Source organism: Pyrus communis, chromosome 7 (genome assembly GCF_041283825.1).
Source record: "Pyrus communis isolate YQ-2024b chromosome 7, ASM4128382v1, whole genome shotgun sequence".
Taxonomy (NCBI): Eukaryota; Viridiplantae; Streptophyta; class Magnoliopsida; order Rosales; family Rosaceae; genus Pyrus; species Pyrus communis.
The window spans coordinates 2,791,930-2,936,108 of NC_142571.1; the positions used below are offsets into that span (position 1 = coordinate 2,791,930).

Genomic DNA, 144,179 nt, shown 5'->3' on the forward strand with positions numbered 1-144,179 from the left:
GAAAAACTACAAGTAATCTTCTAGGTGAAGTGGCTACTGGGTATCAGCAGGGTGAAATGGCTCGGAGGTTGAAGGTGGAGCAAGATCAGGTATTGGTAGCGAGATTTGGAGGCCGGTCATCTGTATGGCTCGTATAAGATCTCTCATCTGTCCGGCATAAGTATGCAGCTGCTCGCCCTGGGCCCTTATCTGCTCCTTCATCTGCTCGCCCTGGGCCCTCATCTGCTCGCCCTGGACCTCAAGCTGACCCTTTAGGGTTATCACTTCCTCCTTCAATGAATCGACCTCTGTGGTGTTTGATCTGGAAGAAGAGGCACCAGTCTCACGAAGTCGTGCTTTCCCCATGCACCGAACAACCTTGCCGTGACGACGACCGAAGTTCTGATCCAGGACATCAGTCAGGATCTGAAAACCTGCATCCTCAGGTACTGTGACGTCCTCAATTGGGGTCTCCGAGGGAAGCTGCGATGTTGCTTCTTGGAGAACAGTAGTCCTATTTTCCACCATAAGAGCTTGTAATAATAAAGAAAAAACATATATATAAATAATATTTGAACGATTCATACATATAAGAATAATAACAATTACATATACTTACATGAAGCTGCCCAGCGGTCTCATCTCCAAGTCGAACGTAAACGTCCTCGAACATGTCGATCTCTGGGAACTTAGAACCCTCCTGAAGAAAGAAAAAAAACATTAAGAAAATTTTATTAATCAATAATAATAAATAAATTGTATAAAATTTCTAAATTAATATACTTTTACCTGACGTCGTGTCTGAAGCCTATATGAAAAAGGGCTTCGAACCGGAATGGTGGAGAAGTGTCTTTGACTCCCGAGCTATCTTGCCAGCAACAGATTTCTTCTGTTAAACACACAATATACATGTTAATGCGACTATTTGAAATAAATTAATAAAAAAAGCTTTAAAAAATAACTAAAACAATAATAAATTATTATTCAAATATTATGTACATACCACAAATTTTGGGTCCGTAAAATGTTTGCAAAGCCATTCCCAATCCTCTGGCCGGTCCTTCAACTCGCTTGGGCAACCATGTAGGCGAGCAATCTTTGGAGTATCCCATAGCTTAAAATGCGTGTGAAGATGGTTCTTCCAATGTTTGTACCGGATTGCTAAGGTCTCATCTAAGTAGGCCTTGACCTCGGGGGATACATCATCAAGATCAAAAATTACCTACGAATATGAAAAACAATAAAATAATAGTAAGAAATATAATAATATTAAGATAATATATTTTGGTTTTTAATATTTGTAAACAAAACTAAAAAAATGATATTGAATCCGAATTTGTTTATTTAGATGAAGAAAAGAATGCAAGAATCGGAAAAATAATTTATGAACCCAATGACATTCATGAACAAGCAACTCAGACATGGCATAAAGTACAAGATTATAATAAACAAGAATCGATAAGATTAGCTTATGAATTTGAAAAAGAAACAGAATAGTTAATTTCAAAAATTGATGAAATAGATCAAAATGAATTAAATAACCAGATAAAAGAGTTGGATGATTTAATTTCATTACTAGATTCGATACATACCTAAGTAATCCAGTGAGTCAAAATGAATATACAAAAAATTATTGTATGTGCTTGTGTATATGTGTGTGGATCAACAATTAGATACACAAAATAAAATCCACACACGTTTTGACAAACGGGGGTGGAAGTTTACAACGTCATCTGACTTCATGTCTACCGCAGACTCTGTTAATGCTTACAAACACAAAAATTCAAAATAAAATCTGATATGAAAAATAGGTAACTTTGTAGCACAACCTATAAGAAAATAGACATGAATTAAGAAATGGATTTGGAAGCTTTACACGATGACCTAATTGAGAACTAAAAAGATATGGACAAAGGAATCATGCATGCTCCAATTTGATATAAAATTCACTGAATCTAACTAACGAATGTTGCCAATGTACCATACTAATTAGTAAGCAAGTCAATAAACTACCATTTGAGAATAAATGATTCAACTTTTGGTATCCAACATTCTGAAAACCTATCAATGGAAGATAAATTTTCTAGTGCTTAAAGTGATTTTTCAAAGTCAAATCCTTCTTCATAAATCTGCAAAGAAACAAAGAGAATGAAAAGAGTGAATCAGCATGTTTCTACAAATTAAAGTCGATTGCAAGATTCATGCAATCAGGAACTGAAATATCCAATAATATAAGAAAATAACAAAAGAGTTGTAACGCAGTAATGGAAGTAATTCAAGAACGCAACATGTGCAGGGGAGAAACCCATACTCCAAAAACATACATAAACCCAATTACATATTGAAAAGAAAGAAGATCACAAAAATTGATTACACATAAAAATAAAATAAAAAACCCAAATTAAATACTGAAAAGAGGGAAAACAAAACTAAAGAGAGGAAAAATCGTAAAAACCAAAGAAAAAGATGGAGAAATAAAACCTTGAGGTCCTGAAAAAAATCATTGTCTTCTTCCTTTGTGCAAGGGGGATCGATAGTGGAGAGGAAGTTCGGGAGAAGAAAGTGAGGAGGAAGTTTACATCTGCCACGAACATAGCGCGCGTTGTATGTACATTCTATATCTGTTTGAATAACAAAAACCCATCGAAAATCAGAAACCCTCACCAATTTGACAAAAACCCAACATGCAATTTGAGCCTAAACCCTAAATAACAAAAACCCATCGAAAATCAGAAACCCTCACCTTGATTTTGGGACTTAATTTGCGTCAGCTTCGAGTTTTGGCGTCGCTGCCTTGCGAACGAGAGGGAGAAAGATGAGTCTTAAAAATCAAATTCGGATTCAATATATGGGAAAGAGGGAAAGAGGGAAAGAGGGAAAGAAAAAGGGAAAAAGGGAAGAAGGAAAAAGGTTTATACGGGAGGGAAAGAGGGAAAGAAAGAGGGAAAAAGGGAAGAGGGAAAGAGGTTTATACGGGAGGGAAAAAGGGAAAGAAAGAGGGAAAGAGGGAAAACCTAGTTACAGGGAAATAGGGAAATTAAGTGGGGTTTTTACGCGAAGGAGGGAAACTGGGAAACTGGGGTTTTTACGGGAAGGAGAGAAATAGGGAAATTAAGTGGTCTATTAATTATATGGGAAAGAGGGAAAGAGGGAAGAGGTACACATTTAGGAAAATTTAAAAAATGCGCCTATTTTTCACTATTGGACCGCCAAAATTATCATAACTTGCGCGACGTAGGTATACAATTTGACGTCGCGCAAAGTGCTTTTGCGCGACGGTTAAGGCGTCGCGCAAGGTAATTTTTTTTTCCAATTATTATAAAAATTACTGAAAATATGACTTTACTCTTTTCAAATTCAAAATTTTTTTACATAAACCCCACAATAATACATTTTTCTAATAAAAACCCACAATAATTTTTTTTACATATATATTTTTCAATTTCGTAAGTGTTATAATTTGAATTAGAATTTAGGGTCAATCAGCATTTTTTTTGGCGCACTATGAGTTATGTGGGATCGTTTAAGTTTGTGCATGTTGTTTAATTAGTTTAATTTGTTTCGAGTTTTGAATTTGCATCGATTTTATCTAGGCATCAGTTGCTTTGATTGAATATTTACTTGAAATGGTTCAAATTGTTTTACCCAGCTTGAATTGTGGATTTGTTGCTTCAAAAGCACTCGATTTGCTTTTCTCTTGGGGGATCCAAGAGAGAAGTTGTGTGATGCAGTGCAAGATCTCAAGCTTAATTCGCTTGTCGTTGGGAGCAGGGGCTTAGGCCCTATCAAAAGGTGATCATTATTCGACTAATATTTCCTCATAAAAACACAAAAGAAACGAGAGAAAATAAGAGTTTTTGTGTTTGATTAAATATTTTTCCTGCAAAATGGTTGATTAATATGTGCGATGAATTTGCAGGGTGTTGCTGGGCAGTGTAAGCATCTATGTGGTGACAAATGCTTCATGTCCGGTTACAGTTGTCAAGGGCTCACACAATCATCCAAACCATAAAAGCTCAAAGAAGCTATCTTTCAAATGATAACTGGTTCGATCGTCAATTTAAAACATTTACACAAGTGGATACCACAAAAGAAAAAGGCAATGCAAGAACCCCAAAAGAAAAGGAAAAGGCCAAAAAAAAAAAAAAAGGGCCTTTGCGCAACGTAGGTACAACTACGTCGCGCAAGCCTGTTTTGCGCGACGCAGTAGTATCTAGGTCGCGCAAAGTCCCTTTTTTTTTTTTTTTTTACTCGTTTTACTTATAAGTACAAAATAAACAAATTAAAATCTACTTAATAAATACATATACCATTGAATTTGATAGGAAATGCATTGTACCAAACTAATTTAAAAAATCCAACCATCAAACTTGTTTGTATATACTTGGAGATCCCATACACCAAAAATCGCAACAAACAAACATGCAGAGATTAAGTAACGGGACAAACCTTTTCGACGGCTATAAACAAAAAATCACGATTTAACGGTTATATTAACTCTGATTTTGATGATTTTTTACAACAACACTCATTGACCCTATATGAATACAACAAACTGATTCGATCGTCAATTTAAAATATTTATACAAGTGGATACTACAAAATATTATGTTATACTTAATGAAAGTATAATAAATTCCAAGTGTTGGTGAATCTAATGTTTTGATGGGATACGCATTGTACAAAACTAGTTTCAACGATCCAACCGTCAAACTTGTTTGTATATGCTTTGAGATCGCATACGCCAAAAATTGTAAAAAAAAAACGTGTAGAGATCAAACAACGGGACAAACCTTTTCGACGGCTATAAACGAAAAATTACGATTTAACGGTTATATTAACTCCGATTTTGATAATTGTTTACAAATACACTCATTGACCCTATATGAATACAACAAACTGATTCGATCTTCAATTTAAAATATTTACAAAAGTGGATACTACAAAATATTATGTTATACTTAATGAAAGTATAAATAAACTCCAAGTGTTAGTGAATCTAATGTTTTCATGAGATACGCATTGTACGAAACTAGTTTCAACGATCCAACCGTCAAACTTGTTTGTATATGCTTTCAGATCCCATACGCCAAAAATTGTAAAAAAACAAACATGTAGAGATCAAACAACGGGACAAACCTTTTCGACGGCTATAAACGAAAAATCAAGATTTAACGGTTATATTAACTTCGATTTTGATGATTTTTTACAGCTACACTCCTTAATCTTATATGAATGCAAGAAACTCATTCGATCGTCGATTTCAAATATTTACACAAGTGGATACCACAAAATCTTATGTTATACTTGATGAAAGTATAAATATACTCCAAGTGTTAGTGAATCTAATGTTTTGATGGGATACGCATTGTACGAAACTAGTTTCAACGATCCAACTGTCAAACTTGTTTGTATATGCTTTGAGATCCCATACACCAAAAATTGTAAAAAAAAAACGTGTAGAGATTAAACAACGGGACAAACATTTTCGACGGCTATAAACGAAAAATTACGATTTAACGGTTATATTAACTCCGATTTTGATGATTTTTTACAGCTACACTGTTTAACCCTATATGAATACAATGAACTGATTCGATCGTCAATTTAAAATATTTACACAAGTGGATAGCACAAAAGAAAAAGGCAATGCAAAAACCCCAAAAGAAAAGGAAAAGGCAAAAAAAAAAAAAAACAGAGGACTTTGCGCGACATAAGTACAATTACGTCGCGCAAGAATGTTTTGCGCAACGCAGTTGTACCTACGTCGCGCAAAGTCCTCTTTTTTTTTTTTTTTTTTTACCCGTTTTGCTTATGAGTACAAAATAAATAAATTAAAATCTACTTAGTAAATACATATACCATTGAATTTGATAGGAAATGCATTGTACCAAACTGATTTCAAAAATCCAACCGTCAAACTTGTTTGTATATACTTGGAGATCCCATACGCCAAAAATCGCAAAAAAAAAAAACATGCAGAGATTAAGTAATAGGACAAACCTTTTCGACGGCTATAAACAAAAAATCACGATTTAACGGTTATATTAACTCTGATTTTGATGATGTTTTACAACAACACTCATTGATCCTATATAAATACAACAAACTGATTCGATCTTCAATTTAACATATTTTCAAAAGTGGATACCACAAAATATTATGTTATACTTAATGAAAGTATAAATAAACTCCAAGTGTTAGTGAATCTAATGTTTTGATGGGATACGCATTGTACAAAACTAGTTTCAACGATCCAACCGTCAAACTTATTTGTATATGCTTTGAGATCACATACGCCAAAAATTGTAAAAAACAAACGTGTAGAGATCAAACAACGGGACAAACCTTTTCGATGACTATAAACGAAAAATTACGATTTAACGGTTATATTAACTCCGATTTTGATGATTTTTTACAACTACACTCATTGACCCTATATGAATACAACAAACTAATTCGATCTTCAATTTAAAATATTTACAAAAGTGGATACTACAAAATATTATGTTATACTTAATGAAAGTATAAATAAACTCCAAGTGTTAGTGAATCTAATGTTTTCATGGGATACGCATTGTACGAAACTAGTTTCAACGATCCAACCGTCAAATTTTTTTGTATATGCTTTGAGATCCCATACGCCAAAAATTGTAAAAAACAAACATGTAGAGATCAAACAACGGGACAAACCTTTTCGACGACTATAAACGAAAAATCATGATTTAACGGTTATATTAACTCCGATTTTGTTGATTTTTTACAGCTACACTCCTTGACCCTATATGAATACAACAAACTGATTCGATCGTCCATTTAAAATATTTACACAAGTGGATACCACAAAATATTATGTTATACTTAATGAAAGTTTAAATAAATTCCAAGTGTTAGTGAATCTAATGTTTTGATGGGATACGCATTGTACAAAACTAGTTTCAACGATCCAACCATCAAACTTGTTTGTATATGCTTTGAGATCGCATACGCCAAAAATTATAAAAAACAAACGTGTAGAGATTAAACAACGGGACAAACCTTTTCGACGGCTATAAACGAAAAATTACGATTTAACGGTTATATTAACTCCGATTTTGAAGATTTTTTACAGCTACACTGTTTAACCCTATATGAATACAATGAACTGATTCGATCATCAATTTAAAACATTTACACAAGTGGATACCACAAAAAAAAAGGCAATGCAAGAACCCCAAAAGAAAAGGAAAAGGCCAAAAAAAAAAAGGGCCTTTGCGCGACATAGGTACAACTACGTCGTGCAAGCCTGTTTTGCGCGACGCAGTAGTATCTAGGTCGCGCAAAGTCCCCCTTTTTTTTTTTTTTTACTCGTTTTGCTTATAAGTACAAAATAAATAAATTAAAATCTACTTAGTAAATACATATACCATTGAATTTGATAGGAAATGCATTGTACCAAACTAATTTAAAAAATCCAACCACCAAACTTGTTTGTATATACTTGGAGATCCCATACACCAAAAATCGCAACAAACAAACATGCAGAGATTAAGTAACGGGACAAACCTTTTCGACGGCTATAAACAAAAAATCACGATTTAACGGTTATGTTAACTCCGATTTTGATGATTTTTTACAACAACACTCATTGACCCTATATGAATACAACAAACTGATTCGATCGTCAATTTAAAATATTTACTCAAGTGGATACTACAAAATATTATGTTATACTTAATGAAAGTATAAATAAATTCCAAGTGTTGGTGAATCTAACCGTCAAACTTGTTTATATATATTTCGCTATCGCATACGCCAAAAATCGCAAAAAACAAACATTTAGAGATCAAGTAACAGGACAAAAAATTTCGTCGGTTATAACGAAGAATCACAATTTAACGGTTATATTAACTCCGTTTTTTGATGTTTTTTTTACAGCTACAGTCCTTAAGCCTACGTCACGCAAAGTTGGCAAAAAAAGGGTTTGGTGTCAAGATCTTGTGCGACGTATAAAACGTCGCGCAAAAGGCATTTGCGCGACGGAATTTTGCGCGACCAAGGATGGCGCTACGCAAAATACCTTTGCGCGACGTAGGAGCTGATGCGTCGTGCAAAGCTGTTTTGCGCGACGCCATCCTTGGTCGCGCAAAATTCCGTCGCGCAAATGCCTTTTGCGCGACGTTTTGTGTTTTTGGTCGCGCAAACATACTTTGCGCGACATGAAGTTTTACAATAACAAATACAAATAAACACACACACACACACACACACACATATATGTACACATGAGTGCTCAAGTGTTAATTTTAAAAATCATCATTCGAACATCATCCTTACAAAAAATTAGATAAACCTAAAAACAATTAGTTATGTAACTATATATATTCAAACAAATGGACGAATACAATATTCCTTATAATTAATAAAAAAATTCATAAGAAAAACCAAATAGTGAAACAATTACCAACTTGACTCATATTTCTTTAAAGACAGGCATATTCTTGGTACCACTTTCTTAACACAGCTTTTGACATAATTTTTGTGGGGTTCACTCGGTAATGTATATTAAGGATCTGAACCGTCTATCTTTTAGAATACCATTCATAGATCATCTTTGCAAAAAATTAGATACATCCAAAACCATTAAGACATGCATTTGTAGTGAAGAAAATGAACTACTACATTCTACAAAGAAACCTTAAAAACTTAATCCATTGGCTTTAATCCAACAATTATATAGTTTCGGATTTGGGTGATTTCTGGTAACAAAATCTTTGAGTAAAGACCTAAAAGATAGACGGTAATTCGGATCGTTGTAATACATTACGAAGTGAGCTCCACAAAAATATGTATCAAAAATTGTGTAAAAAAGATGGTGCCACGGATTCGTCCCTTATATATTCTGGCTTAAGTTTACATTGTAGATCATGGCATGATAGTATTTTTCTTTACATCAACAAATGGTGTTGATGAGATTTGAATTTAAGGTTTTCTATATGTAGTGAAAGATAGGTGCCACCAAATATGCATACCTAAAGATGATCATTTATATACTATAGAACGCAATTTATATGATCAATGACTTTTTTTTCTTTCCAAACGGTAGGATCTACACTACGAGAATAAATAAGATATGAATTCAACACAATAAGTTGAAGATGCAAGAATATACACTAATACAGTCCCCAGTTACGTTAACTTTTTTTCCACATTATTATCATGCCATAATATTTGTTTATATTAACTTAACAGTTAACATTGGCTTAATTATTCACTCGGACTTATTTGTGCAAGACAATGAGCATGTTTGGAATGAAAAAAGTCGTAAGTTGACGCTGCATTGGTGTTCATCCATTGAACTGAGACACAACCCAACTCAACTGTGCCAAATGGGGACTTGCGATTTCAGTCCCACACGGCCATTGCTTGCTTCTATAACAGTGTTCTAAAAATTAGCTCAGACGGTAAAGACCTGCAACGATTTAGGGCAAATTGTTTCAAAAAATTGGTCTGGAGTTAGGTGGCGGGCTAGGTGGCACCTAGGCGGTCCTAGGCGGTTCCTCGACGGATTTGTTTTTTTTATTTATTATTTTTATTAATTATGTATTTTTTAATTTTTAAGTTTCATGATGATATACTCATATATAGAAATGGTGTACCTAATTTCCTTTGAATCTTTCTGTTTTTATCGTCAATCTTTCCAAGGGTCATCATCAATCTTCTCGTGCATGCATATGGGATATAGATTTTTATACCAAATACCAAATATATATGCACGTCTTTCTGTCGTTAGTTTTTTTAGGATACTGGTGTACAACAATATGTATATTACGCACAAGCAATATCTTGTGGTCATCAGATATTCACTCTTGCGTTTCGTTAAATCTCTTGCGCATCGTTAGTGATTTAAGCACGAGAGAATATTTCTCTTTTTATATTACTTCACTAATACTTAAAAAACCAAATAAGAATATCAGTTATCACGTAATTGAAAGAAACTTACATGTCACAAGTGTAAGTTCAGTACCACTCATGCAAGTTATTTTTTTGGAAATATTTTTGCTCACCATTTTAAAGTTATTTATCACCGCTTGATGAGTTCAAGTTTTAAAATTTATATGATAGATAGACATAAATCTCTAAATATAAACTCATTTAATGGTAATAAATACGATGGTGAGCATTACAACCACTTCAAGTATTGAGCAAAAATATACCTTATTTTTAATTACTAAAAAAGATCATCATATATATAGAGATTTGACATGGTTAATATGCCTAAATTAGTTCAGATCGAAGTCATGAACTTTTTTAGTTACGTTTGACACGTATTTAAAGCCCAAAGTTTTGACCGAACCTTTTGGTTGGACAATTGTTCTAAAAGAAAAGATTTTTCACATTTCAGTTCTAGCAACTTGTTATGACTGAACACTTTCGCAGCCATGCACTAAAAGGTACTTGTGTCTTGCACGAATTGTGGTGACTAGAGTCATAGTTTACCATTTCTGGAATAGTCTCATTTATATTATACATCTATAGGGTTTGGTAATTTTATTGAAATTTCAAGCAAAATATATCTAAATATAAAATTTAGAAGTACTCAAAATGCATTTAGATATGTGACCTTTTCTTTTGATGCAAACGATATTGCAGGATGATGGGTTCAAACTTGAGGGTGTAAAGGCGAATAGTCATACCCAACTTAGCTATAAGCGTTTTATTAGCATCCAACTTAATAGAATATAAGGATAGAGCTAACCAAAATATAAATCATGTGATAACGTTTAAGTTTTTGCTTTGTTCGAAGAGGTATAAATTTAGGAGTATCAACTTTCACTCTCATTTTCGTGTAAAATGAAATTAAAAATAAATAAATAAATCAAGAGTAAACGTAATTATGCTAAATAAAAAAAGCTAAAGTAGAATAGTATAATTTTTCTTATAGAACAATATATTTACATTAAGAGTAAATTGTAACAATGGTCATTCAGCTTTAATAAAATTGGAGTAATAATCTTTCAACTTAAAATCCATTATTATTGGTCCCTCAACTCATCAAAATGTGTAGTTATGATCATTTTTGTCAACTTTGTCAAAATGAGTTATATTGGAAGGACCATTGCTATAATTGAATTAAAGTTGAGGGGCCATTAGTCCAATTGGGTTAAAGTTGAGGGACCATTTCTTTAGTTAGATTAAAGTTGAGGGACCATTGCTCCAATTAAATTAAAGTTAAGGGATCATTGCTACAATTTACTCTTACATTCATGAGATTGATGAATAAATTGGTATTAGAACTGTCACTAACAAAATTCAAATCTAAGACTTTTCACTTATAAGCACATCAAAATATTACAAGATTGTAGTACATAGTGACAAGTAAAATAGTGTACTTAAAAAGACAAATAAAACATGAGAATGAACACGTAAGACCTAGCTAACCCAACAATTAAGTATTAAAATTTGCAGTGGAAGTTGATGAACGTATCAGCCGAATATCATGGTATCTGACGCTCTGATTCTCCCCGATTCGGACCATCACCCCAAACAGGATTTTTCTTACAATCAGCCAAACAACAATCCATTCCCTTGTTCCTCACATTATTTTTATAATTCCCCAAATCAACGGCTCTCATTACATCAGCCTCATCACAACTCCTTACAAGCTCATCCACCAGATAGCCACTCCTACACGTATGCCATCCTATATATAGAAGCCGTCACCACTGTCAAAGCCTTCATTCCTTCATTGCCTTTCTCTTGAAGTTGGAGTATTTGCGTTCTCGGTATCCATAAAAATTTCTGGTCTACTTGTCGTTTGCTGGAGGCTGCATTCAGGCATTTTCGTTGGTGAGGTGCGGATTGAGGACAGACATGGTCGTCGGAACGACGTCGTTAATATCATGGTGCAGTGTATGAGCTTGGGGTCCGCTCTGGTGCTGGCGTGCCTGGCGTTGTTCTTGGTGGTTCTTCCGTTGATACTACCGCCGCTGCCTCCTCCTCCATTGATGCTCTTGTTCTTTCCGGTTGGCATAATGGCTGCTCTCGTGTTTCTAGCCTTTTCGCCGGCCGGTCCGGAGGCCGGATACGTCGTCATTTCTAATGCTATGTAAATATTGTTAGCTAATAGATTTAGATTATATCGACTACATCGACTGCTAGCTATGAGATAGCTGTACGCTTCTTGCCTGTTTGGCACAATTATAATTTAGTGATACGTTTTGTTTGGGTGGTGGACTGCTATCCATATATCTTTATATATATATATATATATATAGATATGTTTTACACACACTCTATTTCCGATATTTTCATTGAATAGAGATTTAATGTAGAAATTGATATTATTGATCCGCATAAAAAGGCTATAAAGAATCCTACCTCCCCCTTAGGTTTTCATTTCAAGCAGCTACTCTCTCCACGTCAACTTTATCCGACCCACGTCCTCTCATCCCCTCGTCACCTCTTCTCCTATTGTATATTCAATCTTCACCAGCACCACCTTTTATCACTATCACTTAACCACAATAGACTGGGAAATGCAGTAGTTACTCTGCTATTTGCCGGTTAAACTGCTATTTCAACCCCACTTTCTTTCTTTCTCTCTCACTCAGGACATCAATCATTCTTTGCTACAAACGTTCTTGGTTGGTCCTCCCTCTTAAAGGATGATGCATCAGTAAAAAGTCTTGTGACAGCACCCTCCTTTGCTCCTCATTTCTTCTGTCCCAACCATCATGCTTCTTCAACAATACTTGTAAGTTCCATTTGAATGTTGTAAGAATTTTACAATCCTATCAAATCTATGGCTTTAAAAAGTGTTTTAAAACCCTTTCCGTATCCTTATTTGAATACACACCCTAGAATTCCCAACCCTAGCAACCACCTTATAGCCGACTGATGAAAAGTCGGGATATCTCCAAAGAGTTACTCTACAGTGTACACATAAAACATAAAAACGATTTTCACATGCTCATTTTCTCTTTCCGCACTCATGTTGGTAAACTGGAGAAATTGATGCAGCAACTTGTGACTTTCGGCGACAAGGGAAAACGAAGAAGGACTAGAAAGACATTGGATTTAGTTGTCATATATCTTCTTCAAAGGGTGTCTCCAACCACCCCGTGATCGACCTTATTCTAATCATGCCAATCCAAACCTTCAAATATATTAATGACTTATTTTAAGCTACGGTCAGTGTTACTCTATTTTAATTACAAATTACTCCTTGTAACTCAAAAATCACTACGTTACTCCTTAAAACTCAAAGTTCGGTTCATTTCGCCCTTCGAAACTCAATTTTAATCCCGTTTTATCCCTTGAAACTTGAAAGTCGTTTATATAAAACTCTAAAATTTGCTCCAATTTGCCTTGACCAGTTAATTTTTTATGTGGGTTTGATTTGGATGCGATAGACTAATCAATTTATTTTTATCTCTTTAATTTCTTTTAAACTTAATATTCTCTAATTGTTGGATGTTAACGCATAATGAAGATTTATAATCAAATTCATTGCACACATGACGTACTATTATTTGATTTATAATCAAATTTAGCATAATTATGGAAGCACCAGAAGACTTCGACAAAGAGAAAAGCCTAAAGAATCCAATTTGGATAGCTTCTCTGTGTCCTCAGTGTCTTTCTTCCGCTTTTCCACCTTGTCAAATTTTGAAAGAACTATGTGAACAATCACCAGCATGTCACATTGACTTTTCCATAAACACAGGATAATACAGAGAACCACACCTTTGACATCTCTCCCAACCAAAATATTGCCATGAAACATATTGCTATCAAGGTTATCCAATTTTGTGCTACCACACAGTGACGCATGACATGAGTCACACGACCATTAATTAAGCTCCTCATTTTCAACACAGAGAAAAGCAAAACATCCCATTTCAACTAATTGCAGACACACCCAAAAATCAATCTAGAACGTAGTTAGCACCATATGACCAAAAATCCTGATCAAAATAGAATAATGTATTGAAAATAGTGCCCAAATAGATGGCTAAAAGCTTTCACTTCCCCAGGACCTCTGCTTGAAATGTGGACGCCTAAGCAATGGAACTGTTCGGGCGAAGATTTCTCCAAATAAGGCTCCTCGACTATCAGCACAGCTCCTTAAGGGATTGGCACTTTGGATGTATAGTTGGGCTCTTGCTTGCTGATGTGCTACAAGAAGATGACAGAGTTAGTTATGAAAGGTGCCTTCGTGAGGCCTTAGGTGTAGGCCTTGAGACTCGCAATCAAAACTAATTGAGTGCTAGGCGTGCCATTGCTATCTCAGTATAGCAGATGTAGAACAAGATTGTGTTTAGTTGATTACTTGCACCCCAAGTTACTAGAACTTCTTGTTATCAAAGGATTGTCGTGGATGAGTTAAGTCCACATTAAGTTCTTTTTCTTGCCTTGCGAACATGGACTTTTAGTTCATAGTCTTGTATGTTCAAATGAAGGGAATCCAGATCCCCTTAAGTCATTTACTCGGTTCTTGATTGGTTTTAAATGAAGGCGTTTCCATTAAAGTGACCAGATCTAGGCACAAATGAGACTTTTAAAGTAGGAAAATTGATGGATATGACTTGAATACATGCTAGAGAATACATTAAGCAATAGATCTATTAACTTATAAAACAAACAAAGAGCTTTGAGCAAGATTTCAACTTGTAGGGTAAGGTTGAACTTCTTGCAATCACTTCTCTTTTGAGTTTACAGAGTTTATACGCTAAAAAGGGATGGGTGGTAAACAAGTTTACACAAGAGAATTGATACTATGCCACTAGGTGTGATAGCAGAGCTTCTAAACTAGACAAAAGATGGCTTTTGTAGGGAATGATCCTGAAAAGGACTGAGATTTGGGCTGATTACAACTTTTAGATGCAAATCTGGCTTGAAAGCAGAGTTTGTATGTTTGTTTGTTTGATTGGTTAAGTGTCTTTGTCTCTAGGGCCTCTTCCTCCTTTTATAGGCAGATTAGCCTGACTGCAGTGACTTTGCTCTTGCCCGAAAGTACTTGGAGGGTAGTGAGTCATCAGCTTTTTACTTGTATTGCCACTGAAAAGTGTTTTTTGGCTGATTGTGAGTTAGTCCCCATCACTTGATATTTAAATCATATGCACATGGCCTATGCATTAATGGGAAGACGCCAATTTGTCTCTGGGTTTGATGCTGGGCTTCGGGTAAGTCTTCTTTTAATTGGCATCTTTGGGCTTCCACACACTTGCAGGCCAAGGTTCAAATATTAACCCAAACAGTGCCCCCTTTAATCGTTGTTGATCCTGCAAACCGTGGCACTAATAATGATTGAATAGTCGTCGCACGCTTTTGGTCGGAACTTGCACCATTTAAAGTAGCTGTTAGTTATCTAAAACCCTTGCACTAACCCATGAACTCCACCGTTAATTGACTATTCTCTCATATATTCTTCACTTAATCTCTTCGGCAAATCACCTTAGCAATTTCAAGCCCTCAAATTTTCAGAAATTTCTCCTTGCTATCTCAGTCCCAACTTCTTTTCAAAATTCAATGGCACCAAAAACAATTGCTTGATCCCAAACCTCATGCGAAACTGGTGAAGGCATTTCTACCATGCGCTGCTTGCTCAACGGCATTCATTGCCCTTAGGTAAACTTGCACACCAAACTCTTCTTCGATGAGGGAAGAGTGCACTCCTTGTACCCTGCATGGACTTCTCAGGTCCCAATTGCTATTGAAAACAACATGCCGAAGGAGAAATGGTTCACTCTTATCCTATTTCAGGCTAAGTCATGCATTTCATCCTCCAAATGGTCAAACCATCGTTGTAGCTTCCCCTTGATGAATGATGAAAGATGGACGCAATGGATCAACGAGCTTGAGCCAATCTTTAAGAAAAAATGGATGAATAACGGAATTTATGAGCTAATAATGTTATCCAAATCAATTGTGATTACCAAGCCCGAGTTGCTGACAACTGCACTCATCTTCTGTAACTCGGGCACCAACACTTTCGACTTTAAGATGAGCCCCATGTCCCCGACCATCCTAGATATGGCTTAGGTCTTCGAGTTAAGGCCCTCAGGCAAAATTGTGGACGTTACCCATGACTAGGCTCATTTTTCTTGCCTAACTGCTAAGAGCTCGAGCAGCCCTTCCCCATTTTTTCATTTAGAGTATAACTCTGTAACTTTCAAGAGTTATGGAACTTCATTCACGGGTTTTATCCCGTTTGCCAAGAAGGATTTTGGTCTTTCTTCCTCCAATGCTAACAGAGATCAGGAACACATGTACTTTCTCCTTTATTGGCCAACAAACATGTATTCCCTAATAAATCTAAAGGAGTGAAAGTGGAATGGATTCCTCTAGTAGAGGCTCTTCATAATTTGATGATGTAGTCACAGGCCCCTTTCTCCTTACTCATCTTTATCATCTCTTGTACGAAATTACAAAGGGTGAACCATTCGAAACCAACCTTAATGGTCCAATTTGGATGATCCAGCTTTGGCTTCAATGGTATTTCCCTGAGCTTCGGGCTCCCAACCTAGAATTTCCAGAATGATTGTCCCCTGCCCGAATTTTAGTTGAAGTTTCTCCAATCAATCACTCTACCTTCGCTTGTCTTTATTTATTCAGAGTCTGCAGGACTCGGGAAAATCTGGAATTGGGTGCTTCAGTCTTAAAGAGATACCCTTGGTTTTCTGACCAGACATTCCATGACGCTTTTAGAAAAGATAATAGTCCCCTTTATAGAGATAGATTTATTAGCTGCATCCAGTCGAGGGATCTGGCTTGAGGTGTGAGAAGTGACCGCTACGAATGCAGGTTAAAAGTTTATCATCCAAACTTCTGTAACAGGCAACTAGGTTTTAGGCAAGCTATTCCAGTCCCTTTCTTTGACTTTGTTCAATGTGGCACCTCTTACCGTCTTCGCTCCTCACTTGAAGTCACTTTTCAAGTTGCCCGACGCAATCTTGAGGTTATGAGCAAGGTCACCTGAAAGCCCATGACTCTGAACTTCGAATGCACTTCAAGCTTCTCATCCTGGTGGGAATCAAAATGGACTAAGAAATATAGAGGAAATTTGCACAAAGCTCATGATTGCCTCTTTAAGCAACTATCCATCAAGTCACATCCAAAACCAACTGAGGTTGAAGATTGGAAGAAAATGATTCATCAGAAGAATTAACTCCTTTTGATAGTTATTTCTTAACCCTTTAACTTGAAATTTTCATGAATCTGCCCTCTCTAATCCTTTCCTTGGTTTCTTTGTACTTGCAACCCAAGGCAACCCCGCGTAGGTAGTCGTCGGGCAAGATAAAGATGTTGCAGACGCCTTCATCTTCCAAGAAGTTGTAGCTGAAGCAAAAAGGCAAGGTGCTGGAGAGGGCGGAGATGTCTTCAAGTTAAGGGTTGTGAGGACATGAGAATCGTTGTTGGATACCCAAGGTGTTCCAATTTGTGTAATATCTCTATGGCCTAGCGTATTGGTATATGATCCATTATGTTCCAATTTGTGAGACAGTGAGGCAATTAGTAATACTACAATCATTTAGCGAATTAAAACATTCTTTTAATTCTTTCAATCATCAACGACTATGTGTTTAGTCATCCAAAGGGTATACAGTTCATGAGTGATATCTAGCCATGTTTCATGACTACCCAAGATAATAGATAATAATTTGGAGATGATTCAACAATTGGATCGTTGGAGTTATCGTATTATTAATCTAAGGTTTATCCTTTTAACCGTAACCTTTTCGGGTGCAATTGCAATGCAGTTTGATCTTTCTCTAACTCAATACTCTTAATCACATTATTAGGGTATGGATGGTTTATGTCAAACCTAATGTGATTTCTATTTATGTATATGATTCAACTGAGATGTATAAGAAATGTCTTTCTTAATCACGCTCGACACTTTCGCCAAAGACTTTCGAATCATATCGTAGGAGTATTCTCCTTCTTTTACTGACGGTTAAAGGTTATTTGTTGTACACTTTCAGGGCATTAGATTCTCACTAATGTTTGCGTTACTCAAGACAACATTCTCGCTTCTGCTTCGTCCACCGCCGCTAACGCGGGTGCTTCCCTCTAGGCGAAATGCTCCCCTACCGATGCATTTTTACATCCCACAACTTCGACTGATCGCTTAGCCTCGTTCATCTTCAGCGCAAAAGCGCTTGATCAGTGAGTTATTACGCACTCTTTTATGGGTGGCTACTTCTAGGCAAACCTCCTGGCTATCTCTGCACCATATACTTTATGAACAAGTCAAAGACTCCAACGATACATAAAAACATACCCAAGATAAGGTACAGCCATGTTGCATCAATAAATGATCAATGGCTTGTCCACAAGAAAATCATGGTGACTCATATCAAAGGATTACTTGTATTACTGCAACTTTTAGAGTTACTTGCTTGACATGTATGTAGAACTACATGCAATTACTCTCTTTTTGATCGCCTTCAGTAAACTCATTTGGTATTGAGCACTTATATACACTTGTCGTAATGTCACCACACGGCTAGCTTGAGATTAGTCATCCTCTTAATTGAGCAAACATAGCATGGTAAAGAGTAATGATAGGGAATGAGTAATCACTCTTAAAATTTAATTTTTATTGTTCAAGTTAATAAGCTTACAAAGGATACAAAATAACTTTGCCTTGATAAAGAAGGTTCTTTTGATCAATGGTATAGATATGTGCTGATCCAAATAGTTTCATATAATGAGCATTTATAATGGTGCAGGCAAACAAAATAGGCAAATTTGTACTACAACAGCTGATGTGGCAAGTTGTATACTCAATTGCCACACGAAAAAGTGTGTCACTCCAATAGAATAGACAACTTAAGTAGGCAAATTTTATTTTATTATTTTATTTCATCTTTAATATCTACTTTTATCTTTTATTTGTATCTTTTTCCTCCACAAACACTTTGTTATAAATAGAAACATGGGGCTCGATTTGCTTGTAATGTTGCCTACTTTGCTGGTGCAAACAAAATTTGCCTACCCAATTGACTACACCATTAGAGCATGTTTTTGCCAAGCTCGTCAAAATAGGTTCGATTTTTCATTTGTCTACTTCATTGACGATGCTTAAGCCTATACTAGTCAAAGATCGCCTCACAACCGAAATGTAGGTTCTCTCCCGAAATGCTTAGACTACCAAACCCGAGATCTTGATCTCAATCATTATTGGTTTGCAGCAATAGATACCTTTTTAAGCTTTATAGCATCGCAAACACTAAGAAAGAATCATATAAAGGAAAATTATGCCAATAATACCATATGAGTAATAATTTTGTTGAATTTTTTTGTGGAAAAAAAAAAAGATTTATTGAATCATTTCACCATTTCAATTAAGATGTTATTCTTGTAAGTCACCAACAACAAACACTTAAAAGATCTGCATCCCGCCGGGTGCGAATCACGCACGTCTTGGTTGAAACAAGAAGACAAATTCAGGTTAGGAGTGACTCATTACAACAAAACTACAAAATTTGGTAAACTGAAACGAGGATTATAGTTCAAATGGGAAGATATCCCCTCGGGATCTCTCCCACCAAATCCTTGGGATTCAGAGATCCGGATCCTTGAAATTTGATCAACAGTTACAAACAGGGACCCCTCTAAAATTTATAATAATTGTAGCCGTTGGATCAAATTTCAAGGGTCTAGATCTTCAAATCCCTAGGACCTGGTGGGAGAGATTCGAAGGGGATCTCTTCCCAGTTCAAATACCATTAAATTTAATTTTCCAAACCAAATTAATACCATATGAGAAATACTAAGGAAACTCTCTCAAAATAAGGACTATTTGAAGACTCTCTGTCATCTCATTTTTTTTACACAACATTTATATATTATGATAAAAATTATACCATAAACATAAAGTGATGGAAAGTTCCCATTTAGATAAAATTTCATTCCCACATCACATACCAAAATCCAGAAAGCTGTGAGAAGGACAGGTAGGATGGAAGAATATTAATTAGATTCAAAGATGATTGTGTGCAGCAAAAGGTAGGGTAAGCACGTGGGAAAGGGTTGTTCGGATACATTGTATGATACCAAAAGTAAGTGGGAATTTGTACCAAGTTGAACATATTCTTTCATGCATGCACAACATCCCCATCATAACCAATCGTCTGCTTCTGACGCGCCTGTTTGATTCAAAACGTACATGCTCTCCTAATTTGATAATACCAACTAGAAGATCACGTACACTGCATAGTCTATCCGCATGTATGGGCACTTTTCCTGTGCTTGTTCATGGTATCTATCTATCATACCAACCATATTATTTTAAACGCAACGATAGTCCGTTATTTTGAAAATCAAAATGACTCATAAAGGTATTTTATAGCATCATGTTGATATTTGTTTGATATTTTGTCAATATTTAACTCTTATTCAATTCAGCAATTCAGATTTTAATTCTAATCATTTTAACAAATTCTTAAGAATTTATTTGATATCTTATATAATTCATGAAAGTTTTACAATATTGTAGATCTATTATCCTTGTACGTCTGTAAGTCATGAAGTTTTACAATAACAAATATACGCGCGCACACACACACACGAGTGCTCAAGCGTTAATTTTAAAAATCATCATTCGAAGATCATCCTTAAAAAAAAATTAGACAAACCTAAAAACAATTAGTCATGTAACTGTATATATTCAAACAAATGAACGAATACAGTATTCCCTATAATTAATAAAAAAAATATTCATAAGAACAACCAAACGATGAAACGTTTACTAACTTGACTAATATTTCTTTAGAGATAGGCAGATTCTTGGTACCACTTTTTTTACATAGCTTTTGACATGGTTTTTGTAGGGCTCACTCGGTAATGTATTTTAATGATCCGAACTGTTTATCTTTTAGAATGGCATTCATAGATCACCTTTGCAAAAAATTAGACACATCCAAAACCATTAGAGCAACTCCAGCGTGCTCTTTAGCCCGATGGACTGGCGATTCCAATCACCCAATTGCCCTAGCAATTGGCTCTAGCCCATCCGGGCAATAGGGCTAGGGGGAGGCCTAGTGGACAAGCCAGGAGGGAATCAATGGCCCGAGAGCTTGATGGTTGTGTGATGTCTGGCTGACCTCAGGGTGACCCGGCTCGAATTCGTCCGTTTTCCTTTGTCGGAATCTGGAAGAAGAATGGGATGCATGCAAGGAATTAAGCCATCGAATTAAACCACAAGAATTACAACACAACAGGATTTAAAGCTCAAGAACACAAGATAGTGATAGAAACATCACCTGGGTTCGAGATTGAGAACTCAAACTCTCGGCTTCAATGGTAGGACCTTGCACTATGCATTTATGCTGCATGCAAGGCCATGGTTGGGTTCCTTGAGTTCCAAGGATTCCAAAAATATTATTTTTTAGCTTGATTTGTTGAAGGTTTGAAGAGGAAGGAGGAAGAGAGCTCACGAGAGTGAGCTGGAAAAGAGGGAGAGAAAGAAAGAAAAGGAAAAGAGAGATAGAAAGAAAAGAGAGAGGGAGAGAGAGGAAGAACCGGTCAAATGAGGGGAAAAAGGGAAGGGGTGATGGAGATGTATGGATTGGGTGACGAAAAAATACTAATATTTTATTACCTATTGTCATGGCTATTCAATATAGGGGTGGAGATGCAAAATGCAGTTACTGTTCACTGGGTGGCACTACTACAAAAGGGCCTTATAGTGTCAGTAGGTGGTGTCGGTTTAATATAATATAGCGGCGGACAAGACAGTTGCGACACTAACTAAACATGATGTCGAATTTACTGTCGCTTATAAGCGTCATAAAATATCTACGTCGCTTTTAAACCGACGTAAACATTTAATGTCGCTTATAACCGACATATGTTTTAATAATTTTTAAATATTGGTGTCACTTTAAACAAAACAGTGTCGCTTTTAAGCGACACAAAGTATGGGTGTCGCTTTTAAGCGACATAAAGTATTGTTTTTAAATATTTTAAAGCCTGCGTCGGTTCTGAGCAACATAGTTTTTAGTTTTTTTTAAATATTTTGAAACCTGGTGTCGGTTGTAAGCGACAAATTGATGGTTTTTATGTACTCTCCCCCGTGTTTTCATCTTCATCTTTTGCATTTTTCTTATTCGTTCTTCCAATTTTTCTTTTTAGTTTTTTTTTAAATAACCGTTAAATCGTGATCTCTGAATGTTTGTTTTTTGCAATTTTTGGCGTATGCGATCTCGAAGTATATACAAACATATTTGACGGTTCGATTGTTGAAACTACTTTAGTAGAATGCGTTTCCCATCAAAACAATAGATTAACTAACACTTAAGTGTTTATTCGTACTTTCATTAAGTATAACATAAGATTTTGTGGTATCCACTAATGTAAATATTTTAAATTGAAGATCGAGTTCATTCATTGTATTCATATAGGGTCAAGGAGTGCAGCTATAAAAAATCACTGTTAAATTGTGGTTTTTCGTTGATAACTATCGAAAAGTTTTGTCCTGTTACTTGATCTCTGAATGTTTTTTTTTTTTGCGATTTTTGGCGTATGCGATCTCGAAACATATATAAACAAGTTTGACGGTTGGATCATTGAAATTAGTTTTGTAGAATGTGTATCCCATCAAAACGATAGATTCACTAACACTTAGAATTTATTTATACTTTCATTAAGTATAACATAAGATTTTGTACTAGTGTAAATATTTTAAATTGAAGATCGAATTCATTCATTGTGTTCATATAAGGTCAAGGAGTGTAGTTGTAAAAAATCATTTAAATCGGAGTTAAAATAACCGTTAAATAGTGATTTTTCGTTTATAACCGTCGAAAAGTTTTGTCCCGTTACTTGATCTTTGAATGTTTGTTTTTTGCCATTTTTGGTGTATGTGATCTGGAAGGATATATAAACAAGTTTGATGGTTTGATCGTTGAAATTAGTTTCATAGAATGCGTATCCCATCAAAACGATAGATTAACTAACACTTATAATTTATTTATACTTTCATTAAATATAACATAAGATTTTGTGGTATCCACTAGTGTAAATATTTTAAATTGAAAATCGAATTCATTCATTGTATTCATATAGGGTTAAGGAGTGTAGCTGTAAAAAATCATCAAAATTGGAGTTAAAATAACCGTTAAATCGTGATTTTTCGTTTATAACCGTCGAAAAGTTTTGTCCCCTTACTTGATATCTGAATGTTTATTTTTTGCCATTTTTGGCGTATGCGATCGTGAAGCATATACAAACAAGTTTGTCGGTTGGATCGTTGAAATTAGTTTCATAATATGCGTATCCCATCAAAACGATAGATTCACTAACACTTAAAGTTTATTTATACTTTTGTTAAGTATAACATAAGATTTTGCGGTATCTACTAGTGTAAATATTTTAAATTGAAGATCGAATTTATCCGTTGTATTCATATAGGATCAAGGAGTGTAGCTATAAAAAATAATCAAAATCGGAGTTAAAATAACCGTTAAATCGTGAATTTTTCTTTATAGCCATCGAAAAGTTTTGTCCCGTTATTTGATCTCTGAATGTTTGTTTTTTACGATTTTTGGAGTATACGATCTCGAAGCATATATAAACAATTTTGACGGTTGGATCGTAGAAATTAGTTTCGAATGATGCGTATCCCATCAAAATGATAGATTCACTAACACTTGGAGTTTATTTATACTTTCATTAAGTATAACATAAGATTTTGTGGTATCCACTTCTGTAAATATTTTAAACTGAGGATCAAATTAGTTCATTGTATTCATATAGGATGAAGGAGTGTAGCTGTAAAAAATCATCAAAATCGAAGTTAAAATAACCGTTAAATCGTGATTTTTCGTTTATAACTGTCGAAAAGTTTTGTACCGTTACTTGATCTCTGAATGTTTGTTTTTTGCGATTTTTGGTGTATGCGATCTCGAAGCATATACAAACAAGTTTGACAGTTGGATCGTTGAAATTAGTTTCGTAATATGCGTATCCCATCAAAACGATAGATTCACTAACACTTAGAGTTTATTTATACTTTCATTGAGTATAACATAAGATTTTGTGGTATCCACTAGTGTAAATATTTTAAAATGAAGATTGAATTCATTTATTATATTCATATAGGATCAATAAGTGTAGCTATAAAAAATAATCAAAATCAGAGTTAAAATATATTAATTAATTTTATGTATTTTAAGTATTAATTAGACTATGTTTCAATTAGAATGTGATGATATTTTATAATAAAATTATATTTCTGTTTTTTTATTAAGTATTTTATTTATTAAAATATTAAAATGTTGGTGTCGGTTTTAAGCGACGCTATCATCTTTTAATTCGACGCGAGTTTCATTAAACCGACGCTACGTGAATTTTAAAAAGTGTGTCAGAAGTTAGTGTCGGTTTAGACCGACACCATCATTAATTTAAACCGACGCTGTGATTTCCAATAAAGAATGTTAGACTTCACGTGACTCTCTTTCTCTTACACACACATCAGTGTCACATCATTTTTTATTTTCTTTCTCTTTGGTCAGTTCCTCACATGGGTTCTTTATCTCTCTCTGACACACATGCCTCATTTCTCTCACATTATTATTTTTTTAATTGGTTCTTCTTCACCCCCTCTTTTCCGTCTCCATCATGTTTCTCTTTGTACCCACACTCAAGCTTCTTTCATCCTTCTCTCTCTCATTCCTATTCTCTCTCTTTTTCCTCGACTTCTCCATTTCCCATCCCTCCATCTTCTTCTCTTTTGGGCGGGATATTTCCCCTCCATTTTTTAAACGAAAAAGAGGATATTAGTCTCCCTATTTCAAGAGGCTCACCTCCCTCATTTATCTTTCCCTTCTTCCAAGCACACCCTAAAACTATAGCTCCTCTCTCCACATTTTCTCAAACCCTAACCTCATTTTCTGCAAACCAAACCTTAATCTTCCATCATCAACCCATAAGACCTTGCAACCATGGATTTATTGCATCACCAGAAGGGTAGGAACACCGATCTTGGTGCCGACACACTCAGGTAAACTTCTCACCCTCCTTTGCCGATTCATGCACTCAAGTTCACGGATTGAAATATACCATACAAGAAAAAAATCTTCAACTCCTCATGCTTGTGTTGTTTCTTTTGTAGGGACCCGAGATCTGTACAAAAAAAAAAAAGACAATGCAACCACTGGTATAGCCCCAAATCGCATCTCAAGGAAAAACCACCAGAGAATTATCTCCGTTCTAGATCCGTCATTTAAAGGTATAACAACAAAATCTATTCTAATTGGATGATTTCGTGGTGAAAAGGTAGGAAGAATAAGTGGAACTCTTGATGTATATATAACCTTCCATGTAGCTATTAATATGTGAATGCTAAGCAGTCTAATGCATGACTCACTAAAGCTATAATCTCCACTGAGCTCCTCTTTTATGTTCTTGTTCAGTAAGATCAACAGTTCGAAAATCCATATAAAAATTCATGCATGTTCATTTTGGATCTGAAGAGCAATGACACTGGAAATTTCAGATCCATAATTTTTGAAAGGTATAAAACCTGAATTTAATCTATAGAGATTAGAGCCCTAATGTTGAAGTAGTAAAGTATTGGAGCACTGATCTGATGGCAAGCATGGTTGCATGGAGCTACTAGTATTATATATGGCAGCATGGAGCTACAGAATATGTGGTCTTCGACAAAGGCAAGCACAGGAACGCATCATGGCAGCTGCTAGTATTATACGCAAGCATGGAGCTCTGATTAGTATTATATGTAATTGTTAGTTTTTTTATCTTCATCTTGTAACCGGTTCTCTAATAGCTTTGTACTTACTTGTTTATATGAAATAGAATGCATTTAACAAGAAATTCTACACCCAAAGACCTCAGTTGAATTCTTGAATAAATTAATTGAAATTTATTATTTTGGTTATATAATTTTTTTTAGGTACAATTAATTGAAAACGAATGCAGAGACAGATTTCCAAATATTTTTATTACTATTAACAAAGGTGGTGTCGGTTAAAACCGTTACTAGTTTGCATATTTTATTTATTTAATTGTTATCTGACGTCGGTTAAGGGATATTTTATTTGTTTAATTTTATCACGATGTTGGTTAAAACCGACAGTAGGTTGAATATTTTATAGTTGAATTACTAGTACACGTCGCTTTAAACCGACGTAATGTTGAAGTATGCGTCGCTTTAAACTGACGCAATGTTGAAGTATACGTCGCTTTAAACCGACGTCAACATTAGTGTCGCTTTTAACCGACGTTGTGTAGTGGCGGATTAAGCGAACAAACCGACATTGAAGCCCTTTCGTGACGGTAGCATTAGCGTCGCTATTATAATCCGACATTACATTGTTTTATGTCGGATTTTTGCCATAGTTCCGACAAAAATTGAATTTCTTGTCGCTTTTTGCTTTGCCGGTGATAGCCTATATTGTAGTAGTGTGGCTTCAATAGTGAGTTGCTCTAGGGGGCCTTTGCAACGCTGGAGTTGCTTATAAGACATGCATTTGTAGTTAAGAAAATGGATGAATACAATTCTACAAAGAAACCTTAAAAACTTAATCCAATGGCTTAATCCAACAATTATATAGTTTCAGATTTAGGTGATTTCTGATAACAAAATCTTTGAGTAAAGACCTAAAAGATAGACGATAATTCGGATCGTTGTAATACATTACGAAGTGAGCTCCACAAAAATTGTGTAAAAAAAGGTAGTACCATGAATCTGTCTTTTATATATATTGGTTTTAGTTTACATTGTAGATCATGGCATGATCGTATTTTTCGTTACATCAACAAATGGTGTTGATGAGATTTGAATTCAAGGCTTTCAATGTAGTGAAATATAGGTGCCGCCAAATATGCATACCTATAGATGATCATTTATATACTATATAGAACGCAATTTATATGATCAGTAACTTTTCTTTTTCTTTACAAACGGTAGGATCTACGTTAATTTTATCTACATTACGAAAATAAAGAAGATGAATTCGAGTTACAATAAGTTGAAGATGCAAGAATATACACTACTACCGTCCACCAGTTACATTAACTTTTTTTTCACACTATTATCATGCCATAATATTTGTTTATATTAACTTAACAGTCAACATTGGCTTAATTATTCGATTGGACTTATTTGTGCAAGACAATGATCATGTTTGGAATGAAAAAAGTCGTACGTTGAGGCTGCATTGGTGTTCATCCATTGAACTGAGACGCAACCCAACTCAACTGTGCCAAAATGGGAACTTGCGATTTCAGTCCCACACGGCCATTGCTGGGACAAGTAATGACCGTGTGGAGGCAAGCATTCTTGGACTCCGGGAAAACGTCAATCTTTCCAGGGTCATCATCAATCTTCTCGTGCATGCATATGGGATATAGATTTTAATTTATACCAAATACCAAATATATATATATGCATGTCTTTCTGTCGTTATTTTTTTTAGACGCACGAGCTATAACTTGTGGTCATCAGACATTCACTCTTGCGTTTTGTTAAATCTCTTCTGCATTGTTAGTGATTTAAGCACGAGAGAATATGCATTAAGTGTGAAGCATTAGATAAAAGTTTTCTCTTCCTATATTACTTCAGCAATACTTAAAAAACCAAATAAGAATATATGTTATCACCATTTGATGAGTTTGAGTTTCGAGGTTTGTTTGATAGATAGACACAAATCTCTAAACATAAACTCATTTAATGATAATAAATATGTTAGTAAGTACTACTATCACTTCAGATATTGAACAAAACTTTACCCTATTTTTAATTACTAAAAAAGATCATCATATATATAAATATTCGACATAAGATGCCCAAAGTTCAGATCGAAGTCGTGAACATTTTTAGTCGTATTCAAAGTCCAACATTTTGACCAACTATTGTGTAGTCGAACTTTTTTGGGTCGGACAATTGTTCTAAAAGAAAAGATTTTTCACATTTCAGTTGTAGCAATTTGTTATGAGTGAACACTTTCGCAGCCATACACTAAAATGTACTTGCGTCTTACATTTGTGGTGACTAGAGAATCGTAGTTTACCATTTCTGGAATAGTCTCATTCATAGGGTTTGGTAATTTTATTGAAATTTCAAGCAAAATATATCTAAATATAAAATTTAGAAGTTCTCAAAATGCATTTTGATATGTAACCTTTTCTTTTGATGCAAGCGATATTGCAAGATGATGAATTCAAACTTGAGACCTCAAGTGTAAAGGAGAATAGTCTTAACCAACTTAGCTATAAGCGTTTATTAGCATCCAACTTAATACAATATAAGGATAGAGCTAACCAAAATATAAATCATGTGTTAACATTTAAGTTTTTGCTTTGTTCGGAGAGGTATAAATTTAAGAGTATCAACTTTCACTCTCATTTTCGTGTAAAATGAAATTAAAAAAAAAAATCGAGAGTAAACGTAATTACCCTAAATTAAAAAAAAAAAATTGAAGTAGAATAGTATATTTTTTTTTATACAATATATTTACATTAATGAGATTGATAAATAAATTAGTATCGGAACAGTTACTAATAATATTCAAATCGAAAACTTTTCACTTAAAAGCGTACCAAAATATTACAAGATCGTAGTTTTTAATGACAAATAAAATAGTGTATTTAAAAAGACAAATAAAACATGAGAATGAACACCTATGATCTAACCCAACAATTAAAGTATTAAAATTTGCAATAGAAGTGCTGAACGTATCAGCCGAATATCTTGGTATCTGACGCTCTGATTCTCCCCGATTCGGACCATCACCCCAAACAGGATTTTTCTTACAATCAACCAAACAACAATCCACTCCCTGGTTCCTCACATTACTTTTATAGTTCCCCAAATCAACGGCTCTCATTACATCAGCCTCATCACAACTCCTTACAAGCTCATCCACCAGATAGCCACTCCTACACGTATACCATCCTATATATAAAGGATTTGGATTCTCTTCTGAGCCCAAGAAAATGATCCTCCAGATCAAGACACGTGGATCATTGAATTTTCATTCAACAATTTTAATTATTATAACTCTAAAGAGACATTCTGTTTGTAACCGTTAAATAAAAATCTGACAATCCACGTGTCTTGGTCTAGAAAATACTCTCCTTGAGTTCAGGAGAGGATCCAAATCCCTATATAGAAGCCGTCACCGCTGTCAAGGCCTTCATTCCTTCATTGCCTTTCTCTTGAAGTTGGAGTATTTGTGTTCTCGGTATTCATAAAAATTTCTGGTCTACTTGTCGTTTGCTGGAGGCTGCATTCAGGCATTTTCGTTGGTGAGGTGTGGATTGAGGACAGATATGATCTTCGGAAGTCTGACGACGTCGTTGATATCATGGTGCAGTGTATGAGCTTGGGGTCCGCTCTGGTGCTGGCGTGCCTGGCGTTGTTCTTGGGGGTTCTTCCGTTGATACTACCGCCGCTGCCTCCTCCTCCATTGATGCTCTTGTTATTTCCGGTTGGCATAATGGCTGCTCTCTTGTTTCTCGCCTTCTCGCCGGCCGGTCCGGAGGCCGGACACGTCGTCATTTCTAATTCTATGTAAATATTGTTAGCTAATAGATTTAGATTATATCGACTGCATCGACTGCTAGCTATGAGATAGCACAATTATAATTTAGTGATACATTTTGTTTGGGTGGTGCACTGCTATCCATATAACGGTTTTTTTTTTTTTTTAATCTTCTACACATACTCTTTTCAATTTCTGACATTTTCACTAAACAAAGATTTTATGTAGAATTTGATACGCATAAAAAGGCTATAAAGAATCCTACCTTCACCATTAGGTTTTCATTTCAAGCAGCTACTCTCTCTCACATCAACTGTATCCGACCCACCTCCTCTCATCCCCTCGTCCCTCTTCTCCTATTGTATATTCAATCTTCGCCAGCAGCACCTTTTTATTTTAATCTTATTTTCTATTTAAAAAATAATTTTTAAATGACAATAAAGTCTCAAACTCCATTCAAATCGCTAATAAAAATCTATAATAATCCTTGAAAAATCCTTTCGAATGTTGTAAGAATTCTACCATCCTATCAAATCTATCACTTTAAAAAAAAAGTATTTTAAAATCCTTTCAAATCCTTATTATTTGACTACACCCTCTTGGAATTCCCAGCCCTAACAACCGCCTTATAGCCGACTGATGAAAAGTCGGGATATCTATTCATCGGTTGGGATATATATTTCCAAAGAGACATCATACAGTCTACACATTAAACATAACAATGATTTTCACATGTCATTTTCTCTTTCTGCGTTAGTTAACTGGAGAAATTGAGTGCAGCAGCCTGTGACTTTTGGCGACAAGGGAAAAGGAAGACGGACTAGAAAGACATAGGATTTAGCTGTCATATATATCTTCTTTAAAGGGTGTCTCCAACCACCCCGTGATCGACCTTATTTCTAATCATGCCAATCCAAACCTTCAAATATATTAATGACTTATTTTTAGCTATTACTTCATTTTAACTTTATTTTGCTCTCTATAACTCAAAAGTCATCATTTTACTTCTTGAAACTTAAAGTTCGCTTTACTTTGCCTCCCTGAAAATTCAAGTTTGATCTCATTTTGCCCACTCAAAATTTACTACACATCGCTTGATCTATTAATTTCTTATGTGAATTTGATTTGGATGCATTAGACTAATCAATTTCTTTTTTTATTTTTTTTAATCTCTTTAATTTCTTTTAAATTTAATATCCTTTGATTGTTTTAATATTAACTCATAAACATATTCGACCCTTAAGTTTTAGGGATAAGTGAGAGTCCACAAGTCAAAGTCAAACGAATTTTGAGTTTTCAGAGAGCAAAGTGATAACTTTTGAGTTACAATTGGCAAAATGAAATTAAAATGGAGTTTCAAAAAGCACAGCTAAAAAATTAAGCTTATATCAATTTCAAGATTCTTGTGAAATCTAATAATTTAATTTCAATTAATCCTTCATCTTGTGCAATTGGAGAAATTTTTCAATATGCTGAGAATACGGTATACATCGTGTCAAAATATAAGTGGTTGAAATTTTTTTTTTCTTCAAGTATCTAACCACTTGTATTATGACACTTGATATACAAAAATATGCTTTCGACACAGTGAAAAGAATCTCTTTTACAATTAGGGCCATCTCCCACTTTCTTCCTTGACCCCCATGATATTTGGGCTTTTTATCCAATATGGTCCCTTATATTTGAAATCAGTAAAGGCGGTCTCTGAGTTTATCCACTATCAATCATTTTGATCCTTCCTTGAAAAATCTCTATTAAATAAGAATAAAATAACAAAAATACCCTCAATTTTTGTCTAATCATTTTGGCCCGTTGTTTATTAAATTGAAAGTATTTTTGTCATTTGATCCTTATTTAACATAATTTTTCAAAAAATGATCAAAATGATTGATGATGGACAAACTCAATGATCACTTTTATTGATTTTAAATCTCAGGGACCAAAGTGACGAGTTTTGCAAATCTCAGAAACTATTTTGACTAAAAAGCCTAACCTTTGCCTTTTGCCTCCACAAAATAGATTTTAACAAATTTGCGATATCCAGCAAGGCACTAATTAATCAAACCAAACCCATTTAACTTTAATAACACTTGCAATCTGCAGGTTTGATGACTACCACGAACTTGCAGCTTAATAAAAAGAGGTAAAATCTTATTATCTTATAGGTTTAGGGTTTAGGTACGATCACTAAACAATAGTAAGAACGGTAATTCTCGTACCATCACAAAACACCTGCACCTCTAACTGTGCGAGGATGTGTGACGGACACGCATCCTTACATTTAAACATGCCTACAACGACCACATCTACTCGCTATCTTATGGCTACAAAACTGTTCACTCCAAGGCGATACATCAGTCAGTAAATTAATTAGGACATAACAAAACTCAAACAGTGATGGTAATGCTTGTACCATAACAAAACGAGAGCATGCCCCCCACATTTATGTAGCAATAAATCACGTACTCCTTCACATTTCGTTATCAATGATATCCCGCATCATCTGCAACGGGATGAGCCCTTCAGTCCGGATGGCATCTTTACTCGAATCTGGACTGATAAATAACAATGTCGGCAATCCTCGTACCTGATTCAAAATGAAGCATTCTTTTTTCAGTTATTTGCCACTAAATTAATTCGTTGCTTTCAAACATAGATCTCATTCAAGCATAGATAATAAGAAAATTCCACCCAGTTTATCCACAATACTTATCACTGAGACTAACACAAAATCTCGTACGATGTAGAGCTATCTTTCTACGAGCAAATCTAGCTACAGATGCATACATTTGTAAGGCTCATAAAGATTATTAGATGCCAAAAATTACATAAAGAAATTTCAGGGCAACAAGGATGGCTTCAAAGCACGGAAGAAAAACAATTACCTGCATGTCGCGTGCGAATTCGTGCTCATCATCCGTATCAACCTTTATAATTCGTACATTGCTCTCATACTCTACAGCGAGCTGTTATGGAAATTAAAGGTTTTCAACGTTACTTCTATGATTGCAAATCTCGGAAATCATCACTTGTCAGGTGCTTATATTATATAGACTTGCTGTATGAAACTTTTACAACCCTCTATAAAACTGCAACTTAAGTGAATATAACAAATTCAAGAAAATTAACAAATTTAGATCCAAGGTGGAGTACTCTACATCAACCAAAAATATTTAAACCGCAAATCAAACTATCAACAAAATAGAAGAGTAACTTCAGTTGTGAAAGCGTTTCGGTTTCCAGTGGTACGTTAATCAAAACAATAGACAGCAATTAGGTCCAAGATAGTCAAATGGCACTGAAACTTTACCATGTTTGTATCCCAAAAGAAACTAAATGTGAGAATCATAGAAAACGGCGAATAACCAATCCCTATAACCATACTGAATAATCATAGAAAACGGTGAATAATCCTGTTCATTTCATGAGGAGAATCCTAGTCTACGAAAAGTAAAAAAAGGTTGCTAAACATCTCTTTCTACAATCAAAACTATAAAACATACGAAGGAGTGATTTAATGCTGGATCTAATTGTTCAGTACTTCCTCCTCATCTTACCAAATTTTGTGCGTGTTTGATAAAGATACATACACGTTGCACAGTATGCAATCATATTCCGCGTAAAATGTTCTCAATCACCACAACAGACACAAAAGATTAGGAAGGAAATGCTCGAAAGCTTCATATTTCAGTTTAGCATAATAGAAATCCTCCAACAAACAGTATGATATCGATATCAAAGTACAAATTTTTGGAATTTAAGCTTGTCAACCATTAAATCTAAAAAAAATAATATCTGAAATTTGAATACAAAGCACCACAGCATACCATTTCAAGTTCTTGAGCCATCAGTATACAGGGTCCACACCATGTTGCAAAGAAATCAACAATAATGGGTACATTTCTGTCTCCTTTTACCAGTTCCTGGACCTCCTGGGCCGACACCTTCTTCTGCCCTCCCATACAAGAATTAAATAAGCTCAAATTTATAATTCCGGACGTATGAAGGAAGGAAATTAAATAAAACTCCAAACCCCAAGTTGGTTTTCAAAGAAAGCCAAATGAAAAAAAAATTTCCATACTTTCCCATTTCCCAAACAGAAGTAAAGCCCTGAATCTAAATTCAAACGTCCTAATTCTTCATTTTACTTCATTTTTCTCACCAAAAAGATAAATAATTTGGAAATACAAACCAACCCATCAAACCATTACCACTTTTAAGTAGGAAAAACTCATGAATTGAAGAAAAAAATAACCGACTTGTAATGGGTAATTAAAATGCTAAAGTAAACAAGCATTTGCAGGAATAACTTACCACAAGATAATCTTCTCTGACATGTTTACCATGAGGGGGGCTGCAAAGCAACTTTCTTTTCACTGTTGAGGGAGAAAAGAGTGAGCTTTGGTGGTGGGTTTTCATGGAGGAGACAGAAAGAGGGAGGGAAGGCGGTGGGAGATGATATGGTAAGGCCACGGGAGAGTAGCTGTGGGTTTTGAAGCTAAAGCCATGGCTGTAGATAGGAGGAGGTGTTTGCGTTCGGAAGAGAGCCATTTTTTTCTAGAGAGCTCAAAGAGTAATCCGTTCTACACTATATGACTCGACTGTAATCCAAAATCCGAAACGAAATCAATAAATCCCAGCAGACAAACACGTTTAGATGTGGTTACTGGGCCCATTTGGGTTGGAGTGGTGTGAAGTCTATTTCGTTAACGGAGCCCATACAAAAGCCCATTTGTACAGTCCATAAGACGACTTGTAAATTCGACTCCTATGTGATGTTTACTTGAAATTGGAAAAGTTATGTGGTTTAAGTTTGGAGTGGAGGGTAAAAATCCAACTATTAGGTTTAGTTCAACTCTCCTTCTCCAAGGGATAGTTTAGGATTGCTGTGTTTTTTTAATAAATTGTTTCTGCTGTACTTTAAGAATACTAAACTAGGCCTAAGACTCCTTGATCCAGTAAATTGATGGTCATCTATTATTTGATTTAATTTTTCGGTAGATAAAATAGTACAGACAAAAACTAAATGATCACTAACTGTTGGAGCTACCACTATTTACTTGGACCATGGGATCCAGGAGAATAAGACTGTAATTACTTACATAAAATGTTTACTTTCCATTAATTTGAATCCTGATTTTTCAAGCTGAATTACCGATTTAATATTTTTTGTCAATCATAAAAAGTTTCATTAATATAAAATGCTAATAGAAAGAAGAATAAGTCCAGAGAGAAAAACAGTCCACAAGAATCAATAAAAGTGCATCCAAAACATAAAAGCAAATGCAAAGAACACATGACACTACTGTCATAACATTTGGGGAGGAAAGAGGCATAAAACCTAGACCCGAGACAAGCTCAAAGGGTGGACGAGAGGTTGCCACCGACTCCAATCATAGACCGAGGATGATGACTAAACCTTGTAATTTTGTTTGCTATGGGTCACAACTGTTTTAATTCCATGTGTGATAACAAACGATTAAAAAGTCACGAATCAAAATAATATATAGGGATTTGGAATCACTCTAGTTTTCATTCCAAATTAGTTAGGAAGTGATTTTCACAAATCATTTTTAGTTTCTCACATATTCCTCTTTATTTAAAGCCATCAGATTGAACAAATAACGCGAAATCAATAGTTAAGATTAAACAAAAATGCGTTAGAAGCTAAAAATAATGTGTGAAAATCACTTCCCATAAATAAATTCATATTATTTTATGTCTATTAATCAACCAAAAAAGAGGAATTCAATTGAAAACTCTTTTAACTTCGAGAAGAGACTATCACTATATTAGGAACTAATTAGTTCCTATAGCTAGGTTGTTATACCAACTTTCCATTTTTTTTTGCCTTTGTTTAGTTAGTGTTCTTGGGTTGACAATTAATTATATCAGAATAACATTACCAACTTTCATATTTATAATCCCAGCCTACATCACTTCAAAAACAATGACATATCACTGATTCATTTCGTTGATGAATCATGAGAAAGATCTTTCTTGTTACGTTTTACTATCTTTTGATGTTTATATCACATTTAGCATACTATCTATCTACTTATGAAGTTGATCGTGGTCAGTGAACTTGTTCGGTGGATTTTCCATTTCCCAATCTATTGAAGGCATTAAATAATTCACTCAACTTATCAAATATGTCCCACAATCGTAAAAAATAGATCACAACATTCCGAACCCCTTAGCTTGTTAGCTTCTCCTCAAACCTGTGAGATCCCCCATCTTGAACACTTACGCTAGAGATCGCAATGACTTATGGAAACAACAATACTTAGGAGAGAGGAGAGTTTCGAATCTTGGACGCATGGTTGGAAACTCAACAACTTATTCACTAAGATACTAGACTACATGCAACGGAAACAACAATGTTAGATAACGAGAATGTGTTTGGCAAACAGCAAATGTGTTTGGCAAACAGCAAGCAACCGATGCACCGTAACCTTCTAGGTCTAAGCACTGATATTACTGGCTGAAAGAGAGAACGTGTAGATTACAATTGAGGTAAGATATGTTATTGTACGACAATAACTACTTCATTCGGATTATATTACATGTTAATCAGTCGACTCTCCCTCACTTTTGCTTCCAAAAGCTCTCCTTTCTCAATATCCAATGCTACATAAATTCTGTACATACATACATATATATATATATATATTTATATCATACTCTCAAAGTTTAAACACTTTTCCTCAGTTAACTTCTTCCAATTCTCAATGAAGAATCAACCCCTTTGCCAACACCTGCTGCTGCAAACAGCCTTGCAATCTCTAACTGCGTGTTCGCAATAATTTCGGTGCGCTTGAGATCCATTTCTCCTCGCTTCGCCTCTGCCTCGGCTCTCATCCTCTCTATCTCCCTCATTGTATCCATTCTTGCTTGCTCTGATCTTACCACTACTTCTGCTAACCATCTTATGCTCTCTGCTACCTCTACTTCCTCCCGCCTCCGCCGCTTCTTTTTCTCGATTTTTCTCTTCATTCTCTTGGACCTTAGTTTTTCCTTGTCACTATAGAGAGCTGGTGTGCTACTGTCTACCTCCAAAGGGTTCTTGTCTGATGCATGATCTGATAATTTCATCCCCCCTCCATCTTCCTGCAGGTTAAATTAATTCAGCGAGACTTACATTTTACACTCTATTTTTTACATAATTTGAATGCAAATATTGGTTACATCAGTTGGTCAGAACAGTGTGCTGAGAGTTCAATTTCCACAACCCCTTTAGAAAATATGCAATTATATGATTCCTATGGGCCAGTGGCATTATTGTGGGATATATTTGGTTCTAATATCTTAATATACGAGTACTAAAAAATTGAAAACACAATCGTCTTCAACAAAATTTGAATGCTAAAAAACAATAACCTCAAGAAATAAGGCCTGTTTATTTATCTAATCTGAGAAATAAGTGAAAAATCAAATTATCAAAATATAATTAAAGGGAAATGGCTAAAAACAAGAACAAAATTTTAAAAAATAAAAACATAAAAAATATAAAAACAGGGGAGGGGGTGCCATGTAGACTGACCTTGGCCACCCTATGATCAACACCATTGGATCCAAAGGAATTCTGGGCAGTCCCCATGAGTGGAGGAGGAGCAGGAAGTGGTGGTGGCGGCGGTAGTGGCGCTGGAGCCGATGGCTCCAATAGCATCAGAGGATGATTGTTCTGAGGGAGTGGGGGATGCAGTGGTAGTGGTGGCTGCAGCGAGGGAGGAACAGTTGCAGCAGCAGCGGCAGCAGCTGCCGCTGCTGCTGTTGGGGATGGTCCACTGCCACGTAACAAAAGATCAAGCCTAGGATACAGAGGCCAGGATGACCCATCAGCAGTGGCGGATTCAGAACGGTACCGTTTCTTCATGGACTCAATCTTGTTCTTGCACTGAGTCTGGGTCTTGGGAGACTTGGTACAGTTGGCGCGTGATGACACGTGTGTCGCCACATCTTCCCAGTCATGGCCTTTGAGTTTGGCTCTGTTTCTGAGAGCCCATTTGGTCTCATAGGCTTCAAGGAGGGTAGAAACTGCCCCTTCACTCCACTCATCTCTTTTCAGCCTGTCACTGCCGCTGCCGCCGAGAGGAGGCTGTTGAGCAGGTTTTGATCTCGGAGGAGACTCTAATTCCTTGGTGGTTGTGGTGGTGTAATTGTTTGGGAGTAGAGATGTGCTTTCTTGGTTTGTTTCGTTGTCCATCTCTCTCTCTCTCCCCCTCTCTCTTTCTTTCTCTCTCTCTCTCTCCCCAAATGCTTGTACAAATTTTACCCTTTTGTGTAAGCTGCTAACATCTTCCTCCCATCAAACAAGTTTCAGCTCAAGGAATGGTAAAAGGAAAGGAGAACCACTAGCATGTTAGAGAGAAAAAGAAATAGCCAATAAAAAGTAAGAGAGAGAAAGGGGTGAGAACATATAGCACAAGTAGACAAGAGCGTTTATTCATGCACGTAAAATTTTCGATCATAGATGGCTTCTTATAAAGAGTCATTTCTCTTTAACTGTTAATCACCGTCTGACACATACACAAAAATAACTTTATGTAGTTAAAATCGGTAATTGTATCTAAGATCTTGCGTTCGAATCTTACATATATAAAGAGAGAAAAAAGCCAGTGCTGACTAACATTAGAGGGAGATGAGTAGAAAGGGAAGGGAAAGAAGGGGAAAGGCTGAATGTAAGTGGGCAACCAAGTAAAACGGATCACTTTAGTCAAATTAGTTAATGATGGAACCTGTAAACTTTTCCTTTTCACTTTTGGGGGTGGAGTTATGTGATTGTGGGCATGTTTGTTTTATTGTTGTGGTTGGATTGTTTTGGCTGTTAGCGTTGATGTGAAGCCAACCAAGACATCCACTTGGCCTTCAGTAATCCTGAGAGAGTGAGAGAGTGAGAGACAGAGAGACAGAGAGAGGGAGGGAGGGAGGGAGGGAGTGCAGTGGTGGTGATAGTGGTGGTGGTGGGTCAATCACGTGGGTCTGTCACCCACTCCTCCATCGCAATCACCAATTCACCACCCAATATTATCAACCATCGATCTCCTTCTGCTCCTCCCCACCACCATCCAATATGCTACCGCCATTCAAACATAGCTTCCCCTTTTGTGCCCTCCTAATTTTGGCCTTTGCTTTATTTATGCCCTTTTTTTCTCTATAAACTTTTGGTGGATTCATCACCACTTGAGTAACTAGTTGTGTTGTGATACCTTTTGGAGCAACGGCTTCGTTCTGCATCTATTTCTATTTGGCACCTCATACTAAATCTGCCCGACCATTGTTGGTGGACTGGTCACTGGTGTGCCACTACCACACCAAGCCATGAAATTAAATTTGTTTGATTTGTTTAATTGTAGAATCGTTCCTTTGAGGGCATGTTTACTTTTACAAAAATAATAGAACGAATGAATCGGAAAAATAATAAAACGAATAAATCTGAACCATCAGTTATACCAAACAGAACCGAAATAAGTAGGTAACTGAAAGTCGGTAAATAAGTCGGCCGGTTCGGTTGGTTTTCGGTTCAAGAAAATTCCACCCCTGCTAACATCTTCCTGAAAACTTTAAACAATTTTATTGTTAACAAATTATTTTGGTTCAATCCTTTTTACCTATATGATCAATTTCTCTTTTGCATATGCATACACACATGCAAAAGAGATTCTTCTCTTATCACTTGTAAGGCACTAATGTCTAACCTCGTTATATCGACACTAGTTGTATATCTCTCTCGTCCGGTGATTGAAAAAGCAAATTTTTCGTTCTCGATTGAGTCTAGTTTGGTCTTTCATCTAGCCAATGTGGCTAACGATATTTCTACTATTCTGTTCTCTCTTACAATTCAAGTTACAGCCAATCTACGTTTACAACCTCCAACTTGAATAAGGATTCTCAAGGCACATTGGGTAGCAACCTAAATACTGACAAGGTTATACTCGCTTAACTTTTGAATGGTTCTTGGCCAGCAAGCTATTGATGCTCCCTTAACCCTGGAGGCTGGAACACGATTCATACAAAAATATTCTTCTACCATTATGATCATTTAAAAGATATTATTGTGATGAAACAAAATCAAACAATTTAATCATTAATCGCCACATCAAATTATTAAATATGGTTTTAAAAAATGATTTCTCTAGCATTTTCTAGTACTAGCCATCATGCCACAATTCAATTACCAATCAAATTCAGTAATTGGCAAAGGTCAATGCCTGTATTCAAATTGTGCAATGCTTGAGAAAACTATTGGTACGTAATAGAATGCTAATTTTGGTATGTAACAAACTATTATGACAAACCACTAGTACACTATACAATTTTAGGGTACGTTATAGAATACTAATTTGGTACATTACATAATTCCATGGTACGCTACAAAATACTAATTTTAATACATAACAAACTATTGGTACATTATATACTTTCAATTTGGGTATGCTACATAACGTTAATTTTGGTACATTACAAACTACTGGTATGGTATATATTTTCAACATGAGTACAATATAAATAAATAAATAATTTAAAAATTAAAAATAAAAATAAAAATAAAAAAAGAACTTTAGTACGATATAAAATGGTTATTTTGAGGCGTTCCAATATGTTGGAAAGATGAAACGATTATTTTGATACATTTTGAATCCCTGAAAGTGATTGGTTTTATTTTTTTTATTTTTTTAGAAAAGAAATGATAGTAAAATTTCATTACTTGATTACAATTTGAAAGAGTCTACAACAATTACAAGAGTTGTCACATGGGTATAATCTCCAATGATCAAATAAATTGATCTGGAGGTAACTCACAAGTAGAGTTAATAATAACCTCCTAATTGACAACCACAACCACACACGCACCAGTACAAGCATTTACGGTACAAATCTGCCACAAAGACAGCAAACGAAACAACCTTAGCATTTACGGTACAAATCTACCACAAAGACAACAAACGAAACAGATCTATACCGCAATCCATGTAATGTCACTGCCAGAACAAGCAAGTCCACATCAAAACCACCACTTGGCAAAGCGAGACCAGAATGAAAAACCAAGTCAAACAATTGGGGTCACATCATACCACCACTCACAAATTGGCCACATCACTTGCAAGCGAGACATTACCCGTTAGAAGCGGTACAAACAAACCTACACTGAAACTACACGAATTCGAGAAAACGAAATCCTCCAGTAGGCTTGATTTCATCGATTGACCCATCACCACCTGCAACTAGTGCGGTCCGCTGCAACCCACACGCCAAGACCGCCAGAGGAAGGCGTAGCCGCCATTAAACAGTCGAGAAGAGCCACAAAACACGAAAAAGCAAGCAATAGGGGGAGGATCTGAATAACAAACAACCAAAAACACTAACCCAAACCCGCAAATCTAGCTCCAAAACAGGGGAGAAGCCCTGTACGGGAATGAATCTTGAGAAATGAGTCTGAGACCTGCATCATAGCTAGAAAAGTTGGGCGCCGACAAAATAGTGGGGGAGAAAAAGTGTTGGGCAGCACTAAGGACCAGCAAGAAAGTAAGCGTGGTCGTGGAGAGAAAGGGGAGAACGTGAGGGTCTCCACGGTTGCGGAGGAGTGGACGCCGGGGGGAGGGGGCTCGGGGAGGAAGCGAACGATCTTGTACGAGCGTTTGTAAAAGGGGTGTGATATCATACATCCATTTTACTTCTTACACATCCTTCTAATTTTCGTCCGTTAGATCGGATAAATTAAATAAGATCAACGGACAAAAATTAACGAGAAATGTGTGAGAAGTAATTTGAGATGTGTGAATAGCACACCCCTTGTACAAATGAAATTCGGTGAAAGCAAATGTACCTCTGCAATGGCACGTACCAATAGTTGTGATACAATATCATACTTTTATGAAATCAAATTTAATTCTGGGAGTGTTTATATTCATTTTAAAACATAGCAACTATGTACGGATAAATTTAACTTTGCAATAGTACGTATCAATTAGTTGTAATACCATAATTTTAAGTGTGTTTAGTTTCATATTAAGCGTATATATACCAACAAACATACCCAAATAGTAAAAATAAAACTGAACAAATCAACTATAATATCTACGTAATTAAATGTACCAATTACTATTTTGTTCACAAATCAAATGTACCAAACATTAGCAACAAATCCACCGTGCGATAAACTTTCGGCTCCCCGAACAAACAATATCCATGAACGAATCCACACACTACACAAAAACCTCACAATAAAAAACTATGAAGTGTAAACATAGAGATTTGGATTCTAATATGTTTAGAAAATGAGTTGGCATGGAAGTTAAAAACATAAATTAAAAAGTGAAAAACATATTTCGCTAGAAGGAGGGCTCGAACCTCCGACCTTGTGGTTAACAGCCACACGCTCTAACCAACTGAGCTATTCCAGCTTTTTGGTGACATGTTCCAGATTTTATTTTCATATAATGTTATATGTTAATTTTTTGGATCCAGAGAGGATTTGGGTTCAATATATGAGACGTCGAAATTTTGACATTCTTGATCTAATTGTTTAAACACCGATATATCTCATACATCAAAGTGGATCGCTAAAAATCACCAAGGTAAGCAGACCTTGCATTGTGTTTGGTATATGGGTTAGTCTTGTCTCAATCATGAATTAAAATTGCAGAGGAGCTACATTAAAATTAAGAAACTTTAACGAAAAGCTTTCGGTACTGTTCACTTTAACTAAAAACTACATTTTTACACTAAAAAATCAATCATGGTACTATTCACTTTACCCTTTATTTTGTCATTTTCGTTAAAACTCAAAATTTTTAAGACATTTTCATTAGTTTTCCTTTAAAATTATGTTTTTTCTTTCCCAAACATTAAAATTAGGGTAAATTGGAGTAATGATCTCTTAACTAAAAATCAATTATCATTGGTCTCTCAACTCATCAAAACGTGTAGCTATGGTCATTTTTGTCAACTTCGTCAGAATTTTGTCAAACTGAGTTATGTTGAAAATACCATTGTGACAATTAGGTTAAAGTTGAGGAACAATTTCTCTAATTGGATTAGAGTTGAGGAACCATTGGTAATGAGTTTTTAGTTGAGGGACCATAACTGCACGTTTTGATGAGTTGAGGGACCAATAGTAATAGATTTTTAGTTAAGGGACTATTCCTCAAATTGAGTTAAAGTTGAGAAATCGTTGCTACAATGTACTCTTAAAATTATGTTGATGTACAGGTTAATTGTCATTAATTTATGCACGGCAAAGATAAGCATAATGTTGGGTGTTCGCTAAAGACGATTAGAGCCAAGAATTCGACAATAATTATGTACACACCATTGCTTTAAAGCAATCCTATATTCACACATGATCTTAAAAGAAAAAAAACTCTCTCATACAAACTTAAAACAACTTGTATAGTCACCATAAGAGGTAAGATAATACCCCTATGTACAATTAGTGTCGAAGTTAAAATTTTAGCTTAGAAGAGGCTTAAAAGTCTCAATTTGAAACACTTTCTTAATCTTATAAAAATTACTCTCTCGTGTGATGACTAACCGATCACTGTCGTTTGGGTCTGGTGTGATATTATCTTCATCATCCTCTTCCTTAAACTGAAATCCCAAGCCTCTTTGAGTTCCATCCTCTCTCCCTCCTCCTCATAGCTCACAAGAAACGAATTGCATGAACTCCATAGAAGCCACCAACCTCAAATCAAATCCAATAAAAAAAAATTAAAGTAAAAATGTCGGATTGGGGCTCTGAGTCTTCGGAAAAACCTTAAAATAATCATAAACATTGCACTAAACTTTTCTATGTAAAAAAAAAAAAGTCATGATGGGCCTTGGACAATCCTTGTCTCTTTATGGCTCTACCTCTGTATTGAATTAATGTGGTATTAGTTCTAACTACTTAGTACTAAGGTCTAGTAATATTTATCTTCACTTGTAAATAAAAGATCTTATGTCCAAATTTTGTAAATAACAAGTTAGTAATCAATTTCTTCCTCCCTCCCTCCACTCTTTAGCGTAAACATATTGTCGTATAGAAAATTATTAATTGTGTACAAGGGTTTCTTTGGTGTGAGCACACAAATTTAATGTCTAATGAAATAAGTACCCGTGTACTAAGAGAGAGCATAAGACGAATTTGCTCTTAAATCGTATATTGTCAAAAGTAGCACTACGCATCAGTGGGAATTTTTCCAACACTTTCTAGCCTTTTTTATTTTAATTTTTTTTGTTTGGGAGAAAAGTCAAAGAAATAAAATAAGATAACCGAAAGTGCAAAGCCTATATCATCCTGAAGAATTAAAAAAAATGTGCATAATACAACAAGAGAAATTGGTGAGCTTTCAGGACATTGAGTGAGTGACGTATAGTCTAATTGAATTCGAGTAGACTTAAGAAAGAAACTGATCAACTTAATTATACTTAAGACAATGCTGAGGGCAAAGATTAGACTGGCTAATGACAATTATGGGATAAAGTTGGTTCTTATAAAAAAAACTTCACAAATTAAGTACCCGTTAATTTCATGTTCCAATAGATTATTTATTGAAAGGGGTGTGCTATCCACACACCCCTTATTAATTTCTGTTCGTTGATCTTCTTCAATTCATTTGATCTGACGGCCGAAAATTAGAAGAGTGTGTGACAAGTAAAAATGGGTGTATGGATATCACAGCCCTTATTGAAATTAGATATATAGTTCATGTATTCTGACCCACATATGCTTCAACGGTTCAAAAATTGTCCGAAATTATTGATTGCATCATGCCTCATTTTTACAAGGAGTATGATCATCTCCCCTCTTTTTTTCCTCTTCTTCTCTAACCTCTTATTTAAACGGTTACGATGAAGTCACGTTAACACTCTTCTGTTGACCCTTTTATAGAGAGAAAACGATAGTGTGAAAATTGTGAGAGAAAAAAGATGGAAGATGATGAGAATTTAAAGAGAAAATTGGAGGAGAGAGAATCAAACTTTTTAAAAAATAAAAAATAAAAATTGAAGTTTTTGAAAGGTTTCGGAATTCTAGTTATTTTTTTAAAGAAGCAAAATCTTTACAGCTAATGTCCATAAGCTAATTTTGGGCATCAAACTTAATTCTTAATGTGTCTGGTTACATGTGGTGCCGACTTTTGCAAGGTAGACGATTCTGTTTGACTCTTACGTATTAGTTGCCCTCAAGGTTTTGTTTTTTTTGTTTTTTTTTTTCCCCTCAAAAAAGATCCTGAAAAGGTAAACTAACATTTACTTTTTTCGACAAAAATAAATAAAAATAAAAATCAATCTACCATTCTCTTTTACCGATTAAGTTGCAACTTCCGGCATTGCAATTTTAGTTATATCTTTTACCATCCAGACATTGCTACCAGACACTTCAGACCCAATTTGTAGATAAAATTAAAAAATAATAATACAAATTTGATTTGTTTTCTTATGATTAAGAATACGTTTAATTTGCGAAAAACAAATAACGATAGAATGTTGCAGACTTTCGGAAGCAGCACCTACACATACATTCAAACCAGCACCATTTCTCCATGGTAAATGCTCAAGCAGGCAGCTTCTCTATATAAGCTTGCAGTCTAGCACGCATAAATCTCTTTAGAGTCAGAAGAAGAAGATTGAAAACATGATTCATTGTTTGCATCAACTTATAAACAAGTTGAAGATGTTTATTTTTGTTTGTTTCAGTTAAATTTTAGTTATGTTGTCATAATTCCGTTTTTATTTGTTGTTATATAGTAGGGCATTTTGTTGTTTATTTATCTTATAATTAATTAATAAGCAACAAAAGTGCTACTTTGGTTCGTCAACTATTTGAAAGTTTCTATGTTTGATGCAGCCCACCATTCTGGCAACCTAACATTCATTTTTTGTCGATGATGAGTTTGCATTATTGGAGTTTGGTTTAAATTTGAGCCTAACCTAATGAAATGGACTTATGTAAACATGTGTCGTCTTTGTTAGGAGATTTAAGATGCATATATGATCTTTAACTCATGCATATTGTATGTAACGTGGTTTTGTTTCGTAACTCACATGCATATTTTATGTAACATGGTTTTGTTTCCTATATATGGTCCCATATCATTTGGAGTATGTGGGTTCAATTCATAAGAATTGTATTTGTAAGTTGTCCAAAGAGGTGCACAATCGTAGTTAGAACTCTTATATGTTTTACCAACTCCGTAGTGAAAGACAAATTAAAAGCCTCACTCTGTTTTTGGATTTTCTTTTTCACCTTGTCTTTATTGCATGTTTGTAAATAGACACGGCATTTTATAAGATGTTGGAGTAAACTAAATAATTGGAGAGGTGAATAAGTTAGGATTTCACATATCCAATATAATATTTTTACCACATAAAGCTTTTGGACTTTATATTACTTATAAGCCATAAGTGATAATAGAACGGAAGTAAAAAATTGAAATGTGATAGGAGCATATTTATGCGACTTTGTTAGCTTGTTTCTTTGCATTTAGTAAGTTAGTTTCTATTTATTAGAGTGTTTTAAGCCGCTTTCGTGTGTTTGTAGGTCCAAAAGGTAAAGTTGGCAAGAAAGGGCATTTTGGAGCGTTCTAGAGCAGTTTTGGACTTGGAATGGAAAGCACATGCATGGAGCGAGGTGGATGGACGTTTTTGAAGTTCAAATGAGGCTAGGAATGTGCTAAAGAGATGGAGAAACTTATTCAAGACACAGAAGATAAGGAATCAAATAAAAGGAAGGAACATTATCCAAACTAACTTTATCTTATCTTACCTCATCCTAATCCTATTCTACCTAAATTCCAGTTGCAAGGGGAAATTATTTTCAAATTAGGGCACCTAAAAACTTGGTTCTAGAAGCCACACTCTTTTCCTTTCTGCTAGGAACCTGCCGAATATTCTAGTCCTTATCCTCCCTGGTTTCTGCCTTACAATTAACCTTTTCCTTGTGGGATTGGAGTGCCAAATCCTTCTCCAAAACAACTTTTGTGTTGTGCCCTCATCCTATAAATACAATCAAAGGTGCCGCATAATAAAAAATAAAGTAGAAACACACCACACACAAGAGTTGGATTTTCAGAGAATAAACACATAGTGCTGCAGCTTGCAAGGAATAAGAGCTTAGAGCCATGTCTGGCATCCAAGGCCTTTGGATTGTTGCAGCGTTTCTAGGTGTATTATGTCTTTAGTTTTTAGTTCAATGTTTGTTTTCATTTGGTTTTCAGTTATGATAGACATGTGGAACTAATTTCGCTTTAGTTAGAGGTGAATTCAAAGCCATGAACATATGTGTGATATGAATTGATTATATCCAGTTATTGTTTCATAAATCGTGAATGCAATTTACTTATTTGTTTGATTGATAACTTATTCTTGTATGTTGATTAAGGAGGCCTACTTAGTTTGCATGCATGAATTTGATGCTAAAATATAAGAGAATTTCACCTAATAGTTATGAACTTATATTTATAAATAGTGGAAATCACTAGTCATGATTGTGTTAAGTAAATTTCTGGCAGGAGTATCATGCTTTTCATAGTTACGAATGTCATGTCAATGCTTATGATTTTCATAGAACTTAATGATCTTTGATATGTATCTCCATCATGCAGTTCATATAGGGAACTTGATAAGAATAATTTGATTGCGTCGCTGAGTCCAATTCAATGAAGTTAGGAAAATCTGATGGTTAATTTGTGCAGTTCACGATTAACTTGGGGCATTGTCATTCATGGTTTATAGGAATAGTAATTGGAGATCGATTTGTGTTGCATATGTGTCATGTGTGGAGAAGGACCCTCTAGCTAGCCTTTCACCCCCTTCATTCACCCTAATTTAGTATCAATTAGTTTGTTTTCTGCAAGTTACTTAGTTTTAGTTTTAAATTTTGTTCAAACCTGTCCCCCATTAGTGTTTTGAGTCAAGTTAAGTCTAGAATTCATCCAAATCACCCTTTAGTTCCTGTTTTGAGTCAATTTGTTTGTTTTGCGCTGTTTTGAGTCAATCTAGTCAGTTTTGAGTTATTAGAGTCTAATTTGTGTTGATTAGCATCCTTTCTAATTCCCGGCTTAGAACGATCCTTACTTATGTATACTATAATTGTCTAAAAAGGGTTTAATTTGTGTGTTAGTTTTTACCACATCAAAATGGAAGTAAAAAACCGCTAGAAGGAGGGCTTAAACCTCTGATGTTATGGTTAAGGGCCACACACTGTAGCTAACTGAGCTATTCCAGCTTGTTAATGATGTATTCCATATTTTTATTTATATTATTATATTGCAATAAGAATAAGAAATTTACCACAATACTCATTTACTTTTTAATTGATAATGTAAGTGAAAATTCTTCAATGTACTAACGTATGATATGCACTAATATATCAGATGATTAAATTTTGACATTCTCAATTTATTCATTTAAATACCGGTACATCTCATACACTAGTGTATCGTTAAAAATCTTCAAGGCAAGCATAGCTAGAGACGATTAAAGCCAAAAATTCGACAATTCTCAATTTTGACATTTTCAATTTATGTGTTTGCCAAATGACGATTAAAGCCAAAAAGTCAACAATACTTATGCACACCTATTGCTATAAAACAAAAGAAAACTAATAAAAAGGATTTCAAATCTTTGCAATTTAATAAAAAAAAATCATCTACTAATTTTATTTAATGATAAAGATAAAAGAACTATTAAAAAATAAACAACAACAACAACAACATCAAAAAACCCAACTTGCACTAGGCGCATCCCCCTTTTCCACTCTACGTTTTTTTTTTTTTTTTCCCATTGTCAGCTACATTAATAGATTCTTTTTTCCCGCTTAGAATAAGAAAAAATCTTCAAATTGAATTACATTCCCCAGTTTTATTTTTGTGTTGTTTTTCAATAGTAGTCAAAATGACGAGAGATTTTTTAATGTGCCCAGAACACAAAGTGGTACACCGCGCGTTTTTATACAAGTTGTGAGATTCTTGTGTTAAAAAATTAATAACATAAAAAATAAAATTTCCCACCATTTACATAATAACACGTGGTGTACCATTTATATTACGGGCACAAGAAATAATTTCTCCAAGAAGACACCTAAGCTTAAGAAATTGAATGGAGAGCTACACTTATTATTGTAGGTATGTAAAAAACGTGATGAAATTTTAATTTGGTAAATAAAAACAACTTTTTAAATATAATTATTGAGAACATAATCTTCTCAAGGTTTTGATCTAAAAGATCACTTCTAGGTTCATCGTTTTTTGCTCAAGTGATGCTTTTACAGGACCAAAAAGGATCTAAATTTCAAACCTTATGAAACTGAACAAAAAATTAAACACTATTTATAAAAGTTAACCAATAAGTAGACATTATTCATGAAACTAGACCAATATATAGACATTATTTATGAAACTGGACCAATAAGCAGACATTATTTATGAAACGAAACCAAGAATTAGACATTATTTCCAAAACTAACCCAATAGGTGGAAACTATTTATGAAACTGGACTATACAATATTTATGAAACTGGATTAAGAACTAGACAATATTTATGAAACATGACCAAGAACTAGGCACTATTTATGAAACCGGATCAATAAAGAGACATTATTTATGAAACTGTACCAATTACTATGCACTATATATGAAACATGACCAAGAACTAAGCACTATTTATGAAAGTGGACCAAGAACTAGGCAATGTTTATGAAATTGAACCAATAAATAGTGTAGTAATGTTCAGTTTTATAAATAGTGTTTAGTTTCATAAATTGTGTCTGTGATGGAAGTACAGGGCTCTCGTGACACACCTCGACCGGAGTCGAGACGTGCTAGCCGTCACGTAAGGGTGACGTAGCCAAGTGCGCAACAGAAGTGATAATTATGCGAAAACATGGGTAATAATAATAAAAAATTTAAAAAAAAAACGAAACTCAAACTTAATTAGACTAGAAATAAATGTGTAAAAGTGAACATAACCAAACACAAGTATTCAAAGCACAGGTATCAACAGTGCAGTTACACAAACAATGTACTAATTATATAAACGAGGAGAAGATCCCTATAGTTGTTTAGTAGATAATCAGAACCGCCGAGAACTCCTCGTGAGCCACTAAGATGTACAACTACCTAGGACCTGGAGGGGTGCAAAACAGACGGGTGAGTGGGTAAAAACAAAATGTTTGAAAACATATTTATCTTTTCTAAACATAATAACCCCTCACTGTAAAACTCGTATAATCTCTAGAAAATAATACTAAGTATATACATACGAATACCAATGCATAAGGCCAGTAAAAACTGAAGTACACCATGTCATAACGTTTCCGCACTAAAAGATGTAAGCCAAGTGAAATCAACATAAAATAATATGCCAGTCGAAGTCACCTAATGTGACATGTACGACTGGACCTATAGCTCATCAATACATGCTAGCACACGAGTCGGACCCACCTATTGTGGTCTGTACGACAGGGCTGGGTGTAACATGTACGCTCAAGTGCTAAGATCATGTGAAGACTGTGAGAATAATCGCGGGTCACCTATTATGGTATGTACGACAGGGCTGGCATCAAACTTGGATCCAAGGTCAGCATGCGGTACGGAAGGTGAACATCACATGAAGGACTGTGTCTTGGCCTTGGGCAGGAGCACTAACACCGAGGTGCAGCAATGATGAGCTCTAAATGCATCTATGCATAACAATGTGCAATGCAACCAATATCATCACATTATACTCACTTGAAGCTCACCTGGGCTTCGCATCATCAAACAATATATACACACGCATGATCCTACTACTTATTAGTTTGGCATTTGCTTTCTATATATGTGTGTGTGTGTGTGTGTGTATCGTGGTTTCCAGAACATTTTTAAAATGATTTATGCTTTAAGTGCCATGTCGAAAATGAGTTACATTTTAAGTATTGCATTATTATAAATCGTGAATTATATCGCTTGATGTTGCGAAGGTCCAGGTAAGCTTCAAGTGAGTATATGCATAGATGCATTATTTTAAGCATTGCACATTGTCATGCATAGATGCATTTAGAGCTCATCATTGTTGCACCCCGGTGTTAGTGCTCCCGCCCGAGGCCAGGGCATAATCTTTCACGTTATGTTGATTTCACTTGGCTTACATCTTTTAGTGTGGAAACGTTATGACATGGCATACTTCAGTTTTTACTGGCCTTGTACATTGGTATTTGTATGTATACACGTAGTATTATTTTTTGAAGGCTATACAGATTTTACAATGAGGGGTTATTATGTTCAAAAAAGATAAATGTGTTTTCAAATGTTTTGTTTTTGCCCATTCACCCTTTTGTTTTGCCCCCTCTAGGTCCTAGGTAGCTGTACATCTTGGTGGCTCACGAGGACTTCTCAGCGATTCTGACGATCTACTAAATAACTGTAGGGAACTTCTCCTTGTTTGTATAATTAGTACTTCGTTTGTCTGACTGCATTGTTGATACCTATGCTCTGAATACTTTTGTTTGGTTATGTTCACTTTTACACACTTATTTCTAGACTAATTAAGTTTGAGTTTTGTTTTTTTTTTTTTATTATTACCCATGTTTTCGCATAATTATCACTTCTGTTGCGCACTTGGCTACGTCACCCTCACATGACTGCCAGCACGTCTCGACTCCGGTCAGGGTGTGTCACCGCGAGTCATTTATTTTTTATTTATTTTTATATATATTAAAATTGTGTCATTTTCATTAAAATTTAAGTTCTTTTGTCCTTTTATTAAAATTTAAGGGGTTTTCATTAATATATAGTTATTTTTCATTAAATAATGTTATAGCATAGTTTTTAGTTAAAATAAATTTAGTCCAAACCCTTTTTATGAAAGTTCCCTTTATATCCTATCTTCACACATAATCATAAAAGAAAAAAAGCTTTCCCATACAAACTTAAAACTACTTGTCTAGTCTCACTAAAAGAGGTAAGATAATACCCTCATGTACAATCAATGATGGAGCCATGACTTAAGCCTAGAAGGGTCCAAAATTCTCAATTTGATATGCTTTCCTAATTTTACTCTGCCACATGGTAAGCAACCTACCACCGTTGTTTGGGTCTGGTATGGTGTCATCCACATCATTCTCTTGCATAAACCTAAATTCCATGCCTCTTTAACTTTCTTCCTCTCTCCCTCCTCCTCAAAGCTCACAAGTAATGAATAGCCTAAACTCCATAGGACCCATCAACCTCAAATCAAACCTAATGAAAGAAAGTAAAATAAAAACGTCAGATTGGTGCCTTGGGTCTACAAAAAAATCTTGAAAATCATATGTATTTCACTAAACTTTTATGTGTGGAAAAATGTCAGGATAGGTCTAGGACCATCCTTGTTCCTTCATGGCTCCATCTCTCCAATTAATGTTGTATTAATTGTAGCTACTTAGTAATATAGTCTAGTGTTATTTCTCTTCACTTGTAAGTGAGAGGTCTTTAGGTTCAAATTTTGAAGATGACGAGTTATTAACAAATTTATTCTCCCCTCTCCCCACTCTTTAGTGCAAACATATTGCAAATTTATTCTCCCCTCTCCCCACTCTTTAGTGTAAACATATTGTTGTATAAAAAAAAATAATAATAATAATTGTATGCAAGGGTTTCTTTGGTGTGAGCACACAAATTTAGCATTTAATGGCTTATGAAATAATTACACGTGTACTAAGTGTTACTCTCAAATAAGCGGCACTAGGTAGCACTGTAGGGGTGGTTTTGGTACATTACCGTATCAAAATCTCTGTACCAATTATCATACCAAATATTTGGTATGGTAAAATCTATTACCATTATCGTACCAAATTTTTGGTGTACCTAATAACGGTATACCAAATAGTTTGGTTGGTATGGTATGCCAATGGAAATTGCCACTTTGTTTTACGCCACTTAGTTTGCCCAAAATCTAATATTTTTTAATTAATGTAGAAGTGTAAAAAATATAGAAAAAATATATAAACGCTCGTAATGACAAATTTTACAACTTTCGTGAAGAGCTTAACTTTGAAATTCACCATTATAATTATATAAATCATAGATCAAAATTTAACCGTTGATTGTTGTTTACATTTACGCTTCATTTTTTCTCATCAAATTTTGTTTTTGTTTTTTTTTTTTTTTCAGATTTTCTTTTTTGAAAACATGATCTATTAGAGGATGCAAGAAGATGAACGGTTTGGATCGTTGATATTATGTTCAAAGTTCAATGGTTAGTGAAAATATTGTTTGATGTTTATAAAGTTTCTACAAATTATATGACATCAACTCATATTTCAGTTTTTATTACATTTTTTACACTTCTACAATAATTATTATTAATTTTGCCCTCAAATAATTATATGAATAAAAACATAATATAATATTAATAATATTGGTAAGTACGGTATACCACCAGTACTGGTTTTGGATACCAGCACCATACTGAAACAGTATGGTACGATACAAATACCGTATCATTACTAATTGGTACAAATTTTTTATAATAATTTGGTATGGTATGGTTGGTAGGATGGTTGGTATGGTAATTTAGTAAAAATTTCCACCCCTAGGTAGCAGTGGGAATTTTTATTTTATTTTATTTTTTAAGAAAGAAGAAGATTAAATTAAAGAGAAACCTCAGTGACACCCAAGGCCTTGATAATCATACAAGATAGCATTTTTTGCTTGGGGAGGAACACACCCATCCCAAATATATAAATTAATACAACTATGCCTGAGGGAAGTAATAGCATCCGCTGTTAAGTTTCTCTGTAGACATGATTTTATTCTACTAGCTCAAACGATGAGGCAAGCCGTTTAATGTCCTCAGCAATGGACCTAATTATTTCATTAGCAGCGGGAATTTTTCCAACACTTTTTACCCTTTTATTTGAAGTCTTTTTAGAAGAAAAGTGAAACAAATAAAACCAAGATAACTGTAAGTGAGAAGCCTATATCATCATCAAGAATAAAAAAAAGAAAACCGTTATTAGCATTCTAAAAATTTCAATTTGCACTCCTCATAATTGTATTTTTATTTCTAAATATAGAAAGTTTAAAGTACAAAATGAGAATTTTAGACTGAGAATAATACTTCCTAAAATAATTGTACATAATACCAAAAGAGAAAATTATGCATACTGTCGCCTTGCTTGAACAAGCAAATGCTAATGCTGCTGCATCGGAAAATAAACCCGAACCCAAATCTGAAAGCCAGGATCTAATTAAAGACGAGGATTTCAACCTCTGAAGTGTTAGTCCGATGAGCAAAAGGAAGTGGAAGAGGTTTTCTACGAGCCAATGAATATTATTTGGTATTCATTAAGAAAATAATGAAGCCCTTCAAAGCAAGGCATAGAAAAGAATCAAGAATGAGCCAGTACCTCACTTACGGCACAGTCCCTTAATTAGAAGTCGATTTACTTGTGATGCAAACTTTAACATTAACTAAGATCTAACTAAGTAACTAACTCTTTCGGTTGGCAGAACCAACAGTAACACGCCTATTACAAATACAACAGTGGCACTTAGAAAATATTTAACTAGTTTAATTGACTGTTTGATACTAATGATACCGTTACTTCGAACAGATGGAGGGATATAGGGTGAGCTTATCGAAATGGTCCCCAAAGCATGGACGTTCTTGATAAAATGACCATTAAATGACATCCTTTCTTTAACGTTCTTTCTATGGGGTTCAAAGATATAATCACACGACATAGCATCGAGTGGCTTGTGATTCAACATTTGCATTCCAAATTAGCTACAGCCTTGCGGCCACAAGTTCGTTTCGCCCTAAGTCACTAATAAATTTAGGTATGTATCGAACAAACAAACGTTATGTTACCATTCAATTACAATTAAAGTTGGTTAGCAGAACATGGTGTGTTAACAATATTATACATCTGAAAGACTAGCTCTTGGGATTTCAGGCCGTTTTACTCTCTTTCAAATAATAGACATTTCAACCATTTTTACTCGTGCCAATGCCTCCAAAAATTCTTGGATTTCTTGCCTAAAAACCGACAGCTACATCAAAAGCACGTTTTTATGTAGTTTGACCATTAGTTCCCTCGATAGAGAAATAGGTTTGACAACTCAGCAAAAAAAAAAAAAAAAAAGGCAAAAAAATCTTTAAACCCAAATAAAAAATAAAAGAAACAAGTTTGACAATTGAAAACTCGCTTTTGGTTGTCCATGAAATGACGATTCTTTTCTTCTTCTTTTTTTCATTTAAAAAAACATGAATATCACGATTTAATTCCAATAAAAAGGTCCACCGCCTACCCCTCTCACTTTTGAGCTGTTTGACAAACCATACTCGTAGAAAACAAACACTAATAAAATTCAATTTTCCTACCAACATCTATCTACTATTATTAACAAAATAAACAAAGTAATTGAATAAGATAAAAAAATATCTGTACACACGTGACAAAATGTCTCTTCTTAATGAGAAAAGACAGATTACATATAACGAGCTTTTACATAAAACAACTAAGTTTCTCAGAAGAAAATAAAACAAACATAAAGAAAGCCTAGGAAGAAAGAAATTCTAGAAAAAAGAACGGAGGTAATTTTTACACTTTTTTTAATCTTCTTATATATATTTTTTTAATTGTAATTATCAAATGAATAAATCAACCACCAACAACGAATATTATTTTTAATTATCAAGAAAGGAATGTACGCCTTTATCATTTTCCGAAACAAAATGGCAACTAGGTTAGCAACATGGATTATAAGTCAAAAAGCAACAAATTTTGGTGGCCCAAAAAGCACAAGTTTTGGTGGCCCAAAAGCCTCAACCGATAATTAATTGTGATAAAGATACTCAGCGGCTAATCTTGTAGAGTAATGTTATTCATACCATATTTTTATATCACCTTAGGTAGCATCTGATATGGACAGCCACATCATTTGAAAAATTTACAAAACTCAAGGAAATGAAGGAGAAAGACTCCTCGTATACCACAATCATCATTTAATTAATTAGTTTTTCTTAATTATTAGTTTATTAAATAATGAACTAAATTTAAAAATCTGATTAATTCAAATGATGTGATTGTCCACATCAAATACCACCTAAGATGGTATGAAATGTTGTATAAAAACATGACATGAATAACATTACTCAATCTTTTAAAAGATTTCATCCATATTGGTGGTCAACAAAAGGGGCTTAACTTGTTGATGATAAATTAATTAACACTAAGCCAGAAAGATAACCCATAAAACAACCTAATAAACCACCGAGTGCAAATTATCCAAAGGGAAACCTCTTCCCTGAAGCCTTTCAGCTCAAGACAAACAACAACAACAAAGCCCTATTTCACTAAGTAGAGTCTGCTTTCGTTTAAGATTTATTATGATAAGAATTTGACGTAAGAACGAAATATCTGCTGTCGACCACCTAACGCCCTCTCTTGCCCCTCCTCTTTTATCTGGACTTAAAATCGACAGTGTAAGATAAATTTATCTAGACATAATTCAATTTTAGCTCAAGACAAGAAGAAAAATCTTACAAATTAAGTTCATCTTAGCTTATCTTATCTTAAATTTAACGGCAATAGCTAGTCATAGATCAAAGCAACAATACCAATGCTCTATTTTTGTCGGACAAAAAAATTGATAATTCAACACCACCTGAAGATGTTAATCAATCAGTCAATCATTCCTTCCGTTTTTTAATGAAAAGGTTAATCAATCATTCCTAATTATCATACATTGAACTCGTAAAATCTACAATATCTACATCACTAAAAAAAATTAACACCAAATTTACGAAGTTTGGTTTAGTAGAGAATGAAACCGCGGATCCCTGAAAACGCTGGCAATGGATCCGCTCCCGCCATCAACCACCTTCAGCAGCGCAACTGCCTTGCTCTTCGCTTTTGCGCTGCCACTCTCCGCCACATCAGCAATCCCATCCACCACTCCCAGCCCCTCCTCCCTCACCTCCCTCAGCGCCCTCTCTCCGCCGCACCTGGACAGATTAAGCAGCGCACCCACCGCGTTCTCCTTACTCCTCAAGCTGGACCCGGTCGAGAGATCCAGCAAATCGGCCAAAACCCTGACCCCGGAAACCCTCTGAAACGCTTCCTCGCTCTCCTCGCACCCGGCCACCTGAGCGATCACAGCCGTGGCGTCCTCCACGATCCCCACGCGCCCGTCCTTCACCACCAAAGTAAAAAGCGCGGGAACGGCCCCGAGCTCCACCAGCGCGCCGCGGTTGAGCGCGTAGAGAGCGATCCCGAACAGCGCCTTCAGCGCATCCTTCACCGACCGCGCGGGAGAATTGGGGCTCTTGACGATGTCGATCAGAGAGTAGACGATGTCGCGCTTGGAGCCGATCATGGGGCGGTAGTCGTCGACGACGAGGAGGCTGTGGAGGGTGGCGGCGGAGGACTGAACGGCGAAGGGGGAGGAGGAAGGGGATGCGTGGTGGCGGAGAACGTGGGAGAGAGCGTCGAGGAGGCCGCGGGTGGAGATGAGGGAGTGGCGGCAGGAGATGGAGACGTTTAGGAGGGCGGCAGCGGCGTCGTCTTGGAGGGAAGGGGAGGAGTCGAAGAGGGTTTCGGACAAGTAAGGTATGGCGCCGGATTCGGCGACGAGGGGGCGGCTGTCTGGGTCGAGCTTGGTGATGAGGCGAAGCTCTTTGAGAGCGTCGGCTCGGGTTTGGGAGGAGACGGAGCTGAGCTTGGAGACCAAGGACCGAACCGTACGGACCTTCACTTCCATTTTTGCGATGTCTGATTGTGTTTGGATCTGGAACTCTGGGATTTGGGTCGTGTTTGTTGGGATCATTGCAAGAGGAAAGGGATAAGATTTTGATAGGAGGAATGATATGGGTGCTGGGTGGTTGGTTGTGTTTGAAATGGAAGTGCGTGCGAGTTGACAAGTTACGAACTCGGAATTGGTCAACCTTTCGTGCGTTATGTGCACTTCTCTTTCCTCCCTCTCCCCGCCAAACTTGCATGTCAATTAACAAGAAATAGTGAAAATGCTGGATTGTTGAGCGGTTTGTTTGTGTTTTTAGAAAAAAAATTGTTTTTTGAATTTCAGTTATGTGCTTCTTTAGGAAGTACTTTTAAGTATCTTTCTAGTATTTATATTTTTAAAAAGAATTGATTCTAAAAATATTTTTATTAGAAAAACTTTTAATCATTTTAAAAATGCTTCTAAAAGAGCTATGGTTAGAGTTTTTTTTCCTTCTTAACTCACTGTATTTTGAATTTAAATTCTTTTCTTGTTCCTGTTATAATATATTAGTGTAAACTATCACTTATAATAAATAAATAAAAACTTTCGAAAAAAAAAGTAAAAAGAGTAAATGTGTACGGATGTCGGGTTATTCCCAAGAGGATCCTCGTTGGATTCTCTTTGTGAGGATCCTGGGAATCCTCCAATCACATCTGTTTATCGTATATCGTGTGGTAAAAAGAGTAAATGTGTACGGATGTCGGGTTATTCCCAAGAGGATCCTCGTTGGATTCTCTTTGTGAGGATCCTGGGAATCCTCCAATCACATCTGTTTATCGTATATCGTGTGGTAAAAAATTATTGGAAATTTTTTTATTTAAAATTGAATATAAACAGTACCTAACAAAAACTGACCTTATTATGTACGATGAACGGATGTGCGCCGGATCCTCACTCGGGTTATTTCCTCTTGGTGAACGGTAATGTTCATTTTTAATAAACTATATTTAAAAGTATTTATTGTACACCACATAGTACTATGGTCTAATATTATTTTTCTTCATTTGCAAGTGAAATGTCTTAGGTTTGATTTTCGCCAAAGACGTACTTGAACTATATTATTACTAATTCATTATGAGGCTAAACTCACCTTCTTTTCTTTAGTATAGATAATCAACTAGTTAAAAAAATATATTTTTACTGTACAACAAGCGGATGATGATGCCTGATGGTGGATGTATACTTATGTTTTGAAATATAAGTCTACAGAAAGTGGGGAATTTGCTTTATTATTTTGTTTTTCAAAAGGATGATGATTGATGACCTAACTGCACGTTATATATGATTCGTGTAATGAAGAAAATAATTTAATTCCGCTGGGAATGGTTGGTTCTGACTCCACACTCAGCCTTTGTATGACCCCGTCATTTACGCGAATGATCGGGCGGTTTGAAATAAAAATTATTTGAGAAATATAAATGAATATGTAGATAATACTATCTTATATAAATCCACGTTGAGAATATGTAATTACTAAAAAAGATTAAGAGAGAGAAATTATATTTATTAGAAATAGTATTGTATATTGATTTTATTGATGATGGCAAGGCAACCAACTATTAAAAGTAGGGTGTGGGCCCTAGGGTGTGCAGGTTGACGGCGCTTGAACGAATGGTATCAAACAGAAAAATAGTTTAAAAGATGAAAGGAGGGGGACGAGGATATTTTCAGGATTTTATTTTTTTGGGATTTTAGAGATTTTATATTTTAATTGTTCATTGTATATCGTAATGTTAGTTTTTGTTGAGTATATTTATGTTTAATTTTAAATAAAAAAATTTAAATAATTTTTAACTGCATGATATACAATAAATAATTATAATGTGAGAATCTTTAAGATGCTTACAATTTGAATCCGAATGGAATCAAATTCGAAGGAGAGGAGGCTTGAAGTTGGTGTGGCAGTGGCAACAAAAGTCAATCAGTCTCATGGAAATGTAAGACTTTTGTCAATGGCGGTGACACGAGTCTTACGTCAGCCTTTGATACTATCTACTTTATCATATGATTTTATATTCATCAATGTTGTAATGCCCAAAAAAATATGAAGTGGGCCAACATAGTTAAAAGGATTAGACATAGACCAAAGTTGGGGTGAGGGGGTTTCTGTCTCTTTGGAGAGAGCCTGCTTTCTCTTTGGGCCTAAAGAAAAAGGAACTTCGTGGGTTGAATTCTAATAAGGGGAAGGGAAGTTCGGTTAAATCACATAATGGGTAACTTAGTTTGATATCGAATTCGTCATCTATGAGATTTGAACTTAAGACCTCTCACTTCTAAGCGAAACCAAAAGGCCTGGCCTCCCGAGGAAATATTTGTGAGCACCTATCTTGAGCTCTATGCAGTGGCAGATCTAGGATTTTAAACTCGGGGGGTCCCAATAATAAAGGTTAAAAAATTTATAGACAAAAATAACATTGAAAAGTTAATATAATTATAATTATATCTCGATCTGTGAGAATTGAAACAAGTGGAGGTATGATATTGGAGTAATATAATTATAATATGGGATTGGGTGGGATTAGAAATTTAGGGTTTTGGGTGAATATAAGAAAGATGGGGGGATTAGGGGGAAAAGCAGTGGAACGGGGAAAGGAGAAGCGAAAGGGATTCCTGGGACGGGAAAGATGGCCCATGTAGGGCTAGACTTTCAAAAAGATTATGGAATCATGTTGCAAACGGTGGACCAATTGCAAACGTGTGTCTCATTGGTTTAAAAAAAAATAACAAATTGGCCAAAACACTGCGTTTTGGACCAATTTTTTTAAATGCCCTCTTTTCTTTCTTCTCTCTTGTTGTCTTCTTCTCTGTTGCAAGGTGCAACCTGCTGCTGCTGCAGCACAGACAGTCTGCACTGGCCTCGTGTTCGAGTATGAGGGGTCCTCCAGAAAATTTCTAGCAGCATTTTAGGATCGCCGAGGAGTCCTGTGACCTCCCAAGTCCCTCTGTAGATCCGTCTCTGGCTCTATGTAAGGGAGAGAGGAAGACCTAGAGTGGTAAGTTTCATGCAACCCTAAACCCTAATATTTTCTCTACGTAATTCCTTTCTATCCAAACAACAAAGGAATCAGATTACACCGATACCCTTTGATTCTTGCTTATTTCCATGTTTAGAAGGAGTTTTTAAACCCTAGACATATAAGGTGCAAAATCCCGTCCCCGGATTTCACTATTTAAAATTACGTATTTCATATTCTTAGTTTCGACGCATTTATAATTACAGCATATAGTTTTTTTTTTCTTTCCGATAAGTAAAAGGACGAAAACACCCTTAATGAACTAAACGGAATTTTTTAGGAGGTATTAAATTCCTATATGTTTTGTCACTTTTATTTATATATTTGGATAGAGCTCAACCTCACGAGTGCGTAGGTGAAAATCGTTTGTGAAAGAAGTTTTAACGAATGAGAAATTAGCGGTTAAATGCAGGGGTAAAATAGTAATTAACCACTAATATGGAAGGCTCTAAATTTGCTAGAGCAGCAATTTGGGTGTGATGTGTATGACTGAGATGGGAAGAAGAGAAGAGAAATGAGGGAAAGGATGGGAGAAACTGGCCAATCAGAAATGAGAGAAATTAGGGAAAGGAGGGGAGGGAGGAATTAGATAACCCGGACCCCCTATTCGACCCGCCGACCCAACCCAACCGCATCTCCTTATTTCGGCCACCATTGACGACGAGATCGATGCCATATTGATCCTCACTTCGAACCCAGTCGTTCCCTATTCCATTTTCACTCAAACTCGACAAGGATTGGCTTCATTTTCTCGAAGAATGACGTCGGTGGCACCAAGAGGTCTATGGCTACGATCCGCCATTCTTGAAAGTATTACAGTCAATTACCACCATCAATCAACTTCTTTCAACCCTAGGAACAATGCCCATAGGTTGGTTGAGGCATCATAGCTTGTTTTGGAGTCGAATCAAGAACACCCATTTCTAGGGTTTCGACGGATCGAGGGAAATTTCAGGTATTTTCCGGCTGAATTGGACTTCACCAGGTATAAAAGTTCTTCCCCTTGTTGTGTTCTATAATTCTGTAAAATTTGGTAATTTTTGGAGTTTGTCGGAAAATTGGGTTTCAGTTCGCTGAAAACCGACGCGTGGCTAATGGGCCGACGATGCATTTTTAAGTTAAATTAGATGTCTTGATTTTAGATTTGATATCCGTTTGATGTGATTTGATTGTTTGAACCTAGTTTCATTATGGTATGCCACTTGATCAGTATAAGAATCGACGATCTGACCATTGGATCGACACCAAACTTTAATACATTATAGTACGTAATATTTTAGGACATTAGGAATTGACAAATCGAGAATCCGACATACGAATCTTGATGAATTGAATTACTGAGGTTGACTTTGATCCAAATGTTTGTAACCGTCCTTAAGTTCTAAAATTAGTATTACTAGAGACTAAGTGAGGCTTTGCGGGCCTATCTTAGTGAGTGACTTTAATATATGTGATATTGTTATTACCCTGATTTCATATTTAGTATTTGATGTGTATTTAAACTAACCTAAATAATAGACTAATCTAAACCAAATTAAACTCTCAAGCGCACGAATCAATTGTAGTAATATATGCAAATACGAGGTCGATCCCACATGGATTGCTTTAACACCAATTTAACCAATTAATCATGCTAGACTTAAATAAACAAACAAAGGATATATTGAATTGAATAATTGATTAAAACTATAATTAACAAGAAAAAGAAAAGACAATTAATTAAAATAAACACACGACTCAAGAAGAAATTGAGAAACAATGGAAGTCTAAGGTTATGAATCCACCAATAACAATCCTATTTACTTTTCCTAGAGCCAATTACTATCCAATTACCATGCCAATGTTAAAGGTTGTTCTTTCTAAGGTATGGATTAATCCATGGTCAGGCATCAACTCTTGTATCTCTACATGATAATTATATCCTATTGGTTAGGATAAAAACCCATTAAGTGTAGAAGAATCATGTCAACCAAGTAGGACTATTGGTCATCCTCACTAGTTTGTCTACTCTTCTTAATCTTAGTTCCAATGAACCTAATTGATTGGTCATCCTCATAGATTTATCTAAATCTCTAGATGAAAAATTCCTAAAGGTGATCAATCATTAGAAATCCGAATCTAGAATAAAATATCCACAAAGATTAAGAATCTAACATGGCATATAATCGGATAATAATCAACAAAGTACTTCGCAAATATTCATGTCATGGCTTCATCATAAACCTTAGAAAATAACTTAGTTACACATAGAAATAAAAATAAAAGAAAGATAGAACCCGAAGTCCACGGCAAAGCACATCCCTAAGCTCTTCTTCACTAGTTGCGGAGATGGTGAATGGTAGTATGATGTGGGCGATATGGGTTATGCGGGCGTGGATGGATGGATATATTAGAGAGAGCTTAGGGACCTTATTTATACTAGAAAACCCTCAAAAGTCTAGGAGAAACTCTCCTTAAATAAAACAAACTCCTAAACAGTTAATGACACAAACTAGGGAAGAATCCTTCTTGGCTTGGGAAACCCGTCATCTGCAGGGCCGGCCCTATCCCAGGGCTAGCAAGGCGACCGTCCGGGGCCTCAAAAACTCGAGGGGCACCAAAAATTGATAGGGATGTATTTCCATAAGCCTATAAATTTTGAAACCTTGGTTTAATCAACAAGAACTTTAGGCAGCAGCGGTGGTGTTACGCGTCTTGCTCAATAGGACGGTGTCGTGTTCAAAACCTGATGTGTTCAGTATTTTTTCCAATTTTTTACGATATTCTGTTTAGGATCAGTGCAAGGCACCTTATCCTTTCCCTTTCATGCCTTTCCCCTCACCATTTAACATCGGGATGTAATTTGCACAACAAACTAAACAGCTAACTTAATGCCAAGAATTCATTAAAATACAAATAATTAATAAAACAATAAATTAGAAATATGGTGCCCAACACCTATTAATGTTCTTCCTCAACCCTTTTGTCGTCTCTTTTAACTTCCATGAGCAAAAGCCATGCCTCTCAAATTCTCTTATTTTATTTATAAAGAAATATAATTCTTGAAAAAATAATTTTACAGTAACAATCACATATGGTTGTAGGTCAGAGAAAATTGCAAAGGTATAGGGAGGAAGAGGTAGAATTGGAGAAGGATTTTGATAACAAATTTATCTAGCTAACGAATTTCAGAAAAAATTACGAAAAAAATTTCATTAGTTCTACAAGATTTACGGGTTAAAATGTGAATGATGAGAGGTTCCATGTCGAGAGGCATAGCTGCTGCGACCCGTGGAGGAAGTGAAAGAGATAAAAGTTAAAGTTTGAGGAAGAACAAAGATAGGTGATGAGACTCAGAATTCTAATTATTTTTAATTCTCTCATCCATTGCTTATACATTTCAATTAAAAACTCAAAAATATGATATACTGTTGTAGTCGCATATTGACAAAGTAGGTAAATAAGAAAAAAACACCTCACAGTTTTATATAAAAGCACTCCAAAATTTCAAGGGGAAACATCTACTTGTAAGCCTAGGTTTTGGTTCTCTTCTCTCAAACCAAATGTTGTGTCACCAATAGAAATAAACACGTTAATCAACTCTTAAATAATAATTCAATCATCAACTTCCATGTCATTTAGTTTACCATATTTTGTCTACAAATTTAGTATTCTTAACATTACCCTTTCTAAATTATTAAATTTGGTGTGCTTTTCTAAGTGTTATTTTATCGAAGTTTTACCTATGAAAATAAATAATTTTTATTATATGGAGTTAGGGCATATTTTTTGATGTCGCCCTGGGCCTCAAAAATCTCAAGACCGGCCCTGGTCATCTATCTTGCAGGCCAGTTTTGGGGTTGATTTATCTTCTGGAAAATTCTGTAAAAATATGGAAATATAGCTTTATCTCTTATCTTTCCAGGCATTTATTGCACGTCACTAGGAAAAATTGGGAAAGCCTTCAAATCTTCATTCTCCTACAACTGTGCAATTCTGACATGAAAACAACTTCTACGGGATTCATTTGTGAAACTAGAATGAATGGCTCCATGAAAAATTATGACATTCGGACACAACGATCTTCAGCCTCTTAGCTTCCTTCACCAATTAGCCTTGCATCAAAACTCCTCCGGAAAGTCGAATTATCACCAAAAACGTCCTAAGTGCACAGAATGGCTGAAACTAAGAAAATGAAAGTAATAAGGCTCTTTTATAATCAATTCCTTAACAAAACATAGGGATAATTAATATGAAAATATGATAAATAATGTACCTATCAGTATCCTTTGTGGATATGACTTGGTTTTATAAATGTGATTTTTATTAAAATGTTATTTTTAATAATTAGCCATCGATCTATTATTATGAAATGTGATTTGACTTGTGCATAAGGAATATTTGTGAAATTCATGTTGGATTGTTTGTTAAATGTGAAGGCTAGCAGTGGACCATTAACCCATTGTCATGGGGATTCGTTGCTTCGATATCATTTCATTTCTTGCTTCGTTGGTCCATTCTAAATTTAGTACTTGTGCTTGTTTCATTTCGTTGAGCTTTCATGAATTTAGTAACTTGATTCATGTCTTGTTTCTTCAAGCCGTTGTTATGTTTCTTGGACTTCCGGTCAATTCTGTTGAGTGGTCAGGTGCTGGGTTCCGCTGGGGTTCCATTGAATGGTTCGGTTTCCTGCTCCATTTGGATTCCGTTGAGTGGTCTAGAATCGTATAATGCTTTGGATTTCGTTGAGTGGTCCGATATCCATTGTTCTCCATGATTTCGTTGAGTGGTCCAAAATTGTATCCATTCGGATTCCATTGAGAGGTCCGGAATCCCTTCTACTCCATGACTTCATTGAGTGGTTCAGAATTCTGCTTAGTATTTTGGTTCCGTTGAGTGGTCCGTAACCCGATGTTGTTGGATTTCGTTGAGTGGTCCGAAATCACATCCTTGACTTTGTTGATTTGTTGGATTTGGTCTAAATTGAGAAAGCTTTAGAGATGTAGGTTTCGACCAAACTGTATCGCTCTAGTCCTGCATTTTGGTGTATTGTATGAGTTATTAATTGACATGATTGTGCATTGGTGTTGGAAAGCATATGTGTGTGTGAATGGCAAGATGACAACTCTTGTTTGGCTTATGGTTGATGTGTAGTGTGGTACTGTATGTTTTCTACTAGGAAGTGTTTTAGGAAAAGTTCAGAGTTTAACAAATGGTGAACTACGGATGACTTGATCCCGTCGAAGAGTACGTAGGTAGTCTAACAAAGAGGTTAGATGCAACCATAGAGTAAACAAAAAATTACTACACAATTCGAATCTTGAGTTGTGCTTTGTTCATATCCCGGAGGTGGGGTATGTTAGATATATTGGTACTTGGTGATGTCATGTGTTGATCCTGGACGTATGTCGGAATCGGGCCTTGACATAAGGAGGTTAGGTTAAAACCCTAAACCACTTGGTATCCTTATCCTAAAACTATACCACCTCATAAAAACCGTTGTTTGTTAACCGCTACTAGTTTTTGTCACTAAAAAAAATCATTAGCTCAATGGTCAAATAGTGATTGTATTAAATACATGCAAGTATTGTAATCAGTCTCGACTTAATTGCCTAGCTCATTTGTGGATCCAACTCCATTTTATGCTTGACTCGACTCAAGTCATTTTAGAAACACATTTGAACTCAATTTTGGTTTAACTTAATGTAAAGAGAAAATTGGTTGACCAAATATAAGTAATTTAATGAATGGAAAACTAATGAATACAAATAAGTAAGTTAGAATTTGTTAAACCAATATAATATTTGGATTCAATTTTGTTAACATCTTTATTTTAATTATAATATAAAAACGTCTAACTTTTATGAGCCGAACTTTACCGAAAGGAGTCGAGCTTGAAGCCTTGAACCAAATTGAAGACCGAGAGCAACTCACAAGTTTTATGAGCCCAGTATTGAAAAGCTCAAACTCGTTTTTATTTATTTATTTTTGTTTAAAAAAACATTATGGGGTTGGATTGAAATTGCTTTTAAAATGACTAATAACGTTTTTAGAAAAAAATATTTTAAGGTTTCAGAAGTACTTGAAATGTTTGCTACAACAAGCATCAATTATGTGTTGGTTGCTGGAAATACTTTTAAGTGTTTTTTCAAAATTCACTTACATTTTTATTGAGGATGATTTCAAAAACATTTTCACCAAAAACACTTTCGATCATTTTAAAAGAATTTGTAAATGAACCATAATATTTTGTTTAAGCTCAACTTGTATGTTTTCTGAGCCGAACACAAATCATACTGGAATTGTGACATACGTAAATCCTCATATATGTAACATATAATAAGTCTTATGTTTTGCATGTGTGTAAAGCAATCAAATCTCACACAGTACTATATCTTCAAAGGATGACGGATAATTTTATTGAATTAAAAACCTTGGAAATGGACAGGGTTCTTGCTGCAAGCCTCTTGCAAAAATAACCCGTGACACTGTGCTGATACCTATCTAAACCAATCCAACCAGAGAAAAAGACACAAAGCTAGAGCTTGAGATTGAGATCCCTTTCTCGTGACATTTGTCGGTGTAACCCTACAAAAACACTTAAATTTTGGACCTTTCCTATCAATATCCCACTTTTGTGTCCTTGACTTCCAACAATAACTTTGATACAAAGGCCAAAATAACCCCACAAAGAAGAAAAAAACCAAACTAAAAATAGTACTACGTTTACAGTAGTTGGCCACAGATAGTCGTGGGAGTTGGGGGGAAGGGCAACAAAAGATTGACTAAGTGCAGGCCTCACGGGCCACACCAAGCCTTGAGTTTGGCACATCAATGAGCACTCTGTGGTTCTGTTGCTGCATATTGGCAATGACATTTAGCACCGAGTTCAAGTTGTCTGGTGAGGCTGCCATGGCTAGACATGTGATGCTACCAGCTGTGCTGTGGATTACAATGTTGTCCTGTGGCAGTGTCACGTTCATGCCAGAGAACATGAACGTTATCGTAGGCACGACAAAGGGGACTGAGTAGCATGTGTCGAACCCGCCTAGGGATGTCACCGGTATTTTTGGGCCCACTCGCCTTCGGAACTCGTTTCGGACGGCAAGGTAGGCCGGTTGCACTAATCGAGTGAACACGGTTCCTGATTAACGCAAAACACGAAAATGTTATTTGTAATGATTGTGAGACATATACTTACGAGCATCACCTGAGGTCAAAACTAATTGTGAAAATTTTACTATTCTTTGTTGTATTCTATACATCAAGAATTTTTTTTGTCATTAATCTTGATCATTAGATCCTAAATCAAGAATTTAGTGGCCTAAAAACCCTTATGTGTAGAATACCCTGAAGATAAATCCCAAACCTAGTTTAAGTCCAAGAGGGGTCCTCTAGTCAAATCATGGCATGTGGGCTAGTCACATGATCACAGACAATGTACATTTAAAGTCAGCTTTGTGACTAGACCCTAAATCAGCAAGGATCCAAAATACCATTCATTACCAAAATTCTTTTAGTTAAGATAATAATTATTTTTTTAATTGAAAAAATAGTTGTTTGGCAATGTTACCTGAATCAAAGATGGTCCCTGAACCAGTGGTGGGATTGAATGCCAAAGCAGCAGGAGGGATATCAACAATTCTCCTGCCAACCCTAATTGCATTTAAGTTCACATAATAGAGTGATGATCTTCTAGGGTTCTTGAGCAGTGGGGTGTACTTGATCCTCTTGGGCTGCCCAACAGGGCCAAGTCTCAATGACCCAGAAAAGTTTGGGGACTTGAAGCTGGGGAGGCAGTATGAGAATGTGGATTGATAGAGGTTTTGGGTTTGGGATAGAAGTGACAATGGTCCCCGGCCAAGCCCCAGAAGACCCTGTGGCGGAACGGAGCTGCCGGTGGCCTTCTGGATGCAACCGAATGTGTAGCCGGGGACGGAGTCGGTGGCTAGAGTGAAGGTTTCTTGTGAGAGGTTAGCTGCTATGCTGGAGCTACCGTAAGTCATGTTGAAACCGCAGGAGCTGCCAAAGCAAGTGGGGTTGGGGACCTGAAGAGTAATCACATGCACAATGTTAGTGTATCATTTTGTCCCATTTTAGTAAAGCACGAATTATTAACCTATTAAAATAGAGAGTGCATAAAAGAGGATCTACTTTAAGAGATCTCATTCACTATTAAACCATGTTAGGGACTTTTTAGCATATTTAAAATGGTTACGAGATATGCTTAGCTGGATAATCACACACGTATTCGATTTGTTTAAACGGTCACTTACTTTTTAAACAAATTTACACGTAATCAATGATCTAGATTTACAATTTGCTAGACAACATAACAGGCAAAATTGGTTTAAATACAGTGAAAAGATGACAAAAGTTGGGAATTTCATTTTTTTTTTCTTTATTTCTGAAGTTTATATGAAATTAATTATGAGTACCTGCTTGCACTGAGCAGCTTGGCAGCCAAGGTTCTTGTAGGTTGTGGATTTGGCAGAGTTAAACACACTGGAGGAGCAGCCAACGCAGCCATTGCATGGAACCCAAGCAGCATCGCTGCTAGTGTCAACAGCCATGAGCAAAGTCTGAGGTGGTGTGCCGATCTTAGCCTTCACAATGTAAGTGGGGCTCTGAATGATCTGCCGGCCAGAGGCGATCGGAACAACCGATTTTTTGGCGACGAGGCTGGACAGGAACTGAAGCCTGGCCTGGTCCTTGGCCTGCATTTGGAGGACACTTTCCTCCCATGACATTGGTTTGGAGGGTCTGAAGGGAGAGCATGGGCTGTAGACATGGAAGATTTGGAGGGTTGAGCCTTGCTCCTTGGTCTCACTACATTGAGGGTTGTTGAGGCCATGGACTAAGGAGAGGAAGAGGAGGGATAGTGACAAGACATGAGAGAGGGTGGCCATGGCTGAGAGTATAAATGTCTGATGATTAAGTCTGTAGGGGAGTATGTGTTTATATATAGTTTGGCAGTCAAATTTATGTGGCCTTTTGTTTTTCCCCTTTTAAAAGGGAATTGTTATTGACATTCCAAAATTCTCAATCTACACTCCAAATTTTCTATATTTAGAAAGAAAAATACACTTGTGAGGAGTGTAGAATGAGATTTTTGGAGTGTCAATAACACTTCCCTTTTAAAATTGTATTTTATTTTAGCATCGACTAAATTTTACACCCTACAAGTTTAAGATGATTTTCAAAATGTCACTTAATACTAACAGTCTAGTGGTATTCCTTTTATTTGTAAGTTAAATGTCTTAGATTTGAATCTCGAAAATGATAAGTTCACAACCAATTTATTCTTTCAATTCTTTAGTGTAAATATACCATTTTAGCTTTAAAATAAAAAAGATGGTTTTAAAATAGGCTATGAGGTTTTATTTTCTCGGTTGCATTCTAAGGTTTTGAAGTTGTATGGTTTCTTTTGAATGTCCAATCCATTATTATTGATGAGTTTTGTTGTCAATGTGGTACAAATGTGACTTATACATTAGACCACATAAGGGTCTCACACTCATTACGTCATCAATTAAATGAATGATTAAACAATTAATCCAACCAAATACATAAATTGATACAACTTCAATACCTTATGGTGTTAACAAAAAGAAATATAGTTAATCTTTTACGATATTTTATTGGTAAGGTATGTCGAAGAGAGAGAGAGAGAGATGTAGGATGAGGGAAATGGGAGATCCGTCATGGTATGTCTAGTGGATGGCATACAATATATTGTAGACTTGTGTTAGTGGAGTAGTTTTGGTATAACAGACTGTACTCCATTTTGTTTTGTAGGCCGACAGCCTTATGCCTTTGGCGATGTCCAATCTTTTACTCTGCTGAGTCGCACTAATTTTATGACCACTTGCTTAATTAGAGATCTAGAGAATGGAGAGATTAAAAATTTATGAGTAATGACATGTCTTTATTACGCTTGAAAATATGTTAAGCTTCGAGCATCTGATGGAGAAATTTTTTATTTGTGCCTAGAATATGAATAGTACGTTACGTGTTATTATTAGCGGAGAAAAGGGTTTTTTTTTTTTTTTTTTTTCAATTGTTAATTTTTTAACTTAAGTATTTTACCAATTATACAATGACATGTGATGCACCCAAGGCCAGCTCTGAGGATTGCCGAAGTAGGCGCTCGCCTTGGGCCCCCACATCGGAGGAGCCCCAAAATATATATTTACAAATCAAATTCAATAAAAATATAAAAAAATAAAATCATAGGCAATTGAAAAAGAATTGGTTGAAAAATTAGATTATGGAAATTTAATTAGTACATTTGGTCTAAAAATGCGAGAGGTCTAATATTTAAGTAATGTTTGTGTGTGTGTATATATATATATATATATTTTTTTTTTTATTATTATTATTATTTTTAATGATATTTGATAGAGAAATAGACTTTTTATGTATTTAATGATTTTTTTTTTTTATACATATCAATGTACAAAGGGTCAGGTGGTCAGAGAACTCTAGAGCCCCATTTCGAAAGCTTGCCTAGAGCCCTCAAATTCTCAAGACCAACTTTGAATATACCACCTCGTATTCCAATCATACTGAAAAATATCTCCATATCAATGCTTTGAGGTTCTTAAAGGAGGTGACTCTTTGTCTCAGTTAATTCATAAATTTGAGGGATATATCATCTTACATATACACTTAAACATATTCTATGTATGTCTGTTCACGTTCTATCAGTTGGCTCTATGGATATCCTATGGTTTCTTAAAGTTCATTGGATAAATTGTTTATGGCATATTTACGGTTGCGTTTTTCTCATACGGTTAGAGAAGGAAATTGCTTGGAGGATGTTTTTGCGAATTATGTGGTAAGATTTGGCACTTAATTTGCAGTGCGTCATATATATAGAAGAGATTGTGTTTGGCTTTCCTTTTTTTTATTTTTTATTTTTGTTGTCCGCCAACGTTAATCTTAATTAGATATAGTTTGGAGCTTGTTGCTTGGTTGCACTATTAATTATGAGCTTTTCCATATCAATAAAATTCCCTTGTACTATCGCGATTCTGCTAGAAACAAAAAACACTTTGCAGAAATTCATAACTAGAGAGAGAAATAATTTTCACATTATGAGTAATAATGATATAATACATGCCAATTGAACTGTGTGGTTTGTTAAGTTGAGAACAATATCTGTGTGATTAGTAGTGTGTGGCTGATCCGATAAAATGTTGACAAAACATACTATAATTAATGATTGACAATTTTAGATAGTAATATGATGCAACAATTGAAAATGGATAATACTAGGAAGACTAAATTTTGAAAACTAAAGGGCATGGAAGTGATGATTGATTTATAACTTAAACGTCGATACACGTGCTCATTCTTATTGATGACGCATAATTTAATTTGTAAATTTAGTCTCCCTAGCATTACCCATTAAAAATGTATAGCTACTAGTATTACCCGAAGCAATTTGATAATACATATGCATACTATAAAGTCAGGGGGAAGACGAAACTCGTGGAGCTGAGCCCCATGCATTGCAAGATGATAAACACGCAGACTTGTTAGAAGTTAATAATTTGAAATCAAAGAACATAAGCATCAAAATGTATTTGTTTATAAACGGTCTCCAATGTATTAGTGCCTAATTAAGTTAACAATAAAAAAGAGAATACACGCTTTGTGTTCACTTTCAAGGAACAGCACCGTTGATTGTCTTTTGATGCTTTCGTTTTCAATAAATTGGGCCATACTGCTTGCATATATTTTACTTTTCTGGCATGCCAACAATCTTGTTTTGGTTCGTAATGATCCCAGCCACGTTACATTTTGGTGCACGCCACAAAGAGACGCTGTCATTAAGTCTTTAGTGGGTTTCACTGTAACTCCCCATGTGGTATGGAGCCCGGAATTTATATACCCATTTATAGTAAGCAATATAACAATAGATGAAGAAAGTTGGGATTTCGTAATAAATTAATTGGTAATACGGAGAGTAACACAACTTACTTGAAAACTCATGCAAGGTTCATTCTTCTATTAATGTGAGATTCATTCTCAACACATCCCCACATATGTGGCGAATTTTGAAGCTTAACATGTGGACAACACAAACAGGATGACGTGGAGCATGTGTGGTCAGTGGGCTTTACACGTAGGACAACTTGCTCTAATACCATAAAAAAACTTGGGGTTCCACTATAAAACTAATTGGTAATATCAGGAGTAGTCCAACTTACTTATAAGCTCATACAATGGTCCTCTCTTATTAATGTGAAATTCATTCTTAACAATAAAAAGAAGTCTGCAAACCCCAAACACTGGATTACTGTTTGATAGAGCCCACACTATGTTTACAGGTGGTATTTTCCACTTTATGAGTGCTAAAGCAATGTATCGTGATTAATTTGGTTGTAGCACGCAGAAGTGAGAATAGAAATATGATATATAGTTTAAGTTCCTATGATAATTTGAGATACAAGTGATATTTTCAATCTCGAGTACTAAAGCCAAATATCGTTATTTGGTTTTGGCACTCGAAAGTGGAAAATGTGACATGCAAGTTTGATTTACAATCTCGACATGGCAGTTTCTGAGTTTTTAGAGGCTCAGGGCAAAAACTTAAAATTACGGTCTTTTCTTACTCATTATATTCACAAGAAAAAATAATAAATAATAAAAAAATATATACTGTTTTTGTCAATCGATGTATTTTATTAGATTATATGTTAAATTAGCTACCAACAGAGTTCAAACCCATGCTGTCATACAAGAGCTCAATTCTTTTTCACTACTGTGGTGAATGGTCACTTGCATAAAATAAAAAAATAAAAAAAATTTCGATACATCTATGAAAAACAAACATAATAGTTTGACAGAAATAAATATATAAAAATACATTTTCAATTTCTTCTTCGTACAATTTTAGAGTTAAAATCATCAACCATATTTTGAAAATCAAATACTTACAACATATTATTCTCAATGCACAAAATTGTCAATCCATTCAACCTTTCAAGTGTCATAATTGACTTAAAGTAATTATTCAACAGCTTGAATCAAACTATCTTTTTCATGTGTCATATTCCATTTAGCCTTTCTTGTCACTTGGTACTACGATCTAATAATGGTATTCATCTTTACTTGTAAGTGAGAGGTCTTATGTTTGATTCTCACTAAAGACGAATTTGAACTATATTATTATTAGTCTATTGTGAGATTATGCCCACCTCCCTTATCTGAATGTGGATAATATCGTTTGTTAAAATATATGATATTTTTTCTTATATTCGGAAAGAACTAAAACTGGGTTAGGAACTTAAAAGAGATACTTGAAGGGAGATTGAGAAGGGGAGAATGAAAAATGAAAAAAAAAAGAAAAGGGAATGTTGTTTGCATGCTAGGTTTGGGAAGAGATAGCCGCAAGGTACCATTAAATGTTTTTTGTTCGGTCAATATATAATTCGTACGAGCCCTACGAGTCGGATCATTAAGAAGAAAAAAAAAAATAACAGTTTGAGCTTTAAAAGATTACTTTTATATTTCATAATATTAAATGTTTACATTTTCTTATCTTTTCATATATACTAATAAAAAATTTTGGGGCCCTTTGATTTGGGGCCACGGGCGGTTGAAATCATTTCAATAGTTCAGTAATATTAGTGCGTAGTTTGGATGAACGGTGAATATTCATACTATTTTTTTTTTTTAATCTTCACCGTTTATTTTTTGGTCTACTTAGATTATTAAGACAAAAACCCCAAAAGTTACTAGTTTTTATTTTTTTATTTTAAATAATTTTTTCTTTCACAATATTAAAAGATGTATCAAATTGCAGTTCAGGTATAATTCTTGAATTAAGATTTGCGAAGTTGCAATTCTGACGGATGGACAACAGCATGAACAGATCAAATGGTGGTATTTGAGAGACCCTTCAACTTCCAGAGATACGCACTGCTATAAATTAAACTATAAATGTATGTAATATATATATATATATATATATATATATATATATATATGTGTGTGTGTGTGTGTGCGCATATATACAACTTTTGTGAGAATAATTAACATTTGGCTTTTTAGCTAAAATAGTCTTTAAAATTGGCATAACTCCTCACTTTGATTCATGAGATTTAAAATAAAAAAAAGTGGTCATTGACTTTGTCCAGCATCAATCATTTTGGTCTTTCCATGAAAATTTCTGTTAAATAAGGACCAAAATGACAAAATACCCTCGATTTAGTAAACAATGGACCAAAAAGATTTGACAAAATTGAGCGTATTTTCTTCATTTTATCCTTATTTAATAGAGATTTTTCCAGAGAATGAACAAAATGGTTGATGGAAGACAAACTCAGAAACCATTTCTATCGATTTCAAATCTCAAATATCAAAATGAAAAATTATACCTATATTAGTGACTATGTTGGCTAAAAAACCTTAACATTATGATTTGGGACATGCTTTATTGCCATTAAGAAGTAGAAAGAAAAATACAAACACCGACATAATAAAAAAAGAATTAGTTTGATGAGAAAAAAATTCCTCATAGTATAATATTTGGGACTTGTGAGAACAAATTTGTCATGTTTAACAGCATTACATGTTGTCTCATACAACAACATCAAGTAGTTCCATAGTTTCAAGAAGGGAAATTTTATTTAAACCTATTTAACTTTTTTTTACACCAAATTTAAATTTTAAATGTTAATTGTCTATTTTATCCTATTGCATAATTACTATTAAGTACAAAATGAAATTAATAATAAAACTCAAATTTATCAATAAACCCAAACACTATAATTAAAACCTACGATTGCTCCTTGTTTATTCTACGTTCATTTTGGTTAAAACCCTAATAGCTTTCATAGAGAAAAATAAGTTTTTATTTTTTATTTTTTTTTATTGATGGATGATGATTTTGAAGTTTTGAATCCTCCAACCAAGGTATGACTCAATTTATGAATTTTTTGTTCATTTGATTTCAATTTTTTAGAGTGTAGAAGTTACTTTATTGTAATTCTTTTCAACAAATACAACGAAAGCATCCTACCTTCCGGCTAAAACAACAACGAAAACATCCAACAATGAAAAATGTCCAATGTGAAAGGACCCAGTAACTGGTTGAATTGCCCATAAATGGACTCCTCATTTGCTACTTTTATACTGATTGTTTTAATTGAAAGTTCAGTTTCTTATGGCATTTGTAATGTTAAAATATGCTCGAATCTAGCACACTATTGATGCATGAATGAAATCGTTAATTGAGCAAACACAAGAAATCAACAAGCTTTTCTATTTTAGAAGTTTCATTTGTATACAATTTTCATTGGTACGTTATAGGGCTTGTGTTAGTGAGGGGAAAATTGTGCGAGTTGACACATTCTCAACAAGTATAAGTGCACTTAAAACCCGTTAGACGAGACACCGGTTGAATTCCTATTGAAGCACGTAAAGCCTCTATCACTAGAAGCAAACCAAATAAACTGACTCAATACTACAAGTCTAACCGTTAATTATGGTAGAAGTTATTTGTGTAGTAGCTTCCACGCTATAAGAGCGGTGCTCCTCTCCGTTAGAAAATCAGGTAAGCACTTACCCGAACGCAACCTGTCACCACTCCCAACATGTAGCCTTCTCCAGTTTTTGTTTATGTGTGTACTAGCTTTCCCCACTGGGGTGGTAGCCCTCTCTGGCCTTTTCCAGTTATGATCTCCAAAAGGACAACCCCATCACTATACACATTGCTTTTTGCAGTGATTTTTAGCATGCATGCATATTCTGTTGGTAACAATTGAATTATCAGCTTTTGTGTTGTGGAAAACCATGCAAAGAACTTAGGTCTAAACATATCAAATTTAGCTTCTAAAAATCAAATGAGTGTAAAAATAAATCCACATATTTTATGGGGGTATATTAGGTATTAAATTTAGGCTTAAAGAGATATTAATAGTTTAGTTAAAAATCAAATGGGTGCAAAGAATAAATTAGGTGTAGAAATAGGTTAGAAGGGCTTAAATAAAATTTTCCTCTGAAGAATGAGCACGCAAATCTGGACATTCTCTTTACATTCTGACACACAATATAATCCTTCTCAAAAAGGGCAAATTAAGATTAGTTCTATTGGAAAGTATAATTTAAGGGGTTTGCAGCATAACCGGTTAAGAGTATTTACTGACTTGATTCGATTCGCTCAAACAAAGTAATCACGGGCACTGTGATTGAATTTGAGTAATATATACTTATAGAGTTATCCTTGTGATGTTTGCACGTTTTGTGGTGCACAACGAACTAGCTGGGTATTCTGAATCAAGGTCGCTACCATGTGTGCGTACAATATTGGTGCAGATTGAAGAAAGTTGAGAATTGGCAATATAGACAGTAGTTTAACCTCTTATAAGCCTATGCAAGGTCGTCACTCCGATCAATGTGGGACTCATTCTCAATACGTCCCCTCACGTGTGGCAAATTTTGAAGCTTAACACGTGGACAACACAATGGAGTAGCCCAACCTCTTATAAACCCATGCAAGGTCTCTCCTCCCATCAATGTGAGACTCATTCTCAACACGCCCCCTCACATGTGGCGAGAATTTTCAAGCCTAACATGTGGACAACACAACAGAGTGGCGTGGAACGTTTATGGCCGTTTGACTTCACACGTGGGACAACCTGCTTTGATACCAAGAAGAAAGTTGAGGTTCCATCATAAAACCAATTGGCAATATAGGGAGTAGCCTAATCTCTTATAAGCCCATGCAAGATCCATCCACCCATCAATATAGGACTCATTCTCAACACATATTAGTAATAATATTGGGGTTTCTTTTATAAATTTGGTCCTGTGTGCCGACTGACTATGCTGATTGCTGACTAACATACCCTATTTGCATAATGAATGATTACTGTAATGACCAAATTAAACCATATCAAGATCACTCAGCTTTGAGCTATGTAATGCTAAAAAGTTATTACTGGTGACAAAGGTCACTTAAGATAAGATAAATTAGTTCGCACGACCATCTTATCATTTCAAACCTAGATTTTTTAACATGGGATGCAATTTTTCTTTTGGACTGCAATTGGTCCAGAAAGCATCAACATCTCTCTCTCTCTTTCTCTCTCTCTCTGTGCAGTCTCTCAAATTATAATAAGCAAGACACCAAAGTTGTTTAATTGTTTAATGGTATATCCAAGGGCGGAACAAGAAATTTTGTAAAGGGTGCGCTGGCTACTTTTTTGTAGGGTGATACGATGGCCACTAACAAGAATCTTGAAGACAAATAAAAGAAAAATGAGAAAAGTAGGATTATTTTTCCTTCAAATTCTCCTTATCTCCTTTCATTTATTTTTTATTTTTTATCTTTCTTTCTTTACAATGAAGTAAACATAAGATGTCGACGTGACTTACTTGTGACCATTCAAATAGAAGAGACTGAAGGGGAGGAAAGTTTGAAGGAGAGAGAATACTGCTTAAAAATGAGAACATGGAGAGTTTAGGTTAAGAATTAAAAACATGACTGTTTAGTGTTTATTAATTGAGTAACAATTAATATAGGATGCCTACTGGCTACAAATTTTACTGGAGAATGAATTACAGAGTTAAATTTAGGGAGGCTAATATGATATTTGGGGTGAATTAATAGACATATATAGAAGTTAATTACTTTTCAGAAAGGCTACCAGCTGGGCTCTAGTTCATGGAAGTCGTAGTGTAGTTCTGCCACCGGGTATATGAATATATATCTATGCAGAGGGAGATTCGCACACGGCCGACATAAATTTATATGTAGTGATCAAAATCTGTACCACTTACGCTACGAAATGTGTTACGTAAACAATCCGATTATTGTATATAAATGAACCTTTTGTCGAACAAGAAAATAGGTTGTAGTAAAAAGTTAAAAGAGTAAAATGAAAGGATAGGATCATAAAATAATCATGAAAATTAGAATGTTTATGTGTTGTATCAGAGAACCCAATGAGATTCGGAAAAGAGAATTCATTAAACAAAGTAAAAATACTTAACCTAGTGATATTTTGGTGAACGTATTGTTAACACATGCCTTGAATTTGAATCCCTCACAGTTACTAAAAAGAAGATATTATTTATGTCGGCTACTAGATGGTTTATTGTCGATAAAAATAAAATCGATCTGATACTCAAATTTTAAAAATAGAGAAAAGTTGCAGATAGAAAGGGAAAAGTGGAAAGCAGAAAGCTTTATGGCATGTTTGTCTCTGTGACAGGAGTTTCTGTCATTTCCATGATTTCATCTTCCCCGTTCGGGTTAAATTCCATGATTTCAAACCCTACCTGGTTTTGTTTCATCCTTCCGTTTTCCTGTTTTTTCTCTCCTAAATATTTTCACCTTTCAGTCATGATCTGTTAAGGTTTCTTGGATATTTGACTAGACTTGTCCTCATGCTTCCGCTAAAGATGTATTTTTCTTTTCGATAAATTGTACAGGCATACTCTTCGTTATTATAAAAGAATTTGAATTGTTAAATTTTTAACAACTTTCTCAATAGTACAGTTATATTGTTGAGTATTCTGAAAAAAAATGAACGGTAAAGTTTGACATTAAAAAGTTTTCTTCAACCTTCACGGTTTATTTTTCGGACTACTTTATTAGTCCTAGACTATTAAAAGACAAAACCCAAAATTTACTAGATTTTATTTTGTTTAATAATTTTTTCTTCACAATTATAAAATATGCATCAAATTCCAGTTCATTTATAATTCTTGAATTAAGATTTGCAAAGTTGACCAATTCTGATGAATGGCAACAGCACGAAACAGATCAAATGGGGTATTTGAGAGACCCTTCAACTGTAAGAGAAACGCACTGCTATAGAATTATGAATGTATACAATATATGTGTACGAATACTACTTTTGTGAGAGAATAATTAACATTATAATTTGGGACATGCTTTATAGCCATTAAGCAGTAGAAAGAAAAAAACCATACACCGGCGTAGTAAAAAGGAATTAGTTTGTAATTTGAGGAAATTTTCTTCTCATTATATAATGTTTGCCAGTACAAGTTTGTCATGAATAATAGCATTACATGTTGTCTCATACAACATCACGTGGTTCCATGGTTTGAAGAATGAGCACGCAAATCTGGACATTCTTTGTACATACTGGCACACAATATAATATACTTCTCAGAAAGGGCAACTTAAGATTAGTTTTTGGGTTTCTATGTTCTTGAACTGGTGATTAATAAGCAAGGTTCTAAAAAAAGCTCAGTGCTAGTCGGGCGGCGGGTTGGCGCTTAGCGTCTAGGCGGCTAGGCACCCAGGATTTAGGTAATTTTCTTGTATATCTTGTAAATAAGTGTATATTGACACTTATAAAAAATTATACTTGTATGAAACTCATATATAAGATTTAGTCTCTCTATCAAAACTAACATTACCCATACACAACATATTTACTAGTGGAGAGGGTAACTATTTTTATTTTATTTTATTATAATTATAAGTTGGTAGTGGGTAATTAATTGGAGAATGAAAGTGGTTAATTAATAGTGGAAAGTAGTGGACATTGGTGGAAAGTAGTGGACACCGGTCAAAGAGAGAGGATGGGTTATTGAGGCCTTGGAAAACGCAAAAGCCTTTTATCTTTTTTGTTTCCTCTTCCTTGCCTTCGATTGCTCCGCCCATCTTCTTCTTCCTTTGTAAAATTTCCCTACTCCGCCCATCTTCTTTTTCCTTTGTAAAATTTCCCAAGGGGTGTGATGTCCACACACCCCATTTTACTTCTCACATATTTTTTTAATTTTCGGTCATCAGATCGGATGAGTTAAAGAAGATCAACGGACATAAATTATCAAGGAGTGTGTGAGAAGTAAAATGTAGTGTGTGGATAGCACACCCCTTTCCCAAAACCTCAAGCGCATCAAAGAAAATTGCATGCTCGGTCGAAGAAATCCAAACTGTCCAAGTCGATTTCTTGTTTATCCCTGCAATTACAAATCTGTTATTCTAATTCAGCATCACTCCCTCTTCCCTTATGCTCTCTCTCACTCTCTCTCTTCAATATTATGTGAACGCCTCCTCTTTTAGGCGATGTTGTGAAACAACGATATATATATATATTTTTTAACAAAACCGCCTAGTCCGCCGCCTAATACCCTTGCTGATTTGTTGAACACTTTTGGAATAATCGCGGCGGCAGCCTAATGCCCAGGGCCTAGGCGGGCGCCTAGCCCGCTTTTTAGAACATTGTTAATAAGAAAATATAATTTAAGGGGTTTGTAGCATAGCCTGTTAAAAGTATTTAGGCCATCTCCAATCGACTCGGTCAAAGGGTTATAGGGCTAAAAATAGCTCAAAATGACATAAAAACTGTTTCCAACCGAGGGCTAAGCTAAATGGCTCGTGGGCCCCATCGGGCCAAAAATGATAAAATAGGCCAACCGGCTGGCCAAAAGTAGCCAGCCAGCCCCAGGCCAACCCAATTGTTTGAATGCAATGGCTACCTTATGCCAGCTAGCAACGGCTAGTTGACGCCAAGTTACCGTTGTATTTGAATTTTTTTTTTTTGGGACTTTTTTTTTTTTTTTTTTGTAATTTTTTTCCTATAAATACCTAAGTCATTCCTACACCATTTCTCACATAATTTTCACCATTCCATACTATCTTACCTCATTTAAAATTAAACAATATTAAACAACACAATCTCCACCCTAGTACTACTTGGGAGAGTTATTCAAACTTAAACAACATTTAACAACATAAAATTTAAACACCTACTCCATGGTTCTTTTGGCCTAAAGATGTGCAACAAGATCCTGTTGTAGGTGCTTATTTTTGGCACAGAACGTATCATCCTATAGTGCCTCATGTACTCATTTAAAGAGATATTACTAGTTCTTGGATCCAAAGGTAAATTAGGCCCCTCATCTATTTTCGCACGAGCCCTTTTGACCTATTTGGATCATCTTGGTCGTCATAAGACTCTCCATCAATATAGCCATCTCGCTCATCCTCCACAATCATGTTGTGTAATATGATGCACAACATCATGATGGAGTTCAATTTATCTCAACTCCACCCTTTTGCCGGTTCCTTAATGATCTTCCACTATGCTTGTAGAATATTGAAGGCTTTCTCAACATCTTTTCGGTATGCCTCTTGGTGTAAGGTAAACTATCTTTGGGTGTCATCTATATGGTTTGCAATTGCTTGGACAATGAAAGGATGTCAGATCCATGTGTCAAACGAGGCAACCGCCTCTAACATAATAGTTGGCCTTCTCGATCTTTTGCTAAATCTTCCTTGCCATCCGGTGGGATAGTTCTTCCACTGCTAATGCATGCAATCTAATGGCCCTATCATACTTAGAAAGCCACGGTCCTTAGCTTTGTGAAGGAGTCGATCTAGATCTGCTTGATTTGGTTCACGGAGGTACTCCTCTTTGTAAATCTGAACAACTATGTGACAGAATTCAGCAAGATTATCAAGGCATGTAGACTCAGACATACCATATGTATCATCCATTGCATCAGTTGGGGAGGCATAGGCCGGCATTTGGAGTGCAATAGTAACCTTTTGATGAGGTGAGAAACCAGGGCGACCTGCTCTATCCATCTTCTGTCGAAAGTATGGATTGACATGTCGGACATCATGAAGTAAACGCTCGAAGACATGACGCCTCATCCGGAAGCGACGTCTGAAATCCTGTACACCGAGTTGGAGCTGAAGTAGTTGTTCATCAGAATCTCATGCACTATATCTCTATTTCGTGGTTTGTAAGAGTGACCAGCAACAGAGCCACCCTATTGAGGTTGTTCTTCAGTTGCCTCACACGCCATGATCCTAGCCATAGCTGCCATATATGTTGTGTTGCATCATGCTTCATCTTCTTCATCAGACTTCTCATCTTCTTGTCTCATATGCACCCATTTATCTTCTAATTTGGAATTGGATGAAGACCCCCAGTTGGAATGCGAAGAGGATCCAAAGTTGGAATTCATTGCAAACTTGAATTGAAAGAGATATTGGAGAGGGCAAAGATGAAGGTGTGTGAATTATACCCTAATATCCAAACTATTTATTAACATTGGAAGCTGAAGATAAGAAGTGCCACATATATAAGAATCCTATCTAAACTTTGCACAACCAATTACATCTCAACACGTGGTACTTGAAAATCCTATCCGAAAAATTATTGAGATTACTGACTCAAAAACGTAAAAATAAAACACTATACTAGACTCAAAGAATGCAAAACTAAACTTTAAAACACTCAAACAAACTAAAAGACTCAAAACAGCACAAACACACTCAAATCTGCCTAAAAACCACTTTCTGGGCAGTTTTGAGTATAAACACAAATTTGGACGAAATTAAGTTGTAACTTGACTCAAGACTCTTAAAAACACAAACTAAATTGATTTCTAACTAATTTGACATTAAAGTAAAGGGGGATTTAGGTTTATACGAAATTAAATTAAATGAACAAATTGCAATTAAAACAGAATGTAAATATGAAATTGATGAAATGGAATGAATGGATGATAGAATAGCTAAGGGGTTCATCTCCATATATGTTACACTTGCATAATAAAACGATTTCCAATTGCATTTCAACAAACCATTAATTCTCAATGCTCCAAGTTAATTAGATCCGCTTAAATTAACTTTCAAATCTTCCTAACGTTATTGAATTGGATGATTGCATACGACAACCCAAAACATTCCCCACAAGTCCCCTACATGATTGCATAATAGAGATACAAGCAAGAATCATTACGCTCTATGAAAATTATAAGTGTTGACGAGGCATTCGTTACTATGGAATACGCATGAAACTTATGCCAAAAATTCGTTTAACGCGATTGTTTATAAGCAACCTCCACTACTTGTGAATATAAGTTCGTAACTATTAGGTGAAACTCACTTATATTCTAGCGTTATATTCATGCATGAAAATTAAGTGTGCACTCTCAATAAACATACATAAATAGGTTATCAATCAAACAGTTAAACGAATTGAATCCACAACTTATGAAACGCAATTAGAAGTAATCAAATCAAAATGCAAGCATAAACATATATTTCGAATCCCCCCCTAGCCAAGGGGGGGTTTAGTTCCTCATACATACAAAACAAAGAGAATTGAAATTAAACATTGAATTCAAAGGAAAAGAAACACCTAAACATTCCAACAACTCAAACTTGAATTGTATGAACGTTTAGGCCCGCTTCTCTTCCTCTTTGTTGTAGCACAAGGTCTAAGGTGAGTTTGGGGATTATGGATGATGTAGAATGATAGGTTTTGTGGGATGGTGAAGGAAGTGATGGTGTTTGGATTGATAGGGAACTCACGGCACGAGGGGATGATTTCTGGTGGTGTTTTGATGATTTTCTGAATATGGAAGAATGAGAATGAATGAATGTTGTGTGAAGTGTGTATGGTTTTTATAGGGAGATGAATGGATGGGAGAGGGAACATGACAGCTAGGTTTGGATGGGAGAGGGAACATGACAGCTAGGTTAAGTGAATGCATGTGCAAAACAGCTAGGATGAATGCATGTGGATGTTTGGTGGCTGAAATGAATGTGAAAACATGTGCTTTTATGGTTGAATGATTAAAGGGTGCATGTGGGTGAATGTGTTGCTGATTTGTGGTGCACTGATGAAGGAATAATCTGGAAATGCAAGGTGAAATGAAGTGGAATAACAATGGGATGTGCAATGACAGCTAGGTTGAATTAATTAAAGGGATTGCATGTGCAAGGTTTTGGTGTGAATGATTGAATGTGCATGTGGCTGATTTATGAAGAGTGAATGCATGTGGCTGCAAGGTGTGAATGATTATGGGTGCATGTGGCTGCAATGGATTAGGAATCCTTCAATTTCGTCCATTCCTTTTGCTCCAAACATAAGCTATCCATTCCAAGTCCAATTTTGCTCCAAAATGCATCTTTTTGCTTCCTTAGCCATATGAACCTAAAAACACATGAAAATGGCTTAAACTACTAAAACAACTATGAATTAACAATATAAATGCACGAAAACAAGCTAAGTAAGTCGCCTAAATATGCTCCTATCAATTACATCTCGACAAGAAATCTGGAGAGTTACTCACGTTAGCAACATGTGTCACTCGAAATCGTATCAAAAAAATTATTGAGATTATAGAATGAAAAGAAATCCAGAGACTTGTTCATTTGGCGACAAGTGGCACTCAAAATATGTTCGAAAATCGTATTTTAATATTGTAGTTTAAGTTAAGTAACCATATTAATTTAATTAAAATAATAAATTATGTTTGGCCAATGGCCCTTTAGCCTCCTCGGTTGGAGATGGTTTTTTGTCATAAGGCTATGTTTGGCCTATGACCATTTGGCCTCCTCGGTTGGAAATGGTATAAAATATGGTCTAACACTGTCCATTAAAATATAATTTCTTGGAAGACTATAGGGTTAAAGCGATCCATCTGATCCTTCTTCAATTGAAGATGGTCTTACTAACTTGATTCGATTCGCTCGAGCCAAAGTAACCACGTGCACTGTGATTGAATTTGAATAATATATATATATATATATATATATATATATATATATATATATATGTTGCTAATTGAACATAAGGCTTTGTGGAAACAAATAGCAAATACTTGTGATGTTTGCACGTTTTGTGGTGCAGAACGAACTAGCTAGGTATCATGAATCAAGATCGCTATCACATGTGTATATAATATCCGGTACAAATCGGAGGGTCGTTCTCAATAATAATATTAAGGTTTCCACTAGGAATTTAGTCCTGAGTGTTGACTGATTACTCTGTTGAGTGCCGACTGAAACACTTTATTTTCGTAATGAGTGATTACTTTAATAACCAAATTAAACCATATCAAGATCCCTCAGCTTTGAGCTATGTAGTGCTAAATAAAGTTAATACTGGTGACAAAGGTCATTAAGATAAGATAAGTTAATTAATTTGCAGGACCATATTATTATTTCAAACCTAGACTTTTTAACATGGGATGCCATTTTTCTTTTGGACTGTAATTGATCTAGAAAGCATCAACTCCTCTCTCTCTCTCTCTCTCTCTCTCTCTCTCTCTGCAGTCTCTCAAACTATAAATAAGCAATACACCAAAGTTGTTTAATTGTCTAATGGTATATCCAAGGGTGGAAATAGAAATTTTGTAAAGCGCGGGCTAGCTAATTTTTGTAGGATGATATGTTGGCCACTAACAAGAATCTTGACCACAAATCAAATAAAAATGAGGAGAACATATGGAGAGTTTAGGGTTAGGACTTAACATGAGTGTTTACTAAGGGATTGTGTTTATTAATTGAATGAAAAATTAATCTAGGATGCATAATGGCTATATGATATTTAGGGTGAATAAATATAATAGAAGTCTTTTTTTTTTTTCTTTCAAAAAGGCTACTTGAGATATAGTCCATGGTAGCTGTGGTGTAGTAGGAATGACAACGATTTGATTTGGAAACATAAATGTTAAATCCATCTGTATACCACAAAAAATAACCATATTTATAACCTCAAATTAACCATCGAAGATTATTCATAATCATACCCACTGGGTAGTGGATTCTCCATCGGTTAGTGGTTTTATCCATATACGTCAATACCAAAAATATATTCGTTCAATTGAAGCATTATAATATAATATATACTAATTTCATCATTGTAATATAATAGATACATTGATGATGTTGGCTTATGTTTGATCTCTCCCATAAGCACCATTGGATTCTTATTGGTTTGATTCAAAACTATTTAACTTTCTCACAAAATGCAACTTTTGTAATTCTCAAGGTAATGGGTTCGGTGAATATACTTACATATTATACAATACTATATTTATTATATATAAATTATATTTATATATAATATGTATTATTTGGATCGGCTTCGGTGACGATACGAATCGAGGACCCCATAACCAAATCTGAAACAATAACCGAATAATATTTCCAGTTTTTCCCCATATCCGAAATATAACCGCATTTTCATCTCCAAATCCGTTTCATTCGAGCAGTTATCCATAGTTTCGGGTTTAACGGTTTGAATTGCCATCTCTATGGTGTAGTTACGCCATTAGGTATATGAGTATATCTACGTAGAGGGAGATCTGAAGAGGATCTTGACCGGATTACAAGGAATTCATTTTGGTTTTGCCCTAAATAAGGCCGCCAAATAGTCATGGCCGACCTAAATTTATATGTAATGATCAAAATCTCTACCACTTAGTCTTGTGTTGACCTTAAGATCTTCTAGCAGTGTTAAATCACATTACTAACATATATATTAGTTATGTCTTTTCTCTGTTAAATATATAATAGTTATGTTTGGTACTAGATAGTTGTTGTCATCAATTGAAAAAAAAATCGATCTGATACTTAAATTATAAAAATAGAGAAAAGTTGCAAATAGAAAGGGAATTGTGGAAAGCAGAAACCTTTATGGCATGTGTACAGTGTGCGACGGGAGTTTTTGTCATTTCCATGATTTCAAACCCTACCTGGTTTTGTTTGATCCTTCTGTTTTCCTGTTTTTTTATCTCCTAAATGTTTTGACCTTTCAGTCGTGAGCTGTTCAGGTTTCATTGATATATATTTGACTAGACTTGTCCTCATGCGCAAGTGCCAAACCAAGATGGACAAAAGTCCACAGAAAAAACCGTTTAGAGTTTAGTTTTAGGGTTTTAGAGCTTAGAGAATTACCTAAAAATCAAACCAAACAGAGAGAATTTATTTTCTTAGAGTTTATGAATAACTGAGATTGAATAAAAAAATTTAAACAATTATAAAAAACTAAATTTAACCGTTAAAATACCTGTATTACTGACGCCACACCAAATAATTTAGTTCTAGTTATAGGGTGAGATACCCTTATATTACCAGTGACGCGATGCGCCACATGTTAAACATCTATTGAATTGTTAGTGCAATTTTTTAACATGTGGTATATACTCATTGGACTGATGACACTACTAGTACTGTGTATTCGTTGGAAGAAAGAATTTCTCCTAAAAAAAGGCATTAATTAGCTGTGCAATGGTAAAAACAAAATGAAAATGAAATTACCAACAGCTTGTGCTGGAACTGCAGGCCTGCCTGCCTTTTTCTTCTTTCGTATTGAACATGACACATTGTCACGGGAGCTTACACCTATACAGCATGGCCCTTCCTTTCCTCTTGCCGACACAAAATAATGCAAACAATGCAGTTATGCAATATGCATGGACTTATCTGTGATTGAATTTCATCATGTGTTTTTGCTTCAAATATGATGAAGTTGTGCAAAAGGGTTGCAGCTTGGGTGGTTACGATTTTACCCCTGCAACCAAAGATCGCGGGTTCAATTCCACCTCCCTCAGGATCGCTTGGATAAAGACATTAACAGTGGATCAAACTCTAACCAATCGGCCATATACAAAAGAATAAGAACAGAAGAATAAGGCATAGTCATTAGGCAATTTTCAATTTGCTGCTCCACGTTGGACTAGGCAAATGAATAGACAAATACCTAGTCAAGTTTGATGTAGCTATTCTGCGTAGTCGGAAAAATTATAGGCAAATCGGATTCCACTGATGTTTTAGTCCAAACAAATCGTAAACAAAAACTATTAAAAAAAAAAAGTCTTACCTATTTTTTTTCCTGAGAAAACGGGGCAAAGTCTTACCTGTTTGCCTCATCTCTGAAAGCATTTCCACTTTTTTGGTGAATTTGGTCCGAGTGGACTTGTGGAAGTTACTATTTAAATTATTTTGGCTTTTCTTTCAATACTTTTCACCCATTGTAAAGAGTAACTGCTATGACATTTATTATTCACTAATTATTTAACGGATGAGATTAATTTAGAATAGCTAGGTTATTATCGTTATGCTACTCTCCATCCATCGCGAAAAGTAACTTCCATGGATCAAGACTTGGGTCTGGAATCGGCATGGCTATTGCCAGGACTCCATGAGCCATGGCTTGAAGAAACGGGTGGAGGTGAATGTTGAATTGGATTTGGGATCTAGCCATGGCAAAGAACTATGGGTGAACTTGCTCTTTAGTCTTAGAGGGACAAGTTTTCATAAAAGATTACTAGTATATGGGGCACACACAAAGTGTGTAAGAAATTTTTTTATTTTTGTTTTTGAAATAGAAGGAGAGAGGAAGAGAGTGATAGAGAATGTGGGAGTGGGAAGTCGTTTTAGTTTTATTTTTTTTATTTTTTATAATTAGAGATATGTTAGGATGACATGTAGGTGAGGTTTTGAAGAAAAAAAAAACAGCAAAATTTGGTTGTGTGAAATTACATTTCTACCTTATATTTCTTATTCATGTTCTGTTTTAATTAGAGGATTAAACATGTAATTTCATACAATTTTAGTTGACAATGAATGTTTTATTAATTGGCAGAGATAATGAAAATTGGCTTTATTATAAACGGTATGTGCTGTTGCATATTGGTGAACCTCACCCGTTAACAAACTCAAAAGCCCAAGAAATGAAACCGCCATTTCAATCCTTTAAATCACTCAATGAGCCATTCATAAAAAATTAATATCAAACTCACCATCCACAGGCAAGTGATTATGTATCACAATGACGGAAATGAGTATTACCCTTGAAATCACGGCATGGGTTCGGGAAAAAAAAAAAGAAAAAAGAAAAATCTCACCATCCACAGAAGTTGACTTCTGACTTACGAAACCCACGTTTCCAATTCCTATATTAGGTTGATGCATTAATAGGGATCCAAGTTCATGCAAAGTGGGGTCGTGAAAGAACACTGAACCCAAGTCTATCAAGCCCTTATATCTCAACCCATACACTTTGTCCAAGATCCAGTTGCCACAGACTTCCATACACGGTTGTTGATTGACTGAAAATATATATCGACCACAAATGAAAATCTCTAGTATTTTCCAACATAGTATTACCCACTGAGTGGTAACTATCTTCTTCTACCTCATTTCGGAACCCAGAAATTTAAGCTGGACTTCCCAATAGAGAAGACACTGCACGGCAGCATCCAAAAGCGAGACAGGATTCCCTCTGCCTGGCGGCATATACAAAATCATTCACCTATTTACTACATACAATTTCACAAATTTACAATAGCATCGAGGAAACGATGTACACAACATTGTGACGTGGCCCTCGTTCAGTCTTTCCATCCGATAGATGATCATGAATAGACAATTCTTATATGTAGTGGTTGGAGTCCCTAAATAGCTACATCAAACTTGACTAGGTATTTGTCTATTCATTTGCCTAGTCCAATAGCTTGATCTCGTCGTAGGGTACTTAGGCAGTCTACCTTAAGGGTTAGATGCAGCCATAAAATAAAATGAAAAGCTACTACGCTATTGAACCGTTGGTCTGTTTTTGGTCATGTCTCGAAAGTGAGGCATAATAGTGAAACATGTACTTTCTGACATCATGCGTCGATCCCAGGAGGCATAGTACTGTAAACCCTATATATTTGTCCATCTAACAAGAAATAAGCAATTGAATTCTCAGCTGTTAAATCATCCCTACAGAAACTATCTACTGTTAAAATCTTCCCCAAAGCCAAATCTTCCTTCATGTATCTACACAGTTCGTCTCTTCTAACTATAATATGATGAACGAAATCTATGGAAGCTACAACCAACTCCACTATAAAGATAGCAGGTGCTTTCAGCAAACAAAACGAGTACCAGTTCATGGTTCGATACTTATGTGTTACATAGTGCAGTGAGGGTACGGTATTTTGGAAAAAAGAGTCAAAGTGGAAGAAAAAAAATGGCTTTCCATCTTTATTTTACTTTCAATTGCATGTCAGATTACTAAGGTACACATTTTATTTTAGTAAACTGTAAACTGGAAAACAAAAATCATGTTGAACCAATAGCTCTGACAAAGGTGGAAATACTAATTAACGAATGTTGACACAACCTTAAACCTCCAAATGAACAGAAGAGTCACGTTTCAAACGATTTAGTCGAACATTCCCTAGAATGCACTCAGGCAACTCTGCTTGCTCCTTTGCCTCTATCAAAATTTCAAGGTCAACCACTATGCTCGTGACGTATCTGAGAACAAGTCCAATGATACTCGCCTCGGTTGATGATCCAATATCTACATCAATCTCTAGGAAATTGTCTTGCCTGAGATATTTGCAGGATACAGCTTTCCCCAGTAACCAAGCTTTTGTTCCAACAGTGCGCTTGACCATCCAATATCCTTGAGCAATACTTGGAATTATCTTTAAACTCCCATCCACAAACTTAGGAAACAAAGAATTTGGATTCGGAGGTCTGTCAGCGGCATAGTAAAATACCAAACTATAATTTGGTTTAGATGGAACCTAGAGATTAAGGACTAGTACAAATGGAGCTTCATTCCGGCTTCTGACTCGACAAGGCACCTTGGATGCAGTGCGAATCTATCTATGCTTTTATTAAGTTTGAACCAATCTACAGCTATGAGCTTGCGAAAGGAATCTCCTCCCATTACCTTAGAATTGTCCTCCAGGTAGTTCTTCCTCTGATCATAATCCCTTACCACTTGGAGAGATGTCCAACAGTTTGTGACAGCCTCATCTTTCCCTTTGGTCAAGGAACCATGGAACTAGCTTGGATCAATATATAATGATTGCAGCGTCTTTGGAATCCAATTTTTTATTAGCATCTGCAGCTTGAGCTCGATTCAAAGCTAAGCTAGCGATGGCCCACGCAACATTCCTCAGTCTCACTTTTGCTTCATCATTGTCAAGTTCATCACTGTCACTCTCTTCATCAGAAGATGAAGAGCCTGCAGAAGTTGCATCAAAAAGTTCATCGTGCGCCCCCTCCGCCTCATATTCAGCATTGGAAACGGAAGCTTCAGCTGACTTCAATTGGATAACTGAAGCAGAAGATTTGAACATTTGTGCAGGATTTGATCCAATATAATCCTTCAGACCTGCCAATTGGCACAACAATGCATAAGGTACACTCTTCGAACTTTGAGAAGTGATTTTTCTCCCATTTCCACCAGCCCACAGAACGCATCTCCACCGTTTGCGTCCCAAGACATCGTGGAGTATTTAAACCCATTGATGTTTTCAGATCTCTAATCTCCCAACTAGATGGATTTATATTTGTATGATGATATCCAGACTTCAGAGGCTTTTTCTTATGGACAGCTGGAAATTGCAAGATGGTGTACGTTCCATCTTGTCAAACATCCCTCCTCCTCCAACTTCACTTCTGGAGCTGGAGCTGTGCCGCTCACTCCCTACCTTATTAAACGGTGATCCGTCCATCTGCAAAAGCTAAATTTTCTCGTTCAGGCATTTGCAGCTAAATAATCGTAAATGGCAAAATTAAGTAGCAAAATTGAAGAAAATAAAAGCTAAATTTTCTGAGCAACCAAACACAAATACAAAGTAGCATCGATCAACAGACTCTAAAATAAACGAGATAATCCTAATTTGTAGGCAATCCAAACTGATTCCTAAGAATAGGAGTTCCACTACTTATTTGCAGATAATTTAACTTCAATAATTAATAAAATTATTTCCTAAAAGATGTTCCGATCGCTGCACCAATCAAATGCTGAAGCTTTTGTCCTCTTCCTCGTCATGCCTTCACGGCCGAGTCCACGGCCTCCGCCCCGTGCCGGCCTCCGAGCTGGCGTCGCCGGTTCTCCGAGTTCTCGGCTCGCTAGCCGGATTGACTCGGCAGAACTTCCCTGCCTCGGCTCGCCGAGCTTTTTTTTGTTCGAACTCCGGCAACGTGTCTGACCAAGTGAGGGAAGTTGAGTTCAAGGCGGCAGGGAACGAGGCCGACGCCAAGTCCTCCTCCGGCATTGTGTCCACGAATCCCCGGCCCGAAGATTATCTTACGGTTTGTGGGCTCTGAGACTTTCGTTTTACTTCTTCTGTTTGGATTCCGAGAAAATGTTGTAGTGTGTGAGAAAATGTTCGAACTTGTTTTTCTTATCAATTTGTGAGGCAGGTTATAGCTTTGCCATTGCCGCATAGACCGCTGTTTCCGGGGTTTAACATGCCAATTTATGTGAAGGTACATGAAATTATTGATTAACATGCAAATCGAATTTCATTTCGGTTCACACTTTTGTAAACAACTTGTTGTTTTTAATGTAGGATCCCAAATTGTTAGCAGCATTACAAGAAAGCCAAAGGCGGCGAGCTCCATATGCCGGCGCTTTCCTTCTGAAGGTTGAGCTGGGGACTGATCCCAGTTTGGTATCAGGTTCCGAGACAGATACAAACATACATGAATTGAAAGGGAAGGAGTTGTTTAATCGACTACATGAAGTCGGGACGCTTGCACAGGTATCCGATGCACATATATTCATGGATTAGACTTCCTTTTGATTTTTGATGTTGTAGTTGCTTGTATCTTTGTACATCAGATTTCAAGCATCCAAGGAGACCAAGTAGTCCTTATTGGCCACAGCCGGCTTCGAATTACAGAGATGGTGAGTGGATGCCTCAAAAGTTTTGTAGAATCACACATAATACAAAGTAGTATTGTATTTTATTTTATTTTTGAGGTAAATATTGTTAAACTGAAGAATGTTATGGTTTCCCTGCAGGTTGATGAAGAACCCCTGACTGTAAAAGTTGACCATCTGAAGGCATGTTTACTTTATTTAATCACGTATCAGATATTAATTGTAGGAGGTTGCACATGTATGATGGATTTTGTTTCGTTTTTCCTTCTTTCTTTTTTCTGACCGGGATATACTTTATATTTCAGGATAAACCATATAACAAGGATAATCACGTCATAGATGCAACATCGTTTGAGCTTACATCACGTTTTATAGATCGTGTCAAGACTTGTTCGAATTGGTTAGATCATGTTAAGACATACACTCAGGTTTGTTCCGTTCATTTTTATAATGTTTGGATTTCTTGAAGGTTTTCCTTCTTGTGCGCTTATTTGGTTCGTTACCATTTTTTTTTTCCTGCAACTTCTGCAGAATTTGTTGTACCTTCTTCTTGGTTTTCCCCTTATTCATAAATGAGTTGATGAAGTAATTAATATGTCGTTTTTAGGGAAATGATTGACTTAGTGAGAAAAAGTGGTTTACATAAACATCTTTGTGTGTTGATGTCTTACAATCATTTGGATTTAGAATTTGTTCATGTTAATTTTTTTATTGGAATTTTTCAGGATATACGTGATCTTAATATTCCAAGGTTCGCAGATTTTGGAGCTGCAATATCTGGTGCAAACAAATTGCAAGGTCAAGAAGTGCTTGAAGAGCTAGATGTGAGTATCACTTAATTTAAAAAGGGTATGGTGGATAGTAATTAGAGAGCTCATTCTTTACGTTGCTTATTTTTAAAAATAATTTGTTTCAACGATCAAGTGTTGTGGAAAATGTAAATCTTCATGTCCAGCCTTTTTGTGCAAGTTGCTTATATTCCGAAAGGCTATATAACACTTCTGTTATTGCTCAGGTGCATAAACGTTTAAAGCTCACCTTAGAACTGGTGAAGAAAGACATAGAAAACAGCAAGATTCAGGTATGGAAGCTGATTTTCCATTTCTTGTTTTACGAATTCTAGTCTCCGTCATAGTTTGATTGGCTTTTGAACTTTCATTTATGGGGTTATTCTTAGGAGTCTATTGAAGAAGCAATTGAAGAGAACAACTCGTTGGATGAGCATCTTAAAGCCATCAAAAAAGCAATCAAAGAGAATAACTTGTTGAGTGAACAGCTTAAAGACATCAAAAGGGTATTTTTCTCCACCATTATGAGATATTTTTCTCCACCATTTTTGTAAGTTTTTCGTGCACTTTCAGTACGGATTCTCCGCTGACTATAAGTTAATGGATAAGTTTTCACTTTGTGGTGGATCTTGTATCAGTTTCTTTATCCCAACCCTGGGCCTTTATGTAATTTATTTTGCTTGATATAATGCAGGAACTGGGTTTAGAGACAGATGATAAAACAACGCTTACCGGTTGATTTCTTATCTTTTATTTTCAACTTTTCAATCTGTACACATCATGACTACGATCTGTGCATTTTCTGCTCATTAATTCTTATCTGAGTATGACGCTAAGCATTTCTGTGGAAACTTAAGGTATTCTAAGTACTGATTTTTCGTGTAAGCAAAGGTAATTGTTGCATCACTTTTCTGATCTTTTGATTGCAGATAAGTTTAGGGAGATGCTTGAACCAAACAGGGAAAACTGCCCACCTCATGTTTTGCAAGTTATAGAGGAAGAACTTACAAAACTGCACCAGTTGGAGGCCGGTTCAAGTGCATTTAATTTGGCACGTAATTACCTAGATTGGTTGACTTCAATTCCCTGGGGAAAATACAGGTTTTGCACTACTTAAAAACCTTATTGGGGCAATATTTGGGATTCAAATATATTGAACACCTATGTCTATTCCTAGTGCAGTGATGAAAACTTTGATGTTCTTCGGGCGCAAAAAATTCTTGATGAAGATCATTATGGACTAACTGATGTAAAGGAAAGGATTTTAGAATTTATTGCCGTTGGAAAACTCAGAGGAACCTCTCAAGGTTAGTATAGTTTTCAAGTTTTGTAATTGTCTATCTTGATTTGTTGGCATTGCCACACATCATGGAGTTCCCCTGTTTCTCAGACACTGATCTTGGCTCTTATTTTACATATATTATTCTATGGTTTTAACCAATGCTGCAAACTGTATTAGTTATTATTACATGAGGATTACTGATATTTTGCGTATATATCACAGGAAAAATCATCTGTCTCTCTGGCCCACCTGGAGTGGGCAAAACCAGCATTGGTCGTTCAATTGCACGTGCCCTGAACCGCAACTTCTTTCGGTTTTCTGTGGGAGGGTTATCTGATGTTGCTGAAATTAAGGTATTTGGGAAGAGCTCCTCAGTGTGAAGTATTGATAAAGAGATGTGCATCATGCAACTAATCTTATGACATTAAAATTTGACATGTACATCCAGGGGCATCGTCGAACCTACGTTGGTGGTATGCCAGGGAAGATGGTACAATGCCTTAAAAATGTGGGAACAGCTAACCCTTTAGTTTTGATAGATGAGATTGACAAGGTAATAAATGATTGGTCAGCTTGCTTCATATTGTATTTTAGACAAATCCTATTTCTAGGTCTCTTTCCCTTGTAGTAGTGAGTAGTTATTTAAATTTCTTATTTACATAGATTATTATTAATTCTGAGTTTCATACTACTTTTAAGTTTTAATCTTCAAATTTGCGTTGTTTTGTTTCAGTTGGGAAGGGACCATGTTGGTGATCCGGCAAGTGCTTTGTTGGAGCTTCTTGATCCTGAGCAAAATGCTAATTTTCTAGATCATTATCTTGACGTTCCAATCGACCTATCAAAGGTTAGTACAGATATTTTTACTTCATTAAGAGAAAAATACCAATTTCCAGTAATAAAATTACCGATTTCAAGCATTTGGTGTCTGTGTTTCGATTGTTAAAATTGGTATAAGCTTAACCTCACAGTCTGTAGGATGGTTTAGTTTTCCAATTCTTTTACTGTCTCCACTCAGTGCTAGATGAGTTTATGCATTATGTTTGGTACTTGGGAAATCATATTTTTGAAGTTTTTGCTGTAGGTTCTGTTTGTATGTACAGCCAATGTTGTAGAGATGATACCAAATCCTCTCTTGGATAGAATGGAGGTCATTTACGTAACTGGATATATCACTGATGAGAAAATGCAAATTGCTAGAGACTATTTGGAGAAGACCATACGTGACGCATGTGGCATTCAACCCGAACAGGTACTTGTATAGGCCTCTATATGTGTTCCGACGTGTTTGTATATTGTATCTGAATCATCGTTTATGTATGTTAAAATTATTATGCTCAGGTTGAAGTGACAGATACAGCTCTTCTTGCCCTTATTGAACATTATTGCCGAGAAGCAGGTGTTAGGAACCTTGAAAAGCACATAGAAAAAATCTACCGCAAGGTTTGTAAAATATCTATATCTTGATCATCATTGCAAACTTGCATCTTATCATATGATGAACCATGAATATCTACGTGTTTGAAATGTTTCCCCATAGTTCTTTTAGGTTCATGGAGCTTATTCTGAAGAGAGCAAATTTATGACGTTGTTGAGCAATCATATAATTCCCTGCCCAATGGTATACTTTAACCTCTTTAACCTATCTTTATAATGTGGCAGATAGCTCTCCAACTTGTCAGACAAGCAGCATCAGATGAACCAGTAGTTTCTGGTCAGATACAATCTCCCCCAGATGGGCCTGCAGGTGTTGATGTCCAGCTTGCGGATACTGATGAAACCCAAGCAGAAGCTGTTGATAAGTTAGATCAAAGCATGGTTGCAAGTAAGAACCAGATTGCAGCTGAGATGGTAGAGGGTAACGGTCATGAGTATAGTCCTCAAACCTCTGGAGAAGGAGTCGCAATTCAGACGGATCTACCAGGTGAACCTGCAGTTGCAGAAGTTCAGGTTGCAGATACTGATGAACCTGTGGATTCAAAGGTATGTAACAAGTTATAAATTCTGGGTAATGACTTGCCCTGCACCAGAAATGTTTTGAATGCAGTTGAATATGATTCCTGTTTGTTCCCTGATATAAACTTATTGTGCAGTTAGGTATTTATTTAGGGCTAGTTAAGTTAACAATCTCTGTGACGAAGCTGAGAGAGTTTGGAAAAGAATTTTATGATTTAATTTAAAGAATAAATACGTAGAGACACTCGATGATGTGCAAGTTCCAAGTAATATCAAATCATATTAAACTGCCTTTTTGGGCTCATCTTTTTCCTCTCGAGATACTTTCAGTTCAACGTTTTCATGTCATCTATAATTATAGCTGTCTTTACAGGATGCAAAAGAACCTGAGAGAATTCAGGAAGGTGAAACAACAAAAACAGTTGAGAAAGTTCTGGTTGACTCATCGAACTTGGATCATTTTGTTGGAAAACCTGTCTTTCATGCTGAACGAATCTATGATCAGACCCCGGTTGGAGTTGTTATGGGTCTTGCTTGGACTGCCATGGGTGGTTGTACGTTGTATATAGAGACCACTCAGATTGAGGAAGCAGAGGGGAAGGGATCCCTTCATGTCACTGGTCAACTTGGAGGTGTTATGAAAGAAAGTACCCAAATTGCACATACTGTTGCCAGAGCTATATTGCTCGACAAAGAGCCTGATAGCACTTTCTTTTCGAATTCCAAGCTTCATCTCCATGTTCCTGCAGGGGCCACGCCGAAGGATGGTCCTAGTGCTGGTTGCACCATGATCACGTCCATGCTCTCCGTTGCCATGAAGAAACCTATCAGGAGGGATTTGGCAATGACAGGAGAAGTAACGCTAACTGGGAGGATCCTCCCAATTGGCGGGGTATGTAAATCGACTCTTTCTTATGATTCAAGTTACGGGATTTTCTTCTATTTTTTGTATGCTTCAGGGTGGCGTACCCTTGGTTTCCGCATGAAGAATTTTCAAGCAACCTGCTTGTGTTTTTTATCAGTGGTTTGTGTTATTGAATTTCGTTTTATCGTAAACACTTTAGGTTAAGGAGAAAACGATAGCAGCAAGGAGGAGCGAAGTGAAGACAATCATACTTCCTGCATCAAACAGGAGGGATTTCGACAAGCTTGCCCCTAATATAAAAGGAGGTCTTGATGTTCACTTTGTAGATCACTACAGTCAGATATTCAATTTGGCTTTCAGTGATGACCCGAATTAGGAAAAAACTAACCTCTCACCACACGCAAAAGTGTGTGGCAATTTGCTCTTTTGCATTTTATTTTATTATTTAAAAAACTAAATTTACATGTGTAAGAGAAGAAAATGAAAATAAAAACAGATATGCCAGTCACTTCTCCCTCCTGTAGCTTCGTTTTGTCTTTTTACAGTTTTTTTTCTTTTTAATTAAACTGCATTATTTAAAAAAAATTAAAAAATAGAGTGGTACTTTAGGCATTTTGATAGCTTCATGATTTTTCCTTCTCACTTTATAATTTTTGCTTATAGTTTTTATGCTTTTTATTTAAAAAAATAAAGAGAGGGATATATTTGGTTTATATATATAGATAAGTCGTTCTTCCTCATAAATTTTCAGTGCAGAACTTCAATTTACTACACATTACAGAGTTTCACAATGATTAGATTGAAATCATACCTCGAGTTTTCGACATAGATTCAAAACTAATACATGCACTTGGAATATCCTAAAAATGTTTTTTTTTTCTTCACACGACAAGGTTTCCAATTTCCAATCCAAATAATTTCTAAATAACATTTTCTCTCCAATTCCGGAATATTTGGAGTTTTGTTCAACTCTTGTTTTCTCACGGTCCCATGATGCTAAGATCCCACCAATTAAGGTAACTAGTTTGCATAATTTGAGTAAGAGATTGTGAGACATCAACCCAAGACCGTGAGTGAGGGAGAGTGACAACGACATGACATGAACAAGGCCTTGAATGTGGTAATCACAAACAAAATGGATGTCAATTTTGATACGCTTCATCCAAGAAGAAACACTATAACGGCATTGAAGGAGCGTGCTGGGAAGACATAAGTCGAGTTCATATGTAACTGTCGTAAAACTAGGGCTCGTCTAGTAATGTTTTACAATATGATTTTTGAAATATTTACTTTGAAAAAAAAAAATTGAATTTTGTGTTTTAAGATACGAGAATGCATTTGGAAACCGAGAATGGTTTTTCAATAATTTTGAGTACAAACGACATTTTACACTTATTTATATTAAAGAGAGAAAAAAAGTTTGAACGTTGAAGATGAAGATATTCTCAATCAGTCAATCCACCACTTGTATTTTTAAGAGCGCTAAAAGTGTATTGGTTCTATATTGAAATACGGATTTTTTTATTTTTTTCCATTTCCAATCTAATCAATCTTATATCAATTCAATGTACCTAAACACCCGTTAATGGTGTGGATTCTCTAGTTTGGGGTATTTTTTTGCCGTTTTATGTCTTAGTTGTATCGTTAGAACTCGGAACTTTTCTAGTGAAATTTGTTAATAAAAAAATTAAATGATATAGAAAATATTTTGTTCTACAGTATATTAAACATGATTCCATCAAATGATTTAAATTGCTCACTTTAATTGAATTCTTACACAGAAAATCATTCATGGAATCCAATCTTGTCAGTTATGAAAAATTTAGGGGTGCAATCCAATATTATCAACTAATTTTAGAACTGATCTAATGGTTCGATTTTAATACCCTCGATATTATTGCTCTAAACTATAATAAAAAAAAGTGTTTAAAATTAAAACGCAATGAGTTGAAGAAAATTGTTCAATCCACGTACAGCAGGAATCACTTGTTTAAACTACATTTGATTTGTCGGAAGATCAAAAAAAAAAAAAAAAAAAACAAAACATGAAATGCCAATAAGACAAAATGAAAAAGGAAAACAGTGGAAACGTTAGTGGTTTTAAAAGGTGGATAAATGGTGGAATTTCATTATCATGCATCAATTACATTGGATATCCGACGAAAAACACACGAAAAAAAAGACAACATAAAAGGCCACTCACGCACTTGTACGGAAAAAGACGGAAAGGAAGGAGTCGGAACCTCAATACCCAGTTTGTCATATCGATAAAATCCCCATACTTTTTTTGTTCTCTCCCCTCTGATCCAAAAATTCCAATCTCTGTTCTCCCTCCTCCACCTGCGCCACGCCAAGGTCTCTCTCTCTCTCTCTCTCTCTCTCTCTCTCTCTATATATATATATATATATATATCTAAATGTATGTTATACGTCTGTATTGTAGGAGTTTTGTACTTTAATTACTGGAGACAACTTTCGTTTGTTTACCTGTTCAATCTTTCATTTGTGGTTTTTTGTTGGGATTCTGGGTTTTCTGTTTTGTTGTCAAAGGTATAAACTTTGCAGTTGGTTTTGTCAATCCTATGCATGTGCATTGAATGTCTGAATTCCTATGTTCTTATTTTTACTCATTTACAGTCTGAATAAGGTTTTTTGAAACATGAAATCATGTAAATTTTGGAGATTGAGTGTGCTGGTCTGTGATATTTTGTAAAGTTGCTTCTTTTCTTTTTTTTTCTTGATTTTTTGGTAACCAATTCACATTGGTCTGCAGACACTCCATTGCAGTTTTGTATGTGTTGAATTTTGGGGAAATTCTATTTAAACCCCCCAAATGCTGAGTGGGGGTGTAGAGAGCATTTGGGTGGGTGTCAATAGAACTCCCCTTGCAGTATGAATTATGATGGGGTTGTAAATTATGAGTTGTTTCAGTTGGGTAATTCCATTATATTTTGCTAATTTAAGTAGAATTGCTTATTGTAGGTATCTCGAAAAACTTTTGTGGAAGTTGGATAAGATCACAGAAGGGTCTAATGCTGCTATTACATTATGTTCTGGACAGCTGAATTTGAAAGCTGTGATGGAATAGGAGAATTTCTGCGTTTGGGAAGTCTGAGATTGGTTTTCGTTTGCAATAAACAATGATTGAGAGGAAGAACATGGGACGAGCTTCATCATTAGTTCTGGTCCTTTTGGCTCTTGGGTTTTTCTTTGCTACTTATAATTTGTCAACTATGGTAATTCATTATAGGTTGGTTGGGAAATGGGTAGGTGATAACACGGATAGTGGATTACTGTCTGACCCGATTATTGAGATGCCGGAGAATGCGAAGAAGTTTAAGAATACCAAGGCACCATTCCATGTTGCGTTAACAGCCACTGATACTCCTTACAGCAAATGGCAGTGTCGCATTATGTACTATTGGTATAAGAAGAAGAAGGACTTGCCTGCATCAGAGATGGGAGGATTTACTCGAATTTTGCATTCAGGAAAACCTGACAACTTGATGGATGAGATTCCAACTATTGTGGTTGATCCTCTTCCTGGAGGACTTGATCGGGTTAGGCTTCTGGCACTTTCATTCCTTTGTTATTATATTTGTATCATCTTGGATGGGATGGTTTCTATTTGCACCATTTTATTTCTAATCTAAGGTCAAAATAAGGGGTCTTGGCAATATTAGAAATGTGTTGGGAGTTACATGAGATTTTACTGAAGATAAAAGAGAATAAAGGAAAAGAGTCACAAACAAAAAGAAAGTAAGCAAAGAAAAAGCAGAGGACGATTCCATGTTTTTGTGCTGACTAAGAATGGTTTTGAGTGGAAGGGAAGCAATGGATCTTGGGGAAGAATAAAATTTGTTGAGTTTCAGGGTCCATGCTGATCCACTGTATCACTATTCTCAATGATTTTCTACTCATTGGATGACAATTGACATGTGAAAGTTATTAATTTAAGTTTTAAATCTAACTATTAGATACTTTGCAGTCTTATGAAATTTTGCTGAAAAAGTCAATTTTTTTTTTTTTAACGTTTTGGATCTTTTTTCACTTTTTGATGTTAACTGTAAGTTGATTCATGTGCAAAGCTTAGCCCTTGCAAGTCAATAGTTGAAGATTGTTTTTCGATAACCTTTATATAATCAATGAAGAAGTTTGAGTAACTATTGTCCTTCTGATAATTTAAACTTTATGTTTTTTATCGATCTTTGTTTCTAAGTGTGATTGCAAATTTTATATACAGGGATACATTGTCTTAAACAGACCATGGGCTTTTGTGCAATGGCTGGAAAAGGCTACTATTGAGGAAGAGTGAGCTTCTGCATATTTGATGACCTTTGAGTTTTCTTATTTTTTGTCTTTTACTTGACATCAAATCCCTTGAATTCTGTTGTTGCAGATATATTTTGATGGCGGAGCCTGATCACATTTTTATAAATCCTCTTCCTAATTTGGCACTTGGAGGATATCCAGCAGCCTTCCCATTTTTCTACATTAAACCTTCTCAGAATGAGAAGATCATAAGAAAGTTTTATCCTGAGGAGAACGGTCCAGTCACAAAGATTGGTCCAATTGGAAATTCTCCTGTAATTATCAAGAAGGTAATAGTTTGTGGTAAACTGTTATGTCTTTCGCTTTGTCTTGCATTCGTGATGGTCACTCCAGAAAATTTATCGTGCATTCTCCCGAGTGCATTTTCTCGTGTTTATATGTTTGGAGTGCATAAGGACTTTTTTGGAGTGCTAATAGCAGCACCCTATTTAATACGTTGATGTCCAATTTATTTTGGGGTTCTGAAAACTTTGGTGTTCTAGTTTTCTGTAATTGTTTCCTTGTATAATTTGGCATTGTCATTTATGACCCCTAGAACTTTAATGAGTAAATGTAATTATTCAGGATTTGCTGGAAAAGATTGCTCCTACATGGATGAATGTTTCTTTGAGGATGAAAGAAGACACGGAGACGGATAAAGCTTTCGGATGGGTGCTAGAAATGTAGGTTTGACTGTGACATTAGTTTTTGACTAAGTTGAGTTCTAGCAATTAGAGATGCCAGCTTTGACGTATCTTGGTGTCTTATTTTCTTTGATGAAATAAGGTATGCTTATGCTGTGGCATCTGCTTTGCATGGTGTGCCACATATTCTTCGGAAGGACTTCATGGTGCAGGTTTGGAATCTTGCTTAGGGAAGCTATTCATATCAAAATTGATTTGCATTTTGATTTCTTTGTTAGGTTCAGCAAACTACACTGGATGTGTATACGTTGCGATTAACAATGTTCTATTGTCTTTAAATTTTCAGCCGCCATGGGATATGGAACTTCGTAAAAAGTTTATCATTCATTATACTTACGGATGTGACTACAACTTAAAGGTATGTATGGCCCTTCGCCTCTATGCGTAGTCCTGTTATGTTCCTCCCCCTTTTGCCCATTATAGTTCCATAATTATCTGAGATTTCTGACTGTTTAGGGTGAGCTAACATATGGAAAAATTGGGGAATGGAGATTTGACAAGAAAGCATATCTACGTGGACCTCCACCAAGAAACCTCCCCTTACCTCCTCCTGGGGTTCCTGAGAGTGTGGTATGTCTTAGAATTGCTGTTATTATTGCAATTACATGTTCTGTTTTTTATGGTATTTGGTATGCCTTAATTTTTTTTTATTTGTCTGTACTAGTTCACTTCATTTGTGTAAGAAAGTTCGTAGCGTTCTGTTTATTTGATTGTTGTTCCCAGATTATAGTTGTCTAGTTGTTGGAGTCTAATCACAGACACATTGAGGACAGTCAGGCCGTGGCTTGTGTTGATGATGGTTAGCCTGACCGACCTCCAACAAAATATGTTTACTATTCATTTTCAAATTCAGATTGTTTAGAATCGAAGTTTTCATATAGTTTGTCATATTTAGTGAATAAATTTATTTTAAATATCTTCTCTCCCCGCCACCCCCTTCTCGCTCTCCGACTTACATGCTCGTTGTGTGCAGGTCACCCTTGTAAAGATGGTGAATGAAGCTACTGCTAACATTCCTAATTGGGACACACAATAGTTCAGCCGCACTCAAGATACTAAATCGTTATGATACAACTGATGTTTAGAGAAAGGAAGATTCTGGTTCGACGGTAGGCTCATAGAAATAGTAATGCACACGAATCTCAGGTTGTAAATGGAAAATAAGAAGGTTCTGCTGTCTCAAATGTATGTCTGGGTTACGCATGGATTTTAGGGAAGCTCAGGTGCTTGGAGGAAGGTAAAAGGTTAAGGTAAGAGCAAGATCGTTGGATTTTCGATATGCTGCAGTTTTGGGATTATATCGAGTTGATTATATAGAATCAGTCCTTGTAATCCTGAGGATTAGTTGGAATTAGTATTGGATTAACACAAGCCTTCTTTCAATCTTGTTGAGATTCTGTTTCGGAAATGAAAGCAAATTTGTCTTTGTTAGATGGGTTGATGAATTTGATGGAAAATTGGAAATTTAACAACCAAAACAAAATTAAGCAAAACTTAACATTTTCAACTAAAAATGAAGTGCGACTGATATAGTTATTTACAGAGACTTTGTTAAAACAAAATTTGAGTTCCGAGACAATTTTTTTTTGCCTCAGACCTCAACTTGCTATCGGACGACCTTGCATTTAGGCTTTCTTTAGCAAGTTGAGGCCGTGAAACTCTTGTTCAAGCGGCCTTGAAGTCGAAGGCGGTCGAATTTTGTTCAGCCCCCAACAATTTATTACATTCTTACAAAAATGTGAGGGATCGACTCGTTTTACAAATTAAGGGCTAAATCAAGGGAGTTTTAACGAAAAACCCACAGTACTTTTCACTTTAACGAAAAATCACATTTTTACTCTAAAAAGTCAATCCTGCTACTATTCACTTTACCCTTTATTTTGTCCTTATCGTTAAAACTCAAAGTTTTCAAACTCTTTTCATTAGTTTTCCTCTAAATCGATGGGTTTTTTGTCTTAATGAATGTTGCCATCTCTTGTTCTAAACTGTTCTCAACATCCCTCATTTCCTCCCGGGCATCTTGTTTGTCCAAATTAAAGGGGCCCTGTTGCACTACAAGAATGGACGTGCACGCCATAAAGCTCGAAGATGCTATTGCATCTCCGACAATTCCCAGTTCATCAGAGTCGCTGAAATACAATATCTTCGACAATGCTGACATATCGCCATGTCTTCTTCCAACTATGTACAAATCATATTGATTTTCCATGGTGTTTATTAGCTTCAGAGTTTCTACCTAGCTTGTCAACATCTTCTTTACCAATTCAATAGAGGGACCATTCATTGACTTGAGCCAAAAGTCATCCAAGTGTAAGCTGTCGAGTTTTTCTTCCATCCCAGTGTTTGCCAATGCCTTTAAAATTTCATCGTCATAGCTGTCGTCGTTGTCATCCGTGGACATTTTCACTTACTTCTTGCGTTGGTTAATCCGTATAATGGTTAATCTAACGTTAGGATGTCCAGCCATCCTCCATGCATATGCTAATGCCTCGCAGTCATCTGTCCCTCCGATGAAGACCATGGCAAAGTGCATGGTAGTGGTTGCTAATAGAGAAAATATCTTTATGTATTTCTTAATGAATAACATTACATTGTGATTCTCATATATATACCAGAGAATATCCTTTGAGTAAATGACAGCTAATCTAACTAATTACAGTTAGGAAAACTAACAGAAAATATCAACTGGGATTTACAATACTACCCTTAATATCCCCCCTCAAACTAAACTGAGGAACTCAAAGTGAAAGTTTGGCCTTGAGAAGTTGAAATCGAGCCTTAGAGAGAGACTTGGTACAAATATCAGCAATCTGATCTTGAGTGCAGATGAAATGAACAAAAATGGCTTTGGACAATACTTTTTCCCAAATGTAGTGATAGTCTATCTTGACATGCTTTGTTCTTACATGAAAAATGGGATTCTTAGCTAGTGAGATAGCTAAGATGTTGTCACACCAAAGTTTGGGAGGACAGGGCAGTTGTAAACCAACATCAACAAATAATTTGCAAATCCATGTAAGTTCAGTTGCAGTGTTTGCCAAGGACTTGTATTCAGCTTCAGTAGAAGATTTGGCCATTGTTTGTTGCTTCTTAACACTCCAACTGATAAGTGAGTTACCCAATAATATGCAGAAACCACATATTGATCTTCTATCTATATGACAGCATGCCCAATCAGCATTTAAAAAAGATTGATGATGAGGGAATTTGAATGTTTAGGAAACTAGAGACCAAGATCCAGAGTTCCTTTACGATATCTCAAAATCCTTTTAACATCTTGAAGATGAGACTCCCTTGGTTGATGCATAAACTGACATACCAAATTAACTGCAAATGAAAGGTTTGGCCTGGACCAAGTGAGGTCTTGTAATCCTCCAACTAAGGATCTATACTCTGAAGGATTTGATAATAATGAAGACTGATGATCCACTGAAGAAGTGCTAAGAGGGGTGGCACATGGTTTTGCACCAAGCATATTGGATTTCTTGAGCAAATCAGTGATGTACTTGGTTTGAGAAATAAAGATCCCTAATGTTAACCTTTTGACCTCAATGCCAAGAAAATATTGAAGAGGTCCCAAGTCTTTGATAGGAAAGAGAGTGCTGAGTTGAGAAATAGTATCCTTGCAAGCTTGAGGATTTGGACCTGTGACTATTATATCATCAACATACACTAAGATGAATACTAAAGCTGGATCCTTTTTGACAAATAGAGAATGGTTATTCTGAGAACCAATGAATCCCATAGAGAATAGAGCAATGTGAAGCTTCTCATACCAAGCCCTAGAGGCTTGTTTAAGTCTATATACAGAATTGTGCAGTTGACAAATATAGTTAGCCTTGGTAGGATCTTCAAATCCTGGAGGATAAACCATAAAGACAGATTCAGATAAGGTTCCATGCAGAAAGGCATTGCTCATATCCAATTGATTGAGAAACCAGTTGAAGTGAGCTGCTAATGTAAGAAGCAATCGAATGGTGACATGTTTAGCTACTGGACTAAATGTCTCAGTGTAGTTTAACCTTGTTGCTGGTGAAACCCTTTGGCAACAAGCCTAGCTTTAAACTTGTCAACTGTGCCATCTGGTTTTCTCTTGATCCGGAAAACCCATTTACATCCTACTAGATTTTGAGAGGAATTTGTTGGACCAAGTGACCATGTACTAATGCTAAGTAATGCATTAAATTCTTTCTACAATGGTTGTCTCCAATGAGGGTGTTTAGAAGCTTGAAGATAGGTAGTTGGGATATAGTCTGGAGCAAGGTGAGGAGGAAGAGGATGTTTTGTGGCATTAAGAGCTTTAGATTTGACAATACCAGATTTTGACCTGGTTTGCATAAGGTGAGTGTTGATGGGTAATTCGGTTTGGAGATATGCAGGGGAAGTGGTGCTAATTTGTTGACTGTTAAGAGAGGAAGAAATTATAGGTAATGAAGATATAGGTGAAGTTGTGAGAGGATGAGAGATAGGTGATTGAGATGATGAAGTGGGGGAGGGGGGATGAAGAAGATATAGGAGGTGTATTGAAGGTTAATGAGGCATGGATATGATTAAAGGTAGAACTAGAGGACTAGGGCAAAACTAAAGAATTGACAATATGATGAAAAGGAAACTAAGTTTCATCAAAGAGCACATGCCTAGAAATGTAGACTTTCCTAGTTACAAGATCCATACACTTGTAACCTTTGTGTTGTAAACTGTATCCCAGAAAAACACATGGTTGACTCTTGGGATCAAGCTTGGAGTTTGTATATGGCTTTAGCCATGGGAAACACTAGCAGCCAAAGACCCTAAAAGAGTTGTAATATTGGATTTTGTGAAAAAGAGATTCCCAATGAGAGCATTTTTTAGCAGTAGGAAGTTTGTTAATAAGATATAAAACTATGGCAAATGCATCAACCCAAAACTCATATGGAACCTTGGAAGATGCAAGTAAAGTTCTTGCTGTTTCAACCAAGTGTCTGTGCTTTCTTTCAGCACATCTGTTTTGCTCTAGAGTATAAGGGCAACTAAGTTGATGAATAATACCATGATCCCTTAAGAAATTTGAAAACTGAGTGCTAAGAAACTCTCCACCAGAGTCAGATCTCAATGTAACAATCTTAGTGCACAATAAGTTCTCAACCATAGACTTGAAATGAATGAAAGTAAAGAAAGCCTCAAATTTGTATTTAAGTGGAAAGAACCAACAATACTTTGTAAAATAATCATCAAATATGATATAATATCTAAAACCTTTTACAGAAACAATTGGTGAAAGACCCCATACATCTGTAGAGCAAGAAACTACAGAAAATGGCAATTTCGAACATATGCCCATAGCACAACTAGAGCACATAGACTTATGGATATCACCAGAGACTGAAATACAAGAATGAGATGCAACTTTATTAAGTATATTGAAAGAGGGATGGCCAAGTCTTTGATGCCATATATCCTGAGATGCTTTTGAAGTTGCTACAAAAGCACGTTGTTGTCTAGCAATGGAAGGTGTGGTGTGAAATGGATAAAGCCATCTTGTACATGTCATTTAAAAAGAACTTTCTCCGAAGAAATATCCTTCACAATAAAGTGGGAAAGATATAGATGTACTGAGCATTGATTATCAAGAATAAACTTGTTTGCAGATAGCAAATCTTGCTTTAATGCAGGGACATGTAAAACATGCTTAAGATCAAAACAATGAGTAGTAGTAGGTACACTAGAAGAACCAAGATGAAGTATAGGCAAACCTTTGCCATCTCCAATGTAGACTTGCTCAGGTCTAGTGTATGATTCTGGATTGTTCAATTTTGCATAGGAATTTGTCATGTGTGATGATGCGCCAGAATCAAGCAACCATGTGTGCTAAGGAGCAGAAGTATTGACACAAAATGCAGCTAGAGAAGAAGTGTCAAATTTAGGATTCAGGCGCTGAGGGCACTCAATAGCTTTATGATCAAATTGCTTGCAGATTTGACAAGTAAATCTTCTGCCAAAGTTGTTGAATCTGGAGCCACGATTGTTATTATACCTCTGATTGTTAGATCAATTGAAAGTATTTCTCTGAGTATTATTCCTGAAATTGCCTTAATTTGAAGAATTTCTAGGGTTTGAGAATTTCGATCAGAACCACGACCTTGATGAAAATTGGAGTTGGAGAAACTCTGAGCAATGTAGGCCTAAGAGATTGAAGGATCAGAAGGTAGAGCCAGAATTCCAGTAGAGGTATTGAATGCCTGAATTGGTGCAAGTATAGTCGTCTTACGATTTTCGATCTGGATTTCCTTGATTAGCAAAAGGCCATGAAGCTCATCAATAGTAGTGGATCCAATTTGAAATTGAATCGCATCAACAAAGGAGTCGAACACGAAAAGTAGACCATGAAGAGTTACAGAAATCAGTTCAGAATCATTGACCGGAGCACCGGTGCTAGCCAAAGCATCATCAAGTTCTTCAATTCTTTGAAGATATGAAGCAGCAGATGAATCACCTTTAGTTATAGAACGAAGTCTTGATCGGAGTTCATGAATATGAGACTGCGAAGCCGTCACAAATCTCTATTCAAGTTTGGACCAGAGCTCTAAAGAAGAATTCCCACCAACAGTGTAAGGAATCACAGAATCAAAGAGAGTAGAGTTGATCCAGATAAGAATATTCTGATCTGTCTCATACCAAGCAATGAATGTCGGATTCAGAGAAGAATTTGTTGATGCATCACAGAAATACTTGGGCGAAGCAGCTTGAGAGCCATCGATTATTCCGATGAGATTATACCTCCTGAAGTTCGGAGCAAAGAGAGTGCTCCAAGTAAGATAATTGGTGGTGGTGAGTTTGATCGGCAGAATCATGATTGAGGAAGTTGAAGAGTTGGAAGCATTAGGGCACAGAGACAAGACGAGAAATTCGACATCAGCAGAGGGAGACGAAGAAGTTGCCATTGATGACGGTGAGGGTTAGGGTTTGAACACAGAGACGGTGCAGAGGCGTTGGAGAGAGGCGGTGCAGAAGCGGTTTGGATCAGGAGGTCGTTAGACAGATGGCAATGAAACCATGATAGATAAAATATCTTTCTGTATTTCTTAATGAATAAGATTACATTATGATTCTGATATATATACCAGAGAATATCCTTTGAGTAAATGACAGCTAATCTAACTAATTACAATTAGGAAAACTAACAAAAAATATCAACTTGGATTTACAATACTACCCTTAATAGTTGTTGCTCGAAGAATTATGTCTTAAGGACTCGATGATATTGTTGGATTTACCGGGGCTCATGATCCACAAAGACACCCACCACAGAGAGAATTGAGCATTTGCGATCAAGTTGTTGTAGAGAGCACTTAAGTGAGTTGGACTTTATGGTTCCATCAGGGAGACTTGATTCTTCTCCGCGAAGGTGCATATGTCCTCATGCATGGTGGCATAGGCAAAGACTGCGGTGAGTTTTTTTATTATTTATCTAAAATATTGTGTTCGGTTATATATCTAGTTAAAATTAAATAACATATTTCGTCACGAGATGCTTGCATAACACAAAATACATACCTTTAGCCTTTAGGGCTCGAACAGAACTGAGTACGTACAATGAGTGCCAATAAGCCTTTGGTGTTGATGAATACTTAAGAAAATTGAGGTTCCACCAAAAAATTAATTGGCAATATAAAGAGTAGCTCAGCTTACTTATAAACCTATGCAAAGTTCCTCCTTCCAACAATGTGGGATTCACTCCGATCATGCTCCCTCATGTGAGGTGAGTGGACAACATAAATCAAGTGACGTAGAGTGCGTGTGTTCATTAATTGGGCTTCACATAGGGCAACATGCTCTGATACCATGAAGGAAGTTGAGAGGTTCTATCATAAAACCAATAAGCAATATGATAAGTAGTCCAACTTACTTATAAGTCTATGCAAGATCCATCTTTCCATTAACGTGGAATTCATTCTCAACAAATACTCCAAGAGCCAGATTATCTCAAGGTGACCTTTGTTGATTAACCCGACAGCGAAAGTAAACACAATCTTAGTTGCAAAAGCTACGATGACAACCGCCAACATACGATCGATGGTTGTCCCACTTCTGAACTCATATTCTGCTATTTTCTCTAATTCATTATAATATGTGGATGTCACCTGTTACTTTCGTTAGCGATTTCACTATTATGTTTTATTTACTAATAATTTTTCCTGCTATTCATGAATATACCCAATAAAATGAAAATGAGATGTGTTTCGCTTCAAGACTTTTGTGTCTACGGTTCGAAATTCCTTCATATTACCATCCAGGTCTTCTAAACTGCCTTCTAGTTGTGAGTTTAGTAAGATAAGTTTTGTAAGTTCATTTTGTATTCATTTATCTTAATTTATATTCTGATTTGGTAGTCCGAGGATTACTTCAGTGATGATGTTTTATCTCGTCAAATCTACATCTGGTGTGAACATTTTTTATTTGCTGTTTTTTAGTGATGTGTTGGATTTTAACCATGTTTAATTAATTGTTAATTTTAATTTGGCTTCTTCATTTAAGTTATAGCCTATTCACTCCCCTTTAGATTAATTAATATTCATCCTAAAACTTCCAATTGGCACTAGGTCACAGTACGTAATTAGTGAGATATGTGGGGCAACTAAGATGAATTGTGTTGTGGGCTCAATTCCTCATATACCGTACTTCGATGGTAATAACGATGAGTCTATGATGCGAGGAAGAAGGAAATGAAATCTTTTATATGAGCACTAAATGAAATCTTTTATGACATTTCACATGTTAAACTTAAATTTTAGGGTCTAAGTGTGTGTGTGTGTGTGTTCATGCATGACAATACATGTAAATTGTAGAATACAATTTATCAAACATTTAATTACTTTACTTTACAATTAATTGTTCTCGAGGTACAACAGAAGTGGAAGCTATGCATAACAAAATACAAGTCTAATTGCATAAGTAAACCTAATTTCTTGAACAAGGAAAACTACATATTACTTTGTAGGTAGGAAATAAAATACAATCCCAAATTTACCAATCTCAAATACTTTTTTATTTGAATAAACTTAATAGAAGTCTAATTTTGTGAGTTATTATTGAGTTTAGTCCACTTTGTTGGGTTAGTTCCATTCACTGATTATCCATATTAGCTTTTTTGTTGTCATTTTTTATATTTTTATTTTTATTTTTTTTAACAAACGATATTATTCACTTGGAAAAGGAGCATGGCTTTTTTCTAGAATTAGAGTTCGACCGCGGCTGCCCCCTTTTTTTCTGCACCAATCCTTATTTTTTACTTCAAGGGGTGAGGAGTGGGCTAAGTTTCAAAATGGACTAGCAATAATGTGGTTCAAATTCTTCTTTCACAAAAATCGAACCTAAGACCTCTTACTTATAAGTGAGGAGAAATACTACTAGATCATAGTACTGAGTGGCTGTTGTTATCTTTTTATTGAATTGTGATAAATGTCATCTCTTATTTATAGTTCATCTTTTACTCAATTTTAAGATTAAATATTGTTCTCCTTTTTCCTACTCCTAGTTTGTATCCCAATTTTTCTTCCACCTTCATCACATCTTAACTGCGGAAACTAATGTTTGTTGTAGGTACTATATATGAGCATATATACTAATATTGATTATAATTGTATGGAAGATGAAATTTCTTGAATCTATTTTCATGGATGATAGGTAGATTAATTTCTTTTTATTTTGTAGATACCTTCACAAGTTAAATGTATTTTATCAACCTATGGTATATGCATCATATATGATGACATATAAATTTCCTTTTAACTATTTTCCATGAAAGTGGTTAGAATTTTTTATTTAAATATTCAAATTAAAAATTTGAGTAAAAATTCATAAATTAAGAAATTTAATTAAAGTTGAAGAGTAGAATTTTTTTTTTTTTTTTTTTTTTTTTATCTGGATCAAAGTACCCCTTTTTGTTTCCTAATTCTCCAACACAAACTATTCCAAGATATTCCATTTTCTCCCTCATTTATAATCCAAATGGCTACCTTGTTGCACAATTAGAATGGATGTACTAGTTGTGAAGGTTGAAGATACCAATGCATCTCCTAGAACTCCAATGTCATTAGAGTCATCGTCATCCAGTAACGTTGTGCTGATGGCCTCTTGCATTTCTCCATGTCTTCTACCCACTATGAACATATCATATTCACCTTCCGTGGATTGTATTAGCGAGAGAATTTGTTCCCAACTCGTCACCCAATTCTCTACAAATTTTATGGAGGCATCATTCATTGACCTCAGCCTAAACTCATCCAAGAACAACTCGTCCAGTTTTTTTTCCCTCCCAATATTTGCCAGTGCCTTCAGAAACCCATCAGTACCATCATCATTATCACCAGAGCACGCTATTGCTTCATTTTCACTCATAATGTTAAACGATATGACTGTTAGGTTAACCTTGGGATGTCCAGCCATCCGACCGACATACGCTAATGCCTCGCGGTCATCTACCCCTCCAAAGAAGAGCATGGAATAGCGGCATTGAGGGTAAGAGTAGTTGAATGCACCGATGCCTCGATCCACAAGAACACCCACAGAGCACTGCGCATTTGCGATCAAGTTGTTGTTGAGCCTCCTTAGATGTGAGTTGTTTGGATCTGGTGCCACTCCTCCAACCAATATGGTGGATTTCTTGTGGAACGGGATGATGATTATGGCAACACGGTTCTCCTCGGCCAGGTTGCATATGTCCCGGTGCATCGTGGAGTATTGAGAAACTGCCGTGAGTGTTTGCACCATGACATTTTCTCTATGTTTGGCATATGTTTCAAAGGCATTTGAGGGGGTCGACGAGTTGTAGGGAAAGTGTACATCATTGGTCTTACAAGCACCGTGCACTACCAACATCGCCGAAGCATGCCCGGTTAGTTCCACAAGGTGGACAGCAAGAACATGAAGAGGGGAGTTTTTGGTTGGATTAGAAGCCTCAAGGAGATTGATAATGCCTGAGACATTGCTTGAGTTGTGAGCACATGCAAGGATTCGAAGCTCGTCGTTATATCCTACGCTTGCTACGTTTCTCTGTTTGTATTGCACGAAAGGCCTAGCATTGGACTTGTATAGAAAGACTAAAAGCGGGCCAACTGTAAATGTCATTACCAAAATTGCCCACACCATTACTCCAAAGGTTTGTTTGTTCAACGCCTGGACGTGTACATATGTAAACAGATGCCACATATTAATAGTCATTCGTTCATAAATTATTCAAAAACTATACGTACGTATAAATTAACCGTGCATGTTGTACTAAAAATCAATGTCATGTATGAATAATTTAGGGAATAATTTGAAGTGAGCAATACCTAAGTTCCATCTCCAAAATAATTTTTCTTATTAACATTTCACATGCAGCAATTTATGTTTTATTTAGCACTACTTCACTTCTTAGTGTTAAAAAAATTTAAAATTTAATAGTTAACTTTTTTTAAAAATTAAAAATAAAAAGATAAAGTGGACAGATGAATCAATAGTTTTATCTGCATAATGGAGCTAGCCACGCATGCATACATGAGGTAATGCTCAAGAAATCAAATTTAAAGATAAAATTTGCAAATTAAATGATGTGTCACTAATAGAAATGAGGATGTTTATCAACGTTTAAGTAATAAACCAATCATCAACTTCTATATCATTTAGTTTCCAAAACTTTGTCTACAAATTTAGTCTCTCTAGCATTACCCAAAATCATATATTACCTTTACGTCCCGACCAGTGTTGAGTATGATAAGTGTAAATAAGCCTTTGGTGTTCATGAGCACTCCAAGAGCCAAACTATCCCGAAATGACATTTTGTTGATTAAGCCGGCAACCAAAGTGCTCACAGTCTTAGCTGCAAAAGCTAAGATGACAACGCCCCCTACGCGATATATATCCGTCCCAGTTTTTTTCTCCGATGGATAAATGGAACTGAGAATATCCACGTAGTTGAGTCTTCCCCCATTGATACAGAAGTAGAGAGGCATTAGAATCCCAGGCACAAAACTTCCCACCTTCTTTTTAAGATTGTTTGAAACCTCTCCTCTAGGCATGATAGCTCCAAACATAAAAGACCCTACGATGGAATGGGATCCACATGCATCGGTAATGTACCCACAAAGCACAACCCCCGCTAGAACAAAGCATTCAAATTGACTGTAGTCGCCATCCTCTGGTGTTCTTTCGCGAATTCGGTTAACAATCCATGACAGAAGAGGATGTACTACAAAAACGCTTAGTCCTATAAAAAGCAAGGTGAGTCCCACCGCAACTGTCTGGAAGCTGTTGACTATGGCCATTACGAGCAGAAGAAGAAACCAGGAGCATAAGTCGGAGATAACAGAGGCAGATAACGCAAGTCCTCCGACATCAGAGTAGAGAAGTTTGAGGTCTGCGAGGATTTGGGCAAGGTCTGGGAAGTTAGTGGTGGCAAGAGCAACGCCCCAAAACCACGGGCCATCCTTAGTAGGAAGTTTCCCTCCATTGCCTTTAGTTTGCTCGGCAAAATCTTTGAGGAGTACATATCGACATAAGGCCCAGCCAACAAGGACGGAAAAGATAATGCCGGCGAGCGCAATGCTAATAGCCTTCTTCCCAGCTCGAAATATTGGTTTTAAATCAAGCTCTAAACCCACCAGGAACATGTGGTAAACGAGGGCCAAGTTTCCCATGGTCTCGATAATCTTCAAGGTACTATAAGGAAATACGGCTGGTACAACTTTACCCCAATTACTCGTACTCGTCGACATTCCACCCTGAAAATTTTAATTTGTAATGCACAATGCTAATAACAATTATTTTGCGATAAAAAAAGAAGCCTATGTATTATTGGATCTCCATGATAAAGTCATCATGCAAGCCTCGAAATAAAAACATGTGTAGGCGAGAAATGGTACTTCTTGACGTGCAAAATGAATTTTATTTCTAAACCTTATAACACAAATCGACCACTCTTTAATACACACCTCATTGTGTGGAGCCACGAACAATTGCTCCGTATATTAAGTGTTATAATATAATTGGTTGAATATATTTTTTTTTTTTTAAGTTTTCAACCAACTGTATTATTACAAGAATTAGTAACAACAATTATCCTCTTCAACTAAGTCAATAAAAACAATTTTGCTCTCCAGCTAACATCAATACCACTTGCTAATATTTCCCTTGATTCATCTCTCCTTAAAATCATATAATGTTGATTGACCAAGTCCTAATATTAAAACTATTTTGATACATCATTTTTTTGGGATTTTGCAAGTATAAGTTGACTACAAGTTTTGAGAGTTAAATTTTATAAAGGGCTTATATGTCAAAGTTCCTTTCAAAAAAAAAAAATTGAAATGTGTAAAAAGGATGCACTACTTGCAAGTTTTAATTTAATAATGAAGGAAAAAATAACAAGAGAGGAATCAGGAATGATGTACTACTTACAAGAATCTCAGCAATAATCCGTGGTTGGTGCAAGGGTTTGAAGACAAGCATAAAAATACGAGTGCTGAAGACCGCGATGCTCAGTTTTATAACAAGAACTGAAAGAGCTGACATGAAGGGGTTGTGTGCTCGCCATAGTCCTGTTGGGGATATCGTTTTATTGAAGCATACCTCAATTAAATTTTTTGTGTTACTGGATATTACAAAATCTTCCCCACCAATTGTCCCATTCAACTTAAAAGCCATTTAGTATTTACTTCTCTAATCCCTGTGGCCTTTACCTAAGAGAAATTAAGGCCCCCATCTCAGAGAGAAACCCTGATATATATACAATACAAACTTTCTTGCAAGTCGCAATGGCTAGGGATGGAGGAAAGGGAAGGCTCCCAAAGAAAACTAAAGGTTGATAAAGTGGTTTATAGTGTACGTAATGCACGCTGTAAAATTGTTGGGCTATTTACGTAGTCATTTCTAGTGTAGTTTTTTTTATTGGGTCGTTTTTACTATAGTTGAACATCATTGGTCATCCTCGCTCCTCTCTTCTATACAGTTTTATATCACTCTTTTTTTCATTAATTATGTATAACGAGGTATTTGTTAGTCTTATTCAGTACAACGGCTTCATATTCTTACCCAAGTGACCGAACTAACCATAAACAGTTTGATATATTTTTCTATTTTTTCAATTATACTACGAACACTTCCATTTAAGAGATGAAAAAAATAACAGGCATCCAACTGAAAAAATGGTAAACAGATTTTTAATAATTGATTGATTTGTATTTTATATTAATTGTGAACTGCCAAAGGACCCTTACATGACTAACCCTGGCAAACTGATTGCCTTGCACTATACCTCGGGAGGAAGATAGGGCACGGGGGGATATATTGTTTATGTCGACGGCAAGCCAGTGAGGGCTAACGAGTGCGAAGTGAGGTAAGGCATGGCAAAGACAGCGAGGCCTAACATGCAATGTAAAGTGTCATAGTTAATGGAGGCAGCGCATCACAGAGAAGTGTGCCTTGAGCGACATGCCAAGCATGCAACAAGAATGTCATAAGCGTTTGCGCGACGTCGTCAAAGCCTAATGCGGAATGTGTAGTGCCTCAAAACCACTCATGGAACAATACCAAGCTCTATTAGCAACATGATGTAATAATATCAAAACTCGAATAACACTCCCAATAGAACGTAAGACAAGTGGAAAGATAATCTATTGAAATCAATAAGGAACTGAAATTCAAGCTTAACAACATCATAGTTACTAAATACAAAATGCACTTTCATTATCACCACTGCCATGTCTTATGGCACACCAACTCCTCAACACTATATCACGTGTAATGCATTTATAGCTGGTTTATATTTACCCAAATTATTCGTACTTCTTGTTGTCATTCCAACCAGAAAATTCATATTAGTAAGCGATCGAGAAATCACTTCAAGACGTACAAACTGATTTTTTTTTGGTGAATTTAATAACAGCTCCTTAAAATAATTTCAAACACAGAATACCACTATGTAATTTATAAGGCACAAATCAACCTCTCTTTTATACACACTTCACTATGTGATTTCATGATATGAATCTCTCCTTCAAATATTCTCCATGTTAAAAATAAAAAAATCAGCTAAATTAAAGTAGCTTAGCACAATGCTCTTGATTAATTAAAACGCGTGATTAATTATTATGAAATTACTCATGGATTAATAGTTACACTTGAATATCCTCTGTCCATTGAAAACCCACCAGCTACACTCAAGCATGCAAATGGCAGCAAGCGATGGAAGAGGAATATGATGCACTTCTTCATAATCAATTATGGACTCTCGTTAAACGCAAGGCCGACAGCTCCAGTAAGCTCAACAAGGCTTGTCTCGTCGCCAAGGAGTTCAATCAACAAGCTGAGCTTGAATATGATGATACCTTTAGTCTCATCGTTAAACCAGGTTCTATTCGCACTATTCTTGCCTTAGCGGTTTCCCAAAATTGGCCATTGCAACAAGGAAGTTAGAAGCAACCATCTAGTTTTGTTGATCCCAAATGCTCCAAATATGTTTGCCACCTTCACAAGACTCTTTATGGCCTCAAACAAGCATCCCGCACTTGGTTTCAACCTTTAACCTCCTTCCTCTGTAGTCAAGGCCTTTTAAACAGCAAATCGGATGCACATGTGTTTGTTTACCACTCCTCTACATACTCTATGTTTTGGTATATTTTGATGACCTTATTTCACATGTTCAAACATTCACAGGTTCATTGATCAATTATGTACCACCTTTGCCAATCACAGACTCAAAGTTAGGAGACCTCAATTTTTTTCTTGGAATGGGAGTTACTCGACAAGCCAGTTAGTTCTCTCTCTCTCAAACCCATTATGCCTTAAAGAAATTTAAGATGGATCTCTGCAAGCCCAGCCCTACACCATTCCTATCCTCCATGCTTGTCTGCTCATGATAGTGATCCTATGTCGGATCTTGAAACCTATTAAAGTATGGTTGGTTGGTGGCCTAAGTACCAGACTCTTAACACGCCCTGACATTTCCTTTGTTGTTGATCAAGTTTGTCAGTACATGCATAACCTCAACTCATCTTCAGGCGATCAAGCGAATCTATCACTACATCTAAGGCCTTGTTGAACATGGTCTCTGATGCTGACTTGACCGATTTCGTTGATCATCATTACGCAAGTGGTGCTTGCATTTTCCTTGGTTCCAATCGTTAAAAAGCAATCCATTGTGTCCCGCTCTAATTCCGAAGTTAAATATCGTGCTCTTGCCACCACAACCGCTAAATTATGTAGTTTCATTATCTCTTTCGTGAACTGGGCATTCTACTTCGTACGCCACCTTGAATTTTTGTAGACAATGTCTCTACTCTTCACATGACAGCCAATTCTGTTTTTCATGCGTGTACTCATCAAACTCTACAAATCTCTTCTCATAATCAAATCGCTAATGTCTTCACAAAAGGATTTTCCCGCGTACGGTTCTCTTTCTTTGTTTCCAAGCTTAATCTACATTTTGTTCCATTTCACTTGAAGGGGATGACAAGCAATGTATTACAAGGCGGAGGTGTAGGCAAGGCGTTTCATGGATAGCCCCGCTTAGGCGTGAGGCTTGAGGCGAAACCTAACAGGACCTAAATAACTTAATATATATCACATATATAATTATATATATAGTATAATACTTTGTAAAACAAATATAATTATAACTAAGCCAAAGATAATATCTTCTTCATTACTAAGTGTAGTTGTACTTGGAAATTATGTCATATAGTCTTAAAATGTTGTAATTATTTATTTTATTGTAAGCAATTTTAGTGAACTTCAAGAGAAATAAGGCTAAGTAGCCATAATTATAGGGAGTTTGAAAAGAAATAAAGATAGAATGTCGCAATTATAGGCAATTCAAAAGGAAATAAAGGATAAGTGGAGCTATTATAGGAAATTTAAAATGAATAAAGATTGAGTGGAGCAATTATTATAGGGAATTTAAAGGAAATAATGGCTAAGTGGAGTAGTTATTGGAAATTTCAAGAGAAATAAATCTTGGCTAATCAAAATGCTAAGTGGCAGAATCTGAATGGGCAATAATTAACAAAAAACAAAAAAATAAAAAATAAAAAAGAGTTAGACTTAGACTTTGCCACTATGATTTGGAGAGAGAAACTTTCTCTCTTTCTTCCCTGAAATTAGAATAGCACACAAGGGAATGGCAAAAACAGAGGAACGACAAAAATAAACTTGGATTTGGAAGGAAAAAACACCCAACCGAACGCTTGGACGCGCCTCAGCCGCCTAAGAGCACCCCAACGCCGCCTTACTCCTACCCCCCACAAAACAAAGGCGAAAGCCCAGTAGCCCCGCCTCCAAGAGTGCATAGGCACACCCCGAGGCTAGTTTTTTTTAAAACACTGATGACAAGATTATCCAATTTTCTCTTATATCTCCAATAGATCTACTATCAAACCGTGGTCGTAGCAACCTCTCCATATTAAGGAAGGGATCCTTTCCGGATCCCTTCCACCAAATCCACCAAGTCCACTCATTCGGACCCTTGAAATTTTATCCAATGACTAAAAACAGGGGGGGGCCTTTAAAAGTTAAAATAACTTTAGCCCTTGGATCAAAGTTTAAGGGCCCGGATTGGTGGATTTGGTGGAAGGGATTTGAAGAGGATCCATTTCCTCCATATTGTTTTATATAAATTGTTAGATCCCACATCGCCCGGGGGAGAGGATCATGCATGCCTTATATGTACATGCCCACCTCCATATAGCACAAGGCCTTTTGGGAGCTCACTAGCTTCAGAGTTCATCAGAACTTCGAAGTTAAGCGAGTTCGCGCGAGAGCAATCCCAGGATGGGTGACCCACAGGGAAGTTCTCATGTGAGTTCCCAGAAGAAAAAAAAACTGTGAAGGCGTGGTCAGGGCCCAAAGCGGACAACATTGTGCTACGGTGGAGTCGAGCCTAGGATGTGGTGGAGCCTGGGTCGGGATGTGACAATTTGGTATCAGAGCCAATCCCTGGCCAGAAGTGTGCCGACGAGGACATCAGGCCCTTAAAGGGGTGGATTGTTAGATCCCACATCGCCCAAGGGAGAAAATCTTCTATGTCTTATCTGTACATGCCCATCTCCATATATCACAAGGACTTTTGGGAGCTCATTGGCTTCAGAGTTCATTAAGTGAGTTCGCGCAAGAGCAATCCCAATATGGGTGACCTACTGGGAAGTTCTTGTATGAGTTCCCAGAAACTAAACCATGAGGGTGTGGTCTGGGCCCAAAATGGACAATATCGTGCTACGGCGAAGTGGAGCCCGGGTAAGGATGTGAAATTTTTAAAAGAGGTCAATTCACAGTACTTCGCCGTCGAAAGCTACGTAGACTAGCAAATATAGAAACGCCATAATAATTGCCCCTAAGCACATAAAAGGCCCAATTAATAAAACTCGAATATAACAATTAAATTTGGGAAAACAAATGTCGAAAATTGATTCAGGACGTCGAATTACCCTAAGAAGGGTCCCGATTAAATTTCTAAAAAGTCAACAAAAGTCAACAAGGGAATATTCCAGAGAATATTCCATTGGGTCCGAAACTGGGTTGGGCCCAGGGTCTTGGATTTGAAGGGTTAAGGGTTTTGTTAATAGGTGGGTTGGGTTTGGGGAAAATGGCTTAAGGGGTTTTGGGTCAAAAGGTTTGAAGGGTTTAGGCTTGAAAGCCTAGCCCAAAGTCTTTTGGGTTTTAAAACAGAAAACTAAATAAATAGAAATAGTTGGGTTGGGATTGGGTAATCTTGCCCAAGGCCTAGACTTAAAAGGATTGAGTTTGGGGTAATTGGGCTAGGTCTCAGGCCAAATGGGTTTGGGTTTCAAGGCAAACGGGTTGAGTTGACTCATTTTCAGGCCAAGAGGCTAAACTTTTGGCCAGTTTTTGGGTTGATTTTCCAAGGCTCATAACTTCTTTGTTACTTATCCAAATCAAGTAATCCAAATGAAAGTTGTAGTACTCAACGAGATGAACAGATTGATACCCTGTATGCCTGCTAAATCGCCGTGGTTTGGCCGGAAAAAACCTCGAAAAGGGCAGTGCTCGTCGGAAAACTAGGTTTTTGGCCAAAGGTTTGGGAAATTTTCAAAGTTTCGTAACTTCTTCGTTACTTAACCAAATTGAGTGATTCAAGCAAAAATGTAGTTAGGAATGTGGATAAGAGATTTATACCAAGTGGGGACTGTGCGATGGCCGGAGTTGGCTGGAAAAGGGCTTGAAAAATGGCCAAATGACCTCGTCCTAGAATTTCTAGATTTCTGGAATATGCCCCTCGAGTTGTTTTGCATGCTAAAACCTTCACCAAAGCCATTTTAATCACTAACCAAGTAATGTAGACTATAAGGAAGGAAGATCAAAGGAGTCTCGAAGCTTACTTATGTCAGAAAATCCTCGAAAATCACCAGAGTTCCTCAGGGGATTAAGCACCGTGACTGCCACAGTGGAGCACTCCCTTGGCTTAGGGTTTTCAAGATCACAGTCCAGGTGTAGTGGTGATGGTTGTTGTTGTTGTTGTTGGTGTGTGTATGCGTGTGTGTGTGTGTTTTTGAGGAAGAGGGAAAGAGCGAGTTGCAGGGAGTCAAGAGGGAGAGATAAGGGATAGTGAGGGAAAAGAGAGAGAGACCGAGGGACACAGTGTGTGTGTGTGTGTGTGTGTTTTCGAGGAAGAGGGAAGGAAAGAGTTGCAGGGAGTCGAGAGGGAGAGATAAGGGATAGTGAGGGAAGAGAGAGAGAGATCGGGGGACACAAATTAGGGGGTGGGCCCCTTGAGCTCACCAACTAAGACCCAAAAACCATTTTTAAAAGAAAAAGATCTAGCCCAAGGTGAAGTTTCACGAAAATACCCCCTTCGTTCTAATAAAATCGGGTCGGGTTGTTACAATCTACCCCCATTAAATAAAATTTCATCCCGAAATTTAAAATCACTTACTAAACTGAAATACTCAAAAATAGGAAGAAGAATATATGTATAAAGAGAAATCAAGTCAGAGTGGGTGCATCAAAGAGAATATGCCACACCGTCGCGAGTGAGTTGCAAAATCCTCTATCATGCCTCCAAGCTCTTACTTTCTTCCTATCAATGTAAAAGTAAAAACATACTTAAAGATATAAAGCTAAAAACATAGATTGACGTAAAGTAAAAAATAAGTACGCAAAATACTATAGCGTCAAAATAAATATGCAATCACCTAAGTTAAAAAAAACTCGCACCGACTTAAAACTGAAAAATGAAAAAGGCTTCCCCCAAAACATTTGTAACGTCTAAAACAAATATATATATATATATATATATAACTATAATAAGAAAATATAAAATACTTACTCTGAAAATCAAACCGAAAATGAAGGTGGGTCTCACCCAAGAATTCGTAAGCTCACGTACTCCAAGAACATATGTGTCTTTGGGTCGAGTCCCAAGAATTACAATTTCGTGACAGCTACCGTAGACGGGTCTTCCTGCCCACTTGCTTGATGAGCCCAACGAATAAGCCATCGATATCACAGTCGGCCGTCTGCGATATCGACCACCCATTTGTTGTCCCATTAAGCAAACAGTGATTTCTTGAGGATGCACGATCTCATATGTCATAAATTTGATCCTCCTAATACCAGTTCACAATATTCTTTGCCAACTAATGTTGCTTGTAGAACATTCTCGTACCATGTCGCAAAAAGTGCCATACCCAAACCGAACAAAACAAAAATTGTCATCATAATGACTTCATCCAGCACCAAGCACACCATCCACCTCAGTTCTTCCAAATGTGACCAACTACTCCAAAATTTTGTCAACAAAGAACCCACTTGAAAACTGTACCTTGAGATTCAAGAAAAGTGGCTACCATGTTAATAGCAAACTCAAAAGCTTGAGCCAAGTAAGCAGAAAACAAGAAGTCATCTTTCCCAACAAGCAGTATCTCTTGGGAATTGTTGTCGTGCTCAATCCACCTCTTCATTTTTGCTCAGAAGAAGATTTCTAGTCAAACAAGGTCAATGTTGCTAGAAAGAAGAAGAACTCGCAAGTGATCAACCTAAAAGCCCCATGAGAGTACACACCTTTCAAGAGAAATGCAACTTCTAAATGTGCTAAAACCATAATACGAGTGAACACAACGTGCCTCCAAGGTCTAGATAGTTCGTTCAGATGTCAAACTCAGAACTCAAGATGGAATTTCATCAGTAGATGTATATAAGAGGTGTGTTAAGGTTAGATAGTAGATACCCTAAAAATATTGGTAAATGAACTTATATACATATCATTGGAAAAGAACTACTAGAGTACGACATGATGTGATGAATTGTAGCAGGATAATGAATGGTGACCACTCAATTCAGCGTGAAAATAGTGATGTAATCTGCTGATCACCTGCACTACAATCTTCACCAATCCCTTACCAAAAGACGGCTTAAACCTTATACCCACATGGAACTCTTTCTGGTAAGTCTGGTAAGCTTGTGAAAAGGTTATACTCCTAACAATCCTGTCCGAATCGATAAGAATTGGGCGCACACTTCTGCCGAATCAATGGATCATGAATTTCTCACTGATTGAGCAAGAAACCATGTCGAGAAGGCTAAAAGAACACTCAAGAATTTGAGGGTCAAAACAATTCCATTAAAATCTAGAGTACAAGATATTTGGTTTGAGTGAGAAACCATGCTGAGAACAAGCGTTTTTTTTTTTCCCAGTGTAAAATGTTCCGGCATGATCCAGTTCACATTGAGAAACAAACCAACGAAGGAATGTGAAGTTGCAGAAATAGAAGTCACTATTTATGATTATTTGGTTAATCATCATAGTAAGGTTGACTGGTTTCTTAGCCAAAAAGGAAATAGGTCTAAGCTCAAGAATAGTTGAGAACTGCAAATAAGATTTGACGCAAAAGACATTTCGAAATTCGCAATACTTTGTGAGAGCTGTTTCAAAGATCAAAAATTAAACATAGAACCTCTGAATCAACAAAATGACGAAGAAGAAAGATACGAAGCAGCATGTGTATGCATGCAGTGACACGATTGGCTACCTTAAAGTGATGCCCTTGAGCAAACCAAAGCTCAATGAGTCCAGAGAAGTTTAGAGTAAAGCTCGATCTTCGTATAATGATGAATATGGTGGAGTTTCAAGCCATTACACTGAAAATTACAAGGCTAAACAGTTAGTGGACAAGAGCACTGATCAATTGGGTTACAAACAAGAGGCTAAGTTCACCTCTACCAAAAAGTACGTGGACAAGGAGCTAGGGTTTACCGCCGAGTACCAGACCCAGGTGAAGTTCAAGAAGTCTGTTTATCCAAATAAGACTGGATCTTCATCATCCAATTCCAACTACAACAACAACAAGAATCGTAACTCCTTTTGAAAATTGGTGATAATAGCGTCTGCTATCGAAGAGTCACCTAAGAAATTATCTAATTTAAATGAAGTCAACGCCCAAAGAATTTGGTGTTAAGCTGACGGTCAATGGTTAGGGAACTTGACTTTGTCGTTGGAGTAAGCAAGAAGGTAATCGACAGAATAATTCTCGAGAATTGTTCTAAAGATCCACACGAATTTCTTCAGTGGTAATGAGTCCGAGAACATTGATTTGCTCCCACCAACTACCACTTACTAACTGTCATCATAACTAGCACTTACTCGCTTTCTCTAACACGCACTTCGAATGTTTCGAGTAGTTGTCACTAAGATATGACTCTGCCCACCATTCCTAGGGAACGCATGTCGCAGAGTGATATCACTATTTCAGGTTTCTAGTTAATCTTAACCAACTCGTACCGTCAAGATTCTTCTATTTCCCAAGATTTCAATGTAGAGTCTACTCCGCCCGCAATTCCTAGGGAACGCATGTTGTAGAGTGGCATCGCCATTTCAGATCTACAGCTGGTCTTAAACTTCCTCAAACTGAGATTTCTAAAACACGTCGCTTCCAAGTAACACCGACTATGCCCGCCATTCCCCAGGGAATGCACGTCGCAGGGTATCGTCTTATGTTGAAAGTCGTTCAACAAATCAAACATGTCACCGATGAGGCACAATCCCAACACGAGTTCTTCTCCTTCAATAGGATGTGACAATTCATAGCATGATGAAGATTGCACAACTGTGCCAAAAGACAGCAATTTCGAAAGTCGTGACACCCAAATGATGTCATGACTGACACACAACTACAGTAAGAGAAGATCCTAAGTATGCTCTGAACAAACCAGGCTCTGATACCAATCTAACACGCCCCGATCCTGATATTCCCCGAATACCAGGGTAGGTACGCGCTAGCCGACATCCTAGGGTGATGAAAGCCATTTATTGAATGCAAATGCTGAGAACAAAAAATAAATAAGACTTATAAATTTAAAATATAATGAATATGCATTTCAGTAACGTGTTCAAAGAACACATCTAATCTAAAACACTAAAAGAATTTATATAAAAATTGAATGAATAAAATAATGAGTCCTACACCAAGAGGACTCAAATATACCTCTGCGGAAGTGTCTTGAAACCAGGATTGTATATCTCAATTCTAGTCCTGAAAGGGGCGCAAAACAAACATGAGTAAACCAAGTTGATATATATATATATATATATATATATATATATATATATAATAAAAACAGTTATCAACATACAAACCCCAAGGTTTTATGAAAACACATATATCATGATAAAAATAGGTTTTTTTGAAACCTAGCATGCCGTGCAATATCTCAAAACATATCTCACATATATCGTAATCACTAGTGAATGTCCAATATCCCTCCATGCCCCATGTCAGCTTTTCGTCTCTGTGCTAATTACCAGAGGTTAATCACCTTCAGGCCCTATGGCAACACCGTAACGGTCGTCCGGGACGGAATCTATCCCTCGCCCCGGAGTGGAATAGGGACCACTAGGTAAGTACAAAACCATTGAACATACATTTATTTGAAAGGAAACTTCATAGTATAAAGTCATCCATCATCTATACTATAAAGAGGTGTTCTAAACATGTTCTAAATAATATATTGTCATCCATCAGATATTCTATAAAGAACACGGGTTATAGGAAAAATAGTAGTAATTCAATCTAGCCTTAGTAAGCATGTTATCTCGTAAAACGTAATCATTAAATCAGCTTTTCATATATGCATTTCTACTATTAAAACATGCATTTTTAGAAGGGGTCCACTCACAGTACTTCGCCATCGAAAGCTGCGCAGACTAGTGAAGATAGAAATGCCATAATAATTGCCCCCTAAGCACATAAGGGGTCCAATTAATAAAACTCTAATATAACAATTGAATTTGGGAAAATGAACGTCAGAAACGGATTCAGGACGTCGAATTACCCTAAGAAGGGTCCCAGTCAAATTTATGAAAGTCAACAAAAGTCAATAGGGGAATATTCAAGAGAATATTCCAAGAATATTCCATTGGGTCCGAAACTGGGTTGGGACTAGGGTCTTGGATTTAGAGGGTTAAGGGTTTTGTTAATAGGTGGGTTGGGTTTAGGGAAAATGGCTTAAGGGGATTTGGGTCAAAAGGTTTAAAGGGTTTGGGCATGAAAGCCGGCCTAAAGGCTTTTGGGTTTTAAAACAGAAAACTAAATAAATAGAAATAATTGGGGGTTTTAAAACAGAGAACTAAATAAAGAGAAATAATTGGGTTAGGCTTGGGTAATCCGGCCCAAGGCCTAGACTTAAAAGGATTTGGGTTTGGGGTAATTGGGCTAAGTCTCAGCCCAAATGGGTTTGGGTTTCAAGGCAAACGGGTTGGGTTGATCCGTTTTCGCTTTTGGTCAGTTTCTAGATTGATTTTCCAAGGCTCATAACTTCTTTGTTACTCATCCAAATCAAGTGATTCAAACATGAAAGTTGTATTACTCGACGAGATGAAAAGATTGATACCCTGCATGCCGGCCAAATCGCCGTTTGGTCAGAAAACGCCTCGAAATGGGGGGTGCTCGTCAAAAAATTGGATTTTTTGCCAAAAGTTTGGGAAATTTTCAGAGCTTCGTAACTTCTGCACTACTTAACCAAACTGAATGATTAAAAAGCCAAAATGTAGTTAGGAATGTGGAGAAGAGATTCATACCAAGTGGGGACCGAGCAGAGGGATCCTCTCCGGATCTCTTCCACCAAATTCACCAAGTCCACTTATTCAGGACCTTGAAATTTGATCAAACGGCTAAAAACAGGGGCTCCTTTAGAAGTTATAATAACTTTAGCCCTTGGATCAAATTTCAAGAGCCCGAATTGGTGAATTTGATGGATGGGATCAGGAGAGGATCCCTTTCCTCCATATTGTTTTGTATAAATAATTATTAGTTATTAGATCGCACCAATCTCTCCATAATGTTTTATGTAAATAATTAATTGCCTGTTATATGCTGTATAAAGTCAACTATCTGAGTGAATATATTTTGTATTAGAACAAATCATCGAATATTTTGCAATAACACACTCTTATTTCTCTGCTCTATATCCCTTCTGCCACTTTCTAATTCTCTATATTTTCGACTTCGTAAAACAAGAGATGGTGAAGTTACATTCAGTCATAGTATGTTGTAGGGTCTGTTTATTTTGCATTCGTTATTCACAGTTGTTTAATTGTTGAATCAAATTTATCATGTAAGCTCACTGGGTATATATCACAATCCAAATAACAAACAGATCTACAATTTTTAGGTTTCTGAGGAACGAAAGAAGGAAAAAGCAATTCAAAGGGGGGAGAGAGAGGGGGAGTTGGGCTATGTATCGTGGGTTTTTGTACTCCAACTGGGCTCTGCTCCCACGACATAGTCCCATTCGCTCCCTCAATCATGAATCATGGGCAAATTCACTTTTTTGCACAATTAAAATCGATGTACTGGCTGTGAAGGTTGAAGATACCAATGCCTCTCCAAGAACTCCAATGTCATTAGAGTCTTCATCATCCAGTAACGTTGTGGTGACCTCTTGAGGACACGGTTGTTCGAAGGGGAGAGCATTGTTGTGAACTGTAAGGAGGGATCGCTCAGTAGAAGAAATAAGTAAGTAGTAGTGAAATGGGACTGATTGGTAAGGGATTTTTGGTTCATTGTAAGGGTTTTTTGTTTTGGGGTTCAATTGTAATAACGTAAGTCTCTAGGAGAGTCCATTTGATTAGTTAGTTGTTTCCAGCTGGCACACATGTATGGTGGCCAAGGAAAATTGTATGGGCATTATTGAATTAATTAATAGAATATTCTTCCTTCTCTCTCCCGACCCTTTTCCTTACGTTCCATCGCCATAGCTGTCATTGCAGGTCTGGGTCCTATCAACCTCACCGACCGCCGACGAAGCGGCGATGCTTTTCTTTTCCGCTTCTTTGACTTCCCGGAAAGAGAATTTTCAGTTTGTTCCTAGGGAAAATTGGGATGGAAATTTGGAATTTGATCTTTCATTAGGATTTGAGGTCAATTGTTTTGTGGTTTGCAAGAACTGAGGGGACTCTACGCCTGGTTTTAATTTACTTTTTATTATTTATTTTTTTAAAATTATTAAAAGTTAACAGGGTTATGTTAGGTACCGTTTGGTACGTAGGATGTGACGAAATAAAGTGGGACAAGGTGTTCCGTCACACGTTTGGTGCACCTAAAACAGGTGGAACGCGCTGTCCCGCTGGACGAATTTTGGTTCCGCCTCCCCCTTGGAACGACTCGTTCCACATCCATGGAACACAAAATTATAACCATTAAAGACAAAAATACCCCTTATCTTTTTCAATATTTACACCATCCAAAAAACAAATTCTAAAATTCTATCTTCTTCATTCCATCTTCTCTGCTTGCTGCTACCTTTTCCCATAGCTTTCCTCCTCATCTTTTCCCATAGCAGCTGCATCTCCAGGTTTGATCTTGATCTTCTTCCATAGTCGCTGCATCACCAGGTTCGATCTCGATCTTCTCCCGTAGCCGCTACATCTCTAGGTTCGTTTTCTTGATTTTTTCATGGAAATTTTCAATGTTCTGGGAAAATAGGATAATTATGAGAAAATAAGTTAGTTTTCTTGGTTTCTCTGGTTTAACTTTGCTTGGGAAAATGAACAAAGTCTGATTTTTAAGGTTTATTACGATTCTGGTTTGTAAAGATTAGATCTGGTTCCGATCTGTGCGATTTAGTGGGTTCGGTTGTGAGCTTGGCTTTGTATGATGGAAAAAGCTGGTTCTTTCTGCATTTGGTCAGCTGAAATGTTAATCAATTTGATGCATTTTAATGGTTATTTTACTGATTATTGGTCAGTGTGTATAATTAAGCCCATTGTTTACAATTGGAGGAGGGTTAGTAACACTCGTCGTATATTTCCGTATGCTTGTTTTCAGATGCAGGGGATCTTTTCACATGTGTAGATGGCTCGTTTGGTCAACTCGGGCATGGTGATTTCCAGTCATAGCGCCGTCCTGTCAAAGTCTCCTTGTTGGTTGATAAGTATGTGGAGCTAATAGCATGCGGAATGTGTCATTGACTTGTTTTGCTGAAAGGTAGATTGTAAGGTTGATCTTGTATGTTTCTGGCAAACACAATTTTTTTAAATGTAGTGAGGCTGATTTATGCGGATGTATATGTTTCGTTACATGCTTAAAGCTTTGGATTTTTGTACTACAAGAAGTCATTCCCTTTAATCGATATAACCCATTTGTCGTAGTGTATGATGTTTTCTGCAATCAATATGCTGCACGTGTTTCAGAAGATGAAGTTTATGGATTTGGTTTTGGAAAACGTGATCAACTAGGTATCTCTAAAGGTAAGATCAAATTAATTAGTCTTTCCTGAGCGAACTTACGGATTTGAAGGCGTGAAATTGCAAGCATCACTGCAAATGGAGATCATAGTGCAACATTGTACCAAACAACAGACAGAATAGGGGTAAGTTAGTCATTTAATCTTTTGGTTCCGTTCCGTCCAGCACATACCAAACGCAAAACGGAACAACCGTCCTGTTCCATCCTACAAGTGCCAAACATAACACAGAACCTCAGTTTTGTTCCATCCTGTTCCGTCTCGACCCGTCCCGTCCGCGTACCAAACGGTACCTTATAGTCAAGTGGTAGTAGACGTGTCAAACAAAGAAAGAATGAGATATGAATGGGACACCACTTTCAGGACAGCAGCCCCATAGCCCAGCGAGTGCAATGTACACCACAAAAAAAAAAAAAAAACACAAAAAAAAAGTACTTTATTGACACTCTCAATCAGAATTGGCCTTTAGCTCTTTTCTTTTTCTTTTTTATTGGGTGCCACACAAACAACTCGAACTAGCACGTGAACCTCCCACAACGACCACAACCACGCTCCTCGTCGTCTGTTCTTGCAGAGGAGACTCGCTGAAATGGAAGCCTCCGTTGCTGCAAAATCGCTCATAAGAGTTGCTGCCATTTCTGGGTCTCTTCGTAAGGCTTCCTACAACCGCGGTCTCATTCGTTCTGGTCAGTTTCTCTTTCTCTCTGTGAATTTGCTAGCTTGGAGCTTGGATTAATTAGAAAAAATTGACACAGTTTTGGTTTTTTAGCGATCGAGATAAGTGAGGCAACGGTGGAGGGCGTGCAAATAGAGTACGTAGACATCTCGACGCTGCCACTGCTGAACACGGATCTGGAGGGAGACGGCACTTTTCCACCTGCCGTGGAAGCCTTTCGTCAGAAGATTCTGGAAGCTGATAGCATCCTCTTTGCTTCTCCTGAGTACAATTACTCCATCGCCGGTATATAATTCATTTTCTTTTGCTTTCCTTTTTCCTTTCGTGTGTACAATTACTCCAAAGCCGGTATAATTCAAATCCTTTTTCTTTTTGCCCTTATCGATGGATTAGCACGAGGATGCTATTTGTAGTCATAATTATTTAAGAAAACTAATGAAAAAAAGGTTTGAAAACTTTAAGTTTTAAAGATAAGAACAAAATAAAGAGGGAAATAAATAGTATCATGTTTGACTTTTTAGTATAAAAATGTGATTTTTCGTTAAAATAAACAGTACTGCGAGCTTTTCGTTAAAATTCTCTTATTATTTTGTCCCACGCATATAGATGGCTAAAGTGTTGAAGTTGAATGAACTATTTTAGAGACGATGATAATAAACGGTTCTTTTTTTTTTTCTTTTTTTTTTGGGTCAGAAAGAGTTCTAATTATGATAGCTGTATGTCACGTTAATGGGAAGGACTTCTCTTCCTAATGAGCATAAGGGGGGAAATTTTTTTGTGTGCCAAAAACACAATGCAGTATACTTAGTGTTATAATATATTGGTTGGAAATTTTTTTTTTGAAGTTTCCAACTAATTATATTATTAACATTTTGTACTAGATCGTGTGCCGGGCATACTTAAAAATCTGTCGAATAAGGGAAGTATCATCCATTTGTAAATATAGTAATATACAAGGTTGTAAAAGTTGCTAACACGCTGATGCTGCTCCACTGTTTCAACTATGCGTGTAGCATATATCTTTGCTTCGGAGTAGTCACTTTCTTGTTTTTATTTTTTATTTTTGACAAGATTAGTCACTTTCTTGTTATTCTAATTGATTTTGTCTATCAAGTATCATCCATTTGTAAATATAGTAATATACAAGATTGTAAAAATTGCTAACAGATACTGATGCTGCTCCGCTGTTTCAACTATGTGTGTAGCATAAATCTTTGCTTTGGATTAGTTACTTTCTTGTTTTTTTTTTTTTTTTTTTTTTTTTTTTTTTTTTTTTTTTTTTGTCAAGATTAGTCACTTTCTTGTTTTTTTTGCCAAGATTATTCACTTTCTTGTTAGTCTAATTGATTTTATCTATCAATTAAAAAGAGGAAATTGGTTTAACCTATTTGTCATGTCGTTTAAAATGGAAATGCTGCTGATCTATGTTAGATAGGGATGTGCAAAAGAGAAAATGATTATCAGTAGGTCTTTGTTTTTTCCTTCTTTTGATCAAAGGAGGAGGGGATTCGTACGTATGACCTCATGGTTTATAAGCTAGTTTCCTCAACATCCTAACCTTTTTCTGCATTATCACTGTACCAGCACCTCTAAAGAATGCAATTGACTGGGCATCTAGACCGCCGAATGTTTGGGCTGACAAGGCTGCTGCAATTGTAAGTGCTGGAGGAGGCTTTGGCGGTGGACGATCCCAATATCATCTTCGCCAAGTTGGAGTGTTTCTTGACCTTCATTTCATTAACAAGCCCGAGTTTTTCTTGAATGCATTCCAGCCTCCCGCAAAGTTTGACAGTGATGGAAACTTGATTGATGAACAGTCCAAGCAGAGGTTGAAGGAAGTTCTTTTAGCTTTGCAGTCAATGACTTTGAGACTTCAAAGAAAGTGAAGAGAGGCGCTGTTTCCTGTTTCGAACTGCTAACTTCTAAGTCATTGCAGGTTCGAAACCAGAAACAGTCTCTTCATAAGCATGGTTAAGGCTGTGTACATCTGATCTCTTTAAACTTGGCAATAGCAACGGCAATGTCTGTGTCGTTGCTTATATTTCAGGGAGGATGCTGAAACTGTTTGTGATTCTCAGAATAAAGGAATTGTGTATTTCAGGCTCTGCTGGCATTGCTAGAGTTTGATGCTTTATGGTTTATGGCTATGTGATGTGGTTTATTTCTTTCTGCCTTGGGAGTGCCTTTGGTGTTGGAACTTAGACCTTGGTGATTTGTTTGTATTTTCTCACAATATCTAATGTGCTAATAAAATGTCATTCCTCCAAAATTTGGTATCTCATTTCCTCTTTTAAGTGGAACCCATATAATATTTTCACCCCCCTCGAATTAGTAAACAAGGGAATAACATGGAATGGGAATGGCTCTCATTCCTTGCATTCCTTGCATTCCTTTTCCCTATTTGTAAACACACTATAAATGTCTCTGTTCTTTTTTTAATGTCTACATTTTATAAATTGACATGCTTTATTATTAAAAAAGTACGTTGTATGCATACAATTTGTTGTTAAAGTCTGAGAGACGGACCGTGATTAACTACCGATCGCTTCAATACTGTGTTCACTTAACAACACATGCAAAAAATGGATGTGAGGCTTTTTGTACAAGTTTTAATTTGTTTTGTAAGATAACTGATGTGGTTTTGACGTTATTACTTCATGGAAATTCTACCGTATGTTGCTGTTGAGGGTATATAGTTGGTGATTTTTTTTTAATTTTTTTGGTCTAATATAGCCATATATAATATAAAGAATTTAACAAGTTTCTGTAGCTTTGGAAAGTGAACACAAACGATATTTATGCTGAAAATATTTAATTGAAATAAGAATAATACTTGCATTGTTTCATATGAAAATGCACACATCGCGTCCTATGCCAATAACGTGTCTTCTCAGTATAAATTTTAGGGAGATTATACTTCCCGTAAAGACTCCATTGGCATAGGACTTGGAATTATAATCACAAACATGTGTGGTGACAACGAAAATATATCCTACATTAACTAATAAAAGGAATATAGTTGTTGGGATATGAAGAAAAGTAATTTTATATTCTTTACAAGTGTAATTTTATATTTTTTTCAAAATGTCAATAGTAATTTTCTTAATGAATATAAACACGTTATAATATAAATGAATTAATAATACCGTATGATGATGTTACCGCCACACTGACTTTTTTATTTTGCCGAAAGGGTACGGTGTTAATTAATTATACACAATCTAACTGGAATTTCGTTGCGGTTTTTCTTGAGGAAGAAAAATCTTCAAAGGGTCCAATAACTACAAAGGATTGAACTTCGATATGCTTAAAATCTAAAGCTTTGAAAGTAAAAAGTTTTCAGTATGCTTAGGATATCACTCGGTATACCAAGTAACATAATACAAATAATTATAAATAATACATGAGTTATGATACTTGATGTACAAAATCAACGAAAAATCTTACCTCTGAAAGGCCTAGACAAGCTATGAAATACATTGAGTAGAAGCTAATAGACCGTCAAAAGCAGATAATGCTGCATCTTCACTTCTGACATATCTTAGCGTTTGACAACTTTGATCCTTTGTACCTTTGATTATACTCAACCTTCCTCTCCTTTACAAAAGTCATTGATTTGAGAGAGAGAGAGTATCGAGCTACAATTTCGCCTAATTAAGTAAATGAATTTTTATGGTACGAGTATATAATTGCAATAGCGTTCTATAATAATAATACAAAGATATATATTAGTTATCTTCACTCTTCTGCACATTATTGGCGCACTTAACACTAGCATCAAGTTCCTATCCTAACTAAAGCCTGAGACTCTGAGCAAGTGTGTTTTTTTTGTATGTTATAAATGTCGAAATGAGTAGGTGGAAATGATGGGCCGGCTTTCAAAAGTAAAAGACTGGTAATTGTAATGGTGAAGAGAAGGGATTTTCAGAGAAGTAAATGAGTTTCCGTATTTGGTGAAGCTCGTTAGCCTCACCTTTTCGTGTAACTTTGCTTTCAGATTCGCATTAACCATAGGATAATACTATGAAAACTGTTATTAGCACTTCAAAAATCTCAATTTACACTCCTTACAAATGTATTTTCCTTACTAAATATAGAAAATTTGAAGTGCCAAATGAGAATTTGAGAGTGCCAATAACAATTCCCTAATACTATTCATACCATGTTTTTATACCACATTTTCATATCACCTTAGGTGATATTTGATGTAGACAGCTACATAATTTGAAAAATTTGCAAAACCCAAGGAAATGAATGAGAAAGACTCCTCGTATACCACAATCATCATTTAATTAACTAGTTTTTCTTAATTATTAGTTTATTAAATAATGAACTAAATTTAAAAATCTGATTAATTCAAATGATGTGGTTGTTCACATCAAATGCCACTTAAGGTGGTATAAAAATATGGTACAAAAATATAGTATGAATAACATTACTCTTAACGATATAGTCTCCAAATTCCTTGTCTGCTCCCTAGCAAGCAAACCCTTCATGTCACTCTGTCGTTTGTTATAATGTACAATTGATGGAGGATGAAACTAATGTTATTTTAGTTGCAGGAAAATTGAAAGAAAGAAGTGCAATTTAATTAAAAAAAGTGATTGAAGAATTGGTAATTCACGAGTTAAAAAATTATTTGTTGTTGCCCTATCTTAAACATGGATGTTTTAACTTTTCAAGCTGTTCGAATTATGCTACTCTCGTTTGGCGTCTCAATTTTGGGTTCGTAATATATGAATTCATAGAAAACCAACGAGCTATGTCGTATAAGAGCATCTCCAAAAGAGATATCAATTCTTACATGGCAGTTATAACATTAAAAAAAACAATAGAATTAAGCGCAACCAAATTGTTTTAAATCTGTGTGGTTTGACATATTTCCTCTTGCTGTCAACGAATCTTGCATGTGGCACCATGATTTTTCAGAGTCGGAGTAAGACGGATCAGAATGCAGTACCTCAAAAGTCTAACCGTGGACTCAACATCTTCCACAATGGAGCTGCACAGACGGATCAGTGATGCAACCATCATCCTGTTCCGAAGCAATGGGTGAAGTCCAACAACTTGATTGAGATTGACCATGCTTGTTCCGCATGATACAAAGTTTGATCTAGAAAGGAATTAGCTAGTCTTTCTATATTATTGGAATCCTTACAATCCAAGGATTAGCGTGCGCTGTAAGTAATCCAACTTCTAAGAGGATGCAAATATCTACTCCTAGATATCATTTGGGATTCTCCAAGTTTAATACGGATTCCATATATATCCTAAAAGATCTTTATCTCAATTTGTATAAATACATCCTTATAGGGTTCATCTCTGGTACACTTATTCCCTTTCCTATTGCTTGAGTCTCAAACATTTACTCACTAACTTAATCGTCAGAGCTTTTTGCAAGCATCCCCTCTCCCTCCCCCCCTGCCCCCTAATCCTTGGCTACTTACTATTGTTTGTTCTTTTATAGGTTAAGATTTTGTGCATCTCCATCCTTCACGATAGTGCATGAATTTGGTTCCAACAATTAGTGTTTTCATTGAGAATGAACTCATATTCCCTTGACCAAATCACTCTACCACAACAATTAGTGCAGTAATTGATTCCAACAATTACTGCTTGAGTCTCATATATTTGCTTTCTAACTTGACCGTCGAAGAGCCTTTGGCCGGCGCCCCTTTCCTCTAGTCCTTCGCTGCTTACAGTTGTTTATTATTTTACAGGTAAATGAGTTTGTGCATCTCCACCTTTCACGGTGTGTGCAAATTTGGTTCCAACATCATTGATTTGATTAATTAAATAAAGGTAAATTTTTTATAAAGTTAATAAAATGTTACAATATTAGCAATATATCAATCGTCTATTATAATTATAAATAGATCAATAAGACTTTAAGGTACACTATATCACCTCAATCAAATAAAATTTACTAATTCATACCACTACAGTTAGCAACGTGCAAATCTTTTATTTCGAATCAAGTCAATCACACACCTCCGACACTTCATAAATGGCTCCCACACCCCATATATTTTTTAGTAATATCCAAAAGAAATGGACCACTGATATATGACTAATTTGTACCTTTTGCAAAATAATCTTTAATTAAAAACGGTTAATTAATACGAGGCATCGAGTACAATGTACACCACAAAAAAAAAAGGTAATTTATTGACTTATACTTGATTAAATAAGGTTCCCAATTCAATCATAATTGTCCTTTAGCTCTGTTCTTTTTCCTTTTATTGGGCTCCACACAAACAACTCGAACTAGCACTTGAATCTCCCACAACAACCACAACCACAACCACACTCGTCGTCGTCTGTTCTTGCGGAGGAGACTCGCTGAAATGGAAGCTTCCGTTGCTGCAAGATCGCTCATAAGAGTTGCTGCCATTTCTGGGTCTCTTCGTAAAGCTTCCTACAACCGCGGTCTCATTCGTTCTGGTCAGTTTCTCTTTCTCTCTCTGTGAATCTGCTAGCTTGGAGCTTGGATTAATTAAAAAAAATTGACACAGTTTTGGTTTTGTAGCGATCGAGATAAGTAAGGCGACGGTGGAGGGCGTGCAAATAGATTACGTAGACATCTCGCCGCTGCCACTGCTGAACACGGATCTGGAGAGAGACGGCACTTTTCCACCTGCCGTGGAAGCCTTTCGTCAGAAGATTCTGGAAGCTGATAGCATCCTCTTTGCTTCTCCTGAGTACAATTACTCCATCGCCGGTATATAATTCATTTTCTTTTGCTTTCCTTTTTCCTTTCATGTGTACAATTACTCCATAGCCGATATAATTCAAATCTTCTTTCTTTTTGCCCTTATCGATGGATTATCACGAGGATGATGTTTGTAGTCATAATTATTTTGTCCCACGCATATAGATGGCTAAAGTGTTTTAAGTTGAATGAACTATTTTAGAGACGATGATAATAAACGGTTCTTTTTTTTTTTTTTTTTTGGGTCAAAAAGAGTTCTAATTATGAGAATAAGGGGAAAAAAATTTCGGTGCGTCAAAAACACAACAATGTATACTAAGTGTTATAATATATTAGTTGAAACAACTAATTATATTATTAACATTTTGTACCAGATCGTGTGCCCGGCACACTTAAAAATCTGTCGAAAAAGGGAAGTATCATCCATTTGTAAATATAGTAATATACAAGATTGTAAAAATTGCTAACAGACACTGGTGCTGCTCCACTGTTTCAACTATGCGTGTGGTATATATATTTGCTTCGGATTAGTCACTTTCTTGATTTTTTGGTCAAGATTAGTCACTTGTTATTCTAATTGATTTTGTCTTATCAAGTATCATCCATTTGTAAATATAGTAATATACAAGATTGTAAAAATTGCTAACAGATACTGATGCTGCTCCACTGTTTCAACCATGTGTGTAGCATAAATCTTCGCTTTGGATTAGTCACTTTCTTGTTTTTTTTTTTGTCAAGATTATTCACTTTCTTGTTAGTCTAATTGATTTTATCTATCAATTGAAAAGAGGAAATTGGTTTAACCTATTTGTCATGTCGTTTAAAATGGAAATGCTGCTGATCTATGTTAGATAGGGATGTGCAAAAGTGAAAATGATTATCGGTAGGTCTTTATTTTTTCCTTCTTTTGATCAAAGGAGGAGGGGATTCGTACGTATGACCTCATGGTTTATACGCTAGTTTCCTCAACATCCTAACCTTTTTCTGCATTACCACTGTACCAGCACCTCTAAAAAATGCAATTGACTGGGCATCTAGACCGCCGAATGTTTGGGCTGACAAGGCTGCTGCAATTGTAAGTGCTGGAGGAGGCTTTGGCGGTGGACGATCCCAATATCATCTTCGTCAAGTTGGAGTGTTTCTTGACCTTCATTTCATTAACAAGCCCGAGTTTTTCTTGAATGCATTCCAGCCTCCTGCAAAGTTTGACAGTGATGGAAACTTGATTGATGAACAGTCCAAGCAGAGGTTGAAGGAAGTTCTTTTAGCTTTGCAGTCAATGACTTTGAGACTTCAAAGAAAGTGAAGAGAGGCGCTGTTTCCTGTTTCGAACTGCTAACTTCTAGGTCATTGCAGGTTCGAAACCAGAAACAGTCTCTTCATAAGCATGGTTAAGGCTGTGTACATCTGATTCTGTTTAAACTTGGCAATAGCAACGGCAATGGCGGTGTCGTTGCATATATTTCAGGGAAGATGCTGAAACTGTATGTGATTCTCAGAATAAAGGAATTGTGTATTTCAGGCTCTGCTGGCATTGCTAGAGTTTGATGCTTTATGGTTTATGGCTATGTGATGTGGTTTATTTCTTTCTGCCTTGGGAGTGCCTTTGGTGTTGGAACTTAGACCTTGGTGATTTGTTTGTATTTTCTCACAATATATAATGTGCTAATAAAATGTCATTCCTCCAAAATTTGGTATCTCATTTCCCCTTTCAAGGGGAACCCATATATTTTCATCCCCCTCGAATTAGTAAACGAGGAATAACTTGGAATGGGAATGGCTCTCGTTCCTTGCATTCCTTTTCCCTATTTGTAAACACACTATAAATGTCTCTTGTATTTTTAATGTCTACATTTGGAAAATTGACATGCTTTATTATTAAAAAAGTACGTTGTATGCATACAAAATAAAGCTCAACCCGGCCAAGTGCACTTTTGACGTCTCTTTAGGCCGATTCTTAGGGTAACTTGCAATCCAGTGAGGAATCGAGGTTCACTTAAGGTAGATCAAAGCGATCATAGACATGAAGTCTCCCACAGCTATAACAACCCATCCCGGGATTTTTGGAACAAAAAGGGTATTTTTATAATTTCACTATGTTTGGGGTACTATCCTTTAAAAATTATTTTTGGATCTTAGTTTGTGTGCCAAGGGGACCCATTGCTTTTGGGTTTGTCTCCCAGTCCCAATCACTCTCCCTCACATCTCTCTCTCACAACTCTCTCTCCCTCTCGGCTCTCTCTATCTCAATCCCCTCCGAAGGTTTTTCTCACCAACAAACAACACCAGAACAACATCAATATCTCTATTAACACCCTAGTGAGCTTAGAATCGAAAGAGAACACCCCGAATCCCTCCATTTCTTTTGGCCTACACTGTTCACCAAAGTTCTCCGGCGAGTTTCCTCTTCTTCCGATGAAGGTAATCCTTGAATCTCATCCAAAAGTTGTAGATCATGTCTTATTGTATGTTTGGAAGTGTTTTTAAGAAGTGTTATCGATGTTTGGACGTAGGAACCTCATGTGGGAAAACTTCCCCAGTTTTCTAACCAGCATCGCCTCTTTCAAGGAAATTTCTGGCCAAACCATGGTGAGTTGGTCAGCGTGCAAGGTATCAATCTTTTCATCTCGCTGAGTACTACAACTTTCCTTTTTGAATCACTCAATTTCGTTGAGTATTGAAGAAGTTATATCCATTTGAATCTTACCAAGTTTTGATGACCTCTGAGGCTTTCGAGGCATTTTCCAGCCAAACCACGATGAGTTAGATGTCGTGTGAGGTATTACTCTCTTTATCTCATCGAGAGCTATGATTTTCATTTTTGAATCACATAATTTCGTTGAGTATTGACAAAGTTATGAGCGTTTAAAGTTTGTCTAATTTCCGGTCCAATTCTAGCCTTCTCTTTCGAATGGGTCCAGCGACCCACAATTGGAACTTAGGCTGGGCTTTTAAGCCCCAAAACCCACTCGATCCAGGCCCCTGGACCGAACAAATTAGCGTATTTGGCCCGTTGAAAAACTAACCCAACCCTTATTTTTCTTTTGTTTTTATTTTTGGTGTGTTAAATTAAAGGCCTTGGGCCTTACCTGTGAAGGCCCTAAACCCAAATCCAATTTCCCATTTTTATTTCCTAAGGGCCTTTGGGCCGGCCTATGATCCCAGCCCAGTTTCAAACCCAAACCCCTTAGCCCTTACCCTAAACCCATTAACCAATTATCCTAGGGCCTAACCCCCTAACCTAAACCCAACCCAACTAAAAGTCTAAGCCCAAACCCGATTGACTTGTGACCCGGGTTGACCTGAATTGTTGACCGACCCGGACCCATCGACTTTGACTTTGACCGATCAAAGGTCAATGTTGACTTTAGGGTTAACTTTTTGGGTTTTCGTTCGAGACCTCTCTTAGGCTAATTTCGACGTCTTGGACATGTTTCAAAAGTCCGTTTTCCCAAATTCAGTTGTTTGAGTAGAGTTTGACTAAATGTAGATGTGCTTAGGGGCAATTAATTGTGGTGTTTTCGTCTTCGCTAGTTGCATGGCTCTTCAACAGCTAAGTATTGTGAGTGGACCCCTTCTAAAAATGCATGTTTTGATAGTAGAAATGCATACATGAAAAGCATGATTTGATGACTATGTTTTATGAAACATTTTATGAGATAACATGTTTACTGAGGCTAGTTTAAATTATTACTATTTTTCTTATAACCCGTGTTCTTATAGAATATTTGATGGATTACGATATGATAGTTAGAACATGTTTAGAACACCTCTTTATAGTATAGATGATGGATGACTTTATACTATGAAGTTGCTTTTCAATATATGTATGTTCAATGGTTTTGTACTTACCTAAAGTCCTTATTCTGCTACGGGACGTAGGGATAGATTTTGGTCCATCCCGGACAACGGTTTTGTGTTGGCATAGAGCCTAGAGTGTGTTTCCTCTGGCTATTAGCATAGGGACGAGGAGCTGGCATGGGGCCTGGAGTGTATTTTCCTCTGACTGTCTGCTCAGAGACAGGGAGCCGGCATGGGGCCTAGGGGTTATCGAACATTCACTAGTGATTATTATATATACAAGTTATGATTTGAGACATTGCACAACATGCTAGGTTTCGGAAAACCTATATTTATCATGATATATGTGTTTTCATAAATATAGGGATTAGTACGTTGATAACTGTTTTATTATATATATATATATATATATATATATATCAACTTGGTCCACTCATGTTTGTTTTGCGCCCCCTTCAAGACTTAGAATCGAGGCGTACAATCTCAGCGTCAAGGCACTTCCGCATCGGCATCTTCAAGTCCTCTCGGCGTAGTACCTATTCTTTTATTCATTCAATTTTATATTATTTCTTTTAGTGTTCTAGTAGTTGTATGCTCTGAACACGTTCCTTTAATGCATGTTCATTACTCTTTTATATTTATAAGCCTTATCTACCCCTTGTTTTCAGCATTTGCACTCAATAAATGGCTTTCGTCACCCTCTGGTGTCGGCCAGCATGTGTCTATCTTGGTATTCGAGGAATATCAGGATCAGGGCGTGTCAGATTGGTATCAGAGCATGGTTTGTTCATAGTATACTTAGGATTCTCTTTTATTCTCGTAGTTTGTCGGTCATGATGTCATTTGGACGGCACAGTCGTGCAAACTTTTCTCTGTTTGAATTGTCACATTCTGGTTGAAATACAAGAATTCGTGTCAGGATTGTGCCTCAGTAATGATGAAGTAGATTGTTGGGTGACTTTCAACATTGGATTGATACTTTGCAACATGCATTCCCTGGGAATTGCAGACAGAATTGGATTTACCTAGAAGTGTTGGGAAACAGAAAAACCTAAGTGAGTCGAATTTGGAAGATCTGAAGTGGTGTTGTACTCTGCGACGACCCTGGCAATGCCGGGCAGAGTCGGTGTTACTTGGAAGCGACTTGTTTTAGAAATTTCAATTTGAGGAAGTTTGGTCAAGACCAGCTGTAGATCCAAAATGGCAATGCCATTCTGCAACATGCGTTCCCTAGGAATTGCGGGCGGAGTCGGCTCTACATCGAAATCTTAGGAAAAGAAAAAATCTTGGTGGTACGAGTTGGTTAAGATCAACTAGAAACCTGAAACGGTGATATCACTCTGCGACATGCGTTCCCTAGGAATAACAGGCAGAGTCATATCTCTTGGAAATTACTCGAAATTTTCGAAGTACGTGTTAATGAAAGCGAGTAAGTACTAGTGATGACGACAGTTAGTAAGTGGTAGTTGGTGGGAGCAAATCAAAGTTCTCGGACTCATTCCCACTAAGGACACTCTTGTGAATTTGTAGAATGAATCTTCGGCGATTGTTCTATTGATAACCTTTTTACTTACTCCAACCCGAAGTCACGTTCCTTAACATTTAACCGTCAGTTTTACAGCAAATTCTTTGGGCGTTGACTTTGTTTAAATTAGATAATTTCTTAAGTGACTATTCAGTAGCAGACTTTATTCTCACCAATTTCCAAAAAGAGTTGCGATTCTTGTTGTTGTAGTTAGACTTGGATGATGAAGATGCAGTCTTGTTTGGATAAACAGACTCATTGAACTTCACTTGGGTCTGGTACTCAGTGGTAAACCCTAGCACCTTGTCCACGTATTTTTTGGTGGAGGTGAACTTAGCCTCTTGCATGTAGCCCAACTAACCAGTGCTCTTGTCCATTAACTGTTCATCCTTGTAATTTTTCAGTGTAATGGCTTGAGATTCCACCATATTCATCATTTTACGAAGATCGAGCTTTACTCTGAACTTCTCTGGACTTATCGAGCTTTGGTTTGCTCAAGAGCATCACTCTAAGGTAGCCAATCGTGTCACTGCATGCATATACAGGCTGCTTTGTATCTTTCTTCTTCGTCATTATGTTGGTTCAGAGGTTTTATGTTTAATTTTTGAACTTTGATTCAGCTCTCACAAAGTATTGTGAATTTCGAAATGTCTTTGGCCTCATCAAATCTCAGTTCTTAACTACTCTTGAGCTTAGATTTATTTCCTTTTTGGCTAAGAAACCAATCAACCTTACTGTGATTAGTGACCAAATAATCATAAACAGTGACTACTATTTCTGCATTTTCACCTTCTTTCGCTGGTTTATTTCTTATTGTGAATTGGATCATGTCGGAACATTTTAATGAGGGTAAAAAATAAAAACAAAAAAAAAAAAAAAAAAAAAAAAAAAACGTTGTTCTCCGCATGATTTCTCACTTATCCAAATATCTTGTACTCTAGATTTAATGGGTTTGTTTTGACCCTTAAATTCTTGAGTGTTCTTTCAACCTTCTCGACATGGTTTCTCACTTAATCAGTGAGGAATTCACAATTGATCGATTTGATGGAAGTGTGCGCCCAATTCTTATGGTTTCAGACATGAATATTTGGGGCATAACATTTTCACAAGCTTACCAGACTTACCAAAAAGAGTTCCACGTGGGTATGAGGTTTAAGCTGTATTTTGGTAAGAAACTGGTGAAGATTGTATTACAGGTGAACAACATATTACATCATTATCTTCAGCTGAAT

The 144,179-nt window shown here is 36.2% G+C and overlaps 10 protein-coding genes, 1 long non-coding RNA gene, 1 other non-coding gene and 3 pseudogenes across 17 annotated transcripts in view; 6 read left to right on the top strand and 9 right to left on the bottom strand.

The window, feature by feature from the left end:
• The window catches only part of LOC148695453 (uncharacterized), a 2,912-nt gene extending 68 nt beyond the window's left edge, over positions 1-2,844 (bottom strand). Inside the window, exons 1-7 of the mRNA XM_088697995.1 lie at positions 2,723-2,844; positions 2,461-2,600; positions 1,993-2,108; positions 983-1,201; positions 769-868; positions 599-679; positions 1-493 (exon numbers count right to left, since the gene is read on the bottom strand). The exon at positions 1-493 is cut by the window's left edge and continues 68 nt beyond it. Coding sequence (XP_088554121.1) covers positions 34-493; positions 599-679; positions 769-868; positions 983-1,091 — 750 coding nt within the window. The 5' untranslated portion in view covers positions 1,092-1,201; positions 1,993-2,108; positions 2,461-2,600; positions 2,723-2,844 and the 3' untranslated portion in view covers positions 1-33. The remainder of the gene's footprint in view (positions 494-598; positions 680-768; positions 869-982; positions 1,202-1,992; positions 2,109-2,460; positions 2,601-2,722) is intronic.
• A 12,242-nt stretch (positions 2,845-15,086) lies between these two features.
• LOC148695454 (uncharacterized) lies at positions 15,087-17,369 on the top strand (annotated as a pseudogene).
• Positions 17,370-24,522: 7,153 nt separating this feature from the next.
• LOC148695455 (uncharacterized) lies at positions 24,523-25,813 on the top strand. The gene is made up of 2 exons (XR_015964328.1): positions 24,523-24,973; positions 25,085-25,813. It is a non-coding gene; the product is annotated as an uncharacterized LOC148695455 (long non-coding RNA).
• A 5,794-nt stretch (positions 25,814-31,607) lies between these two features.
• LOC137735283 (thioredoxin-like protein CITRX, chloroplastic) lies at positions 31,608-34,107 on the bottom strand. 2 transcript variants are annotated; one of them, XM_068474697.2, is made up of 4 exons: positions 33,792-34,098; positions 33,305-33,427; positions 32,363-32,443; positions 31,608-32,064 (listed from the first exon to the last, which is right to left on the bottom strand). In XM_068474697.2, exons 1-4 carry the CDS (start codon positions 34,026-34,028, stop codon positions 31,948-31,950), a joined length of 558 nt encoding a protein of 185 aa, XP_068330798.2. In that variant the 5' UTR covers positions 34,029-34,098; the 3' UTR covers positions 31,608-31,947. The 2 variants fall into 2 exon arrangements, with proteins under 2 accessions (XP_068330798.2, XP_088552422.1); XM_088696296.1 differs by lacking the exon at positions 32,363-32,443 and having other exon boundaries at positions 33,792-34,107.
• Positions 34,108-35,921: 1,814 nt separating this feature from the next.
• On the bottom strand, positions 35,922-38,119 carry LOC137734799 (sequence-specific DNA binding transcription factor). Its single transcript, XM_068474082.2, has 2 exons — positions 37,021-38,119; positions 35,922-36,587 (listed from the first exon to the last, which is right to left on the bottom strand). Exons 1-2 carry the CDS (start codon positions 37,681-37,683, stop codon positions 36,189-36,191), a joined length of 1,062 nt encoding a protein of 353 aa, XP_068330183.2. The 5' UTR covers positions 37,684-38,119; the 3' UTR covers positions 35,922-36,188.
• Positions 38,120-41,807: 3,688 nt separating this feature from the next.
• On the bottom strand, positions 41,808-41,881 carry TRNAN-GUU (transfer RNA asparagine (anticodon GUU)). Its single transcript has one exon. It is a non-coding gene; the product is annotated as a tRNA-Asn (tRNA).
• A 14,216-nt stretch (positions 41,882-56,097) lies between these two features.
• Positions 56,098-57,447, bottom strand: LOC137735269 (U-box domain-containing protein 16). The gene has a single exon (XM_068474683.2). It carries the CDS (start codon positions 57,249-57,251, stop codon positions 56,226-56,228), a length of 1,026 nt encoding a protein of 341 aa, XP_068330784.2. The 5' UTR covers positions 57,252-57,447; the 3' UTR covers positions 56,098-56,225.
• A 9,144-nt stretch (positions 57,448-66,591) lies between these two features.
• Positions 66,592-69,171, bottom strand: LOC137734870 (aspartyl protease AED3). The gene is made up of 3 exons (XM_068474179.2): positions 68,638-69,171; positions 67,773-68,247; positions 66,592-67,343 (listed from the first exon to the last, which is right to left on the bottom strand). Exons 1-3 carry the CDS (start codon positions 69,106-69,108, stop codon positions 66,985-66,987), a joined length of 1,305 nt encoding a protein of 434 aa, XP_068330280.1. The 5' UTR covers positions 69,109-69,171; the 3' UTR covers positions 66,592-66,984.
• Positions 69,172-81,500: 12,329 nt separating this feature from the next.
• LOC148695456 (uncharacterized) lies at positions 81,501-82,018 on the bottom strand. Its single transcript, XM_088697193.1, has 2 exons — positions 81,995-82,018; positions 81,501-81,890 (listed from the first exon to the last, which is right to left on the bottom strand). The coding sequence occupies exons 1-2, from the start codon at positions 82,016-82,018 to the stop codon at positions 81,501-81,503; spliced, it is 414 nt and encodes a 137-aa protein (XP_088553319.1).
• An 8,055-nt stretch (positions 82,019-90,073) lies between these two features.
• Positions 90,074-91,462, bottom strand: LOC137733558 (protein ENHANCED DISEASE RESISTANCE 2-like; annotated as a pseudogene).
• A 147-nt stretch (positions 91,463-91,609) lies between these two features.
• Positions 91,610-98,029, top strand: LOC137735314 (lon protease homolog 1, mitochondrial). Of its 2 annotated transcripts, none has more exons than XM_088697977.1 (20): positions 91,610-92,045; positions 92,157-92,222; positions 92,306-92,497; positions 92,578-92,643; positions 92,761-92,802; positions 92,925-93,047; positions 93,345-93,443; positions 93,635-93,700; positions 93,797-93,913; positions 94,102-94,141; positions 94,337-94,508; positions 94,590-94,714; positions 94,912-95,042; positions 95,138-95,242; positions 95,423-95,536; positions 95,774-95,941; positions 96,031-96,132; positions 96,352-96,672; positions 97,007-97,537; positions 97,710-98,029. In XM_088697977.1, exons 1-20 carry the CDS (start codon positions 91,752-91,754, stop codon positions 97,884-97,886), a joined length of 3,051 nt encoding a protein of 1,016 aa, XP_088554103.1. In that variant the 5' UTR covers positions 91,610-91,751; the 3' UTR covers positions 97,887-98,029. The 2 variants fall into 2 exon arrangements, with proteins under 2 accessions (XP_088554103.1, XP_068330831.2); XM_068474730.2 differs by having other exon boundaries at positions 97,019-97,537.
• A 1,662-nt stretch (positions 98,030-99,691) lies between these two features.
• On the top strand, positions 99,692-103,956 carry LOC137735468 (hydroxyproline O-arabinosyltransferase RDN2). 3 transcript variants are annotated; one of them, XM_068474895.2, is made up of 9 exons: positions 99,692-99,865; positions 100,493-101,070; positions 101,754-101,821; positions 101,910-102,111; positions 102,407-102,504; positions 102,608-102,677; positions 102,812-102,883; positions 102,982-103,095; positions 103,499-103,956. In XM_068474895.2, exons 2-9 carry the CDS (start codon positions 100,651-100,653, stop codon positions 103,559-103,561), a joined length of 1,107 nt encoding a protein of 368 aa, XP_068330996.2. In that variant the 5' UTR covers positions 99,692-99,865; positions 100,493-100,650; the 3' UTR covers positions 103,562-103,956. The 3 variants fall into 3 exon arrangements, with proteins under 3 accessions (XP_068330996.2, XP_088552366.1, XP_088552365.1); XM_088696240.1 differs by having other exon boundaries at positions 99,742-99,865; positions 100,572-101,070; XM_088696239.1 differs by lacking the exon at positions 99,692-99,865 and adding an exon at positions 99,932-100,060.
• Positions 103,957-112,497: 8,541 nt separating this feature from the next.
• On the bottom strand, positions 112,498-115,181 carry LOC137733559 (cation/H(+) antiporter 15 pseudogene; annotated as a pseudogene).
• Positions 115,182-128,736: 13,555 nt separating this feature from the next.
• LOC137733609 (NADPH:quinone oxidoreductase) lies at positions 128,737-133,178 on the top strand. 2 transcript variants are annotated; one of them, XM_088697613.1, is made up of 5 exons: positions 128,737-129,382; positions 129,816-129,974; positions 130,181-130,919; positions 131,003-131,194; positions 132,494-133,178. In XM_088697613.1, the coding sequence occupies exons 3-5, from the start codon at positions 130,823-130,825 to the stop codon at positions 132,793-132,795; spliced, it is 591 nt and encodes a 196-aa protein (XP_088553739.1). In that variant the 5' UTR covers positions 128,737-129,382; positions 129,816-129,974; positions 130,181-130,822; the 3' UTR covers positions 132,796-133,178. The 2 variants fall into 2 exon arrangements, with proteins under 2 accessions (XP_088553739.1, XP_088553738.1); XM_088697612.1 differs by having other exon boundaries at positions 128,751-129,422.
• Positions 133,179-137,076: 3,898 nt separating this feature from the next.
• LOC137733919 (NADPH:quinone oxidoreductase) lies at positions 137,077-139,311 on the top strand. The gene is made up of 3 exons (XM_068473136.2): positions 137,077-137,353; positions 137,439-137,630; positions 138,626-139,311. The coding sequence occupies exons 1-3, from the start codon at positions 137,257-137,259 to the stop codon at positions 138,925-138,927; spliced, it is 591 nt and encodes a 196-aa protein (XP_068329237.1). The 5' UTR covers positions 137,077-137,256; the 3' UTR covers positions 138,928-139,311.
• The last annotated feature ends 4,868 nt before the right edge of the window (positions 139,312-144,179 follow it).

Excerpts from the sequence above, each read along its gene's own strand:
- LOC137735283 (XM_068474697.2), bottom strand. The coding sequence starts at position 34,028 with ATGGCTCTCTTCCGAACGCAAACACCTCCTCCTATCTACAGCCATGGC. Across the intron at positions 33,428-33,791 it reads TCAGAGAAGATTATCTTGTG|AAGAAGGTGTCGGCCCAGGA; the intron begins GTAAGTTATTCC and ends ATGGGAGGGCAG. Across the intron at positions 32,065-32,362 it reads AATTCGCACGCGACATGCAG|GTACGAGGATTGCCGACATT; the intron begins GTAATTGTTTTT and ends ATTTTGAATCAG.
- LOC137734799 (XM_068474082.2), bottom strand. The coding sequence starts at position 37,683 with ATGGACAACGAAACAAACCAAGAAAGCACATCTCTACTCCCAAACAAT. Across the intron at positions 36,588-37,020 it reads TTGATCATAGGGTGGCCAAG|GAAGATGGAGGGGGGATGAA; the intron begins GTCAGTCTACAT and ends TTTAACCTGCAG.
- LOC137735269 (XM_068474683.2), bottom strand. The coding sequence starts at position 57,251 with ATGATCCCAACAAACACGACCCAAATCCCAGAGTTCCAGATCCAAACA.
- LOC137734870 (XM_068474179.2), bottom strand. The coding sequence starts at position 69,108 with ATGGCCACCCTCTCTCATGTCTTGTCACTATCCCTCCTCTTCCTCTCC. Across the intron at positions 68,248-68,637 it reads AAGCTGCTCAGTGCAAGCAG|GTCCCCAACCCCACTTGCTT; the intron begins GTACTCATAATT and ends ATTACTCTTCAG. Across the intron at positions 67,344-67,772 it reads AGGGACCATCTTTGATTCAG|GAACCGTGTTCACTCGATTA; the intron begins GTAACATTGCCA and ends TGCGTTAATCAG.
- LOC148695456 (XM_088697193.1), bottom strand. The coding sequence starts at position 82,018 with ATGGCTAGGATCATGGCGTGTGAG. Across the intron at positions 81,891-81,994 it reads CTAGGATCATGGCGTGTGAG|CTCCAACTCGGTGTACAGGA; the intron begins GCAACTGAAGAA and ends CAACTACTTCAG.
- LOC137735314 (XM_088697977.1), top strand. The coding sequence starts at position 91,752 with ATGCTGAAGCTTTTGTCCTCTTCCTCGTCATGCCTTCACGGCCGAGTC. Across the intron at positions 93,444-93,634 it reads AAGTGCTTGAAGAGCTAGAT|GTGCATAAACGTTTAAAGCT; the intron begins GTGAGTATCACT and ends GTTATTGCTCAG. Across the intron at positions 94,715-94,911 it reads ACTCAGAGGAACCTCTCAAG|GAAAAATCATCTGTCTCTCT; the intron begins GTTAGTATAGTT and ends TATATATCACAG.
- LOC137735468 (XM_068474895.2), top strand. The coding sequence starts at position 100,651 with ATGATTGAGAGGAAGAACATGGGACGAGCTTCATCATTAGTTCTGGTC. Across the intron at positions 102,505-102,607 it reads TTCGGATGGGTGCTAGAAAT|GTATGCTTATGCTGTGGCAT; the intron begins GTAGGTTTGACT and ends TGATGAAATAAG. Across the intron at positions 103,096-103,498 it reads CTGGGGTTCCTGAGAGTGTG|GTCACCCTTGTAAAGATGGT; the intron begins GTATGTCTTAGA and ends CGTTGTGTGCAG.
- LOC137733609 (XM_088697613.1), top strand. The coding sequence starts at position 130,823 with ATGGAAGCCTCCGTTGCTGCAAAATCGCTCATAAGAGTTGCTGCCATT. Across the intron at positions 130,920-131,002 it reads CCGCGGTCTCATTCGTTCTG|CGATCGAGATAAGTGAGGCA; the intron begins GTCAGTTTCTCT and ends TTGGTTTTTTAG. Across the intron at positions 131,195-132,493 it reads GTACAATTACTCCATCGCCG|CACCTCTAAAGAATGCAATT; the intron begins GTATATAATTCA and ends TCACTGTACCAG.
- LOC137733919 (XM_068473136.2), top strand. The coding sequence starts at position 137,257 with ATGGAAGCTTCCGTTGCTGCAAGATCGCTCATAAGAGTTGCTGCCATT. Across the intron at positions 137,354-137,438 it reads CCGCGGTCTCATTCGTTCTG|CGATCGAGATAAGTAAGGCG; the intron begins GTCAGTTTCTCT and ends TTGGTTTTGTAG. Across the intron at positions 137,631-138,625 it reads GTACAATTACTCCATCGCCG|CACCTCTAAAAAATGCAATT; the intron begins GTATATAATTCA and ends CCACTGTACCAG.